The 121,401-nt window shown below is 58.3% G+C and overlaps 5 protein-coding genes and 4 long non-coding RNA genes across 9 annotated transcripts; 5 read left to right on the top strand and 4 right to left on the bottom strand.

Moving 5' to 3' along the window:
- The first annotated feature begins 15,217 nt into the window (after positions 1-15,217).
- LOC128138612 (olfactory receptor 14C36-like) lies at positions 15,218-17,895 on the top strand. Its single transcript, XM_052779809.1, has 2 exons — positions 15,218-15,263; positions 16,946-17,895. Exons 1-2 carry the CDS (start codon positions 15,218-15,220, stop codon positions 17,893-17,895), a joined length of 996 nt encoding a protein of 331 aa, XP_052635769.1.
- A 12,815-nt stretch (positions 17,896-30,710) lies between these two features.
- On the top strand, positions 30,711-46,524 carry LOC128138605 (myosin-6-like). Its single transcript, XM_052779805.1, has 38 exons — positions 30,711-30,911; positions 32,393-32,536; positions 33,633-33,789; positions 33,958-33,985; positions 34,090-34,198; positions 34,306-34,398; positions 34,511-34,574; positions 34,688-34,786; positions 34,933-35,036; positions 35,861-35,999; positions 36,101-36,369; positions 36,795-36,965; positions 37,111-37,420; positions 37,527-37,600; positions 37,738-37,825; positions 37,909-38,026; positions 38,113-38,236; positions 38,377-38,513; positions 38,596-38,722; positions 38,819-38,947; positions 39,036-39,278; positions 39,514-39,690; positions 39,792-39,937; positions 40,019-40,109; positions 40,870-41,259; positions 41,349-41,475; positions 41,559-41,677; positions 42,114-42,310; positions 42,609-42,792; positions 42,868-43,033; positions 43,120-43,244; positions 43,327-43,635; positions 43,761-43,964; positions 44,179-44,304; positions 44,407-44,682; positions 45,057-45,152; positions 46,197-46,331; positions 46,417-46,524. Exons 1-38 carry the CDS (start codon positions 30,711-30,713, stop codon positions 46,435-46,437), a joined length of 5,817 nt encoding a protein of 1,938 aa, XP_052635765.1. The 3' UTR covers positions 46,438-46,524.
- Positions 44,347-46,331, bottom strand: LOC128138606 (uncharacterized). The gene is made up of 3 exons (XR_008234082.1): positions 46,218-46,331; positions 45,050-45,127; positions 44,347-44,457 (listed from the first exon to the last, which is right to left on the bottom strand). It is a non-coding gene; the product is annotated as an uncharacterized LOC128138606 (long non-coding RNA).
- A 4,643-nt stretch (positions 46,525-51,167) lies between the features above and the next one.
- Positions 51,168-67,629, top strand: LOC128138602 (myosin-6-like). The gene is made up of 37 exons (XM_052779801.1): positions 51,168-51,396; positions 52,878-53,021; positions 54,078-54,234; positions 54,403-54,430; positions 54,535-54,643; positions 54,751-54,843; positions 54,953-55,016; positions 55,126-55,224; positions 55,371-55,474; positions 56,789-56,927; positions 57,029-57,297; positions 57,881-58,051; positions 58,197-58,506; positions 58,613-58,686; positions 58,824-58,911; positions 58,995-59,112; positions 59,199-59,322; positions 59,465-59,601; positions 59,684-59,810; positions 59,908-60,036; positions 60,124-60,366; positions 60,602-60,778; positions 60,880-61,025; positions 61,107-61,197; positions 61,958-62,347; positions 62,437-62,563; positions 62,648-62,766; positions 63,202-63,398; positions 63,697-63,880; positions 63,956-64,121; positions 64,208-64,332; positions 64,415-64,723; positions 64,850-65,053; positions 65,269-65,394; positions 65,497-65,772; positions 66,147-66,242; positions 67,303-67,629. The coding sequence occupies exons 1-37, from the start codon at positions 51,196-51,198 to the stop codon at positions 67,627-67,629; spliced, it is 5,988 nt and encodes a 1,995-aa protein (XP_052635761.1). The 5' UTR covers positions 51,168-51,195.
- Positions 67,630-72,279: 4,650 nt separating this feature from the next.
- Positions 72,280-87,940, top strand: LOC128138607 (myosin-6-like). The gene is made up of 38 exons (XM_052779806.1): positions 72,280-72,480; positions 73,752-73,895; positions 74,890-75,046; positions 75,215-75,242; positions 75,344-75,452; positions 75,560-75,652; positions 75,748-75,811; positions 75,925-76,023; positions 76,170-76,273; positions 77,094-77,232; positions 77,334-77,602; positions 78,237-78,407; positions 78,553-78,862; positions 78,969-79,042; positions 79,180-79,267; positions 79,351-79,468; positions 79,555-79,678; positions 79,819-79,955; positions 80,038-80,164; positions 80,262-80,390; positions 80,479-80,721; positions 80,957-81,133; positions 81,235-81,380; positions 81,462-81,552; positions 82,313-82,702; positions 82,792-82,918; positions 83,002-83,120; positions 83,557-83,753; positions 84,052-84,235; positions 84,311-84,476; positions 84,563-84,687; positions 84,770-85,078; positions 85,205-85,408; positions 85,623-85,748; positions 85,851-86,126; positions 86,501-86,596; positions 87,613-87,747; positions 87,833-87,940. The coding sequence occupies exons 1-38, from the start codon at positions 72,280-72,282 to the stop codon at positions 87,851-87,853; spliced, it is 5,817 nt and encodes a 1,938-aa protein (XP_052635766.1). The 3' UTR covers positions 87,854-87,940.
- Positions 85,791-87,747, bottom strand: LOC128138609 (uncharacterized). Its single transcript, XR_008234083.1, has 3 exons — positions 87,634-87,747; positions 86,494-86,571; positions 85,791-85,901 (listed from the first exon to the last, which is right to left on the bottom strand). It is a non-coding gene; the product is annotated as an uncharacterized LOC128138609 (long non-coding RNA).
- A 4,589-nt stretch (positions 87,941-92,529) lies between the features above and the next one.
- LOC128138608 (myosin-6-like) lies at positions 92,530-108,332 on the top strand. The gene is made up of 38 exons (XM_052779807.1): positions 92,530-92,730; positions 94,209-94,352; positions 94,996-95,152; positions 95,321-95,348; positions 95,453-95,561; positions 95,669-95,761; positions 95,874-95,937; positions 96,051-96,149; positions 96,296-96,399; positions 97,714-97,852; positions 97,954-98,222; positions 98,648-98,818; positions 98,964-99,273; positions 99,380-99,453; positions 99,591-99,678; positions 99,762-99,879; positions 99,966-100,089; positions 100,230-100,366; positions 100,449-100,575; positions 100,672-100,800; positions 100,889-101,131; positions 101,367-101,543; positions 101,645-101,790; positions 101,872-101,962; positions 102,723-103,112; positions 103,202-103,328; positions 103,412-103,530; positions 103,967-104,163; positions 104,462-104,645; positions 104,721-104,886; positions 104,973-105,097; positions 105,180-105,488; positions 105,614-105,817; positions 106,032-106,157; positions 106,260-106,535; positions 106,910-107,005; positions 108,023-108,157; positions 108,243-108,332. The coding sequence occupies exons 1-38, from the start codon at positions 92,530-92,532 to the stop codon at positions 108,261-108,263; spliced, it is 5,817 nt and encodes a 1,938-aa protein (XP_052635767.1). The 3' UTR covers positions 108,264-108,332.
- Positions 106,200-108,157, bottom strand: LOC128138610 (uncharacterized). Its single transcript, XR_008234084.1, has 3 exons — positions 108,044-108,157; positions 106,903-106,980; positions 106,200-106,310 (listed from the first exon to the last, which is right to left on the bottom strand). It is a non-coding gene; the product is annotated as an uncharacterized LOC128138610 (long non-coding RNA).
- Positions 108,333-111,278: 2,946 nt separating the features above from the next.
- Positions 111,279-114,552, bottom strand: LOC128138615 (uncharacterized). The gene is made up of 3 exons (XR_008234087.1): positions 114,210-114,552; positions 113,372-113,449; positions 111,279-112,535 (listed from the first exon to the last, which is right to left on the bottom strand). It is a non-coding gene; the product is annotated as an uncharacterized LOC128138615 (long non-coding RNA).
- Positions 114,553-121,401: the final 6,849 nt, after the last annotated feature.

Genomic DNA, 121,401 nt, shown 5'->3' with positions numbered 1-121,401 from the left:
TACACCCCCTTACCTTCAACCCCTTTCCTAACCTCAGCTGAAGCTTTTTGTCCCCTTGGGGCAGGAAGGGGATTGTGAATTCCAAGAGCAGTCGCGTGGCATTGGAGGAGGAACGAGAGGTTCCATGCACCTGATCAGCTCCCAGGCCCCAAGGAGGAGAGGGCTGGGAATGCTGTGGTGAGGTCAGTTGTGCCTCAGGCTCTCATGGGCCAGCAGGAGGCACGTGTCTGGGAAGGTGGCCGTGAAGTCACTTCTGTCTCTGGAGGTGATAGGCCAGCAGCAGAAACATGGCTAGGAAAGGGACTGGGAGGTCACCTCTTTCTGAATGGAGCTGATAGGTCAGCCATTGAGTCATGGTTGGGATATGTGCTTTTAGGCTCACACCTGCCGTTGTCTCGGACAGGCCAGCAGAGGACACGTGCTTGGCCAGTTGCTTGTGGGAACGCCTTTCCCTAAGTACCTGGTAGGCCCATCCTGGAAGAGGCCATGGACATGGTTGGCATGTCCTTTCTGCCTGAGCACCTGATGGGACAGCAGCACACACACGGTTTGGTTGTGTTTATTCAAGAAGCTGGAAGGCCAGCAGCAGGCATGTGGCCTGGAAGATCATGGTGAGGTTACTTGTGTGTGGTCAGCTGGTGCAGCAAGTCTTGCAGATCCCGTCTGTAGAAGGGTTATCCCATTTTGGTCCTGTGATCACTTTCAGTGTTTTCTTACAAGGAAAAAAATTCATGTGACCATTTCCACTGCCCCTAAAAGAGGCTGTTCACATCTGAATTTGTTGTGGCACTTTTAGATATAGGTAAGGACATGCAGACGGCCTAATCACCGGTACCAGGTGGGAGCTTGCTCATGACAATCAGATTTATTCTGCAACCTAGGGATATGCTCAGCGCAACACAGCCTGAAGGCCAAGCTGTACGTGGAGCACAGCCCAGGCCTGGATCTGCTCAGGTTTACTGTTACATGGATCACTAAGTCCTCCAGGTACCATTGTCTTCTGGTCAGGACCCCTGAACTGCCTGAAGAAGGTTGGGAAGAGGATGAGGTCTCCCTCAGATGGCTGGAGGAAGGGACACAATTTTAGGCCCTCCTAGTCACTGGGGACTTGGAAGACCATGGACCTCTGCTAGAAGGCCTCAGTTTGAAGGTGTTCCATGCCCCAACATGATGAGGTACACTCCTGGACTTGTTTTTCACAGGAAAAGAAGGCAGGGCTGGTGGAGGGGTTGGAGGGCAGCTTTGGCTGCACTGTGAGTGAGGTTAAAGGGTAGAAAACCCTGAGGCAAGTGAGCAAGACAAATTGTAGCGGTGCAGAGCAGAGAGGAAGGATGACCCCATCCAACCTGCTGGCAGTGCTCTTCCTAATGCAGCCCAGGATGCCGTTGGACTTGCTTGCAGCAAAGGTGCAAAGCAAAGAGAAGAGAAGGCTTTGGGGAGACCTAGTAAGAGCCTTCCCATACCTTCTTGGATGTCATCATGAAAATGCATCTGGGCTCTTCACTGTTGTGCATGATGGGAGGATGAAGGCCAATGGGCATCAGCTGAAACAGATGAGGAAACACTTTAAGAAAAACTCTGAAGACACTCAAGCACTGGAGCAGATTTCCCAGAGAGCTTCTGTCATCTCCATCCTTGGAGGTTTTCAAGTCTAGAATGCGTGAAGCCTTGAGCACCCTGCTCTGACCCCAGAGCTGACCCTGCTGCGAGTTGGAGGTTGGCCTAAAAACCTCCTGAGGTCCCTTCCAACATGAATGATTCTGCATTTCCATCCTCAGCTGATCTTCCCTTCATCATGGGAGGTAAAGCACTCGAGTTCCCGGTGACCACTGAAGTCAGTCGGAAAGAAGTTTGGTCAGATGATCTGTGACTTTCCTCTCCCACTCCAGGCACGGTTGCCCAGTTGCAGGGCTGCTTGGCAGGTACTCCCAAAACAGCCACGATCATTTCATTTGCTTGACCTTTTCTTTTCTTTTTCCCTCTTTTCCCACTCTCAACTTCTTCCCCTTGACCATCCTGGTACCCCTCCAAGTAAACAGCCCATCCCTCTTTACCCTTTTCTCCCTGGCCCTCGTTTTGTATCCTTTTATCCTCATTTGGTGTTTCTGAGCTTGTCCCCATGGAAATTCCTCTCCTGGTCAGCAATTCCATTGGAAAGGTACCTCCCTTTATTGTCTGTGATGTCCTGCAATTCCTCAAGCTGTTACCTTGTCAGAGGCACCCCAAGTCAGGGTGAGGCACCCCAAGTCAGGGTGAGCCACCTGCACGCACACATTAACAATTGCCCAATGGAGCTTCACTCCTGGGGGACCCTGCAAACCTCTGGGATTTGGTCAGTAGAAACCTCATGAAGCTTTACAAGGCTACGTGGCCAGTCCAGCACTTGGGGACAGAATAACCCCATATATTAGGGCACGCTGTTATCCGAATAGCTCAGGGGTGACCCTGAGGAGATGGGCCTGGCTGTTATGAGGGATGCCATATGAGCCAGAGGTGCATGCTCACCTTGAATGAGGCCAGCTGCATACAGGGCTGCATTAAGGGGGGGGGAGCATGGCCACCCAGACAAGGGAGTTCTCATCCCCTTTGACTCAGCACTGGTGTGGCAACCTCCAGGCTAGTGTGTGTGCGTGTGGGGCTCCCTGTTCTGGAAGAACTGGAGAGGGTCAGAGGAGATGTGCCAGCCTGGGGTCTGGGGCCTCTGTGGAGAGGCTGAGGGACCAGGGCTTCTTTAGCCTGGTGAAGTGGAGGCTCAGGGCACTATAGTAGTAGCCTGCAACTGCTTGAAGGGTGGTTTCAGAGGTGATGGAGCTTTTCTTGGTAGTGGGAAGAGACAGAAACCTCCACAAAGTGCAGCTTGGAAAGTTCTGCCTGGAGGTGAGGAAAAAGAAGTCCCACTCAAAGGGTAGCCTTGTGGTGTAAGAGGTCACCCAGAGGGAGTCTGGATCAGCCCATGGCTTTGTCTAGGAAGGAACAGCTAACGATGGGTGGAGAGGCACGTGTGAAGGTAGAGAAATGCCAGGGTGAGAGCTAGGTGGGAAAGCAAGATGGGTATCAACAGCCAAAGGGAAAGAGGTTCAGGCATGGGACAGCACAGGACAGCCTGCAGTAGAGATGGCAAAGGGCTCTGGCAAGGCCAAAAGGCTCAACAGGACCGAGGGCTTTGTCCCCTTGGCTATGGCAGTTGCCTCTACCACCGAGGCCTACCAGAAGAAATTTTCTTCTGAGTCTCTGGATTTGTTTTGTTCTCGCCCCTTTTTTGGGAGGCCCGGAGGTGTCATAGAATTTTCCTGCACTCGGCATTGCTCACCCTCACATCCCACTGCCCCCAGGAAGAGCCCTGAGCCATGTGTGAGGGACAGGATCTGTGGTCTCAGGGCCTGGGGGTGAGGGCTTGGCTTTCTGCTTCATCAAACAAAGCCAGGGTTTTCTCAGCATCAGAGCCACCTGCACAGTGCCTTGGCCTACCTGGAATCACAGCCTCCAGTTATCTGCTCTAACAAGTCTATGGGGAGCCTTTGGCAGTCATGGCCCTCAGTGGGGCCCATTAATGCTGCAAGGTACTTTGAGTTTTGCTTCTGACTTCTTGAGCAGTTTCTTCAATCTCCTCTCAGTACCTGAGGTTCTTCAATGAGTCCCAAATGCACTGTGAGGCTCATTAAAATACAGAATGCCCTAAGGAGCCATGTCTCTTCCTGTAATGTTCTTCAAGTCTTCAAGATTTGTACAGCTAGAGATGTTTCCTAGTGTAGTTAAGGAGGAAGGTTTCAAAGTGCATCTAATAAAAATCATTTTTTATTGTAAAGGGTATTTTTCATTGCTTTTCATTTTAAAGAAGAGATGATAGAAGCATTCTCTGTTTGATATTGATGCAGACTGTCTCCTCAGGATGAGTGGACAGGTACAAAAAGCAGTCCCTTGAGGTCTGACACTGTATAGACAACCTTGCTCCTCACCTCTCCAACCTCACCATTTCTGCCTTTGGCCACCTGGGACTTAGATCACTTACTTTGCCTTACATCAGACTTCTCCACCCAAGTCTGAAGCTGCATGTTACAGCTCCCTTGCATCAGCTCCCACCTGCTCTCCTTAGAGAACTGGCTGCACATGGGCACAGCAGGACTCTTCCTCTTTGCAGGCAAAGAAAAGTAAAACATGCTGAAATTTCATTAACAATAAAAGACACTCCACAACCATATGCTAAGTACAAGCTGTGTCTAATGAGGTTGCCTCTCTACAAGGGATAATCTTATGAGAAATATTTTAGGTAGGGAGATGAAAAAGGTAGATATAAACATAATTAAAGAGTTGGCTAAGGAGACAATTAGACTCCTGAAAGACAGGCAAGCTTTTAACTCCCTGAAGCTCAAGCAGCAACCAGATAAGTGAGAGGTATCTGAACGAAAAAAGAGTAGGAGAAAAAGAAAGTTGGTCAATAATGAAAATGGCCTTTGTCTAGACAGCCTGTATCTGAAAAGGTGACTTTTGAAATGGTCATTGTATCGGGACAGGTGAAAGTATAAGAAAGATTGGAGGAATACAATACAGCGCGTAACAGGCAGAATAGTGGTACTGAAGTTACAGGGGAAGATGGCTATTTCTTTGGAATATCCCTTTGGAAAGGTTCTGGGATTGGTAGAGGTCTCTCGTGAGTGAGGACAAGCAATTTTCAGGCCAAGCGCATGCTCATGACTTGCGTCAGAGCTTGTGAGGTCACTGGTGCCTTCATATCTCATAGGCGAGGAGGTAGCAAGTGGAGTGATATGTGGTGGTCAGGTCACTGGTGGCTGAGTAGCTGACAGGCAAGAGGGAGACATACAGATTGGGTATGTACCTGTGATGTCACTCTTGTGACGTGCGGAAGCAGACTCCACATTCAGTGAGATTGTAAAGTAGGTATGTTCATTCAGCGCTGGGCAGCACGGGGGGTAGTCCCACTAAAGTCGTGCGAGCCCGACTCGGCAGTTTGTCTCAAGTTTATACAGTCATGTGTTACATATTCACAATATGCCTATACATATGCATGACCTATCCCCGCTCCATATTAAAATTAGCTCTGAGAGGTCATTTCCATAGTCTCCTCTCAACTGCGCTTGCGCAGTGCCTCTTTATGGTGGTCGTCTGGCGGTCGCAGAGATGAAGATAGATGACTCCGTCACCGCTAGTAACCTTTTTTCTTGCGCACGCTCAGTGATTTCTTGGTATTCACCCAAGCCACAAGACCAGTCTTAGCTGGCTCTTGGGGCCTGCTCCTGCTTCTTATCAGGAGCTGTCTCTACCTCATTGGCTGGTCTTTGGGACCAGCTCTTCTTATCAAAGACTGTCTCTGCCTCAGCTAATATTAACAATGTAAGCGTTAAACATCATCTCTAATCCCCCTTTATTATGTCTATTGAGATTCTTTTGACTCCCCTTGTCTCAGTCCCCCCTTTTCTAGAAAAGAGTAAATTCTTTTACTATATGTAATCCTAGTACTTCTAATACATTGTTTCCCTATCTAGCATCCTCTCAAAGTATTTGTTGGTCTCAAGTTTTCGTCGTAACTGATTCTTTTTCCATTCACTGTAAGAGTCTCCTGTACTCTTACAGCACAAAAAGCCGCATCGAACCACTATGCAAAGGACCATAGACAAGAGAATGATGATTATTATAGTGACAAACAATTGCTTCAACCATGCCAAATTTGGCAACCAGGAGGTTAATTTTTCTAATATGCCTGACAAGCCCCAAGAAGTGTCATCTTGGGAAGCTTCATGTAGTATTTTAGTCTTTTCCCATATCTCTTCAAGATCTGTTTCAATTCGTTGGTTTTGGTTGATATAGGTACAGCAAGTTTGGTTTATAACTACACATAAGCCCCCTTCTTTTGCTAAAAGCATGTCCAATCCCATTCTATTTTGGAGTACTACTTTACTTAGGGATTGTATTTCCAGTTGCAGCCCTCGAATTGCATCAATTGTAGCATTTTCTATAACCTCTAATGTAGCAGATACATTCACGATAGCTTTCTCCAACTCACCCCTAAAGAGGGGATTAACCATCGTACAAAACTATGGTACCTAGTACCTCGAATAATTAGTGGGTTTTCAGTCCGTTTTCCACGGAGCCAAGGTGTTCTCAGAAACCCTTGGGGAGGCGAAGCTCCCTCGAATATACTGATCTGAGGTGCAAGGTACCCCCGAACACAGTGTCCCTTCCAGTTCTGGGGTAAACTCTTTCTGGCCCTGCCATCCCCACAGAGCCACCAGTATCCAGGCCCTGTGTTGCATCTTGGACCGAGATGTGTCTCCCTTCTGTCTTGTTCTCGCCCCTTCTTTTCTGGCCCCCTCTTTGGTTTCTGGATATAATAGAAACTGATAGTTAAGTTCAGTCCAAGACGTTCTCATTTTCCTTTATCAAAAGTTCCCAGATTTTCTGCAAGGCTACAATTATCCATGTCTCCCCAAATATTATCAGTAATATTTAAGCAACGGCCAGTAATTAAGACCTCTTTAGGGTCAGGTACCTCCAGATCAAAGCTGGGTCCCCTCTGGGTATTTCCCTTTCCATAAAGGCATAATCCATTCCTGTCTGGCCTGTCTTTAATAAGAGGTGTCCAATTTGTGGTTGGGACTCCTAAAAAGGGGAGTTCCATGTTCCCCTGAGGAAGGGGATTACATACCCAACAATCTGATAAATTTAGTACTTTCGAGATACTCTCTGTCATATTTAAATAAGTATTTCAATCCCAAGCCTGCCCCTTAGGCAAGGTCCAACTCAGGAGCATGACAATCAATGTCTTGCAAATTTGAGCCTCAAAGGTCCCTTTTCTTGTGAAGTCCATTGTCCTTTGGGTGCCTTCTTCACCCTAGTGTGATGGATCCAGGCGCTCTGTTCCTTGATCCTAATCGTGGTGAAGGAGGTAAGTAATAATTGAAATGGTCCTTCCCACTGCGGCTCCAGAGTTTTTTCTGTAAGAGACTTTATATACACATAATCTCCTGGTTGTATATTATGTACAGGCCCATCCAAACCTCTCCCTCAAGTCCCTACCACATGCTTCCTGATTTTATTAAGTTGTTTACCTAATGCTACCATGTAAGAAGTCATAAATTCATCCCCTGCTTGTACAGACACCCCTCTCTGCATCCCACAGGGTTGTCCATACAGAATTTCAAAGGGGCTCAGTCCTTCTTTCGCCCTTGGTCTTGTTTGTATACGCAGAAGGGCTAAAGGGAGGGACTGAGGCCATGTCAAATTTGCTTGTTGTCCTAATTTCACAATTTGCTGTTTGATTAAGTGGTTCATTTTTTCCACTTGACCACTCGACTGGGGGTGATATGGAGTATGAAGCTGCCAATCTATACCCAAATGGCGGCTAATTTGTTGCACTATTTTTGAAACAAAATGTGGTCCTCTGTCAGAGGATATGGTTGCTGGGACCCCAAAACGCGGTATTATCTCTTGTACCAATATTTTGGTTACCTCCCGAGCCTTAGCCGTTCTCGTTGGGAATGCTTCTGGCCAACCTGAAAAAGTATCAGTTAATACCAATAAATATCAATACCCCCCTTTTCTTGGAAGTTCTGTAAAATCAATTTGCCATTGTTGTCCAGGCCCATTGCCTTTTCCAATCTGGCCCATTTCCGGCTTGGGGGTATTCTTAGGATTAGTCTGGAGGCAAAGATCACACTGTTGAGTCACCTGTCTCACCGTGGTGTATAAATTTCTAGCCACAATTTCTCTTATCAAATGATTATACAGAGCCTCTGTTCCCCAATGTCTTTTCCTATGTTCCTCCCGTATCAAATGCCATAATAAGCAAGAGGGAACGATTAGCTTTCCTTGTGGGGTATGAGCGCACCCCTCTTCATTATATGACCCTTTTAAATCTGTAATGAGCTTCTGATCTTCCTTGGTGTATTCTGGCTTACCTTCTAGGGAAATCTGCCTATCAGGAATTAAGGCCCCTTCTGTTTTTACCTTTGTTTTGGCCACTTGTTTTGCCTCTCTGTCCGCCAGCTCATTCCCTCTTTCCAAATCTGAGCTCACTTTCTGGTGTGCCTTAATATGCATAATTGCTACTTTCTTAGGGAGCTGGACAGCTTCCAGTAACTTCAGAATTTCTTCTGCGTGTTTGATATTTTTCCCTTGAGAACTCAATAGTCCTCTCTCCTTCCAAATTGCTCCATGTGCGTGTACAACTCCAAAGGCATATTTTGAGTCTGTATAAATGTTCACAACTTTGCCCTGGGCCAATTCCAGGGCGCGGGTTAGAGCAATTATTTCTGCCTTCTGTGCAGAGGTGTTCATGGGCAAAGCCCCTGATTCTATTACCTCTTGGCTGGTGGCGACGGCATATCCCACGTGTCGATTACCATTTAGGACATAACTGCTTCCGTCTGTGAACCAAGTTTCCCCGTTTTCCATGGGGCTGTCTTTCAGGTCGGGGCGACTGGCGTATGTTGCTTCGATGGTTTCCAAACAGTCATGATGTACCGGTTCTCCTGTGCTCCCGCTGAGAAAAGAAGCTGGGTTGACAATGTTAGTGACTACAATCTCCACATCATCCTGCTCTACCAATATAGCTTGATATCTCAGGAATCTTTGCGGAGAGAGCCAATGTCCACCTTTCACTTCCAGTACTGCTGATACTGTGTGAGACACCAAAACAGTCATTTTCTGGCCCAGAGTAAACTTTCGGGCTTCCTGTATATTCAATATCACAGCCGCAACCACCCGCAGGCATCCAGGCCAACCTTTTGCAGTCGTGTCTAACTGCTTAGAAAGGTAGGCAACTGCCCATCGATACGGACCCAGGTTTTGTGCTAATATTCCCAGGGCAATGCCCTGCTTCTCGTGGGAGTAAAGAAGAAACGGCTTACTCACATCTGGGAGTCCTAAGGCCGGGGCCGACATCAAAGCCTTTTCCAGTAGCTCAAAGGCTCGTTCTGTCTCCTTGTTCCACTCAAGGTGTTTCTGCTCAGTGGCATCCATGTCATACAATCTTTCTCTGTTTTGGTGGCGATCAGGATATCATCCACATACTGCAACAGCTTCCCTTCCTCAGACGGGGCTTCCCAGGATTCTAAGTCTTTCAAAAGCTGATTGCCAAAAATGGTAGGACTATTCTTAAATCCTTGCGGCAACACTGTCCAAGTGAGCTGGGTCTTTCAACCACTCTTGGGGTTTTCCCATTCAAATGCAAATAAGTTTTGGCTGGCTTCATGGAGAGGGAGGCAAAAGAAAGCATCCTTCAAATCTAAAACAGTAAACCAAGTCAATTCAGGTGTTAATACGGTCAACAGGGTATATGGGTTCGCCACTACCGGGTAAAGATCTTCAGTTATCTTATTCACCGCCCATAAGTCTTGGACCACCCGATATGACCCATCGGGCTTCCGAACAGGTAACACAGGGGTATTGAATTCAGACTCACACTCTTTTAATAATCCCAACTGCAAAAATTTTTCTATCGCCGGCCGGATTCCTTCTCTGTCTTCCTTCTTTAGGGGATATTGTTTAATTCTTACCGGCTTTCGGCCTTCCTTGATCCTAACTTCAACAGGTGGAGCACTTTTCGCTCTTCCAGGTGCATCGGTAGCCCATACCCCCAGGTACACTTGGTTTAAGATGTCCTCATTAATGCTTCCTTCTAGGGGAAGACTGGTTAAGGTTAGGCTCAATATTTGAATATATTGCTGATCTTTTACCTCCAGAGTAATTTCTCCCTTTTTGAATACAATTTTTGCTCCCAATTGTTCCAACAAGTCCCTTCCCAAAAGTGCCTTTGGGGAGTTGGGCATATATAAAAATTTATGAATGCCCCACTGTTTTCCTAATTTATATTCTAAAGGTTTACAAAAATATGCCTTTTCACTTTGGCCAGTCGCTCCTTTCACCATGACATAATCATCTCCCAGGGGATCAAAGCTTGATTCAGAACCGAGTATGTTGCTCCTGTATCTACCAAAAATTCTACCTCTTGTTGTGTTTTCCCTAGCTTAATTATAACCAGTGGATCCGCTAGGGTAGATTCCCCAGGTTCCCGTCAATCTCCCTTCACATGGGCTACTGTTCCTCGTGTTTGAGCCCTCTGATCCTCCTTGTTCCTTGGGCATTCCTTTTTCCAATGACCGAATTTCTTACACAAAGCGCATTGATCCTTGCCCAGTCGGGGCAAGTCTTGTCTAGGCCCTCTTCCTCTTTCTTCCTGGATAACAGCCATTAATTTCCTTTGCCCTTGCCTATATCCTTCCTCTCTGTTAATAAATACTCTCCATGCTTCATCCAACAATATTTCTAAATTCCTACTCTCTGTAGGCCGTAATTTCTGAAGTTTGCGCCTTATATCCCTTGTAGATTGACCCCAAAACAGGGAGACTGTTGTATTCCTACCTCTGACCCAGGATCCAGCGGTGTGCTGCGGCGCATTACATCCCCCAATCGATCCAGGAATTCGGATGGAGACTCGGAAGGACTCTGTTTAACTGCATATAAAGCTGACCAATTTATAGTTTTGGGGATTGCTCTCTCCATTCCTTTTGTAATCCACTCCTGATACCTCTGCAATCTTTCCATATGTGCAGATCTATTAACATCCCACTTTGGGTCTTGGAGAGGGAAATATTCCTTAATGTCCCCTCCTGTAATCTTATAATGATCTTCAGCAAGGTTCCCTGCTGTTTTTAAAATCAGCTGTTTCTCCATCTCAGTCATACATTCCAATAATAGCTGTATATCCTTCCAATCAGGGTTATGCTGTTTTACAATAAATTGGAAATGCTTAGTTACACCTATCAGATCTCTCCTATAATCTTTTGCAACCTTTTTGCATTCCCCTAGGTCAGCAGTAGAAAAGGGTACTTTGATTAACATCGACCCACCATCCGGCCCCACCGCCTCTCAGAGAGGTGCTTGTAAAGCTGTTGAGGTAGTTTTCTTCCTAGTACGGGAAGATACAGGGCTGTCCGGGGGGGTCGGAGTTCTATCCGAGTCTGCATCCTGTTCCTGTGGTCGAGGGGGAGGCTTAAACAAATCAGTTAGATCTTGTTCTGGTGCCTGATGGATTTTATTTGTCTTTGTACATCTTTGTCCAATACTACATGCCGAACAACACCGCCTCAGTTTACCTCTAAGCTCCTTGTTGTTCTCTCCCTCAAGTGCAAGCACCATGGGGTCCTGTGGGGGTACCATTCCATAGTCCCTTTGCCACTCCGGATGGTTTTGAAGGGTGAAAAACATGTCTGCATATGAAACCTCATCCCATTTTCCTTCTCTCCTTAAAAACAGCATTAGTTGTAATAAAGTATTATAATCTATTGACCCATTAAGTGGCCACCTAGCATCACCTTCTAACTTATACAACGGCCACCACTGATTGCAATATTTAATAAGGTTCTTTTTACTTTCCGTACCTCTGGTCCCAACAATACCTTTCCAGTGGGCAGTTACACAACCCAGAGGACTCTTCCTCAATAGTCCTCCTTGATTGTTTCCCATTTTAATACTCTTCCTAATGATTCTTAAGTTTGATTTTGGCTTCTCCTTTTAATAAGCTTCCATGCAAATCGTTCCTTACACTTCTTTATAGTCTTCCCCCAGTTTTCCTCCCACACGTCCCAAATTTCTGGAATTAAATTTTCCCTTACACACCAATCTCACTATTTCGGATTCTTGGTGAGCTCTTTCCCAGTCTTAAAAGTGTGGAATTTGGGGAAAACACTCAAGGCAGTCTGGTTTCCGTCTGCTAGATGTACAGTACCACCTTCTCCCACAAGATTTACACTTCAACATAACGCAAGCTGGATGCCAATTATTATATAGTCCAGTTGCAAGCCCACATACAAAGCAGGGAATCACCCCTATTAATATGTAAAGACATTCACACATTAACAAACATACATACACCTATAAATTTCAACATATCATTTCCACACACCCACACAAAATCTTTAACATAAATTTCCAAACATTCACATCATACACTCATCACTCCGGTTGACAGCCTTTCAGCAGCTGAAAAATAAACCAAGCACAATTGCGAGGGGGTCCTCTTACCCCATAAACCAAGCGCAATTGCGAGGGGGTGCACCTACCCTTCTCCTGCCTCTTATATACCAGTCATCGACAGGTCTGTCCTGGCTCCCGATACTGGGATGCAGCGGTCACCCCGGATTTGCTCGATCTACCCCCAAGATCGCTAGCGGCCGCTCTATCGGTCAGCAAATACCCCCTTACCATACAGGGTACCCTCCTCCCATATGGGGACTACGCTGCATGCCAGACATCTCTGCGCGATTTACCAGCTGCCCTGGCCTGTACTTTTACAGGCTCCCTTTGTAAACATACCGTTTAGTCCGCGGCTTCGGGAGGTTGTTGTCTGCTCCCGCGGTGAGCAGCTGGCAGCGGAGGCTCCTCCGAGGAAAGTGCTCGGGGCGCGCCGAGGGGCGTCCGCTCTGCAGTCGGTCCCGCAGCCGAGCAGAGAGTCTCCTGGCTGGCTCGCCAAACTGACGTGTGGAAACAGACTCCACAATCAGTGAGATTGTAAAGTAGGTATGTTCATTCAGCGCTGGGCAGCACGGGGGGTAGTCCCACCAAAGTCGTGCGAGCCCGACTTGGCAGTTTGTCTCAAGTTTATACAGTCAAGTGTTACATATTCACAATATGCCTACACATATGCATGACCTATCCCTGCTCCATATTAAAATTAGCTCCGAGAGGTCATTTCCATAGTCTCCTCTCAACTGCGCTTGCACAGTGCCTCTTTATGGTGGTCGTCTGGTGGTCGCAGAGATGAAGATAGATGACTCCTCTTCATCACTGCTAGTAACCTTTTTTCTTGCGCAGGCTCAGTGATTTCTTGGTATTCACCCAAGCCGCAAGACCAGTCTTAGCTGGCTCTTGGGGCCTGCTCCTGCTTCTTATCAGGAGCTGTCTTTACCTCATTGGCTGGTCCTTGGGACCAGCTCTTCTTATCAAAGACTGTCTTTGCCTCAGCTAATTTCAACAATGTAAGCGCTAAACATCATCTCTAATCCCCCTTTATTATGTCTACTGAGATTCTTTTGATTCCCCTTGTAGCAGCTGTGCTTGGAGGATGCTGTCTTTGAAGGCAAGATGTACCCAGGAACTCTGTTGAAATGCTTGGGCTGTTCCTTGGTTGGATCATCAAGGGAGTGAGAAAGTACCCAGGTGTGACATGCTTTGTGATCAGGCAAAGCCTGCAGCTAATGGGTAGAAGAAGGGACGGAATTTGCATCTCTGATGGCATCTGAGGACTGGTGCCTCTGCCTGATGGCAACCGTCAATGGCACAAAGGCACCAAATCATACCATTCGAGATGCCATCTTGGTTATCTGTCTGTCGTGGTTTAACCCCAGCCAGCAACTAAACACCACGCAGCCGCTCACTCACTCCCCCCCACCCAGTGGGATGGGGGAGAAAATCGGGAGAAGAAGCAAAACCCGTGGGTTGAGATAAGAACGGTTTAATAGAACAGAAAAGAAGAAACTAATAATGATAATGATAACACTAATAAAATGACAACAGCAATAATGAAAGGATTGGAATGTACAAATGATACGCAGTGCAATTGCTCACCACCCGCCGACCGACACCCAGCCAGTCCCCCGAGCGGCGAATCCCTGCCCCCCACTTCCCCGTTTCTGTACTGGATGGGACGTCACATGGTATGGAATACACCATTGGCCAGTTTGGGTCAGGTGCCCTGGCTGTGTCCTGTGCCAACTTCTTGTGCCCCTCCAGCTTTCTCACTGGCTGGGCATGAGAAGCTGAAAAATCCTTGACATTAGTCTAAACACTACTGAGCAACAACTGAAAACATCAGTGTTATCAACATTCTTCGCTCTGAACTCAAAACATAGCACTGTACCAGCTACTAGGAAGACAGTTAACTCTATCCCAGCTGAAACCAGGACACTGTCGCACACCCTCCCTGAAGGACAATTGCTTTTGGTGTGGGACCTGTGATTTCTGTGCCAGTCCTGGCATCTCCTGTAGCTCTGTGGGCCTGGATCTGAACCGTGAATTGACAAGCTGCTCTGAATTCTGTAACCCAAGGTGGGGCTGAGCATGAGACAACTGCCAATATTATCAGCCAAGACCTAGTAAATACAAAACGATGCAGAAGATCTCTCCCTATGGCACATGACTCCATTCCATCGGAAGGTTAGCTCTATAGTCCACCCTGAACATCATGAGAAGGGACAGGTTCCATGGCCCTTAATTTGGGCATCAGCTGTCATTTCAGTTGGCCAAAGGCAATTCCCAGGAGCTGCCAAGAAGAGGCGCTCAGATGTTGTCCTGTCTCTATATCAGCCTGCACATATCTTGGATCTGTCTCTATTACCTGCACATCTCTTTGACCACCTCTGGTACCTCCAATGTCACCAGACATTTGCATCTGAACACCTCACTCCTGGCCTCCATCACCTTTCATTAGCATGGGAGCTGAGACAAGGAGCTGACATGCAGGTGCCTGTTTAATGCAGACCTGCACTGAGGCAAGAGGAATCCCACCTCCTGTGGGTTTGTGGTGGGCATGGGAGGGAGCTGAGTCCCCTTCCAGCCCCAGGACTACAATCCCAGCATGAGATGCCTCCATGGACTCAGCTGGCTCCCTTCCCTCAGCAGGGCTGAAGGAGATCCCTGCCTGTCACTGTCTGCGTGTCCTGCCCAATGATGGCACAAGAGAGTGGCTGCCCAGGGAAGTGCTTGAGTCACCCTCCTTGGAGGTATTTAAAAGACACAGTGTTAAGGGACATGGTTTACTGCTGGACTTGCTAGTGTTAGGTTCACGGTTGGACTTGATGATCTTAAGGGTCTTTTCCAACATCAATAATTCTATGATTCTCAGAAAAGTTGATTCTTGGGCCTGTCTGTCTCTCAGCAGAGCAATGACCCTGCTGGAAAGCAGTGTCTCTCCCCAGGTGAGGGAGGGAACATCAGTGATTGCTTCAGCCTGTTTCCCAGCAGGTTCCCCTGGAGCCCCAGGGACACCTGGAGGGAGCCCAGAGGGGGCAGAGAAAGTGCTGCCTTGGGCTGGTCCTCTGCTGCTGAGCTGGGCTGGGCTCCTGGGACAGAGGGAGCTCCTGGCAAGCGGGCAGCGCTGCAGAGAGACAGCTCTGCCCAGGAGCAGGGCTGGGGGCACTGCCTGCAGGCATCGAGAGGAGACCTGCAAGGCAGAGAGAGCTTAAAGGCAGTGTGGAGTGGGAGGATGCTGAGAGCTCACTGGGGGAGAAATCTTCACAGCCCTCTGCATGGTAAGTCTGTGGGTGCAGGGCAATAGAGCTTCAGTTCCTGCAGGGATCTCCGAACACTGGCACAGCTGACAGTGTATGGGATCTGGCAGGAGGATTCTTTGTTTCTCTGGTGTAGAGGAGAAGGATGTGCTCCAGAGCAGGGCTTCCCTGCTGCACTGTCAGAGGGACAGGGCATGAGGACTGCCTTCTCCTGGCACCATCTGCAGGGCTGTGAAGCCAGGTGTGCATCCAGGGGTGCCCAGGGCTGTCCTTCAGAGCAGGGTCCTGGTGTTTCAGGGGCTGAGTGGTGGAGCAGGGACTTTGCTGCCTGCCAGGGTCAGCACTTCAGCCTGCGCAGGGAACTGCCCATGACAGTGTGGGGAGAAGGTGTGGGTGAAAGAAATGACCCCTGGAAGGGCAGAGCAGGGTGCTTCTGCTGTCGAGAGGGTGCTGCGTGGGTCAGGTTTGCTCACAGCTCAAGCTTAGGCATAGATTTTCAAGAGGAATATCAAGGCAGCATTTACCTTTAAGGGAACGAGTCTTTGCTTTGAATATTTATTATCCTTGTGGATGGGTGGGCAGTGAGACATTAAAATTTATTTCTCCCCTCTGGAGAAGGCACCGAGATTCCAGTTGTCCTTAGGATTTGTCTGAGTTGCTCCTTAGCCCCTGCACACACAGAGATGTCCCTGGGCAGTGCTTGGCTGCCGGGGGGGGTCTGCATGTCAGAGCTGAGCACACAGCGGGTGGGATGGGGTCTGTGAGCAGAGACAGGGAGGAGACAAGGGGATGGAGAAGCAGCTGCCAACAGGGACGGCTCCAGGCAGCAGAGACAGGGGCAGGGAGTGAGAGGGAGCTGCTCCCAGCAATGCCATGGGAGGGGGGATTCAGGCACCTCCCTGCCATCAGTGGGGAAAACCCATGGTCTTTGCTCCCACCCAGCAGATCCTCTGCCCTTACGGCCATGGGGACTCAGTCACCTTCTCAGTGGCTTAGCCCTGAACAGAAGAAATTATCAAATGCCCTACCATCTGTCCCTCTCCTGCCTCCAGCAGCAGCAGAACTGTAGCATTTGTGCATTTTCTTCTTCCTGCCGCTGCTCCTCTTTTTATTGTCACTGGACTGGGGTGGGGGCGTGGGATTCAGGTGCACTTTACAGAGCAAGCCTGTTGTCTTGCCATGCAGATTTGTCCATGGGAGTTAAGTGTCCCAATCCCCTCCTAATTCCCAGGCTCCCAGTGATAGAAATGACAAAACTCTTCTTTCAGGACACCCCATCTTTAGGACATGTGCTTCTTTCCCTGCCAAAAGCACTCCTTAAGTGAGGGTGGGAAACTAGAACAAAATATACAAAACAAAATACACAAAACAAAATACCCTCAGCTCTTCTCTGCTGTTGCCTGAATTGGGAGTGAAAATGTTGAAAAGCTCTTTGACGTTACAAGTGGATTTTATGTGTATATCAGCCAATGTCCCCATTTACCTCCTGCTCTAGGGCAGGACTGACTCCTCAGGAGCTCAGAGCAGAGCCTGCTGCTCCCAGTGGCGCCCTCAGTCAGCACCAGCAACAACCCATGAAATGGACTGCCAAAGGTCTTCCGGAAATACAAGAGGCAGCTTCAGTGGGGTTTCTTTGTGAAATGAATCAGCTTTTGCTCAGAGAAGTCTCTTCTAACTCGTCACTGTCTTTCCCTCTCGAACAGTGCCCCATGCCCGGAAGAAGCTGATGTCCAACAGCAGCTCCATCACTGAGTTCCTCCTCCTGGCATTTGCAGACACACGGCAGCTGCAGCTCTTGCACTTCTGGCTCTTCCTGGGCATCTACCTGGCTGCCCTCCTGGGCAACGGCCTCATCATCACCACTGTAGCCTGCGACCACCGCCTCCACACCCCCATGTACTTCTTCCTCCTCAACCTCTCCCTTCTTGACCTGGGCTCCATCTCCACCACCGTCCCCAAATCCATGGCCAATTCCCTGTGGGACAGCAGGGTCATGTCCTACTGGGGATGTGCTGCACAGGTCTTTTTCTTTGTCTTCTTCATCGCAGCAGAGTATTGTGTCCTCACCATCATGGCCTACGACCGCTACGTTGCCATCTGCAAACCCCTGCACTATGGGACCCTCCTGGGCGGCAGAGCTTGTGTCCGCATGGCAGCAGCTGCCTGGGCCAGTGGGATTCTCTATACTCTGCTGCACACGGCCAATACATTTTTGCTACCAGTCTGCCAAGGCAATGTTGTGGGCCAGTTCTTCTGTGAAATCCCCCAGATCCTCAAGCTCTCCTGCTCATGGTCCTACCTCAGGGAAGTTGGCCTTCTTGTGCTTAGTGCCTGTTTAGCATTTGGTTGTTTTGTTTTCATTGTTTTCTCCTACGTGCAGATCTTCCTGGCCGTGCTGAGGATCCCCTCTGAGCAGGGACGCCACAAAGCCTTTTCCACGTGCCTCCCTCACCTGGCTGTGGTCTCCCTGTTTGTCAGCACTGCAGTGTTTGCCTACTTGAAGCCCAGCTCCACGTACTCCCCATCCCTCGATCTGGTGGTTGCAGTTCTGTACACGGTGGTGCCTCCAGCAGTGAACCCCCTCCTCTACAGCATGAGGAAACAGGAGCTCAAGGATGCCCTGTGGAAAATAATGAACGGGTGCTTCTCATAAGCAATTAACTTCCTGTTTTCTTCTGCAGAGCATTAATAATATAACTCCTTACAGGCTGTCATGGTTTAACCCCAGCCAGCAACTAAGCACCATGCAGCCACTCATGCACTCCCTGCCCCCCCCCCCCCCAACTGGGATGGAGGAGAAAATCGGGAAAAGAAGTAAAACTCGTGGATTGAGATAAGAACTGTTTAATAAGCCAGAAAAGAAGAAACTAATAATGATAATGATAACACTTATAGAATGACAACAGTAATAATAAAAGGATTGGAATATACAAATGATGCGCAGTGCAATTGCTCACTATCCAATCGACGCCCAGTTAGTCCCTGAGCGGTGATCTCCCACCCCCACTCCCCCCAGTTTATATACTAGATGTGATGTCACATGGTATGGAATACCCCATTGGCCACTTTGGGTCAGCTGCCCTGGCTGTGTCCTGTGCCAACTTCTTGTGCCCCTCCAGCTTTCTCACTGACTGGGCATGAGAAGCTGAAAAATCCTTGACATTAGTCTAAACACTACTGAGCAACAACTGAAAACATCAGTGTAACCGACATTCTTCTTATAACTAACTCAAAAACATAGCACTGTACCAGCTACTAGGAAGACAATTAACTCTATCCCAGCTGAAACCAGGACACTATCCACCCCTTATCCTATATCATTGACGTTGTGCTCAGTTCCCATACCTTCAGTTACATCCTGGTCAATAATCATCACCTTTTCCGTCCTTTTGAGATATATAGACAATTATATATGTATATATATATGTATACACACAGAGAGATATCATTCCTTTCGTTTATGGGTCATGTTCATAAAATGTTTGTTGAGTTATTTTAGTTCCCGACTCTGAGCTCCATCTGTCATACCAGTCTTTCTGGGCAGGAAGGATGGTGCAAAGTCCTCTCAGTCAGCAGAGCAGGATTACACTTCGGTGCAGTGTGGCAAGCGAGTGACATTGGACGCAGCAGGACGATGGTGTGCACTGTTGGATTGTTGCATGCTGGAGTCAGTTCTGGTTCCATCACTACTGCACTTCACTCAGTGTTATCACAGTTCATTCTTGCTTGAGCTAAGTGATTCTTACTGTAGTACTACGGATATAGCAGATAACAATTACAGTAATGATAACAGACAGTAGCAGGGTTCTATAGCAACTAATATCATACAGTTTAATTCTGGCTATTCTCACCTAAAATCAAATCCCCTTGAGGCACACATCGGACTTCCCCATCTTTTCGCATCACCCACCAAGTGCACCCGGGTCCTTGAGCAAAAGCAATCCCACCAATGGGTTTACCTTTGCCGGAGGCAGGAGTAACCCAGACTGTCTTCCCTAACATATGTTTTATGTGCACTACAGGGACTTTATCCCCTTCTACAGTACGTAAAAGTTCTGACTGGGCAGGGCCACCATGACTGGCAGATCCTCTGGGGTTGACTAACCAGGTGGCTTTTGCTAAATGAGTATCCCAATGTTTGAAGGTTCCACCCCCCATTGCTCTCAATGTAGTCTTTAACAGTCCATTGTATCGTTCCATTTTCCCAGAGGCTGGTGCATGATAGGGGATGTGATACACCCACTCAATGCCATGCTCTTTGGCCCAAGTGTCCATGAGGTTGTGTCGTGGTTTAACCCCAGACAGCAACTAAACACCACGCAGCCACTCACTCGCTCCCCCCCACCCAGTGGGATGGGGGAGAAAATCAGGAAAAGAAGCAAAACCCGTGGGTTGAGATAAGAATAGTTTAATAGAACAGAAAAAGAGGAACCAATAATGATAATGATAACACTAATAAAATGACAACAGCAATAATGAAAGGATTGGAATGTACACATGATGTGCAGTGCAATTGCTCACCACCCGCCGACCAACACCCCGCCAGTCCCCAAGCGGTGAATCCCTGCCCCCCCACTTCCCCGTTCCTATACTGGATGGGACGTCACATGGTATGGAATACCCCGTTGGCCAGTTTGGGTCAGCTGCCCTGGCTGTGTCCTGTGCCAACTTCTTGTGCCCCTCCAGCTTTCTCGCTGGCTGGGCATGAGAAGCTGAAAAATCCTTGACATTAGTCTAAACACTACTGAGCAACAACTGAAAACATCAGTGTTATCAACATTCTTCGCTCTGAACTCAAAACATAGCACTGTACCAGCTACTAGCAAGACAGTTAACTCTATCCCAGCTGATCCCAGCCAGATCCCATACACTGTCAGCTGTGCCAGTGTTCGGAGATCCCTGCAGGAACTGAAGCTCTATTGCCCTGCACCCACAGACTTACCATGCAGAGGGCTGTGAAGATTTCTCCCCCAGTGAGCTCTCAGCATCCTCCCACTCCACACTGCCTTTAAGCTCTCTCTGCCTTGCAGGTCTCCTCTCGATGCCTGCAGGCAGTGCCCCCAGCCCTGCTCCTGGGCAGAGCTGTCTCTCTGCAGCGCTGCCCGCTTGCCAGGAGCTCCCTCTGTCCCAGGAGCCCAGCCCAGCTCAGCAGCAGAGGACCAGCCCAAGGCAGCACTTTCTCTGCCCCCTCTGGGCTCCCTCCAGGTGTCCCTGGGGCTCCAGGGGAACCTGCTGGGAAACAGGCTGAAGCAATCACTGATGTTCCCTCCCTCACCTGGGGAGAGACACTGCTTTCCAGCAGGGTCATTGCTCTGCTGAGAGACAGACTTAGGTCCAAGAGTCAACTTTTCTGAGAATCATAGAATCATTTAGGTTAGAAAAGACCCTTAAGATCATCATGTCCAACCGTGAACCTAACACTAGCAAGTCCACCAGTAAACCGTGTCCCTAAACACAGTGTCTTTTAAATACCTCCAAGGAGGGTGACTCAGCCACTTCCCTGGGCAGCCTCTTTCTTGTGCCATCATTGGGCAGGACACGCAGACAGTGACAGGCAGGGATCTCCTTTAGCCCTGCTGAGGGAAGGGAGTCAGCTGAGTCCATGGAGGCATCTCATGCTGGGATTGTAGTCCTGGGGCTGGAAGGGAACTCAGCTCCCTCCCATGCCCACCACAAACCCACAGGAGGTGGGATTCCTCTTGCCTCAGTGCAGGTCTGCATTAAATAGGCACCTGCATGTCAGCTCCTTGTCTCAGCTCCCATGCTAATGAATGGTGATGGAGGCCAGGAGTGAGGTGTTCAGATGCAAATGTCTGGTGACATTGGAGGTGCCAGAGGTGGTGTCCTGGGTTCAGCTGGAATAGAGTTAATTTTTACAGGAACCTGGGAGGTGGGGGGGCATAGCCGGGGCAGCCGACCTGAACTAGCCAAGGAGCTATTCCACACCATGTGACATCATGCTCAGTATATAAATGGGGAGCGGGCCGGGGGGAGGTCTCTCGACTTTCGGTGGCGGAGCGTCGCGTTCCGTGTGGTGAGCAGTTGCACTGTGCATCACTCTTTTTGTATATTCTTTCATTAGTACCGTTGTTGTTGTTGTAACCTTTTTTTTGTGTGTTGTCCCAGTAAACTGCCCTTATCTCAACTCTCGAGGTTCCAGGTTTTTTTTTCTTTTCTCTCCTCTGTCTCCTCCCTATCCCACCGGAGGGGGGCAGGAGGAGTGAGCGAGCGGCTGCGTGGTCCTTTGTTACTGGCTGGGCTGAAACCATGACAGTCCTTTTTGGCTCCCAACGTGGGGCACGAAGGGTTGAGATAACGACAGGTCTGGCCAGAGCGTGTTGAAACAAATTTGTCATACACATTTCTTATATTAGATAAATAGATGTTAGTCACAATGTTGATTCATTTGTTTACATGGTGGCGTTTTGTAAGTTCTTATATGCTCTATGTATTGCCTGTAGTTACGTTTCTCACCTCTGGGAGAGTGATTGGGATTATCATTTTGCTGTACTGGGCAATGTCGACTTGTGAAATGATTACATCACTGGTTATGAGGTTAAACTGGTATCTGTATGAGGCAGTGATATCATTTCCATACTTCAGGCACCTTCTATCGGATTTTATTGGTAATTACACCCAATCCATGGGGAAGTCGGGGGGGATACTTCCCCCCGTCTGTTCGCCTCCCTTCTCTCCTTCCGACTAATTACAACAGCTTTTGAGAATTTTGAATATCCTTGGGATGCACAAGCCAGTGTGCTGTTAGTGCTATGCCTCCTGAATATGTTTCAGGTCTTGTTTAGGGCTACAAAAAGGCTCTTTAAGAGTACCACCCAGAGATCTGCCCCAAAGCTGGATATTCATGGGTGGCACGGCATGTGGGAGGATATGGGCAGGTATATCTAGAGAACTTCTCACCTCCAGTGGCTTGGAAGTTCACTCCCGAACAACTACAGAACCCTCATGAAGTGGTAGAATATTTGAAAGAAAAATGCTGTGGCTATTCCAAAGACGTACAAGTCACTGCACTGTGCTGGGCCCTGGCCAGTATCTACCAAACACTGCTTGATATTAGGCAGCACCCTCAGGGGGAAAAGGGGGAAAAGATGGAAAACAGGACAACAGGCACCGTGGCTACCCCTACCCCGGCAACAGGCAGTGTGGCTACCCCAACCCCGGCGAGAGATACTGCAGCTAAACCAGAGAACCAACCCGTGCCAGTATCAGTCACCCCTGTACAGAAAAAGAAACACACAAAGAAATCAGTTCGCTTAGTGAGAGATGAAGATGAACCAGGGTCATCGCGAGAACAGGAGGAAGAGGCAGAACCTGAAATAATTACCCGATCTCTATCCCTGAGTGAGTTGCGTGACATGCGAAAAGATTTTAGCCGCCACCCAGGTGAGCACATTGTTACCTGGCTGCTCCGATGCTGGGATAATGGGGCTAGTAGTGTGGAAGTAGAGGGTAAGGAAGCCAAGCAGTTGGGATCTCTGTCTAGGGAAGGGGGCATCGACAAGGCGATTGGGAGAAAAACACAAGTCCTCAGCCTCTGGAGGCGACTTCTGTTAGGTGTAAAGGAAAGATACCCCTTCAAGGATGAAGTTACATGTCACCAAGGCAAGTGGACCACCATGGAGAAAGGTATCCAGTACCTGAGGGAATTAGCCGTGCTGGAGGTGATTTATAATGACCCAGAAAATGCGCAGTCACCCACAGATCCAGATGAAGTCCAATGCACACAACCGATGTGGCGGAAGTTTCTACGAAGTGCACCACCAACCTATGCCAATTCATTGGCAGTAATGTCCTGGAAAGAAGGCTATGGACAAACGGTGTGTCCTGGTTTCAGCTGGGATAGAGTTAACTGTCTTCCTAGTAGCTGGTACAGTGCTATGTTTTGAGTTCAGAGCGAAGAATGTTGATAACACTGATGTTTTCAGTTGTTGCTCAGTAGTGTTTAGACTAATGTCAAGGATTTTTCAGCTTCTCATGCCCAGCCAGTGAGAAAGCTGGAGGGGCACAAGAAGTTGGCACAGGACACAGCCAGGGCACCTGACCCAAACTGGCCAACGGTGTATTCCATACCATGTGACGTCCCATCCAGTACAGAAACGGGGAAGTGGGGGGCAGGGATTCGCCGCTCGGGGGACTGGCTGGGTGTCGGTCGGCGGGTGGTGAGCAATTGCACTGCGTATCATTTGTACATTCCAATCCTTTCATTATTGCTGTTGTCATTTTATTAGTGTTATCATTATCATTATTAGTTTCTTCTTTTCTGTTCTATTAAACCGTTCTTATCTCAACCCACGGGTTTTGCTTCTTCTCCCGATTTTCTCCCCCATCCCACTGGGTGGGGGGGAGTGAGTGAGCGGCTGCGTGGTGTTTAGTTGCTGGCTGGGGTTAAACCACGACACGGTGGATGAATTGGCTGTCCAACTCCGGCAATAGGAAGGAATTCTCTCTTCCTCCCTACGGGCCTGTGTCTCGGCTGTAGAGGAATTGTCCCGAGAGTTCCAGCAATTCAAAGTGGATATTTCCTCCTCCCCACCTGTACAGGCCCGCATCGCAGCTATTAGGAGTAAGCACTCCTCTGCCCGAGAGAGGAGAGAGAAAGTACACACGACGGGCTAACCTGTGGTTTTACCTGTGTGACCATGGAGAGGACATGAGGAAGTGGGATGGAAAACCTACCTCAGTCCTGGATGCACGGGTACAGGAGTTGCGAGAAAAAGCAACCAGAAAAGAGGATTCTTCTTGGAAAGCTGCTGCTCCAGTTTCCCGTGAGCAGTCCCCCAGACGCAGTAGATGGGCTGATCCCATTTCTGATCCTCTTGAAGGGACGTCTGATTCACGTGTGCGAAAAGTGAGTAACGGATATTCTAACCAGGATTAGAGGGGCCCTGCCTCCAGCCAGGTGGAGGAGAGGGACAACCGAGTCTACTGGACAGTGTGGATTCGATGGCCTGGCACGTCAGACCCACAGGAATATAAGGCTCTAGTAGACACTGGTGCACAATTCACCCTAATGCCATCAAGTTATAAAGGGGCAGAACCCATCTGTATCTCTGGTGTGACAGGGGGATCCCAAGAGCTAGCCGTATTGGAAGCTGAAATGAGTCTAACCGGGAATGAGTGGCATAAACACCCCACTGCAACTGGCCCAGAGGCCCCGTGCATCCTTGGTATAGATTATCTCAGGAGGGGGTATTTCAAGGACCCAAAAGGGTACCGGTGGGCCTTTGGTATAGCTGCATTGGAGACGGAGGAGATTGAACAGCTGTCTGCCCTGCCTGGTCTCTCTCAAGACCCTTCGGTTGTGGGGTTGCTGAAGGTTGAAGAACAACAGGTGCCAATTGCTACCACGACGGTGCACCGGCGGCAATATCGCACCAACCGAGACTCCCTGATCCCCATCCATAAGCTGATTTGCCAATTGGAGAGCCAAGGAGTGATCAGCAAGACTCACTCACCCTTTAATAGTCCCATATGGCCCGTGCGGAAATCTAATGGGGAATGGAGACTAACAGTAGATTATCGTGGGCTGAATGAAGTCACGCCACCGCTGAGCGCTGCTGTGCCAGATATGTTAGAGCTTCAATATGAACTGGAATCAAAGGCAGCTAAGTGGTAGGCCACAATTGACATTGCTAATGCATTTTTCTCCATTCCTTTGGCAGCGGAGTGCAGGCCACAGTTTGCTTTCACTTGGAGGGGCGTCCAGTACACCTGGAATCGACTGCCCCAGGGGTGGAAACACAGCCCCACTATTTGCCATGGACTGATCCAGGCTGCACTGGAAAAAGGTGAAGCTCCAGAACACCTGCAATACATTGATGAAATCATTGTATGGGGCAACACGGCAGAAGAAGTCTTTGAGAAAGGGAAGAAAATAATCCAAATCCTTTTGAAGGCTGGTTTTGCCATAAAAGAAAGTAAGGTCAAGGGACCTGCACAGGAGATCCAGTTCTTAGGAGTAAAATGGCAAGACGGGCGCCGTCACATCCCTATGGATGTGATCAACAAAATAGCAGCTATGTCCCCACTGACTAATAAAAAGGAAACACAGGCTTTCTTAGGTGTTGTGGGCTTTTGGAGAATGCATATTCCAAATTACAGTCAAATTGTAAGTCCTCTCTACTAAGTGACCCGGAAGAAGAATGATTTTAAATGGGGGCCTGAGCAACGACAAGCCTTTGAACAAATTAAGCGGGAGATTGTTCATGCAGTAGCTCTTGGGCCAGTCCGGGCAGGACAAGATGTTAAAAATGTGCTCTATACTGCAGCTGGGGAGAATGGCCCTACCTGGAGCCTCTGGCAGAAAGCACCTGGGGAGACCCGAGGCCGACCCCTGGGGTTTTGGAGTCGAGGATATCGGGGATCCGAAGCTCGCTATACTCCAACTGAAAAAGAGATATTGGCAGCATATGAAGGAGTTCGAGCCGCCTCAGAAGTGGTTGGTACTGAAACACAGCTCCTCTTAGCACCCCGACGGCCAGTGCTGGGCTGGATGTTCAAAGGGAGGGTCTCCTCTACACATCACGCGACTGATGCCATGTGGAGTCAGTGGATTGCACTGATCACACAACGGGCTCGCATAGGAAACCCCAGTCGCCCAGGAATTTTGGAAGTGATCACGGACTGGCCAGAAGGCAAAGATTTTGGAATGTCGCCAGAGGAGGAGGTGACACGTGCTGAAGAGGCCCCGCTGTATAATAAACTGCCAGAAAATGAGAGGCAATATGCCCTGTTCACTGACGGATCCTGTCGCATCATGGGAAAGCGTCGGAGGTGGAAGGCTGCCGTATGGAGTCCTACACGACAAGTTGCAGAAACTGCTGAAGGAGAAGGTGAATTGAGTCAGTTTGCAGAAGTGAAAGCCATCCAGCTAGCGTTAGACATTGCTGAAAGAGAGAAGTGGCCAGTGCTCCATCTCTATACTGACTCATGGATGGTGGCAAATGCCCTATGGGGGTGGCTACAGCAATGGAAGCAGAGCAACTGGCAGCGCTGAGGTAAACCCATCTGGGCGGCCGCACTGTGGCAAGATATTGCTGTTCGGATAGAGAAGCTAGTGGTAAAAGTACGTCACGTAGATGCTCATGTACCCAAGAGTCGGGCCACTGAAGAACATCAAAACAACCAGCAGGCAGATCAGGCCACCAAGATTGAAGTGTCTCAGGTGGACCTGGACTGGCAACATAGGGGTGAGCTATTTATGGCTCAGTGGGCCCATGATACCTCGGGACATCAGGGAAGAGATGCAACATATAGATGGGCTCGTGATCGAGGGGTGGACTTGACCATGGACACTATCGCGCAGGTTATCCATGAATGTGAAACACGTGCTGCAATTAAGCAAGCCAAGCGGTTAAAACCCCTGTCGTGTGGAGGGCGATGGCTGAAATATAAACAGTGGGAGGCCTGGCAGATTGACTATATCACACTCCCACGAACCCGCCAAGGCAAGTGCCATGTGCTTACAATGGTGGAAGCAACCACCGGATGGCTGGAAACATATTCTGTGTCCCACGCCACTGCCCAGAACACTATCCTGGGCCTTGAAGAGAAAGTTTTATGGCAACACGGCACCCCAGAAAGAATCGAGTCGGACAACGGGACTCACTTCCGAAACAACCTCATAGACGCCTGGGCCAAAGAACATGGCATTGAGTGGGTATATCACATCCCTTATCACGCACCAGCCTCCGGAAAAATCGAACGATACAATGGACTGCTGAAAACTACATTGAGAGCAATGGGGGGTGGAACTTTCAAACATTGGGATACACATTTAACAAAAGCCACCTGGTTAGTTAATACTAGAGGATCTGCCAATCGGGCTGGCCCTGCCCAACCAAGACTTCCACATACTGTAGAAGGGGATAAAGTCCCTGTAGTGCGCATGAGAAGTATGTTAGGAAAGGCAGTCTGGGTTAGTCCCCCCTCAAGCAGAGACAAACCCATCCAAGGGGTTGTTTTTGCTCAGGGACCTGGGTACACCTGGTGGGTGATGCAGAAGGATGGGGAAGTTCGATGTGTACCTCAGGGAGCTTTGATTTTGGGAGAGAATAGCCAGTGAATTAGGCTGTATGATATTTAACTGCTAAATAACCTGCCAATGTATGTCATTGTATCTATAGTGTCTATATGCCATGTCAAGGGTATTACTGTAAGAATTACCCAAATGACTGAAGGATGGACTTTGAAACTGAGCCAAGTACAACAGTGATAGAACTTGAACTGGTGCCCAGCAATTTCCTCAAGATCAGCCTCTTCGACCTGCAGGCCAAGGGTGTGGGTTGCACCAAATGTACCGGCCACAAGTTCCAGAGGCAGCATACAACAACCTAACACCTCACACCATCTCTCTTATCCTGAAGAACTGTTACAACAGATGGAGCCCCAAAGTCATGGACTAAATAAAACTGATGGACACATTGGAGGGATAGCCCATCGACTAAGGGAATACTATTTGTGTGCGTGTGGGTGTGTGGGGGGGTGTCCATATATATATATATATATATAAGACAAGGAAAGTGGTAGTAGTTGATTGGAAAATGTAATATCTGGGCATGATGTAGATGGTATAGAATAAGGGGTGGATAATGTCCTGGGTTCAGCTGGGACAGAGTTAATTTTTACAGGAACCTGGAGGTGGGGGGGCATAGCCGGGGCAGCCAACCTGAACTAGCCAAGGAGCTATTCCATACCATGTGACATCATGCTCAGTATATAAATGGGGAGCGGGCCAGGGGGAGGGCTCTCGATTTTCGGTGGCGGAGCGTCGCGTTCTGGGTGGTGAGCAGTTGCACTGTGCATCACTCTTTTTGTATATTCTTTCATTAGTACCATTGTTGTAACCTTTTTTTGTGTTGTCCCAGTAAACTGCCCTTATCTCAACCCTCAAGGTTCCAGGTTTTTTTTTCTTTTCTCTCCTCCGTCTCCTCCCAATCCCACCAGAGGGGGGGCAGGAGGAGTGAGCGAGCGGCTGCGTGGTCCTTTGTTACCGGCTGGGCTGAAACCACAACACCGGAGAAGGGCAACAAAGCTGGTGAAGGGTCTGGAGAACAAGGAGAAGGGTCTAGAGAACTTCCGAGGAGCGGCTGAGGGAACCGGGGTGGTTTAGTCTGGAGAAGAGGAGGCTGAGGGGAGACCTCATCGCTCTCTACAATGACCTGAAAGGAGGGTGTAGCGAGGTGGGTGCTGGTCTCTACTCTCAAGTAACTAGGGACAGGAGGAGAGGAAACGGCCTCAAGTTGCGGCAGGGAGATTTGGGTGAGATATTAGGAAAAAATTCTGTCCCGAGAGGGTCGTCAGACGTTGGACCAGGCTGCCCAGGGAAGTGGTGGAGTCACCGTCCCTGGAGGTGGTCAAACCCCGAGTGGACGGGGTACTCCACCCCACGGGGGAGTGGGCGTGGGCGATGGTCAGACTCGAGGATCTTGAAGGTCTTTTCCAACCGAAACGATTCGACGATTCTCCGGCCCCCCATCTCCCCACGGCCCCCCCCACCCCGTCCCCCCCCCGTGTCCGTCCCCCTCCCCGTCCATCTGTCACCCCGCCCCTCCCCCGCTCTCGCTGCCCCATGACCGACCCCGGGGGACGCAGGCGTCCGGGCGGCTCCCCTCCCCCGCAGGACCGCGGCCGTGGGGGGAGGGGCTCGACAGGGTCCCCATGGGGTCCCATAGGTCTCGGTGGGGCCCTATAGGGACTCTATGGGGCTTTATACGGTCTCTATGGACTGTATAGGTCATCTATGGGGCTCTCTAGGACATCTATGGGGCGGGGGGGGTTCTATGGGGCACAATGGGGGGGAGGACCGGCTCGGCCTCCCCCCCCGCGGGAATGTGTCACCTCGCCGGGGACACTTGTCACCTCCCCGATGACAAAGTGGACGCCGTGTTCGGGGCCGGCTGCCAGCCCCCCCCCTCCTCCTCCTCCTCCCATCCCAGCCCCACGGCCGGCCCCACGGCGCCTCGTTAGGGAGGGGAACGAGATAACAAAATCCCCCCACCATGTCCCGATATAGACCTGGCAGCGACGAGGTGTCACCACCCCGCGGGTGGCGGGACATTGGCCAGGGACACTGGCATCCCAGCCCCATAGACACCCCACACATAGAGGAATGAGGCATCCCAGCCCCATAGACACCCCACACATAGAGAACCCAGGTGTCCCTGCCCCATAGACACCCCACATATAGGTCATCCAGGAATCCCAGCCCCATAGACACCCCACATATAGGGGAACAAGGCATCCCTGCCCCATAGACACCCCACATATAGGGCATCCAGGAATCCTAGCCACACAGACACCCCACACATAGGGCACACCAGCACCCCAGACCCATAGACACCCCACACATAGGGGTCCCAGACATCCCTGCCCCACAGACACCCCACACATCCCACCCCTCGCTCTGCCCTATAGCTCTGCCCCATAGATCACGCTGCAGGGTGGATACGTGGGGCCCAGATGCCTGGAGCCCCAGCTGGATGCCGTGGGGCTGGGGAAGGGGGGGCTGCCCCCCTCCTCCTTCTCCTCCCCCTCCCTTATCAGCCCCCCCCAGGAATGCTCCTCCCCCCACCCCTGCCCCACGGCACCCTATAAAGGCGGTGGGGCTGAGGGGCCCCGGTAGGTGCCGGCGTGGGGCAGAGAGAGAGAGAGAGGGTGGGGGGGATGTGGGGTGCGGATCTGGGGGGCAGAGGGGGGATATGGGGGGGTTATGGGGTGTACAGGGGGGCTATGGGGCACGGGGGGATATGGGGTGCATGGGGGGGGCTATGGGACACAGGGATCTATGGGGCACCCAGGGGGGCTATGGGTCACATGGGGGGGGCTATGGGGCACAAAGGAGGTCTATGGGGCACGCAGGGGGCGGCTATAGGGCACAAAGAGGGTCTCTAAGGCATAAGGATCTATGGGGCACAGGGGGGATATGGGGTGCAAGGGGGGGCTATGCAGTGCACAGGAGGGCTATGGGGCACAGGGATCTATGGGGCACAGGGATCTATGGGGCGCAGCCCCTCACCCTCCCCACGCCCCCCCCCAGCTCCCTCCAGCTTACTTGCCAGACCCACAGGTTGCAGGTGAGGACGGCGCCGTGGGGCAGCCGTGGGGCTGGGCGCTTCGGGGTGGGGGGGTCTGGGATACGGGTGCATGTATCGCTATGGGCTCGGCGCATCGCTATGGGGTGGGGGGGTCTGCGTGTGGGGCTGGGGGTGGCTATAGGGGTCTGGGCATGGGGCCAGATGTCGCTATGGGGGTCCAGACATCGCTATAAGGGTCAGGGCATCGCTATAGGGGTCTCGGCATGGTGCCAGACATCGCTCTGGGGGTCTGGGCACGGCTATGGGGGGGTCTCCGCCCGGCGAGGGGAGTCGGGGCAGGGGGGGCTGGGCGCGGGGGCCGTCCCGCGGCTCTAGGGGCCCCCCCCCGTGACGCGGGGCCTCGCCGTGGGTCAGGATGGAGGAGGCGGCGACGGCGGCGCTGGGGGCGGCAGCCCCGTACCTGCGTCAGGGGGAGCGGGAGCGGCTGGCGGCGCAGACGCGGCCCTTCGACCCCCGCAGCGAGTGCTTCGTCCCCCACCCCCGGCAGGAGTTCGTCCGGGGACGGGTGGTGGGGCGGCAGGGGGGGGACGTCACCGTCCAGACCGAGCTGGGAGAGGTGGGAAGAGGAGGCGGGGCACAAGGGGTTAATGGGGAGGGGCGGGGCGGGGGTAGAGGGGAGTTGGGGGGCAAAGGGTTAATGGGGGGGGGAGGGTTTGGGGGGGGCGAGGGGGTGGACGGGGCAGCCAGGCCCATAGGGGACAACCTGGGGGGGGGAAGAACCCATGGGGGGGACCTCCCAACCCATAGGGGGCGCCCTCCAACCCATGGGAGACGTCCATGATCCCCCCAAGACATGACGACACCTCCTAACCCATGGAAGACCCCCTCAACCCATTGAGAACCCCCAAACTCATGAAAGATCCCCCAAACCATCAGGACACTCCCCAACCCATGGGAGAACCCCCCCAACCCATGAAGACAACACCCATCCCATGGAGAACCCCCCAACCCATGGGAGACCCCCCAACTCATCAGGACACCCGCCACCCCATGGAAAACACCCCAACCCAATGAGAACCCCCAAACCCTTGCAAGACACCCCCAACCCATGAGGACAACCCCCATCCCATGGAGAACCCCCCATTCCATTGAGAACCCCTAAACTCATGGAAGATCCCCCAACCCATCAGGATACCCCACAACCCATGAGGACACCCCCCCCACCCCATGGAAGACACCCCAACCCATCAGGACACCTCCCAACCCATGAAGAACCCCACAACCCATGGAGAACCCCACAACCCATTGAGAGCCCCCAAACTCATGAAAGACCCCCCAACCCATGAGGACAACCCCGCACCCACTGGACACCCCCCAACCCATGGAAGACCCCCCCCAACCCATGAAGACAACCCCCATTCCATGGACAACCTCCAAACTCATGGGAGACCCCCCAAGACATGAGGACACCCCCCCAACCCATGAGGACAACACCCAGCCCATGGAGACCCCCAAACCCATTGAGAGCCCCCAAACTCATGAAAGACCCCCCAACCCATGAGGACAACCCCGCACCCACTGGAAACCCCCCAACCCATGGAAGACCCCCCCCAACCCATCAGGACACCCCACAACCCATCAAAACCCCCCAACCCATGGAAGACCCCCCCCAACCCATGAAGACAACCCCCATTCCATGGAGAACCTCCAAACTCATGGGAGACCCCCCAAGGCATGAGGACACCCCCCAACCCATGAGGACAACACCCAGCCCATGGAGACCCCCAAACCCATTGAGAACCCCCAAACTCATGAAAGACCCCCCTACCCATGAGGACACCCCCCAACCCATGGAGAACCCCCCAAACCATGGAAGACCCCCCCAACCCCTGAGGACAACCCCCATCCCATGGAGAACCCCCAAACTCATGGAAGACCCCCCAAGCCATGGGACACCCCCGACCCATGAGGACAACCCCGCACCCACTGGACACCCCCCAACCCATGGGACACCACCCCCAGAGCGTCCCCCAACCTATGGGGCGCCCCCCAACCCCCCCGCTGTGGGGGTGTGTCCGTGTGTGTCCCCCCCCGCAGACCGTGACGGTGAAGGAGGCCGACGTCCACCAGCAGAACCCCCCCAAGTTCGACAAGATCGAGGACATGGCCATGCTGACCTTCCTCCACGAGCCCGCCGTCCTCTACAACCTCAAGGAGCGCTACGCCGCCTGGATGATCTACGTGAGCCTTCCCACAAGCCCCTGGGGCACCTGGGAACGGGGCGGGGCTTTCTCCAGAGCCTATGGCCTGGATGGAACCTGGTGACCCCTCCCTAAAGCTCTTGGGGGACCTAGAACTGGATGGTCCTTCCGGAGACTCGATGGGTCACCTAGAACCTGGTGTGGCTGCCCCGTGGACTTTGGGCCACCTAGAACCTGGTGGCCCTTCTCCAGATGCCCGTGGGCCACCCAGAGCCAAGATGTCCCAACCCTGGACCCAAGGTGTCCCAACCCAAGACCCCAGGGGCCACCCAGACAACAGGTGTCCCAACCCCAGACCCCTCAAGCCACCCAGACACAAGATGTCCCATCCCTGGACCCAAGATGTCACAACCCAATACTCCAATGGCCACCTAGAGCCACGATGTCCCATCCTTGGACCCCGTGGGCCACCCAGACACAAGATGTCCCAACCCTGGACCCAAGATGTCCCATCCTTGGACCCCGTGGGCCACCCAGACACAAGATGTCCCAACCCTGGACCCAAGATGTCCAATCCCAAGACCCCATGGGCCACTCAGAGCCAAGATGTCCCATCCCTGGACCCCTCAAGCCACCCAGACCCACGATGTCCCAACCCAAGACCCCAAGGGCCACCCAAAGCCAACATGTCCCATCCCTGGACCCAAGATGACCCAACCCAAGACACCTTGGGCCACCCAAAACCAACATGTCCCATCTCTGGACCCAAGATGTCCCATCCCAAGACCCCAGGGGCCACCCAAAACCAACATGTCCCATCTCTGGACCCAAGATGTCCCAACCCAAGACCCCATGGGCCACCCAAACCCAACATGTCCCATCTCTGCACCCAAGATGTTCCATCCTAAGACCCCCAAGGGCCACCCAGACCCAGGATGTCCCAACCCAAGACCCCATGGGCCACCCAAAACCAAGATGTCCCATCCCTGCACCCAAGATGTCCCAACCCCAGACCCCTCGGGCCACCCAGACCCAGGGTGTCCCATCACCACCCCCCCTCGCGCCACCCAGACCCGGGGCGTCCCCTCCTGGTGGGGTGGCACCCGGTGGCCCTGACCCACCCGCCCCTTCTCCAGACCTACTCGGGGCTCTTCTGCGTGACGGTCAACCCCTACAAGTGGTTGCCCGTCTACAACGCCGAGGTGGTGGCCGCCTACCGGGGCAAGAAACGGAGTGAAGCTCCGCCCCACATCTTCTCCATCTCCGACAACGCCTACCAGAACATGCTGACGGGTAGGGACCTCCCGCCGGGACCCCAAACTAGAAGACCCCACCCCAAAAAAGGGGTCCCGACCTAGACCTGCTCCTCCCCCGAGAGGCTGCAGAACCTCCGCCCCAAGGCCCCACACATCTCCCCCGACTTCGTCCCACCTCACTCCTCCTCCTCCTTTCTCCCGGCAGACCGAGAGAACCAGTCCATCCTCATCACGTAAGGCCCCGCCCCCCCCACCCAAGGCCCCGCCCCATAGCGGTGGGGTGGGACGGAGAAGCCACCGCGATGTTCTCCAACATCTCCCCGTCGCCCCCCCCCAGCGGAGAATCCGGGGCGGGGAAGACGGTCAACACCAAGAGGGTCATCCAATACTTCGCCAGCATCGCCGCCATCGGCGACCGCAAGAAGGGGGCGGCCAATAGCAGCAAGGTGGGTCCTCGGGCCACGCCCCCAACCCCCGGCGGGGAGCTTCCCCCAACGGTGTCCACGCCCGGCCCCACCCCCATTGTCCGTGTGTCCCGCCCCCCTGTCACCAGGGCACCCTGGAGGACCAGATCATCCAGGCCAACCCCGCCCTGGAGGCCTTCGGCAACGCCAAGACCGTCCGCAACGACAACTCGTCCCGATTCGTGAGTGGGGCGGGGTCCACGGGGCGGGGTCTATGACAGGGCGGGGTCTACGATGGGGCGGGACTCGCTGGCGGAAGGTGGCCGCCTCCATCTCGCGCCGCTGCTCTCCCAGGGCAAGTTCATCCGGATCCATTTCGGGGCCACCGGGAAGTTGGCGTCGGCCGACATCGAGACCTGTGAGTGGGTCGAGGAGGACGTCCGGTTGGCCGTGGTCCATCCGGTTGGCTGTCGTCCGTCCATCCGTCTCCTCCTCCCAGCCCCGCCCACCTCCTCTCCATCCCCGCCCCAGACCTCCTGGAGAAGTCCCGCGTCATCTTCCAGCTGAAGGCTGAGAGGAACTACCACATCTTCTACCAGATCCTCTCCAACAAGAAGCCGGAGCTGCTGGGTGAGTCGGGCGGAGGGTCGGCGCCGCGCTCGGCGTCGGGTCTTCTCCTTCCTCCTCTCCTCCGCTCGTCCGCTCGTCCTCGGGGCGACCGAGGACAATTTGGAAACGCTCGTTTTTGGTCTCCGTCCTCGGCCACCGCGGAGCAGAGATGCTTCTCATCACCAACAACCCCTACGACTACAGCTACGTCTCCCAAGGAGAGGTGACCGTGGCCTCCATCGACGACTCGGAAGAGCTGTTGGCAACCGACGTAAGCGGTGGGGCGGGCAGGTGGACATCCCGCGGCCGAGGAGAAGGCGAAGGGCCGGGTGGAGAGTTGAGGCGGCGGAAGGCGGGTGGGTGGAGGAGAGGAGGAAGGGAGGGGTGGGAAGGGGGGAAGGGAGGGCAGGAGGTGGGTGCGGGACAGAAGGTAGGACGGGGGGGGGGGTGGGGGGTGGAGGTGGATGGGCGAGTCCTTGGGTGGATGGAGGAGCCCATGGGTAGATGAGTCCATGGATGGATGGATGGAGAGGTCCTAAGATGGATGGATGGGTGAGTCTGTGGATAGATGGATGGAGGAGTCTGTGGATGGATGGAGGAGTCCTTAGAAGGATGCATAGATGGATGGGTGTGTCCATGGATGGACAGAAGTATCCATGGATGGATAGAGGAGTTCGTGGATGGATGGATAGAGGAGTCCTAAGATGGATGGATGGAGAAGTCCTTTGATGCATGGAGTCGTCCTCAGAAGGATGGATGGATGGATGGATGGATGGATGGAGGAGTCCGTGGATGGATGGATGGATGGAGAAGTCCTTTGATGCATGGAGGAGTCCTCAGAAGGATGGATGGATGGATGGAGGAGTCCATGGATGGACAGATGTATCCACGGGTGGAGGGAGGAGTCCGTGGGTAGGTGAGTCCATGGATGGATGGATGTGTCCACGGATGAGTCCTTCAAGTGGACGGCTGGACCGGCCGATGAGCAGGAAGACGGGAAGGACGCACAGACAGCGGCCAGCGGACGGACGTCCCCTGGGCTCGGCGGTGGGGGCGGCCGGGCCCTCCTCCGACCCCCCTCCACCCGCCCCGCAGAGCGCTTTCGACGTCCTGGGCTTCAGCGCCGAGGAGAAGGCCGGCGTCTACAAGCTGACGGGCGCCATCATGCACTTCGGCAACATGAAGTTCAAGCAGAAGCAACGGGAGGAGCAGGCGGAGCCGGACGGCACCGAAGGTGGGGCGGGGAGGACGCGCGGGTTTCGGGGTCCCCGGGCTTCCTCCCAGCCGGGGGCGAGGTGGGACCTGACCACGCCTCGTCTTCTCCGTGCTCTGCAGACGCCGACAAGTCGGCCTACCTGATGGGGCTGAACTCGGCCGACCTCCTCAAGGGGTTGTGCCACCCTCGGGTGAAGGTGGGCAACGAGTACGTCACCAAGGGGCAGAACGTCCAGCAGGTGTACTACTCCATCGGGGCGTTGGCCAAGGCCGTCTACGAGAAGATGTTCAACTGGATGGTGACCAGGATCAACAACTCGCTGGAGACCAAGCAGCCGCGTCAGTACTTCATCGGCGTGCTGGACATCGCCGGCTTTGAGATCTTTGACGTGAGGCTTGAGGGGGCCGCGGGGGGGTTGGGTCGCTCTTCTTGGGGGTCGGCTTTTTCCGCTTGGGTGTTGAGGCGATCTCCTTAAGCTTCCTGTTGACCTCTGGTGGAAATTTGGCCTCTTGGGGCTTTGCGTTCACCCCGTTGGGGTTGATCCCATTGACCTCACTGGGAGTTCGGTTGACCCCATTGGGTGTTCAGTTGACCCCATTGGGTGTTGAGGTGACTCCATTGATCCCATTGGGCGTTCGGTTGACCCTGTTGGGTGTTGAGGTGACCCCATTGATCCCATTGGGCGTTCGGTTGACCACGTTGGGTGTTGTGTTGACCCCGTTGGGTGTTGAGTTGATCCCGTTGACCGCATTGGGCGCTCAGTTCACCCCATTGGGCGTTGCGTTGACCCCGTTGGGCGTCCCCTCCCTCCAGTTCAACAGCTTCGAGCAGCTCTGCATCAACTTCACCAACGAGAAGCTGCAGCAGTTCTTCAACCACCACATGTTCGTGCTGGAGCAGGAGGAGTACAAGAAGGAGGGGATCGAGTGGGAGTTCATCGACTTCGGCATGGACCTCCAGGCCTGCATCGACCTCATCGAGAAGGTACCGCCTCCCCCCGGGCCTCCTGGGGGCGGAGGGGGCTCCCGGAGAAGGATCCTTCCCGTCGGAGCTCGCCGGGGACCCCGACGGCGGCCGGCTGGGTGGCGCTCGGCGTCCTCCGTGGCCCACGAGGTCGTCTCCTCCCCAGCCCATGGGGATCATGTCCATCCTGGAGGAGGAGTGCATGTTCCCCAAGGCCTCGGACATGACCTTCAAGGCCAAGCTCTACGACAACCACCTGGGCAAGTCGGCCAACTTTGGGAAGCCGCGCAACGTCAAGGGGAAGCCGGAGGCCCACTTCTCGCTCGTCCACTACGCCGGCACGGTGGACTACAACATCCTGGGGTGGCTGGAGAAGAACAAGGACCCCCTCAACGAGACGGTGGTGGGGCTCTACCAGAAGTCGGCCCTCAAGCTCTTGGCCAACCTCTTCTCCAACTACGCCGGGGCGGACGCCGGTGGGTGGACGGGCGGTGGGGCGACGGAGAGACGGCTGGCTGCAGAAGACAGTCGCCCACGAGAGTCGCCTCCTGTCCTGCCTCACCCCACCCCTCTTTTCCCCAGGCGGTGACGGAGGGAAGGGGAAAGGAGCCAAGAAGAAAGGTTCCTCCTTCCAGACCGTCTCCGCCCTGCACCGGGTGAGGGCCCTACGTGGTGGACCGGCCGTGGGGCGGAGGGAGGACCACCCTCCCGCGGGGAGGACGGTCCCACCGCCCCCCCGGCTCCTCCCCTGCTGGCCCAGCAGTCAGCCTCTTCTCTCCTCCCTCCTCGCCAGGAGAACCTCAACAAGCTGATGGCCAACCTCAAGACCACCCACCCCCACTTCGTCCGCTGCATCATCCCTAATGAGCGGAAGGCGCCGGGTGAGAGAAAAGAAGGGCGGGGACGGGGACGGGGGTGCTGGGTGCGGCTCCTGGCTGACCCCGCCCGCCTACCCCCCCACCAGGCGTGATGGACAACCCCCTGGTGATGCACCAGCTCCGCTGCAACGGGGTGCTGGAGGGCATCCGCATCTGCCGCAAGGGCTTCCCCAACCGCATCCTCTACGGGGACTTCCGCCAGCGGTAGGCGTGCAGGAGGACATGCGGGGAGGGGGCGGACAACCCCGCCGGGGCTGATTCGGGGGCGTCCCGCCCTCTCCCGCCCCCAGGTACCGCATCCTGAACCCCGCGGCCATCCCCGAGGGGCAGTTCATCGACAGCCGCAAGGGTGCCGAGAAGCTCCTGGGCTCCATCGACATCGACCACAACCAGTACAAGTTCGGGCACACCAAGGTGGGGTCGCGCGGTCTCCCCGAGGGCTCGGGGACCTCGCGGTCCCACCGTCCCCGTGTCCACCCGGGCTCCCTCCATCCACTCCACCACCCACCCCACCCCCCCCGACCCGCAGCACTGACCTTCATCTCTCCTTGAAGGTCTTCTTCAAGGCCGGGCTGCTGGGGCTGCTGGAGGAGATGCGGGACGAGCGCCTCTCTCGCATCATCACCCGCATCCAGGCTCAGGCCCGGGGTCAGCTCATGCGCATCGAGTTCAAGAAGATCCTGGAGCGTCGGTGAGGGGGGGGCGGGGCTTTCTGCTCGGGGAGGGGCCTCCGGCGGGTCACCAGGTCCATGGCGTCTGTGTCCCCACCGTAGGGACGCGCTGCTGGTGATCCAGTGGAACGTCAGGGCCTTCATGGGGGTGAAGAACTGGCCATGGATGAAGCTCTACTTCAAGATCAAGCCCTTGCTGAAGAGCGCCGAGACGGAGAAGGAGATGCAGGTGGGAGGGGGTCCCGGGCCGGGCGGGTGGGGACAACCCACGGCCCGCGTTGGAGGGGATGGGACGTCGCTATTGGTCTCCTGGGCTCGGGCGCAGACCATGAAGGAGGAGTTTGGGCGGCTGAAGGAGGCCCTGGAGAAGTCGGAGGCCCGGCGGAAGGAGCTGGAGGAGAAGATGGTCTCGCTGCTGCAGGAGAAGAACGACCTTCAGCTCCAAGTGCAGGCCGTGAGTGAGGTCGCCCCCAAAACCACGTCGAGGGGGGCGACCGCCGCCCCGCCGGGGCCGCCGCGCCTCACCCGCCGCCCCAACGCAGGAGCAGGACAACCTCAACGACGCCGAGGAGCGCTGCGACCAGCTGATCAAGAACAAGATCCAGCTGGAGGCCAAGGCGAAGGAGCTGACGGAGCGGCTGGAGGACGAGGAGGAGATGAACGCCGAGCTGACGGCCAAGAAGAGGAAGCTGGAGGACGAGTGCTCGGAGCTGAAGAAGGACATCGATGACCTGGAGCTGACTTTGGCCAAGGTGGAGAAGGAGAAACACGCCACCGAGAACAAGGTGAGGGCGGGGAGAGGCCTCGACCCCGACCTGAGGGGACTCGACTCAGCTCAGCCTGGTTGGTTGGGTTGGGAAGACCCAGAGCTGGTTGGGTTGGGCTACATCAACAAGACCCAAGGCTGGTTGGCTGCTCCTGCACTGAAGTGGCCTCATTGGCCAAGGCCAACAGCAACCTCCCCCAGGTCTACCCTACCTCTGGCACCAAGCTGGAGGCCCAATGTTGCTCCTCCTGCAGGTCAAGAACCTCACCGAGGAGATGGCCGGGCTGGACGAGACCATCGCCAAGCTGACGAAGGAGAAGAAGGCCCTGCAGGAAGCTCACCAGCAAACGCTGGATGACCTGCAGGTGGAGGAAGACAAGGTCAACACCTTGACGAAGGCCAAAGTCAAGCTGGAGCAGCAGGCGGACGATGTGAGTGTGGGCCGGTCCCACCACGGGCACTGCTGAGGAGCTTCCCGAGGCAGAGGTGAAGAAAACCGGAGCTTTCTCCCCATGTCTGTGTTTCCGCGCAGCTCGAAGGCTCCCTGGAGCAGGAGAAGAAGATCCGGATGGACCTGGAACGGGCCAAGAGGAAGCTGGAAGGCGACTTGAAGCTGACCCAGGAGAACATCATGGATCTGGAGAACGACAAGCAGCAGCTGGAGGAGAAGCTCAAGAAGTGAGGCTGGACCTCCCGCCCCAGTCCGAGCCCGTCGGGGGTGCAGGCGGGGCCCTCAGCGCTCTCCGCCTCCCTCTGCAGGAAAGAGTTTGAGATCCACCAGCAGAACAGCAAGATGGAGGACGAGCAGGCGCTGGTCCTGCAGCTCCAGAAGAAGCTGAAAGAGTTGCAGGTGAGAGATGTAGTCTCCGCCCAGTTGGGTTGGGCTGAAGACCCTGCAGCTGCTTGGGCTGGGTTGAAGAGTCTCCAAGCTGTTGGGTTGACCTGAGTTGCGTTGAAGAGTCTCCAGCTGGTTGGGCTGGGTTGAAGAGTCTCCCACTTGTTGGGTTGACTTGATTTGGGTTGAAGAGTCTCCAGCTGTTGGGTTGAGCTGCATTGACTTGAAGAGGATCCAGCTGGTTGGGCTGACTTGAGAGGAAGAGTCTCCAGTTGGTTGGGTTGAAGAGTCTCCAGCCTGTTGGGTTGACTTGAGTTGGGATGCAGTCTCCAGCTGGTTGGGTTGAAGAGACTCCAGCTGCTTGGGCTGGGTTGAAGAGTCTCCAACTTGTTGGGTTGACTTGATTTGGGTTGAAGAGTCTCCAGCCGGTTGGGTTGAAGAGTCTCCAGTTGGTTGGGTTGGGTTGGGTTGAAGAGTCTCCAACATGTTGGGTTGACTTGAGTTGGGTTGAAGAGTATCCAGCTGTTGGGTTGATCTGCATTGACTTGAAGAGGATCAAGCTGGTTGGGTTGAAGAGTCTCCAGCTGGTTGGGTTGACGTGGGTTGAGTTGAAGAGTCTCCAGCTGGTTGGGTTGAGTTGAAGAGGGTCCAGCTGTTTGGGTTGAAGAGTCTCCAGCCGGTTGGGTTGAAGAGTCTCCAGCCGGCTGGGTTGAGGCGAGCGGATGAGTTGGGCGGAGTCGAGCCTGACGATGGTGTCCCTGTCCCCGGAGCACAGGCGCGGATCGAGGAGCTGGAGGAGGAGCTGGAGGCGGAGCGGACGGGCAGGGCCAAGGTGGAGAAGCTGCGCTCGGACCTGTCGCGGGAGCTGGAGGAGATCAGCGAGCGGCTGGAGGAGGCGGGCGGCGCCACCTCGGTGCAGATCGAGCTCAACAAGAAGCGGGAGGCGGAGTTCCAGAAGATGCGGCGGGACCTGGAGGAGGCCACGCTGCAGCACGAGGCCACGGCCGCCGCGCTGCGCAAGAAGCACGCCGACAGCGTGGCCGAGCTCAGCGAGCAGATCGACAACCTGCAGCGCGTCAAGCAGAAGCTGGAGAAGGAGAAGAGCGAGCTCAAGCTGGAGCTGGACGACCTCGGCTCCAACATGGAGCAGCTGATCAAGGCCAAGGTAGGAGGCGGCCGAGGCGGACGTCTCATCTCCACCGTGGCCCTCAGCTTCCTGCTTCATCCCCCCGCTCCGTCCTTTGCTCCTCCAAGGTGGGCATGGAGAAGGTCTCCCGCACCATGGAGGACCAGGCGGCCGAGCACCGGGCCAAGCTGGAGGAGACCCAGCGAGCCCTCAACGACACCAGCACCCAACGGGCCAAGCTCCAGACCGAGAATGGTGGGAGCCCTGACCCACGGCACCCCCCGCCCCACATCTTCAGCCCCCCGCCCTGCCCCTAAAGACCTCCCGTACCTCGGCAGGAGAGCTGTCCCGCCAGCTGGAGGAGAAGGAGGCCCTCATCTCGCAGCTCACCAGGGGCAAGCAGTCCTACACCCAGCAGATGGAGGACCTGAAGAGGCAGCTGGAGGAGGAGATGAAGGTGAGGTTCGGGGGGGGCCGAGAGCAGGGGGTCTCCAGGAGGGCCCCGGGACGAGGTCTCCTTCTCCTTCCCAGCGGTAGCACCCAAAAGGAGTCACGTTCAGGCGTGGGTGGTTCCATCCCAGGGCGGTTGAGTTGGGTGGCGTTGGTCTAACGGCGGACGGGTCAAGCCGAGCGGGTCGGCTGGGAGGCGGTTGGGTTGGTCTGCAGGCAGTCGGGTGGCATCGGAGAGGGTGAAGTCAAACCGGGCTGGCCTAAAGACGGTTGGGCGGGTCTAGAGAGGCTGAGGTTGGGTTGGATTGGTCCCGAGGAGATTGGGTTAGGGTCAACGGAAGGCTGGGGAGATGAAGATCAGCTCTTAGTGGCCTGGAGAACCCCAAGAGGGCTCCAGTTGACGTGGACCCAGGGGTCCCACCTTCTCCTTGTGCCCCGCCCAGGCCAAGAACGCGCTGGCCCACGCCCTCCAGTCGGCCCGGCACGACTGCGACCTGCTGCGGGAGCAGTACGAGGAGGAGACGGAGGCCAAGGCCGAGCTCCAGCGCTCGCTCTCCAAGGCCAACTCCGAGGTGGCGCAGTGGCGGACCAAGTACGAGACGGACGCCATCCAGCGCACCGAGGAGCTGGAGGAGGCCAAGTGAGTCATCTCCCCACGGGTGCTGAGGCTCTCCCGTGGGCGGCGGGACCCGCTTGGTCTTGCCGGCCGTCGCCGCCCCTCTTCCCTCAAGCGGCCACCACCCGGGACGTTGGGCTGCTTCACGCTTGGTACATCTAGAGCCCGATCTGGGGCCTCCAAACCCGTTTCGAGTCACCTAGACCGTCCGTGAGCCTCGCGAGTCCTACCGCCGCCTTCCTCTCAAACGTCTTCGCTTTGCGGGCGACCGACCGGCCGGGCCGGCGGGGTCACGCGTGGGTTTCTCGCCTGCGCCCGGTAGGAAGAAGCTGGCCCAGCGGCTGCAGGAGGCCGAGGAGGCGGTGGAGGCGGTCAACGCCAAGTGCTCCTCCCTGGAGAAGACCAAGCACCGGCTGCAGAACGAGATCGAAGACCTCGTGGCGGACCTGGAGCGGTCGACGGCGGCGGCCGCCGCCCTGGACAAGAAGCAGAGGAACTTCGACAAGGTTGGGGGCGCGCGGCGGTGGGACGGCAGGAGATGGGGCCGCGTGGACGCAGGGTGACCGCTGCCTGGGCCCCAGGTCTTGTCCGAGTGGAAGCAGAAGTTGGAGGAGTCGCAGACGGAGCTGGAGGCGTCGCAGAAGGAGGCCAGGTCCCTCAGCACCGAGCTCTTCAGGCTGAAGAACGCCTACGAGGAGTCGCTGGAGCAGCTGGAGACCTTCAAGAGGGAGAACAAGAACCTCCAAGGTGAGACCGCGGGGCGTCCGTCCCCCCGCCCGCCCCGCTCTTCCCCGCCGCCTTCCCCGTGACCCGGCGGGCTCTCCCCCGCGCAGAGGAGATCTCGGACCTGACGGAGCAGCTGGGCGCCAGCCACAAGACCGTCCACGAGCTGGAGAAGGTGCGGAAGCAGCTGGACGCCGAGAAGCTGGAGCTTCAAGCCGCGCTGGAGGAGGCCGAGGTGAGCCGAGGCGCGTCCCCACGCCTCCCCGTCTTCTCCCGGTCTCCTCCGGGGTCCTCGACGTCCTCTCCGTGCCCCCCAGGCCTCTCTGGAGCACGAGGAGGGCAAGATCTTGAGGGCCCAGCTGGAGTTCAACCAGGCGAAGGCGGACTACGAGCGCAAGCTGGCCGAGAAGGACGAGGAGACGGAGCAGGCCAAGCGCAACCACCTGCGGGCGGTGGACTCGCTGCAGACCTCGCTGGACGCCGAGACCCGGAGCCGCAACGAGGCCCTGAGGCTGAAGAAGAAGATGGAGGGCGACCTCAACGAGATGGAGCTCCAGCTCGGCCACGCCAACCGCCTGGCCGCCGAGGCCCAGAAGCAAGTCAAGACCTTGCAGGGCTACCTCAAGGTACCCGTCGGACGGCCGTCCCTCGAGGAGGCGAGGCGTCGCCGTTCCCACCGCCCCGCGGCGGCGGCCCCCCCCTTCCCCACCCTCCCCGCTCACTGCCTTCCCCTCCCCGCGCCGCCCGGCAGGACACGCAGCTGCAGTTGGACGAGGCGGCGCGGGTCACCGAGGACCTGAAGGAGAACGTCGCCATCGTGGAGCGGAGGAACAACCTCCTGCAGTCGGAGCTGGAGGAGCTGCGGGCGGCGGTGGAGCAGAGCGAGAGGGCCCGCAAGTTGGCCGAGCAGGAGCTGATCGAGGCCGGCGAGAGGGTCCAGCTCCTCCACTCGCAGGTGAGACCTCCCGCAGCTCCGAGGAGACAGGTCGCCTCCGTCCGGGGACGCTCCCACCCTGGAGAAACCGGGGGCGCGGGCGGCTTCTGGGTCGGGGCGCCGAGAGCTCCGGGCGAAGCCTGCGGAGACGGGGGGCTCGAAGGCCCGCGGGGCCGAAGCGGGACGGGGCGGCAGCCCCACGGCCGCCTCCCGAGAGCCGCTCCGCCGTCTCCAGAACACCAGCCTCATCAACCAGAAGAAGAAGATGGAGGGCGACGTCTCCCAGCTGCAGGCGGAGGTGGAAGAGGCCGTCCAGGAGTGCCGGAACGCCGAGGAGAAGGCCAAGAAGGCCATCACCGACGTGAGTGCCGCGGGGGGACCCGCGCCTCGGACGCCTTCCGGCCCGGGGGGACGGAGAAGGCGCCCGGGGCCTCCTTCTGCCACGGCTTCTCTCCTCGGGCAGGCGGCCATGATGGCCGAGGAGCTGAAGAAGGAGCAGGACACCAGCGCCCACCTGGAGCGCATGAAGAAGAACACGGAGCAGACCATCAAGGACCTGCAGCTGCGGTTGGACGAGGCCGAGCAGTTGGCCCTCAAGGGGGGCAAGAAGCAGCTGCAGAAGCTGGAGGCCCGCGTCAGGGAGCTGGAGAACGAGCTGGAGGCCGAGCAGAAGCGCAACGCCGAGAGCGTCAAGGGCCTCCGCAAGTCCGAGCGGCGCGTCAAGGAGCTCAGCTACCAGGTGGGGCGCCTGGGGTGGCCCGGAAGGTCGCCCGCTGGCTCCGGCGACCTACGGCCGACACCGTAGCGTGACCTAGAACGCGGTTGACCCGGTGGCCATGAGCCCCCCAGGCCACCTCCCGCCCTCCCAGCATCCCCAGGGTCTTTGCGTGGCCCAGAACCTCACGTGGGACCTCGGCAGGGCCAAGAAGCCACCTTCACCCTGGGGGTCAACCCCACCTTCTGCCCCATAGCTGAGGCGACCCACAGATCTCGAGGGGTTCCGCTCCACCCCCCCCAGAACATCGTTAATCGTCTCCTGACCCTAATTGCTCTCGTGGTGCCCCAGAGCACGGATGGGTCCGGGTCCTGACCCACACGTGTCTCACCTGGCAGACGGAGGAGGACCGCAAGAACCTGGTCCGGCTGCAGGACCTGGTGGACAAGCTCCAGCTGAAGGTCAAGGCCTACAAGCGGCAGGCGGAGGAGGCGGTGAGCGCTGGGGGGCAGCCGTGGGGCCACGCCCTAGGATGGAATGGGGTGGGGCTGGGGCACAGGAGAGGGTGTGGGGAGTTCCAAGGGACCTGGACATGGCGTGGTCAAGGGGTGGGGAGGGTGGGTCAAGGGAGAGATGGCGGGTGGGACGGAGGGCTGATGGTGGGATGGGTGAAGGTTGGAGGGATGGATGGAAGGTGGGACAGATGGTTGGTTGGATGGGTGGAAGGTTGGTTGGATGGATGGTTGAGTGGACGGTTGAATGACGGGATGGAAGGATCCAACCCGGGTTGCTTGGGTGGACGGAAGGCGGGATGGCTGGCCGGTTGAGTGGCTGGAACGTGGGACAAGTGGCTAGAAGGTTGAGTACCTGGCTGGTTGGATGGTTGATTGGATGAGGAGATGGTTGGCTGGATGGTTGGGTGGATGGATGGATGGTGGGATGATTGGTTGGAAGAGGAGATGGTTGGGTGGATGGATGTATGGTTGGATGGATGGATGGAAGGTTGATTAGATGGATGGTTGGATGGTTGAGTGGCTGGAAGGTGGGACAACTGGCTAGAAGGTTGGATGGATGGATGGATGGGTGGAAGGTTGAGTAGATGGCTGGTTGGATGGTTGATTGGATGAGGAGATGGTTGGTTGGGTGGATGGGTGGATGGTTCGCTGGATGGCTGGTTGGATGGATGACTGGATGGAAGGTGGAAAACCTGGCTAGAAGGTTAGATGGATGGTTGGGTGGATGGATGGATGGGTGGAAGTTTGAGTAGCTGGCTGGTTGGGTGGTTGATTGGATGAGGAGATGGTTGGTTGGATGGTTGGATGAGGAGCTGGTTGGGTGGTTCCAGGTGGGTTGGATGGCTGGAAGGCGGGATGCTTGGCTGGATGGTGGGACAGAGGGAACACTAAGCAGCGCAGACAGATGGACAGCTGGACGGCCGGTAGGACAGCTGGACGGGTGGCAGGTGGGACAGACGGAGGGATGGATGGGGGGCAGCCCCACTGACGCCCCCCCCACCCTCTCCGCCCCCCCGCCCCCAGGAGGAACAGGCCAACACCAACCTGGCCAAGTTCCGCAAGGCGCAGCACGAGCTGGACGAGGCGGAGGAGCGCGCCGACATCGCCGAGTCCCAGGTCAACAAGCTGCGGGCCAAGAGCCGCGACATCGGCGCCAAGGTGGGACCTTCCCCCCGCCCCACGGCTGCCCCACGGCCACCCCCTTGCCCCACGCTCACGGTCCTTTCTTCTCTTTCTACACCAGAAGGGCCTCAACGAGGAGTGAAGCTCTGGCCCTCCAACCGGCCCCCCGGACCCCTAACAGCCCCACACCCCCCCTCCCGGCCCCCCAACCTCAGTGTGCCAATAAAAAGCATCAAGCAGCAGCGGTTTGTGTGGGGCTGCGTTTGGGGGGGGGGGCAAGGGTTGCCCTACGGCGTGACGCCAACGGTCCCACGGTGCGGCATCCACAAGGTGGATGGAGCTGACACAAGATGGCTGATCGCCGTGCAACACAGCATGCCCCATGGTGCAACATGACGTGACCCACAGCCTCGACCTGCCCCATGGCGCATCTCAACCTCAACCTGCCCCATGGCGCAACACAACCATGACCTGCCCCACGGCGCATCTCAACCACCACCTGCCCACCCCGATCCCACGGGGGGGCAGCAGTTGTGACCCACACGTGTGGGGCAGAGTTTGGGCATCCCCCTCTGGGACCTACTGCCTCCCAAGGATGCGGCTTCTCCCGCTGCAGGTGCCCATGTCTGCCCCACGCCGTCCTGTCCTCCACGTCCCACCATCTCCTGAAGGTCCCACCATCTCCCCATGTCCTACCATCCCTCCATGTCCCACCATCTCCCCACATCCCACCGTCTCCTGAACGTCCCACCATCCCTCCAAAGGGGTCCAGGAGGGATGGACGTTCATTAAAAATGAAATCTTAGTGGCTCAGGACCAGGCTATTCCCACGTGCCGCAAGTCGAACCGCCGAGGAAAACGACCGGCCTGGCTGAACGGGGAGCTTTCGCTAGGAGTCAAGAAAAAAAGGAGAGTTTATCATCTCTGGAGGAAAGGGCGGGCAACTCGGGAGGAGTACGGGGATCTCGTTAGGTCATGCAGAGAGGAAATTAGAAAGGCAAAAGCTCAGCTAGAACTCAATCTGGCCACTGTCGTAAGGGACAACAAAAAATGTTTTTACAAATATGTTCACAGTAAAAAGAATCCCAAGGAGAATATTTGTCCTTTAATGGATACAGAAGGGAACGTAGCCACCAGAGATGAGGAAGAGGCCGAGGTGCTTAATGCCGCCTTTGCCTCAGTCTTTAATAGTGAGTCCAGTCATCCTCAGGGTACTCCACCCCCTGAGCTGGAAGGTGAGGATGAAGAGCAGAACATACCCCCCTTAATCCAGAAGGAATTCGTTAGGGACCTGCTACGCCGTCTGGACACTCACAAATCTATGGGACCCGATGGGATCCATCCGAGAGTACTGGGGGAACTGGCAGAGGTCCTTGCCAAGCCGCTCTCCGTCATCTATCGGCGATCCTGGTCACCAGGGGAGGTCCCAGAGGACTGGAGGTTTGCCGATGTGACGCCCATTTACAAGAAGGGTCGGAGGGAGGATCCGGGGAACTACGGGCCTGTCAGCCTGACCTCGGTACTGGGGAAGATTATGGAACGGTTTGTCTTGAGAGCGCTCACATGGCAAGTCCAGGACTATCAGGGGATCAGGCCCAGTCAGCATGGCTTTACAAAAGGCAGGTCCTGCTTGACCAACCCGATCTCCTTCTATGACCAGGTGACCCGCCTAGTGGATGAGGGAAAGGCTGTGGATGTTGTCTACCTGGACTTCCGCAAGGCCTTGGACACTGTCTCTCATGGCATACTCCTTGAGAAACCGGCGTCTCGTGGCTTGGACAAGTGTCCTCTTCGCTGGGTGAAAAACGGGCTGGATGGCCGAGCCCAGAGGGTCGTGGTGAAGAGAGTTAAATCTGGTTGGCGAACGGTCACAAGCGGCGTTCCCCAGGGCTCAGGATTGGGACTGGTTCCAATAGCTTTATCGATAATTTGGATGAGGGGATTGAGTGCTCCCTCAGCAAGTTTGGCGACGACACCAAGTTGGGAGGGAAGGTCGATCTGCTGGAGGGTGGGAAGGCTCTACAGAGGGATCTGGACAGGCTGGATCCATGGACCGAGGTCATTTGTATGAGGTTCAACAAGGCCAAGTGCTGGGTCCTGCCCTTGGGTCACAACAACCCCACGCAGCGCTACAGGCTTGGGGAAGAGGGGCTGGAAAGCTGCCCGGCAGAAGAAGACCTGGGGGTGCTGGTCAACAACCACCTGAATATGAGCCAGCAGTGTGCCCAGGTGGCCACGAAGGCCAACGGCATCCTGGCCGGCATCAGAAATAGTGTGGCCAGCAGGAGCGGGGAGGTGGTTGTCCCCTGTACTGGGCACTGGTGAGGTGACACCTCGAGTCCTGGCTTCAGTTTTGGGCCCCTCGCTACGGGAAAGACGTTGAGGTGCTGGAGCGTGTCCGGAGAAGGGCAACCGAGGTGGTGAGGGGTCTGGAGAACAAGGAGAAGGGTCTCGAGAACTTCCGAGGAGCGGCTGAGGGAACCGGGGTGGTTTAGTCTGGAGAAGAGGAGGCTGAGGGGAGACCTCATCGCTCTCTACAACTCCCTAAAGGAGGGTGTAGCGAGGTGGGTGCTGGTCTCTACTCTCAAGTAACTAGGGACAGGAGGAGAGGAAACGGCCTCAAGTTGCGGCAGGGAGATTTGGGTGAGATATTCGGAAAAAATTCTGTCCCGAGAGGGTCGTCAGACGTTGGACCAGGCTGCCCAGGGAAGTGGTGGAGTCACCGTCCCTGGAGGTGGTCAAACCCCGAGTGGACGGGGTACTCCACCCCACGGGGGAGTGGGCGTGGGCGATGGTCAGACTCGAGGATCTTGAAGGTCTTTTCCAACCGAAACGATTCGACGATTCTCCGGCCCCCCATCTCCCCACGGCCCCCCCCACCCTGTCCCCCCCCCGTGTCCGTCCCCCTCCCCGTCCATCTGTCACCCCGCCCCTCCCCCGCTCTCGCTGCCCCATGACCGACCCCGGGGGACGCAGGCGTCCGGGCGGCTCCCCTCCCCCGCAGGACCGCGGCCGTGGGGGGAGGGGCTCGACAGGGTCCCCATGGGGTCCCATAGGTCTCGGTGGGGCCCTATAGGGACTCTATGGGGCTTTATACGGTCTCTATGGACTGTATAGGTCATCTATGGGGCTCTCTAGGACATCTATGGGGCGGGGGGGGTTCTATGGGGCACAATGGGGGGGAGGACCGGCTCGGCCTCCCCCCCCGCGGGAATGTGTCACCTCGCCGGGGACACTTGTCACCTCCCCGATGACAAAGTGGACGCCGTGTTCGGGGCCGGCTGCCAGCCCCCCCCCTCCTCCTCCTCCTCCCATCCCAGCCCCACGGCCGGCCCCACGGCGCCTCGTTAGGGAGGGGAACGAGATAACAAAATCCCCCCACCATGTCCCGATATAGACCTGGCAGCGACGAGGTGTCACCACCCCGCGGGTGGCGGGACATTGGCCAGGGACACTGGCATCCCAGCCCCATAGACACCCCACACATAGAGGAATGAGGCATCCCTGCCCCATAGACACCCCGCACATAGGGGTCCCAGGCATCCCAGCCCCATAGACACACCACACATAGAGAACCCAGGTGTCCCTGCCCCATAGACACCCCACATATAGGTCATCCAGGAATCCCAGCCCCATAGACACCCCACATATAGGGGAACAAGGCATCCCTGCCCCATAGACACCCCACATATAGGGCATCCAGGAATCCTAGCCACACAGACACCCCACACATAGGGCACACCAGCACCCCAGACCCATAGACACCCCACACATAGGGGTCCCAGACATCCCTGCCCCACAGACACCCCACACATCCCACCCCTCGCTCTGCCCTATAGCTCTGCCCCATAGATCACGCTGCAGGGTGGATACGTGGGGCCCAGATGCCTGGAGCCCCAGCTGGATGCCGTGGGGCTGGGGAAGGGGGGGCTGCCCCCCTCCTCCTTCTCCTCCCCCTCCCTTATCAGCCCCCCCCAGGAATGCTCCTCCCCCCACCCCTGCCCCACGGCACCCTATAAAGGCGGTGGGGCTGAGGGGCCCCGGTAGGTGCCGGCGTGGGGCAGAGAGAGAGAGAGAGGGTGGGGGGGATGTGGGGTGCGGATCTGGGGGGCAGAGGGGGGATATGGGGGGGTTATGGGGTGTACAGGGGGGCTATGGGGCACGGGGGGATATGGGGTGCATGGGGGGGGCTATGGGACACAGGGATCTATGGGGCACCCAGGGGGGCTATGGGTCACATGGGGCGGGCTATGGGGCACAAAGGAGGTCTATGGGGCACGCAGGGGGCGGCTATAGGGCACAAAGAGGGTCTCTAAGGCATAAGGATCTATGGGGCACAGGGGGGATATGGGGTGCAAGGGGGGGCTATGCAGTGCACAGGAGGGCTATGGGGCACAGGGATCTATGGGGCACAGGGATCTATGGGGCGCAGCCCCTCACCCTCCCCACGCCCCCCCCCAGCTCCCTCCAGCTTACTTGCCAGACCCACAGGTTGCAGGTGAGGACGGCGCCGTGGGGCAGCCGTGGGGCTGGGCGCTTCGGGGTGGGGGGGTCTGGGATAGGGGTGCATGCGTCGCTATGGGCTCGGCACATCACTATGGGGTGGGGGGGTCTGTGTGTGGGGCTGGGGGTGGCTATAGGGGTCCGGGCATCGCTATGGGGCGGGGGGGGTCTGTGTGTGGGGCTGGGGGTGGCTATAGGGGTCTGAGCATGGCTATGGGGGTCCGGGCATGGGGCCAGACGTCGCTATGGGGCCAGACGTCGCTCTGGGGGTCCGGGCACGGCTATGGGGGGGTCTCCGCCCGGCGAGGGGAGTCGGGGCAGGGGGGGCTGGGCGCGGGGGCCGTCCCGCGGCTCTAGGGGCCCCCCCCCGTGACGCGGGGCCTCGCCGTGGGTCAGGATGGAGGAGGCGGCGACGGCGGCGCTGGGGGCGGCAGCCCCGTACCTGCGTCAGGGGGAGCGGGAGCGGCTGGCGGCGCAGACGCGGCCCTTCGACCCCCGCAGCGAGTGCTTCGTCCCCCACCCCCGGCAGGAGTTCGTCCGGGGACGGGTGGTGGGGCGGCAGGGGGGGGACGTCACCGTCCAGACCGAGCTGGGAGAGGTGGGAAGAGGAGGCGGGGCACAAGGGGTTAATGGGGAGGGGCGGGGTTGACGGGGAGTTGGGGGGCAAAGGGTTAATGGGGGGGGAGGGTTTGGGGGGGCGAGGGGGTGGACGGGGCAGCCAGGCCCATAGGGGACAACCTGGGGGGGGGAAGAACCCATGGGGGGGACCTCCCAACCCATAGGGGGTGCCCTCCAACCCATGGGAGACGTCCATGATCCCCCCAAGACATGACGACACCTCCTAACCCATGGAAGACCCCCTCAACCCATTGAGAACCCCCAAACTCATGAAAGATCCCCCAAACCATCAGGACACTCCCCAACCCATGGGAGAACCCCCCCAACCCATGAAGACAACACCCATCCCATGGAGAACCCCCCAACCCATGGGAGACCCCCCAACTCATCAGGACACCCGCCACCCCATGGAAAACACCCCAACCCAATGAGAACCCCCAAACCCTTGCAAGACACCCCCAACCCATGAGGACAACCCCCATCCCATGGAGAACCCCCCATTCCATTGAGAACCCCTAAACTCATGGAAGATCCCCCAACCCATCAGGATACCCCACAACCCATGAGGACACCCCCCCCCACCCCATGGAAGACACCCCAACCCATCAGGACACCTCCCAACCCATGAAGAACCCCGCAACCCATGGAGAACCCCACAACCCATTGAGAGCCCCCAAACTCATGAAAGACCCCCCAACCCATGAGGACAACCCCGCACCCACTGGACACCCCCCAACCCATGGAAGACCCCCCCCAACCCATGAAGACAACCCCCATTCCATGGACAACCTCCAAACTCATGGGAGACCCCCCAAGACATGAGGACACCCCCCAACCCATGAGGACAACACCCAGCCCATGGAGACCCCCAAACCCATTGAGAGCCCCCAAACTCATGAAAGACCCCCCAACCCATGAGGACAACCCCGCACCCACTGGACACCCCCCAACCCATGGAAGACCCCCCCCAACCCATCAGGACACCCCACAACCCATCAAAACCCCCCAACCCATGGAAGACCCCCCCCAACCCATGAAGACAACCCCCATTCCATGGAGAACCTCCAAACTCATGGGAGACCCCACAAGGCATGAGGACACCCCCCAACCCATGAGGACAACACCCAGCCCATGGAGACCCCCAAACCCATTGAGAACCCCCAAACTCATGAAAGACCCCCCTACCCATGAGGACACCCCCCAACCCATGGAGAACCCCCCAAACCATGGAAGACCCCCCCAACCCCTGAGGACAACCCCCATCCCATGGAGAACCCCCAAACTCATGGAAGACCCCCCAAGCCATGGGACACCCCCAACCCATGAGGACAACCCCGCACCCACTGGACACCCTCCAACCCATGGGACACCACCCCCACCCCCAGAGCGTCCCCCAACCTATGGGGCGCCCCCCAACCCCCCCCGCTGTGGGGGTGTGTCCGTGTGTGTCCCCCCCCGCAGACCGTGACGGTGAAGGAGGCCGACGTCCACCAGCAGAACCCCCCCAAGTTCGACAAGATCGAGGACATGGCCATGCTGACCTTCCTCCACGAGCCCGCCGTCCTCTACAACCTCAAGGAGCGCTACGCCGCCTGGATGATCTACGTGAGCCTTCCCACAAGCCCCTGGGGCACCTGGGAACGGGGCGGGGCTTTCTCCAGAGCCTATGGGCTGGATGGAACCTGGTGACCCCTCCCTAAAGCTCTTGGGGGACCTAGAACTGGATGGTCCTTCCGGAGAGTCGATGGGTCACCTAGAACCTGGTGTGGCTGCCCCGTGGACTTTGGGCCACCTAGAACCTGGTGGCCCTTCTCCAGATGCCCGTGGGCCACCCAGAGCCAAGATGTCCCAACCCTGGACCCAAGGTGTCCCAACCCAAGACCCAACATGTCCCAACCCAAGACCCCAGGGGCCACCCAGACAACAGGTGTCCCAACCCCAGACCCCTCAAGCCACCCAGACACAAGATGTCCCATCCCTGGACCCAAGATGTCACAACCCAATACTCCAATGGCCACCTAGAGCCACGATGTCCCATCCTTGGACCCCGTGGGCCACCCAGACACAAGATGTCCCAACCCTGGACCCAAGATGTCCAATCCCAAGACCCCATGGGCCACTCAGAGCCAAGATGTCCCATCCCTGGACCCCTCAAGCCACCCAGACCCACGATGTCCCAACCCAAGACCCCAAGGGCCACCCAAAGCCAACATGTCCCATCCCTGGACCCAAGATGACCCAACCCAAGACACCTTGGGCCACCCAAAACCAACATGTCCCATCTCTGGACCCAAGATGTCCCATCCCAAGACCCCAGGGGCCACCCAAAACCAACATGTCCCATCTCTGGACCCAAGATGTCCCAACCCAAGACCCCATGGGCCACCCAAACCCAACATGTCCCATCTCTGCACCCAAGATGTTCCATCCTAAGACCCCCAAGGGCCACCCAGACCCAGGATGTCCCAACCCAAGACCCCATGGGCCACCCAAAACCAAGATGTCCCATCCCTGCACCCAAGATGTCCCAACCCCAGACCCCTCGGGCCACCCAGACCCAGGGTGTCCCATCACCACCCCCCCTCGCGCCACCCAGACCCGGGGCGTCCCCTCCTGGTGGGGTGGCACCCGGTGGCCCTGACCCACCCGCCCCTTCTCCAGACCTACTCGGGGCTCTTCTGCGTGACGGTCAACCCCTACAAGTGGTTGCCCGTCTACAACGCCGAGGTGGTGGCCGCCTACCGGGGCAAGAAACGGAGTGAAGCTCCGCCCCACATCTTCTCCATCTCCGACAACGCCTACCAGAACATGCTGACGGGTAGGGACCTCCCGCCGGGACCCCAAACTAGAAGACCCCACCCCAAAAAAGGGGTCCCGACCTAGACCTGCTCCTCCCCCGAGAGGCTGCAGAACCTCCGCCCCAAGGCCCCACACATCTCCCCCGACTTCGTCCCACCTCACTCCTCCTCCTCCTTTCTCCCGGCAGACCGAGAGAACCAGTCCATCCTCATCACGTAAGGCCCCGCCCCCCCCACCCAAGGCCCCGCCCCATAGCGGTGGGGTGGGACGGAGAAGCCACCGCGATGTTCTCCAACATCTCCCCGTCGCCCCCCCCCAGCGGAGAATCCGGGGCGGGGAAGACGGTCAACACCAAGAGGGTCATCCAATACTTCGCCAGCATCGCCGCCATCGGCGACCGCAAGAAGGGGGCGGCCAATAGCAGCAAGGTGGGTCCTCGGGCCACGCCCCCAACCCCCGGCGGGGAGCTTCCCCCAACGGTGTCCACGCCCGGCCCCACCCCCATTGTCCGTGTGTCCCGCCCCCCCGTCACCAGGGCACCCTGGAGGACCAGATCATCCAGGCCAACCCCGCCCTGGAGGCCTTCGGCAACGCCAAGACCGTCCGCAACGACAACTCGTCCCGATTCGTGAGTGGGGCGGGGTCCACGGGGTGGGGTCTACGACGGGGTGGGGTCGACGGGGTGGGACTCGCTGGCGGAAGGTGGCCGCCTCCATCTCGCGCCGCTGCTCTCCCAGGGCAAGTTCATCCGGATCCATTTCGGGGCCACTGGGAAGTTGGCGTCGGCCGACATCGAGACCTGTGAGTGGGTCGAGGAGGACGTCCGGTTGGCCGTCATCCGTCCGGTTGGCCGTCGTCCGTCCGTCTCCTCCTCCCAGCCCCGCCCACCTCCTCTCCATCCCCGCCCCAGACCTCCTGGAGAAGTCCCGCGTCATCTTCCAGCTGAAGGCTGAGAGGAACTACCACATCTTCTACCAGATCCTCTCCAACAAAAAGCCGGAGCTGCTGGGTGAGTCGGGCGGAGGGTCGGCGCCGCGCTCGGCGTCGGGTCTTCTCCTTCCTCCTCTCCTCCGCTCGTCCGCTCGTCCTCGGGGCGACCGAGGACAATTTGGAAACGCTCGTTTTTGGTCTCCGTCCTCGGCCACCGCGGAGCAGAGATGCTTCTCATCACCAACAACCCCTACGACTACAGCTACGTCTCCCAAGGAGAGGTGACCGTGGCCTCCATCGACGACTCGGAAGAGCTGCTGGCAACCGACGTAAGCGGTGGGGCGGGCAGGTGGACATCCCGCGGCCGAGGAGAAGGCGAAGGGCCGGGTGGAGAGTTGAGGCGGCGGAAGGCGGGTGGGTGGAGGAGAGGAGGAAGGGAGGGGTGGGAAGGGGGGAAGGGAGGGGAGGAGGTGGGTGAGGGACAGAAGGTAGGACGTGGGGGGGGTGGGGGGGTGGAGGTGGAGGTGGATGGGCGAGTCCTTGGGTGGGCGAGTCCTCGGGTGGATGGAGGAGCCCATGGGTAGATGAGTCCATGGCTGGATGGATGGAGAAGTCCTAAGATGGATGAAGAAGTCCTAAGATGGATGGATGGGTGAGTCTGTGGATAGATGGATGGAGGAGTCCTCAGAAGGATGGATGAAGGAGTCTATGGATGGACGGATGGAGGAGTCCGTAGAAGGATGCATAGATGGATGGATGAGTCCATGGATGGACAGAAGTATCGATGGATAGAGGAGTTCATGGATGGATGGATGGAGGAGTCCTAAGATGGATGGATGGATGGAGGAGTCTGTGGATGGATGGATGGAGAAGTCCTTTGATGCATGGAGGAGTCCTCAGAAGGATGGATGAAGGAGTCCATGGATGGACAGATGGAGGAGTCCGTGGATGGATGGAGGAGTCCTTAGAAGGATGCATAGATGGATGGGTGAGTCCATGGATGGACAGATGTATCCATGGATGGATGGAGGAGTTCGTGGATGGATGGGTGGATGGAGAAGTCCTCTGATGCATGGAGGAGTCCTCAGAAGGATGGATGGAGGAGTGCATGGATGGACAGATGTATCCACGGGTGGAGGGAGGAGTCCGTGGATAGATGAGTCCATGGATGGATGGATGGAGAAGTCCTAAGATGGATGGATGGGTGAGTCTGTGGATAGATGGATGGAGGAGTCCATGGATGGATGGATGGAGGAGTCCGTGGATGGATGGATGGATGGATGGATGGATGGATGGAGAAGTCCTTTGATGCATGGAGTTGTCCTCAGAATGATAGATGGATGGATGGATGGAGGAGTCCGTGGATGGATGGATGGAGGAGTCCTCGGAAGGATGGATGGATGGATGGAGGAGTCCATGGATGGACAGATGTATCCACGGGTGGAGGGAGGAGTCCGTGGGTAGGTGAGTCCATGGATGGATGGATGTGCCCACGGATGAGTCCTTCAAGTGGACGGCTGGACCGGCCGATGAGCAGGAAGACGGGAAGGACGCACAGACAGCGGCCAGCGGACGGACGTCCCCTGGGCTCGGCGGTGGGGGCGGCCGGGCCCTCCTCCGACCCCCCTCCACCCGCCCCGCAGAGCGCTTTCGACGTCCTGGGCTTCAGCGCCGAGGAGAAGGCCGGCGTCTACAAGCTGACGGGCGCCATCATGCACTTCGGCAACATGAAGTTCAAGCAGAAGCAACGGGAGGAGCAGGCGGAGCCGGACGGCACCGAAGGTGGGGCGGGGAGGACGCGCGGGTTTCGGGGTCCCCGGGCTTCCTCCCAGCCGGGGGCGAGGTGGGACCTGACCGCGCCTCGTCTTCTCCGTGCTCTGCAGACGCCGACAAGTCGGCCTACCTGATGGGGCTGAACTCGGCCGACCTCCTCAAGGGGTTGTGCCACCCTCGGGTGAAGGTGGGCAACGAGTACGTCACCAAGGGGCAGAACGTCCAGCAGGTGTACTACTCCATCGGGGCGTTGGCCAAGGCCGTCTACGAGAAGATGTTCAACTGGATGGTGACCAGGATCAACAACTCGCTGGAGACCAAGCAGCCGCGTCAGTACTTCATCGGCGTGCTGGACATCGCCGGCTTTGAGATCTTTGACGTGAGGCTTGAGGGGGCCGCGGGGGGGTTGGGTCGCTCTTCTTGGGGGTCGGCTTTTTCCGCTTGGGTGTTGAGGCGATCTCCTTAAGCTTCCTGTTGACCTCTGGCGGAAATTTGGCCTCTTGGGGCGTTGCGTTCACCCCGTTGGGTGTTGATTTGATCCTGTTGACCCCGTTGGGCGTTCGGTTGACCCCGTTGGGTGTTTAGTTGAACCGTTGGGTGTTGCAGTGGCCCCATATATCCCGCTGGGTGTTGTCTTGATCCCATTGGGTGTTGGAGTGACCCCGTTGATCCCATTGGGCGTTCGGTTGACCCCATTGGGTGTTGGAGTGACCTCATTGATCCCATTGGGTGTTCAGTTGACCCCATTGGGTGTTGAGGTGACTCCATTGATCCCATTGGGCGTTCGGTTGACCCTGTTGGGTGTTGAGGTGACCCCATTGATCCCATTGGGCGTTCAGTTGACTACGTTGGGTGTTATGTTGACCCCGTTGGGTGTTGAGTTGATCCCGTTGACCCCGTTGGGCATTCGGTTGACCCCATTGCGTGTTGCGTTGACCCCGTTGGGCGTCCCCTCCCTCCAGTTCAACAGCTTCGAGCAGCTCTGCATCAACTTCACCAACGAGAAGCTGCAGCAGTTCTTCAACCACCACATGTTCGTGCTGGAGCAGGAGGAGTACAAGAAGGAGGGGATCGAGTGGGAGTTCATCGACTTCGGCATGGACCTCCAGGCCTGCATCGACCTCATCGAGAAGGTACCGCCTCCCCCCGGGCCTCCTGGGGGCGGAGGGGGCTCCCGGAGAAGGATCCTTCCCGTCGGAGCTCGCCGGGGACCCCGACGGCGGCCGGCTGGGTGGCGCTCGGCGTCCTCCGTGGCCCACGAGGTCGTCTCCTCCCCAGCCCATGGGGATCATGTCCATCCTGGAGGAGGAGTGCATGTTCCCCAAGGCCTCGGACATGACCTTCAAGGCCAAGCTCTACGACAACCACCTGGGCAAGTCGGCCAACTTTGGGAAGCCGCGCAACGTCAAGGGGAAGCCGGAGGCCCACTTCTCGCTCGTCCACTACGCCGGCACGGTGGACTACAACATCCTGGGGTGGCTGGAGAAGAACAAGGACCCCCTCAACGAGACGGTGGTGGGGCTCTACCAGAAGTCGGCCCTCAAGCTCTTGGCCAACCTCTTCTCCAACTACGCCGGGGCGGACGCCGGTGGGTGGACGGGCGGTGGGGCGACGGAGAGACGGCTGGCTGCAGAAGACAGTCGCCCACGAGAGTCGCCTCCTGTCCTGCCTCACCCCACCCCTCTTTTCCCCAGGCGGTGACGGAGGGAAGGGGAAAGGAGCCAAGAAGAAAGGTTCCTCCTTCCAGACCGTCTCCGCCCTGCACCGGGTGAGGGCCCTACGTGGTGGACCGGCCGTGGGGCGGAGGGAGGACCACCCTCCCGCGGGGAGGACGGTCCCACCGCCCCCCCGGCTCCTCCCCTGCTGGCCCAGCAGTCAGCCTCTTCTCTCCTCCCTCCTCGCCAGGAGAACCTCAACAAGCTGATGGCCAACCTCAAGACCACCCACCCCCACTTCGTCCGCTGCATCATCCCTAATGAGCGGAAGGCGCCGGGTGAGAGAAAAGAAGGGCGGGGACGGGGACGGGGGTGCTGGGTGCGGCTCCTGGCTGACCCCGCCCGCCTACCCCCCCACCAGGCGTGATGGACAACCCCCTGGTGATGCACCAGCTCCGCTGCAACGGGGTGCTGGAGGGCATCCGCATCTGCCGCAAGGGCTTCCCCAACCGCATCCTCTACGGGGACTTCCGCCAGCGGTAGGCGTGCAGGAGGACATGCGGGGAGGGGGCGGACAACCCCGCCGGGGCTGATTCGGGGGCGTCCCGCCCTCTCCCGCCCCCAGGTACCGCATCCTGAACCCCGCGGCCATCCCCGAGGGGCAGTTCATCGACAGCCGCAAGGGCGCCGAGAAGCTCCTGGGCTCCATCGACATCGACCACAACCAGTACAAGTTCGGGCACACCAAGGTGGGGTCGCGCGGTCTCCCCGAGGGCTCGGGGACCTCGCGGTCCCACCGTCCCCGTGTCCACCCGGGCTCCCTCCATCCACCCCACCCCCCACCCCACCCCCCCCCCGACCCGTAGCACTGACCTTCATCTCTCCTTGAAGGTCTTCTTCAAGGCCGGGCTGCTGGGGCTGCTGGAGGAGATGCGGGACGAGCGCCTCTCTCGCATCATCACCCGCATCCAGGCTCAGGCCCGGGGTCAGCTCATGCGCATCGAGTTCAAGAAGATCCTGGAGCGTCGGTGAGGGGGGGGCGGGGCTTTCTGCTCGGGGAGGGGCCTCCGGCGGGTCACCAGGTCCATGGCGTCTGTGTCCCCACCGTAGGGACGCGCTGCTGGTGATCCAGTGGAACGTCAGGGCCTTCATGGGGGTGAAGAACTGGCCGTGGATGAAGCTCTACTTCAAGATCAAGCCCTTGCTGAAGAGCGCCGAGACGGAGAAGGAGATGCAGGTGGGAGGGGGGTCCCGGGCCGGGCGGGTGGGGACAACCCACGGCCCGCGTTGGAGGGGATGGGACGTCGCTATTGGTCTCCTGGGCTCGGGCGCAGACCATGAAGGAGGAGTTTGGGCGGCTGAAGGAGGCCCTGGAGAAGTCGGAGGCCCGGCGGAAGGAGCTGGAGGAGAAGATGGTCTCGCTGCTGCAGGAGAAGAACGACCTTCAGCTCCAAGTGCAGGCCGTGAGTGAGGTCGCCCCCAAAACCACGTCGAGGGGGCGACCGCCGCCCCGCCGGGGCCGCCGCGCCTCACCCGCCGCCCCAACGCAGGAGCAGGACAACCTCAACGACGCCGAGGAGCGCTGCGACCAGCTGATCAAGAGCAAGATCCAGCTGGAGGCCAAGGCGAAGGAGCTGACGGAGCGGCTGGAGGACGAGGAGGAGATGAACGCCGAGCTGACGGCCAAGAAGAGGAAGCTGGAGGACGAGTGCTCGGAGCTGAAGAAGGACATCGATGACCTGGAGCTGACTTTGGCCAAGGTGGAGAAGGAGAAACACGCCACCGAGAACAAGGTGAGGGCGGGGAGAGGCCTCGACCCCGACCTGAGGGGACTCGACTCAGCTCAGCCTGGTTGGTTGGGTTGGGAAGACCCAGAGCTGGTTGGGTTGGGCTACATCAACAAGACCCAAGGCTGGTTGGCTGCTCCTGCACTGAAGTGGCCTCATTGGCCAAGGCCAACAGCAACCTCCCCCAGGTCTACCCTACCTCTGGCACCAAGCTGGAGGCCCAATGTTGCTCCTCCTGCAGGTCAAGAACCTCACCGAGGAGATGGCCGGGCTGGACGAGACCATCGCCAAGCTGACGAAGGAGAAGAAGGCCCTGCAGGAAGCTCACCAGCAAACGCTGGATGACCTGCAGGTGGAGGAAGACAAGGTCAACACCTTGACGAAGGCCAAAGTCAAGCTGGAGCAGCAGGCGGACGACGTGAGTGTGGGCCGGTCCCACCACGGGCACTGCTGAGGAGCTTCCCGAGGCAGAGGTGAAGAAAACCGGAGCTTTCTCCCCATGTCTGTGTTTCCGCGCAGCTCGAAGGCTCCCTGGAGCAGGAGAAGAAGATCCGGATGGACCTGGAACGGGCCAAGAGGAAGCTGGAAGGCGACTTGAAGCTGACCCAGGAGAACATCATGGATCTGGAGAACGACAAGCAGCAGCTGGAGGAGAAGCTCAAGAAGTGAGGCTGGACCTCCCGCCCCAGTCCGAGCCCGTCGGGGGTGCAGGCGGGGCCCTCAGCGCTCTCCGCCTCCCTCTGCAGGAAAGAGTTTGAGATCCACCAGCAGAACAGCAAGATGGAGGACGAGCAGGCGCTGGTCCTGCAGCTCCAGAAGAAGCTGAAAGAGTTGCAGGTGAGAGATGTAGTCTCCGCCCAGTTGGGTTGGGCTGAAGACCCTGCAGCTGCTTGGGCTGGGTTGAAGAGTCTCCAAGCTGTTGGGTTGACCTGAGTTGCGTTGAAGAGTCTCCAGCTGGTTGGGCTGGGTTGAAGAGTCTCCCACTTGTTGGGTTGACTTGATTTGGGTTGAAGAGTCTCCAGCTGTTGGGTTGAGCTGCATTGACTTGAAGAGGATCCAGCTGGTTGGGCTGACTTGAGAGGAAGAGTCTCCAGTTGGTTGGGTTGAAGAGTCTCCAGCCTGTTGGGTTGACTTGAGTTGGGATGCAGTCTCCAGCTGGTTGGGTTGAAGAGACTCCAGCTGCTTGGGCTGGGTTGAAGAGTCTCCAACTTGTTGGGTTGACTTGATTTGGGTTGAAGAGTCTCCAGCCGGTTGGGTTGAAGAGTCTCCAGTTGGTTGGGTTGGGTTGGGTTGAAGAGTCTCCAACATGTTGGGTTGACTTGAGTTGGGTTGAAGAGTATCCAGCTGTTGGGTTGATCTGCATTGACTTGAAGAGGATCAAGCTGGTTGGGTTGAAGAGTCTCCAGCTGGTTGGGTTGACGTGGGTTGAGTTGAAGAGTCTCCAGCTGGTTGGGTTGAGTTGAAGAGGGTCCAGCTGTTTGGGTTGAAGAGTCTCCAGCCGGTTGGGTTGAAGAGTCTCCAGCCGGCTGGGTTGAGGCGAGCGGATGAGTTGGGCGGAGTCGAGCCTGACGATGGTGTCCCTGTCCCCGGAGCACAGGCGCGGATCGAGGAGCTGGAGGAGGAGCTGGAGGCGGAGCGGACGGGCAGGGCCAAGGTGGAGAAGCTGCGCTCGGACCTGTCGCGGGAGCTGGAGGAGATCAGCGAGCGGCTGGAGGAGGCGGGCGGCGCCACCTCGGTGCAGATCGAGCTCAACAAGAAGCGGGAGGCGGAGTTCCAGAAGATGCGGCGGGACCTGGAGGAGGCCACGCTGCAGCACGAGGCCACGGCCGCCGCGCTGCGCAAGAAGCACGCCGACAGCGTGGCCGAGCTCAGCGAGCAGATCGACAACCTGCAGCGCGTCAAGCAGAAGCTGGAGAAGGAGAAGAGCGAGCTCAAGCTGGAGCTGGACGACCTCGGCTCCAACATGGAGCAGCTGATCAAGGCCAAGGTAGGAGGCGGCCGAGGCGGACGTCTCATCTCCACCGTGGCCCTCAGCTTCCTGCTTCATCCCCCCGCTCCGTCCTTTGCTCCTCCAAGGTGGGCATGGAGAAGGTCTCCCGCACCATGGAGGACCAGGCGGCCGAGCACCGGGCCAAGCTGGAGGAGACCCAGCGAGCCCTCAACGACACCAGCACCCAACGGGCCAAGCTCCAGACCGAGAATGGTGGGAGCCCTGACCCACGGCACCCCCCCGCCCCACATCTTCAGCCCCCCGCCCTGCCCCTAAAGACCTCCCGTACCTCGGCAGGAGAGCTGTCCCGCCAGCTGGAGGAGAAGGAGGCCCTCATCTCGCAGCTCACCAGGGGCAAGCAGTCCTACACCCAGCAGATGGAGGACCTGAAGAGGCAGCTGGAGGAGGAGATGAAGGTGAGGTTCGGGGGGGCCGAGAGCAGGGGGTCTCCAGGAGGGCCCCAGGACGAGGTCTCCTTCTCCTTCCCAGCGGTAGCACCCAAAAGGAGTCACGTTCAGGCGTGGGTGGTTCCATCCCAGGGCGGTTGAGTTGGGTGGCGTTGGTCTAACGGCGGACGGGTCAAGCCGAGCGGGTCAGCTGGGAGGCGGTTGGGTTGGTCTGCAGGCAGTCGGGTGGCATCGGAGAGGGTGAAGTCAAACCGGGCTGGCCTAAAGACGGTTGGGCGGGTCTAGAGAGGCTGAGGTTGGGTTGGATTGGTCCCGAGGAGATTGGGTTAGGGTCAACGGAAGGCTGGGGAGATGAAGATCAGCTCTTAGTGGCCTGGAGAACCCCAAGAGGGCTCCAGTTGACGTGGACCCAGGGGTCCCACCTTCTCCTCGCGCCCCGCCCAGGCCAAGAACGCGCTGGCCCACGCCCTCCAGTCGGCCCGGCACGACTGCGACCTGCTGCGGGAGCAGTACGAGGAGGAGACGGAGGCCAAGGCCGAGCTCCAGCGCTCGCTCTCCAAGGCCAACTCCGAGGTGGCGCAGTGGCGGACCAAGTACGAGACGGACGCCATCCAGCGCACCGAGGAGCTGGAGGAGGCCAAGTGAGTCATCTCCCCACGGGTGCTGAGGCTCTCCCGTGGGCGGCGGGACCCGCTTGGTCTTGCCGGCCGTCGCCGCCCCTCTTCCCTCAAGCGGCCACCACCCGGGACGTTGGGCTGCTTCACGCTTGGTACATCTAGAGCCCGATCTGGGGCCTCCAAACCCGTTTCGAGTCACCTAGACCGTCCGCGAGCCTCACGAGTCCTACCGCCGCCTTCCTCTCAAACGTCTTCGCTTTGCGGGCGACCGACCGGCCGGGCCGGCGGGGTCACGCGTGGGTTTCTCGCCTGCGCCCGGTAGGAAGAAGCTGGCCCAGCGGCTGCAGGAGGCCGAGGAGGCGGTGGAGGCGGTCAACGCCAAGTGCTCCTCCCTGGAGAAGACCAAGCACCGGCTGCAGAACGAGATCGAAGACCTCGTGGCGGACCTGGAGCGGTCGACGGCGGCGGCCGCCGCCCTGGACAAGAAGCAGAGGAACTTCGACAAGGTTGGGGGCGCGCGGCGGTGGGACGGCAGGAGATGGGGCCGCGTGGACGCAGGGTGACCGCTGCCTGGGCCCCAGGTCTTGTCCGAGTGGAAGCAGAAGTTGGAGGAGTCGCAGACGGAGCTGGAGGCGTCGCAGAAGGAGGCCAGGTCCCTCAGCACCGAGCTCTTCAGGCTGAAGAACGCCTACGAGGAGTCGCTGGAGCAGCTGGAGACCTTCAAGAGGGAGAACAAGAACCTCCAAGGTGAGACCGTGGGGCGTCCGTCCCCCCGCCCGCCCCGCTCTTCCCCGCCGCCTTCCCCGTGACCCGGCGGGCTCTCCCCCGCGCAGAGGAGATCTCGGACCTGACGGAGCAGCTGGGCGCCAGCCACAAGACCGTCCACGAGCTGGAGAAGGTGCGGAAGCAGCTGGACGCCGAGAAGCTGGAGCTTCAAGCCGCGCTGGAGGAGGCCGAGGTGAGCCGAGGCGCGTCCCCACGCCTCCCCGTCTTCTCCCGGTCTCCTCCGGGGTCCTCGACGTCCTCTCCGTGCCCCCCAGGCCTCTCTGGAGCACGAGGAGGGCAAGATCTTGAGGGCCCAGCTGGAGTTCAACCAGGCGAAGGCGGACTACGAGCGCAAGCTGGCCGAGAAGGACGAGGAGACGGAGCAGGCCAAGCGCAACCACCTGCGGGCGGTGGACTCGCTGCAGACCTCGCTGGACGCCGAGACCCGGAGCCGCAACGAGGCCCTGAGGCTGAAGAAGAAGATGGAGGGCGACCTCAACGAGATGGAGCTCCAGCTCGGCCACGCCAACCGCCTGGCCGCCGAGGCCCAGAAGCAAGTCAAGACCTTGCAGGGCTACCTCAAGGTACCCGTCGGACGGCCGTCCCTCGAGGAGGCGAGGCGTCGCCGTTCCCACCGCCCCGCGGCGGCGGCCCCCCCCCTTCCCCACCCTCCCCGCTCACCGCCTTCCCCTCCCCGCGCCGCCCGGCAGGACACGCAGCTGCAGTTGGACGAGGCGGCGCGGGTCACCGAGGACCTGAAGGAGAACGTCGCCATCGTGGAGCGGAGGAACAACCTCCTGCAGTCGGAGCTGGAGGAGCTGCGGGCGGCGGTGGAGCAGAGCGAGAGGGCCCGCAAGTTGGCCGAGCAGGAGCTGATCGAGGCCGGCGAGAGGGTCCAGCTCCTCCACTCGCAGGTGAGACCTCCCGCAGCTCCGAGGAGACAGGTCGCCTCCGTCCGGGGACGCTCCCACCCTGGAGAAACCGGGGGGCGCGGGCGGCTTCTGGGTCGGGGCGCCGAGAGCTCCGGGCGAAGCCTGCGGAGACGGGGGGCTCGAAGGCCCGCGGGGCCGAAGCGGGACGGGGCGGCAGCCCCACGGCCGCCTCCCGAGAGCCGCTCCGCCGTCTCCAGAACACCAGCCTCATCAACCAGAAGAAGAAGATGGAGGGCGACGTCTCCCAGCTGCAGGCGGAGGTGGAAGAGGCCGTCCAGGAGTGCCGGAACGCCGAGGAGAAGGCCAAGAAGGCCATCACCGACGTGAGTGCCGCGGGGGGACCCGCGCCTCGGACGCCTTCCGGCCCGGGGGGACGGAGAAGGCGCCCGGGGCCTCCTTCTGCCACGGCTTCTCTCCTCGGGCAGGCGGCCATGATGGCCGAGGAGCTGAAGAAGGAGCAGGACACCAGCGCCCACCTGGAGCGCATGAAGAAGAACACGGAGCAGACCATCAAGGACCTGCAGCTGCGGTTGGACGAGGCCGAGCAGTTGGCCCTCAAGGGGGGCAAGAAGCAGCTGCAGAAGCTGGAGGCCCGCGTCAGGGAGCTGGAGAACGAGCTGGAGGCCGAGCAGAAGCGCAACGCCGAGAGCGTCAAGGGCCTCCGCAAGTCCGAGCGGCGCGTCAAGGAGCTCAGCTACCAGGTGGGGCGCCTGGGGTGGCCCGGAAGGTCGCCCGCTGGCTCCGGCGACCTACGGCCGACACCGTAGCGTGACCTAGAACGCGGTTGACCCGGTGGCCATGAGCCCCCCAGGTCACCTCCCGCCCTCCCAGCATCCCCAGGGTCTTTGCGTGGCCCAGAACCTCACGTGGGACCTCGGCAGGGCCAAGAAGCCACCTTCACCCTGGGGGTCAACCCCACCTTCTGCCCCATAGCTGAGGCGACCCACAGATCTCGAGGGGTTCCGCTCCACCCCCCCCAGAACATCGTTAATCGTCTCCTGACCCTAATTGCTCTCGTGGTGCCCCAGAGCACGGATGGGTCCGGGTCCTGACCCACACGTGTCTCACCTGGCAGACGGAGGAGGACCGCAAGAACCTGGTCCGGCTGCAGGACCTGGTGGACAAGCTCCAGCTGAAGGTCAAGGCCTACAAGCGGCAGGCGGAGGAGGCGGTGAGCGCTGGGGGGCAGCCGTGGGGCCACGCCCTAGGATGGAATGGGGTGGGGCTGGGGCACAGGAGAGGGTGTGGGGAGTTCCAGGGGACCTGGACATGGCGTGGTCAAGGGGTGGGGAGGGTGGGTCAAGGGAGAGATGGCGGGTGGGACGGAGGGCTGATGGTGGGATGGGTGAAGGTTGGAGGGATGGATGGAAGGTGGGACAGATGGTTGGTTGGATGGGTGGAAGGTTGGTTGGATGGATGGTTGAGTGGACGGTTGAATGACGGGATGGAAGGATCCAACCCGGGTTGCTTGGGTGGACGGAAGGCGGGATGGCTGGCCGGTTGAGTGGCTGGAACGTGGGACAAGTGGCTAGAAGGTTGAGTACCTGGCTGGTTGGATGGTTGATTGGATGAGGAGATGGTTGGCTGGATGGTTGGGTGGATGGATGGATGGTGGGATGATTGGTTGGAAGAGGAGATGGTTGGGTGGATGGATGTATGGTTGGATGGATGGATGGAAGGTTGATTAGATGGATGGTTGGATGGTTGAGTGGCTGGAAGGTGGGACAACTGGCTAGAAGGTTGGATGGATGGATGGATGGATGGGTGGAAGGTTGAGTAGATGGCTGGTTGGATGGTTGATTGGATGAGGAGATGGTTGGTTGGATGGTTGGTTGGGTGGATGGATGGATGGTTCGGTGGATGGCTGGTTGGATGGTTGACTGGATGGAAGGTGGAAAACCTGGCTAGAAGGTTAGATGGATGGTTGGGTGGATGGATGGATGGGTGGAAGTTTGAGTAGCTGGCTGGTTGGGTGGTTGATTGGATGAGGAGATGGTTGGTTGGATGGTTGGATGAGGAGCTGGTTGGGCGGATGCAGGTGGGTTGGATGGCTGGAAGGCGGGATGCTTGGCTGGATGGTGGGACAGAGGGAACACTAATCAGCACGGACAGATGGACAGCTGGACGGCCGGTAGGACAGCTGGACGGGTGGCAGGTGGGACAGACGGAGGGATGGATGGGGGGCAGCCCCACTGACGCCCCCCCCACCCTCTCCGCCCCCCCGCCCCCAGGAGGAACAGGCCAACACCAACCTGGCCAAGTTCCGCAAGGCGCAGCACGAGCTGGACGAGGCGGAGGAGCGCGCCGACATCGCCGAGTCCCAGGTCAACAAGCTGCGGGCCAAGAGCCGCGACATCGGTGCCAAGGTGGGACCTTCCCCCTGCCCCACGGCTGCCCCACGGCCACCCCCTTGCCCCACGCTCACGGTCCTTTCTTCTCTTTCTCCACCAGAAGGGCCTCAACGAGGAGTGAAGCTCTGGCCCTCCAACCGGCCCCCCGGACCCCTAACAGCCCCACACCCCCCCCTCCCGGCCCCCCAACCTCAGTGTGCCAATTAAAAGCATCAAGCAGCAGCGGTTTGTGTGGGGCTGCGTTTGGGGGGGGGGGGCAAGGGTTGCCCTACGGCGTGACGCCAACGGTCCCACGGTGCGGCATCCACAAGGTGGATGGAGCTGACACAAGATGGCTGATCGCCGTGCAACACAGCATGCCCCATGGTGCAACATGACGTGACCCACAGCCTCGACCTGCCCCATGGCGCATCTCAACCTCAACCTGCCCCATGGCGCAACACAACCATGACCTGCCCCACGGCGCATCTCAACCACCACCTGCCCACCCCGATCCCACGGGGGGGCAGCAGTTGTGACCCACACGTGTGGGGCAGAGTTTGGGGATCCCCCTCTGGGACCTACTGGCTCCCAAGGATGCGGCTTCTCCCGCTGCAGGTGCCCATGTCTGCCCCACGCCGTCCTGTCCTCCACATCCCACCATCTCCTGAAGGTCCCACCATCTCCCCGTGTCCTACCATCCCTCCATGTCCCACCATCTCCCCACATCCCACCGTCTCCTGAACGTCCCACCATCCCTCCAAAGGGGTCCAGGAGGGATGGACATTCTTTAAAAAGGAAATCTTAGTGGCTCAGGACCAGGCTATTCCCATGTGCCGCAAGTCGAACCGCCGAGGAAAACGACCGGCCTGGCTGAACGGGGAGCTTTTGCTAGGACTCAAGAAAAAAAGGAGAGTTTATCATCTCCGGAGGAAAGGGCGGGCAACTCGGGAGGAGTACGGGGATCTTGTTAGGTCATGCAGAGAGGAAATTAGAAAGGCAAAAGCTCAGCTAGAACTCAATCTGGCCACTATTGTAAGGGACAACAAAAAATGTTTTTACAAATATGCTAACAGTAAAAAGAATCCCAAGGAGAATATTTATCCTTTAATGGATACAGAAGGGAACGTAGCCACCAGAGATGAGGAAGAGGCCGAGGTGCTTAATGCCTTCTTTGCCTCAGTCTTTAATAGGGAGTCCAGTCATCCTCAGGGTACTCCACCCCCTGAGCTGGAAGGTAAGGATGAAGAGCAGAACATCCCACCCCTTAATCCAGGAGGAATTCGTTAGGGACCTGCTACGCCATCTGGACACTCACAAATCTATGGGACCTGATGGGATCCATCTGAGAGTACTGGGGGAACTGGCAGAGGTCCTTGCCAAGCCGCTCTCCGTCATCTATCGGTGATCCTGGTCACCAGGGGAGGTCCCAGAGGACTGGAGGTTTGCCGATGTGACACCCATTTACAAGAAGGGTCAGAGGGAGGATCCGGGGAACTACGGGCCTGTCAGCCTGACCTCGGTACTGGGGAAGATTATGGAACGGTTTGTCTTGAGAGTGCTCACATGGCAAGCCCGGGATAAGAGGGGGATCAGGCCCAGCCAGCGTGGGTTTACAAAAGGCAGGTCCTGCTTGACCAACCCAATCTCCTTCCATGACCAGGTGACCCGCCTAGTGGATGAGGGAAAGGCTGTGGATGTTGTCTACCTGGACTTCCGCAAGGCCTTGGACACTGTCTCTCATGGCATACTCCCTGAGAAACCGGCGTCTCGTGGCTTGGACAAGTGTCCTCTTCGCTGGGTGAAAAAACGGGCTGGATGGCCGAGCCCAGAGGGTCGTGGTGAAGAGAGTTAAATCTGGTTGGCGAACGGTCACAAGCGGCGTTCCCCAGGGCTCAGGATTGGGACTGGTTCCAATAGCTTTATCGATAATTTGGATGAGGGGATTGAGTGCTCCCTCAGCAAGTTTGGCGACGACACCAAGTTGGGAGGGAAGGTCGATCTGCTGGAGGGTGGGAAGGCTCTACAGAGGGATCTGGACAGGCTGGATCCATGGACCGAGGTCATTTGTATGAGGTTCAACAAGGCCAAGTGCTGGGTCCTGCCCTTGGGTCACAACAACACCACGCAGCGCTACAGGCTTGGGGAAGAGGGGCTGGAAAGCTGCCCGGCAGAAGAAGACCTGGGGGTGCTGGTCAACAACCACCTGAATATGAGCCAGCAGTGTGCCCAGGTGGCCACGAAGGCCAACGGCATCCTGGCCGGCATCAGAAATAGTGTGGCCAGCAGGAGCAGGGAGGTGGTTGTCCCCTGTACTGGGCACTGGTGAGGTGACACCTCGAGTCCTGGCTTCAGTTTTGGGCCCCTCGCTACGGGGAAAGACGTTGAGGTGCTGGAGCGTGTCCGGAGAAGGGCAACCGAGGTGGTGAGGGGTCTGGAGAACAAGGAGAAGGGTCTCGAGAACTTCCGAGGAGCGGCTGAGGGAACCGGGGTGGTTTAGTCTGGAGAAGAGGAGGCTGAGGGGAGACCTCATCGCTCTCTACAACTCCCTAAAGGAGGGTGTAGCGAGGTGGGTGCTGGTCTCTACTCTCAAGTAACTAGGGACAGGAGGAGAGGAAACGGCCTCAAGTTGCGGCAGGGAGATTTGGGTGAGATATTAGGAAAAAATTCTGTCCCGAGAGGGTCGTCAGACGTTGGACCAGGCTGCCCAGGGAAGTGGTGGAGTCACCGTCCCTGGAGGTGGTCAAACCCCGAGTGGACGGGGTACTCCACCCCACGGGGGAGTGGGCGTGGGCGATGGTCAGACTCGAGGATCTTGAAGGTCTTTTCCAACCGAAACGATTCGACGATTCTCCGGCCCCCCATCTCCCCACGGCCCCCCCCACCCTGTCCCCCCCCCGTGTCCGTCCCCCTCCCCGTCCATCTGTCACCCCGCCCCTCCCCCGCTCTCGCTGCCCCATGACCGACCCCGGGGGACGCAGGCGTCCGGGCGGCTCCCCTCCCCCGCAGGACCGCGGCCGTGGGGGGGAGGGGCTCGACAGGGTCCCCATGGGGTCCCATAGGTCTCGGTGGGGCCCTATAGGGACTCTATGGGGCTTTATACGGTCTCTATGGACTGTATAGGTCATCTATGGGGCTCTCTAGGACATCTATGGGGCGGGGGGGGTTCTATGGGGCACAATGGGGGGGAGGACCGGCTCGGCCTCCCCCCCCGCGGGAATGTGTCACCTCGCCGGGGACACTTGTCACCTCCCCGATGACAAAGTGGACGCCGTGTTCGGGGCCGGCTGCCAGCCCCCCCCCCCTCCTCCTCCTCCTCCCATCCCAGCCCCACGGCCGGCCCCACGGCGCCTCGTTAGGGAGGGGGAACGAGATAACAAAATCCCCCCCACCATGTCCCGATATAGACCTGGCAGCGACGAGGTGTCACCACCCCGCGGGTGGCGGGACATTGGCCAGGGACACTGCAGCCCCATAGACACCCCACACATAGAGGAATGAGGCATCCCTGCCCCATAGACACCCCGCACATAGGGGTCCCAGGCATCCCAGCCCCATAGACACCCCACATATAGGGGAACAAGGCATCCCTGCCCCATAGACACCCCACATATAGGTCATCCAGGAATCCCAGCCCCATAGACACCCCACATATAGGGGAACAAGGCATCCCTGCCCCATAGACACCCCACATATAGGGCATCCAGGAATCCTAGCCACACAGACACCCCACACATAGGGCACACCAGCACCCCAGACCCATAGACACCCCACACATAGGGGTCCCAGACATCCCTGCCCCACAGACACCCCACACATCCCACCCCTCGCTCTGCCCTATAGCTCTGCCCCATAGATCACGCTGCAGGGTGGATACGTGGGGCCCAGATGCCTGGAGCCCCAGCTGGATGCCGTGGGGCTGGGGAAGGGGGGGCTGCCCCCCTCCTCCTTCTCCTCCCCCTCCCTTATCAGCCCCCCCCAGGAATGCTCCTCCCCCCACCCCTGCCCCACGGCACCCTATAAAGGCGGTGGGGCTGAGGGGCCCCGGTAGGTGCCGGCGTGGGGCAGAGAGAGAGAGAGAGGGTGGGGGGGATGTGGGGTGCGGATCTGGGGGGCAGAGGGGGGATATGGGGGGGTTATGGGGTGTACAGGGGGGCTATGGGGCACGGGGGGATATGGGGTGCATGGGGGGGGCTATGGGACACAGGGATCTATGGGGCACCCAGGGGGGCTATGGGTCACATGGGGCGGGCTATGGGGCACAAAGGAGGTCTATGGGGCACGCAGGGGGCGGCTATAGGGCACAAAGAGGGTCTCTAAGGCATAAGGATCTATGGGGCACAGGGGGGATATGGGGTGCAAGGGGGGGCTATGCAGTGCACAGGAGGGCTATGGGGCACAGGGATCTATGGGGCACAGGGATCTATGGGGCGCAGCCCCTCACCCTCCCCACGCCCCCCCCCAGCTCCCTCCAGCTTACTTGCCAGACCCACAGGTTGCAGGTGAGGACGGCGCCGTGGGGCAGCCGTGGGGCTGGGCGCTTCGGGGTGGGGGGGTCTGGGATACGGGTGCATGTATCGCTATGGGCTCGGCGCATCGCTATGGGGTGGGGGGGTCTGCGTGTGGGGCTGGGGGTGGCTATAGGGGTCTGGGCATGGGGCCAGATGTCGCTATGGGGGTCCAGACATCGCTATAAGGGTCAGGGCATCGCTATAGGGGTCTCGGCATGGTGCCAGACATCGCTCTGGGGGTCTGGGCACGGCTATGGGGGGGTCTCCGCCCGGCGAGGGGAGTCGGGGCAGGGGGGGCTGGGCGCGGGGGCCGTCCCGCGGCTCTAGGGGCCCCCCCCCGTGACGCGGGGCCTCGCCGTGGGTCAGGATGGAGGAGGCGGCGACGGCGGCGCTGGGGGCGGCAGCCCCGTACCTGCGTCAGGGGGAGCGGGAGCGGCTGGCGGCGCAGACGCGGCCCTTCGACCCCCGCAGCGAGTGCTTCGTCCCCCACCCCCGGCAGGAGTTCGTCCGGGGACGGGTGGTGGGGCGGCAGGGGGGGGACGTCACCGTCCAGACCGAGCTGGGAGAGGTGGGAAGAGGAGGCGGGGCACAAGGGGTTAATGGGGAGGGGAGGGGCGGGGGTAGAGGGGAGTTGGGGGGCAAAGGGTTAATGGGGGGGGAGGGTTTGGGGGGGCGAGGGGGTGGACGGGGCAGCCAGGCCCATAGGGGACAACCTGGGGGGGGGGAAGAACCCATGGGGGGGACCTCCCAACCCATAGGGGGCGCCCTCCAACCCATGGGAGACGTCCATGATCCCCCCAAGACATGACGACACCTCCTAACCCATGGAAGACCCCCTCAACCCATTGAGAACCCCCAAACTCATGAAAGATCCCCCAAACCATCAGGACACTCCCCAACCCATGGGAGAACCCCCCCAACCCATGAAGACAACACCCATCCCATGGAGAACCCCCCAACCCATGGGAGACCCCCCAACTCATCAGGACACCCGCCACCCCATGGAAAACACCCCAACCCAATGAGAACCCCCAAACCCTTGCAAGACACCCCCAACCCATGAGGACAACCCCCATCCCATGGAGAACCCCCCATTCCATTGAGAACCCCTAAACTCATGGAAGATCCCCCAACCCATCAGGATACCCCACAACCCATGAGGACACCCCCCCCACCCCATGGAAGACACCCCAACCCATCAGGACACCTCCCAACCCATGAAGAACCCCGCAACCCATGGAGAACCCCACAACCCATTGAGAGCCCCCAAACTCATGAAAGACCCCCCAACCCATGAGGACAACCCCGCACCCACTGGACACCCCCCAACCCATGGAAGACCCCCCCCAACCCATCAGGACACCCCACAACCCATCAAAACCCCCCAACCCATGGAAGACCCCCCCCAACCCATGAAGACAACCCCCATTCCATGGAGAACCTCCAAACTCATGGGAGACCCCCCAAGGCATGAGGACACCCCCCAACCCATGAGGACAACACCCAGCCCATGGAGACCCCCAAACCCATTGAGAACCCCCAAACTCATGAAAGACCCCCCTACCCATGAGGACACCCCCCAACCCATGGAGAACCCCCCAAACCATGGAAGACCCCCCCAACCCCTGAGGACAACCCCCATCCCATGGAGAACCCCCAAACTCATGGAAGACCCCCCAAGCCATGGGACACCCCCAACCCATGAGGACAACCCCGCACCCACTGGACACCCTCCAACCCATGGGACACCACCCCCACCCCCAGAGCGTCCCCCAACCTATGGGGCGCCCCCCAACCCCCCCGCTGTGGGGGTGTGTCCGTGTGTGTCCCCCCCCGCAGACCGTGACGGTGAAGGAGGCCGACGTCCACCAGCAGAACCCCCCCAAGTTCGACAAGATCGAGGACATGGCCATGCTGACCTTCCTCCACGAGCCCGCCGTCCTCTACAACCTCAAGGAGCGCTACGCCGCCTGGATGATCTACGTGAGCCTTCCCACAAGCCCCTGGGGCACCTGGGAACGGGGCGGGGCTTTCTCCAGAGCCTATGGGCTGGATGGAACCTGGTGACCCCTCCCTAAAGCTCTTGGGGGACCTAGAACTGGATGGTCCTTCCGGAGAGTCGATGGGTCACCTAGAACCTGGTGTGGCTGCCCCGTGGACTTTGGGCCACCTAGAACCTGGTGGCCCTTCTCCAGATGCCCGTGGGCCACCCAGAGCCAAGATGTCCCAACCCTGGACCCAAGGTGTCCCAACCCAAGACCCAACATGTCCCAACCCAAGACCCCAGGGGCCACCCAGACAACAGGTGTCCCAACCCCAGACCCCTCAAGCCACCCAGACACAAGATGTCCCATCCCTGGACCCAAGATGTCACAACCCAATACTCCAATGGCCACCTAGAGCCACGATGTCCCATCCTTGGACCCCGTGGGCCACCCAGACACAAGATGTCCCAACCCTGGACCCAAGATGTCCAATCCCAAGACCCCATGGGCCACTCAGAGCCAAGATGTCCCATCCCTGGACCCCTCAAGCCACCCAGACCCACGATGTCCCAACCCAAGACCCCAAGGGCCACCCAAAGCCAACATGTCCCATCCCTGGACCCAAGATGACCCAACCCAAGACACCTTGGGCCACCCAAAACCAACATGTCCCATCTCTGGACCCAAGATGTCCCATCCCAAGACCCCAGGGGCCACCCAAACCCAACATGTCCCATCTCTGCACCCAAGATGTTCCATCCTAAGACCCCCAAGGGCCACCCAGACCCAGGATGTCCCAACCCAAGACCCCATGGGCCACCCAAAACCAAGATGTCCCATCCCTGCACCCAAGATGTCCCAACCCCAGACCCCTCGGGCCACCCAGACCCAGGGTGTCCCATCACCACCCCCCCTCGCGCCACCCAGACCCGGGGCGTCCCCTCCTGGTGGGGTGGCACCCGGTGGCCCTGACCCACCCGCCCCTTCTCCAGACCTACTCGGGGCTCTTCTGCGTGACGGTCAACCCCTACAAGTGGTTGCCCGTCTACAACGCCGAGGTGGTGGCCGCCTACCGGGGCAAGAAACGGAGTGAAGCTCCGCCCCACATCTTCTCCATCTCCGACAACGCCTACCAGAACATGCTGACGGGTAGGGACCTCCCGCCGGGACCCCAAACTAGAAGACCCCACCCCAAAAAAGGGGTCCCGACCTAGACCTGCTCCTCCCCCGAGAGGCTGCAGAACCTCCGCCCCAAGGCCCCACACATCTCCCCCGACTTCGTCCCACCTCACTCCTCCTCCTCCTTTCTCCCGGCAGACCGAGAGAACCAGTCCATCCTCATCACGTAAGGCCCCGCCCCCCCCCAAGGCCCCGCCCCATAGCGGTGGGGTGGGACGGAGAAGCCACCGCGATGTTCTCCAACATCTCCCCGTCGCCCCCCCCCAGCGGAGAATCCGGGGCGGGGAAGACGGTCAACACCAAGAGGGTCATCCAATACTTCGCCAGCATCGCCGCCATCGGCGACCGCAAGAAGGGGGCGGCCAATAGCAGCAAGGTGGGTCCTCGGGCCACGCCCCCAACCCCCGGCGGGGAGCTTCCCCCAACGGTGTCCACGCCCGGCCCCACCCCCATTGTCCGTGTGTCCCGCCCCCCCGTCACCAGGGCACCCTGGAGGACCAGATCATCCAGGCCAACCCCGCCCTGGAGGCCTTCGGCAACGCCAAGACCGTCCGCAACGACAACTCGTCCCGATTCGTGAGTGGGGCGGGGTCCACGGGGCGGGGTCTACGACAGGGCGGGACTCGCTGGCGGAAGGTGGCCGCCTCCATCTCGCGCCGCTGCTCTCCCAGGGCAAGTTCATCCGGATCCATTTCGGGGCCACCGGGAAGTTGGCGTCGGCCGACATCGAGACCTGTGAGTGGGTCGAGGAGGACGTCCGGTTGGCCGTCGTCCGTCCGGTTGGCCGTCGTCCGTCCATCCGTCTCCTCCTCCCAGCCCCGCCCACCTCCTCTCCATCCCCGCCCCAGACCTCCTGGAGAAGTCCCGCGTCATCTTCCAGCTGAAGGCTGAGAGGAACTACCACATCTTCTACCAGATCCTCTCCAACAAGAAGCCGGAGCTGCTGGGTGAGTCGGGCGGAGGGTCGGCGCCGCGCTCGGCGTCGGGTCTTCTCCTTCCTCCTCTCCTCCGCTCGTCCGCTCGTCCTCGGGGCGACCGAGGACAATTTGGAAACGCTCGTTTTTGGTCTCCGTCCTCGGCCACCGCGGAGCAGAGATGCTTCTCATCACCAACAACCCCTACGACTACAGCTACGTCTCCCAAGGAGAGGTGACCGTGGCCTCCATCGACGACTCGGAAGAGCTGTTGGCAACCGACGTAAGCGGTGGGGCGGGCAGGTGGACATCCCGCGGCCGAGGAGAAGGCGAAGGGCCGGGTGGAGAGTTGAGGCGGCGGAAGGCGGGTGGGTGGAGGAGAGGAGGAAGGGAGGGGTGGGAAGGGGGGAAGGGAGGGCAGGAGGTGGGTGCGGGACAGAAGGTAGGACGGGGGGGGGGGTGGGGGGTGGAGGTGGATGGGCGAGTCCTTGGGTGGATGGAGGAGCCCATGGGTAGATGAGTCCATGGATGGATGGATGGAGAGGTCCTAAGATGGATGGATGGGTGAGTCTGTGGATAGATGGATGGAGGAGTCTGTGGATGGATGGAGGAGTCCTTAGAAGGATGCATAGATGGATGGGTGTGTCCATGGATGGACAGAAGTATCCATGGATGGATAGAGGAGTTCGTGGATGGATGGATAGAGGAGTCCTAAGATGGATGGATGGAGAAGTCCTTTGATGCATGGAGTCGTCCTCAGAAGGATGGATGGATGGATGGATGGATGGAGGAGTCCGTGGATGGATGGATGGATGGAGAAGTCCTTTGATGCATGGAGGAGTCCTCAGAAGGATGGATGGATGGATGGAGGAGTCCATGGATGGACAGATGTATCCACGGGTGGAGGGAGGAGTCCGTGGGTAGGTGAGTCCATGGATGGATGGATGTGTCCACGGATGAGTCCTTCAAGTGGACGGCTGGACCGGCCGATGAGCAGGAAGACGGGAAGGACGCACAGACAGCGGCCAGCGGACGGACGTCCCCTGGGCTCGGCGGTGGGGGCGGCCGGGCCCTCCTCCGACCCCCCTCCACCCGCCCCGCAGAGCGCTTTCGACGTCCTGGGCTTCAGCGCCGAGGAGAAGGCCGGCGTCTACAAGCTGACGGGCGCCATCATGCACTTCGGCAACATGAAGTTCAAGCAGAAGCAACGGGAGGAGCAGGCGGAGCCGGACGGCACCGAAGGTGGGGCGGGGAGGACGCGCGGGTTTCGGGGTCCCCGGGCTTCCTCCCAGCCGGGGGCGAGGTGGGACCTGACCGCGCCTCGTCTTCTCCGTGCTCTGCAGACGCCGACAAGTCGGCCTACCTGATGGGGCTGAACTCGGCCGACCTCCTCAAGGGGTTGTGCCACCCTCGGGTGAAGGTGGGCAACGAGTACGTCACCAAGGGGCAGAACGTCCAGCAGGTGTACTACTCCATCGGGGCGTTGGCCAAGGCCGTCTACGAGAAGATGTTCAACTGGATGGTGACCAGGATCAACAACTCGCTGGAGACCAAGCAGCCGCGTCAGTACTTCATCGGCGTGCTGGACATCGCCGGCTTTGAGATCTTTGACGTGAGGCTTGAGGGGGCCGCGGGGGGGTTGGGTCGCTCTTCTTGGGGGTCGGCTTTTTCCGCTTGGGTGTTGAGGCGATCTCCTTAAGCTTCCTGTTGACCTCTGGCGGAAATTTGGCCTCTTGGGGCGTTGCGTTCACCCCGTTGGGTGTTGATTTGATCCTGTTGACCCCGTTGGGCGTTCGGTTGACCCCGTTGGGTGTTTAGTTGAACCGTTGGGTGTTGCAGTGGCCCCATATATCCCGCTGGGTGTTGTCTTGATCCCATTGGGTGTTGGAGTGACCCCGTTGATCCCATTGGGCGTTCAGTTGACCCCATTGGGTGTTGGAGTGACCTCATTGATCCCATTGGGTGTTCAGTTGACCCCATTGGGTGTTGAGGTGACTCCATTGATCCCATTGGGCGTTCGGTTGACCCTGTTGGGTGTTGAGGTGACCCCATTGATCCTATTGGGTGTTCGGTTGACCCCGTTGGGTGTTGAGGTGACCCCATTGATCCCATTGGGCGTTCAGTTGACTACGTTGGGTGTTGTGTTCACCCCGTTGGGTGTTGAGTTGATCCCGTTGACCCCGTTGGGCATTCGGTTGACCCCATTGCGTGTTGCGTTGACCCCGTTGGGCGTCCCCTCCCTCCAGTTCAACAGCTTCGAGCAGCTCTGCATCAACTTCACCAACGAGAAGCTGCAGCAGTTCTTCAACCACCACATGTTCGTGCTGGAGCAGGAGGAGTACAAGAAGGAGGGGATCGAGTGGGAGTTCATCGACTTCGGCATGGACCTCCAGGCCTGCATCGACCTCATTGAGAAGGTACCGCCTCCCCCCGGGCCTCCTGGGGGCGGAGGGGGCTCCCGGAGAAGGATCCTTCCCGTCGGAGCTCGCCGGGGACCCCGACGGCGGCCGGCTGGGTGGCGCTCGGCGTCCTCCGTGGCCCACGAGGTCGTCTCCTCCCCAGCCCATGGGGATCATGTCCATCCTGGAGGAGGAGTGCATGTTCCCCAAGGCCTCGGACATGACCTTCAAGGCCAAGCTCTACGACAACCACCTGGGCAAGTCGGCCAACTTTGGGAAGCCGCGCAACGTCAAGGGGAAGCCGGAGGCCCACTTCTCGCTCGTCCACTACGCCGGCACGGTGGACTACAACATCCTGGGGTGGCTGGAGAAGAACAAGGACCCCCTCAACGAGACGGTGGTGGGGCTCTACCAGAAGTCGGCCCTCAAGCTCTTGGCCAACCTCTTCTCCAACTACGCCGGGGCGGACGCCGGTGGGTGGACGGGCGGTGGGGCGACGGAGAGACGGCTGGCTGCAGAAGACAGTCGCCCACGAGAGTCGCCTCCTGTCCTGCCTCACCCCACCCCTCTTTTCCCCAGGCGGTGACGGAGGGAAGGGGAAAGGAGCCAAGAAGAAAGGTTCCTCCTTCCAGACCGTCTCCGCCCTGCACCGGGTGAGGGCCCTACGTGGTGGACCGGCCGTGGGGCGGAGGGAGGACCACCCTCCCGCGGGGAGGACGGTCCCACCGCCCCCCCGGCTCCTCCCCTGCTGGCCCAGCAGTCAGCCTCTTCTCTCCTCCCTCCTCGCCAGGAGAACCTCAACAAGCTGATGGCCAACCTCAAGACCACCCACCCCCACTTCGTCCGCTGCATCATCCCTAATGAGCGGAAGGCGCCGGGTGAGAGAAAAGAAGGGCGGGGACGGGGACGGGGGTGCTGGGTGCGGCTCCTGGCTGACCCCGCCCGCCTACCCCCCCACCAGGCGTGATGGACAACCCCCTGGTGATGCACCAGCTCCGCTGCAACGGGGTGCTGGAGGGCATCCGCATCTGCCGCAAGGGCTTCCCCAACCGCATCCTCTACGGGGACTTCCGCCAGCGGTAGGCGTGCAGGAGGACATGCGGGGAGGGGGCGGACAACCCCGCCGGGGCTGATTCGGGGGCGTCCCGCCCTCTCCCGCCCCCAGGTACCGCATCCTGAACCCCGCGGCCATCCCCGAGGGGCAGTTCATCGACAGCCGCAAGGGCGCCGAGAAGCTCCTGGGCTCCATCGACATCGACCACAACCAGTACAAGTTCGGGCACACCAAGGTGGGGTCGCGCGGTCTCCCCGAGGGCTCGGGGACCTCGCGGTCCCACCGTCCCCGTGTCCACCCGGGCTCCCTCCATCCACTCCACCACCCACCCCACCCCCCCCGACCCGCAGCACTGACCTTCATCTCTCCTTGAAGGTCTTCTTCAAGGCCGGGCTGCTGGGGCTGCTGGAGGAGATGCGGGACGAGCGCCTCTCTCGCATCATCACCCGCATCCAGGCTCAGGCCCGGGGTCAGCTCATGCGCATCGAGTTCAAGAAGATCCTGGAGCGTCGGTGAGGGGGGGGCGGGGCTTTCTGCTCGGGGAGGGGCCTCCGGCGGGTCACCAGGTCCATGGCGTCTGTGTCCCCACCGTAGGGACGCGCTGCTGGTGATCCAGTGGAACGTCAGGGCCTTCATGGGGGTGAAGAACTGGCCGTGGATGAAGCTCTACTTCAAGATCAAGCCCTTGCTGAAGAGCGCCGAGACGGAGAAGGAGATGCAGGTGGGAGGGGGGTCCCGGGCCGGGCGGGTGGGGACAACCCACGGCCCGCGTTGGAGGGGATGGGACGTCGCTATTGGTCTCCTGGGCTCGGGCGCAGACCATGAAGGAGGAGTTTGGGCGGCTGAAGGAGGCCCTGGAGAAGTCGGAGGCCCGGCGGAAGGAGCTGGAGGAGAAGATGGTCTCGCTGCTGCAGGAGAAGAACGACCTTCAGCTCCAAGTGCAGGCCGTGAGTGAGGTCACCCCCCAAAACCACGTCGAGGGGGCGACCGCCGCCCCGCCGGGGCCGCCGCGCCTCACCCGCCGCCCCAACGCAGGAGCAGGACAACCTCAACGACGCCGAGGAGCGCTGCGACCAGCTGATCAAGAACAAGATCCAGCTGGAGGCCAAGGCGAAGGAGCTGACGGAGCGGCTGGAGGACGAGGAGGAGATGAACGCCGAGCTGACGGCCAAGAAGAGGAAGCTGGAGGACGAGTGCTCGGAGCTGAAGAAGGACATCGATGACCTGGAGCTGACTTTGGCCAAGGTGGAGAAGGAGAAACACGCCACCGAGAACAAGGTGAGGGCGGGGAGAGGCCTCGACCCCGACCTGAGGGGACTCGACTCAGCTCAGCCTGGTTGGTTGGGTTGGGAAGACCCAGAGCTGGTTGGGTTGGGCTACATCAACAAGACCCAAGGCTGGTTGGCTGCTCCTGCACTGAAGTGGCCTCATTGGCCAAGGCCAACAGCAACCTCCCCCAGGTCTACCCTACCTCTGGCACCAAGCTGGAGGCCCAATGTTGCTCCTCCTGCAGGTCAAGAACCTCACCGAGGAGATGGCCGGGCTGGACGAGACCATCGCCAAGCTGACGAAGGAGAAGAAGGCCCTGCAGGAAGCTCACCAGCAAACGCTGGATGACCTGCAGGTGGAGGAAGACAAGGTCAACACCTTGACGAAGGCCAAAGTCAAGCTGGAGCAGCAGGCGGACGACGTGAGTGTGGGCCGGTCCCACCACGGGCACTGCTGAGGAGCTTCCCGAGGCAGAGGTGAAGAAAACCGGAGCTTTCTCCCCATGTCTGTGTTTCCGCGCAGCTCGAAGGCTCCCTGGAGCAGGAGAAGAAGATCCGGATGGACCTGGAACGGGCCAAGAGGAAGCTGGAAGGCGACTTGAAGCTGACCCAGGAGAACATCATGGATCTGGAGAACGACAAGCAGCAGCTGGAGGAGAAGCTCAAGAAGTGAGGCTGGACCTCCCGCCCCAGTCCGAGCCCGTCGGGGGTGCAGGCGGGGCCCTCAGCGCTCTCCGCCTCCCTCTGCAGGAAAGAGTTTGAGATCCACCAGCAGAACAGCAAGATGGAGGACGAGCAGGCGCTGGTCCTGCAGCTCCAGAAGAAGCTGAAAGAGTTGCAGGTGAGAGATGTAGTCTCCGCCCAGTTGGGTTGGGCTGAAGACCCTGCAGCTGCTTGGGCTGGGTTGAAGAGTCTCCAAGCTGTTGGGTTGACCTGAGTTGCGTTGAAGAGTCTCCAGCTGGTTGGGCTGGGTTGAAGAGTCTCCCACTTGTTGGGTTGACTTGATTTGGGTTGAAGAGTCTCCAGCTGTTGGGTTGAGCTGCATTGACTTGAAGAGGATCCAGCTGGTTGGGCTGACTTGAGAGGAAGAGTCTCCAGTTGGTTGGGTTGAAGAGTCTCCAGCCTGTTGGGTTGACTTGAGTTGGGATGCAGTCTCCAGCTGGTTGGGTTGAAGAGACTCCAGCTGCTTGGGCTGGGTTGAAGAGTCTCCAACTTGTTGGGTTGACTTGATTTGGGTTGAAGAGTCTCCAGCCGGTTGGGTTGAAGAGTCTCCAGTTGGTTGGGTTGGGTTGGGTTGAAGAGTCTCCAACATGTTGGGTTGACTTGAGTTGGGTTGAAGAGTATCCAGCTGTTGGGTTGATCTGCATTGACTTGAAGAGGATCAAGCTGGTTGGGTTGAAGAGTCTCCAGCTGGTTGGGTTGACGTGGGTTGAGTTGAAGAGTCTCCAGCTGGTTGGGTTGAGTTGAAGAGGGTCCAGCTGTTTGGGTTGAAGAGTCTCCAGCCGGTTGGGTTGAAGAGTCTCCAGCCGGCTGGGTTGAGGCGAGCGGATGAGTTGGGCGGAGTCGAGCCTGACGATGGTGTCCCTGTCCCCGGAGCACAGGCGCGGATCGAGGAGCTGGAGGAGGAGCTGGAGGCGGAGCGGACGGGCAGGGCCAAGGTGGAGAAGCTGCGCTCGGACCTGTCGCGGGAGCTGGAGGAGATCAGCGAGCGGCTGGAGGAGGCGGGCGGCGCCACCTCGGTGCAGATCGAGCTCAACAAGAAGCGGGAGGCGGAGTTCCAGAAGATGCGGCGGGACCTGGAGGAGGCCACGCTGCAGCACGAGGCCACGGCCGCCGCGCTGCGCAAGAAGCACGCCGACAGCGTGGCCGAGCTCAGCGAGCAGATCGACAACCTGCAGCGCGTCAAGCAGAAGCTGGAGAAGGAGAAGAGCGAGCTCAAGCTGGAGCTGGACGACCTCGGCTCCAACATGGAGCAGCTGATCAAGGCCAAGGTAGGAGGCGGCCGAGGCGGACGTCTCATCTCCACCGTGGCCCTCAGCTTCCTGCTTCATCCCCCCGCTCCGTCCTTTGCTCCTCCAAGGTGGGCATGGAGAAGGTCTCCCGCACCATGGAGGACCAGGCGGCCGAGCACCGGGCCAAGCTGGAGGAGACCCAGCGAGCCCTCAACGACACCAGCACCCAACGGGCCAAGCTCCAGACCGAGAACGGTGGGAGCCCTGACCCACGGCACCCCCCGCCCCACATCTTCAGCCCCCCGCCCTGCCCCTAAAGACCTCCCGTACCTCGGCAGGAGAGCTGTCCCGCCAGCTGGAGGAGAAGGAGGCCCTCATCTCGCAGCTCACCAGGGGCAAGCAGTCCTACACCCAGCAGATGGAGGACCTGAAGAGGCAGCTGGAGGAGGAGATGAAGGTGAGGTTCGGGGGGGGCCGAGAGCAGGGGGTCTCCAGGAGGGCCCCGGGACGAGGTCTCCTTCTCCTTCCCAGCGGTAGCACCCAAAAGGAGTCACGTTCAGGCGTGGGTGGTTCCATCCCAGGGCGGTTGAGTTGGGTGGCGTTGGTCTAACGGCGGACGGGTCAAGCCGAGCGGGTCGGCTGGGAGGCGGTTGGGTTGGTCTGCAGGCAGTCGGGTGGCATCGGAGAGGGTGAAGTCAAACCGGGCTGGCCTAAAGACGGTTGGGCGGGTCTAGAGAGGCTGAGGTTGGGTTGGATTGGTCCCGAGGAGATTGGGTTAGGGTCAACGGAAGGCTGGGGAGATGAAGATCAGCTCTTAGTGGCCTGGAGAACCCCAAGAGGGCTCCAGTTGACGTGGACCCAGGGGTCCCACCTTCTCCTCGTGCCCCGCCCAGGCCAAGAACGCGCTGGCCCACGCCCTCCAGTCGGCCCGGCACGACTGCGACCTGCTGCGGGAGCAGTACGAGGAGGAGACGGAGGCCAAGGCCGAGCTCCAGCGCTCGCTCTCCAAGGCCAACTCCGAGGTGGCGCAGTGGCGGACCAAGTACGAGACGGACGCCATCCAGCGCACCGAGGAGCTGGAGGAGGCCAAGTGAGTCATCTCCCCACGGGTGCTGAGGCTCTCCCGTGGGCGGCGGGACCCGCTTGGTCTTGCCGGCCGTCGCCGCCCCTCTTCCCTCAAGTGGCCACCACCCGGGACGTTGGGCTGCTTCACGCTTGGTACATCTAGAGCCCGATCTGGGGCCTCCAAACCCGTTTCGAGTCACCTAGACCGTCCGCGAGCCTCACGAGTCCTACCGCCGCCTTCCTCTCAAACGTCTTCGCTTTGCGGGCGACCGACCGGCCGGGCCGGCGGGGTCACGCGTGGGTTTCTCGCCTGCGCCCGGTAGGAAGAAGCTGGCCCAGCGGCTGCAGGAGGCCGAGGAGGCGGTGGAGGCGGTCAACGCCAAGTGCTCCTCCCTGGAGAAGACCAAGCACCGGCTGCAGAACGAGATCGAAGACCTCGTGGCGGACCTGGAGCGGTCGACGGCGGCGGCCGCCGCCCTGGACAAGAAGCAGAGGAACTTCGACAAGGTTGGGGGCGCGCGGCGGTGGGACGGCAGGAGATGGGGCCGCGTGGACGCAGGGTGACCGCTGCCTGGGCCCCAGGTCTTGTCCGAGTGGAAGCAGAAGTTGGAGGAGTCGCAGACGGAGCTGGAGGCGTCGCAGAAGGAGGCCAGGTCCCTCAGCACCGAGCTCTTCAGGCTGAAGAACGCCTACGAGGAGTCGCTGGAGCAGCTGGAGACCTTCAAGAGGGAGAACAAGAACCTCCAAGGTGAGACCGCGGGGCGTCCGTCCCCCCGCCCGCCCCGCTCTTCCCCGCCGCCTTCCCCGTGACCCGGCGGGCTCTCCCCCGCGCAGAGGAGATCTCGGACCTGACGGAGCAGCTGGGCGCCAGCCACAAGACCGTCCACGAGCTGGAGAAGGTGCGGAAGCAGCTGGACGCCGAGAAGCTGGAGCTTCAAGCCGCGCTGGAGGAGGCCGAGGTGAGCCGAGGCGCGTCCCCACGCCTCCCCGTCTTCTCCCGGTCTCCTCCGGGGTCCTCGACGTCCTCTCCGTGCCCCCCAGGCCTCTCTGGAGCACGAGGAGGGCAAGATCTTGAGGGCCCAGCTGGAGTTCAACCAGGCGAAGGCGGACTACGAGCGCAAGCTGGCCGAGAAGGACGAGGAGACGGAGCAGGCCAAGCGCAACCACCTGCGGGCGGTGGACTCGCTGCAGACCTCGCTGGACGCCGAGACCCGGAGCCGCAACGAGGCCCTGAGGCTGAAGAAGAAGATGGAGGGCGACCTCAACGAGATGGAGCTCCAGCTCGGCCACGCCAACCGCCTGGCCGCCGAGGCCCAGAAGCAAGTCAAGACCTTGCAGGGCTACCTCAAGGTACCCGTCGGACGGCCGTCCCTCGAGGAGGCGAGGCGTCGCCGTTCCCACCGCCCCGCGGCGGCGGCCCCCCCCCTTCCCCACCCTCCCCGCTCACCGCCTTCCCCTCCCCGCGCCGCCCGGCAGGACACGCAGCTGCAGTTGGACGAGGCGGCGCGGGTCACCGAGGACCTGAAGGAGAACGTCGCCATCGTGGAGCGGAGGAACAACCTCCTGCAGTCGGAGCTGGAGGAGCTGCGGGCGGCGGTGGAGCAGAGCGAGAGGGCCCGCAAGTTGGCCGAGCAGGAGCTGATCGAGGCCGGCGAGAGGGTCCAGCTCCTCCACTCGCAGGTGAGACCTCCCGCAGCTCCGAGGAGACAGGTCGCCTCCGTCCGGGGACGCTCCCACCCTGGAGAAACCGGGGGCGCGGGCGGCTTCTGGGTCGGGGCGCCGAGAGCTCCGGGCGAAGCCTGCGGAGACGGGGGGCTCGAAGGCCCGCGGGGCCGAAGCGGGACGGGGCGGCAGCCCCACGGCCGCCTCCCGAGAGCCGCTCCGCCGTCTCCAGAACACCAGCCTCATCAACCAGAAGAAGAAGATGGAGGGCGACGTCTCCCAGCTGCAGGCGGAGGTGGAAGAGGCCGTCCAGGAGTGCCGGAACGCCGAGGAGAAGGCCAAGAAGGCCATCACCGACGTGAGTGCCGCGGGGGGACCCGCGCCTCGGACGCCTTCCGGCCCGGGGGGACGGAGAAGGCGCCCGGGGCCTCCTTCTGCCACGGCTTCTCTCCTCGGGCAGGCGGCCATGATGGCCGAGGAGCTGAAGAAGGAGCAGGACACCAGCGCCCACCTGGAGCGCATGAAGAAGAACACGGAGCAGACCATCAAGGACCTGCAGCTGCGGTTGGACGAGGCCGAGCAGTTGGCCCTCAAGGGGGGCAAGAAGCAGCTGCAGAAGCTGGAGGCCCGCGTCAGGGAGCTGGAGAACGAGCTGGAGGCCGAGCAGAAGCGCAACGCCGAGAGCGTCAAGGGCCTCCGCAAGTCCGAGCGGCGCGTCAAGGAGCTCAGCTACCAGGTGGGGCGCCTGGGGTGGCCCGGAAGGTCGCCCGCTGGCTCCGGCGACCTACGGCCGACACCGTAGCGTGACCTAGAACGCGGTTGACCCGGTGGCCATGAGCCCCCCAGGCCACCTCCCGCCCTCCCAGCATCCCCAGGGTCTTTGCGTGGCCCAGAACCTCACGTGGGACCTCGGCAGGGCCAAGAAGCCACCTTCACCCTGGGGGTCAACCCCACCTTCTGCCCCATAGCTGAGGCGACCCACAGATCTCGAGGGGTTCCGCTCCACCCCCCCCAGAACATCGTTAATCGTCTCCTGACCCTAATTGCTCTCGTGGTGCCCCAGAGCACGGATGGGTCCGGGTCCTGACCCACACGTGTCTCACCTGGCAGACGGAGGAGGACCGCAAGAACCTGGTCCGGCTGCAGGACCTGGTGGACAAGCTCCAGCTGAAGGTCAAGGCCTACAAGCGGCAGGCGGAGGAGGCGGTGAGCGCTGGGGGGCAGCCGTGGGGCCACGCCCTAGGATGGAATGGGGTGGGGCTGGGGCACAGGAGAGGGTGTGGGGAGTTCCAAGGGACCTGGACATGGCGTGGTCAAGGGGTGGGGAGGGTGGGTCAAGGGAGAGATGGCGGGTGGGACGGAGGGCTGATGGTGGGATGGGTGAAGGTTGGAGGGATGGATGGAAGGTGGGACAGATGGTTGGTTGGATGGGTGGAAGGTTGGTTGGATGGATGGTTGAGTGGACGGTTGAATGACGGGATGGAAGGATCCAACCCGGGTTGCTTGGGTGGACGGAAGGCGGGATGGCTGGCCGGTTGAGTGGCTGGAACGTGGGACAAGTGGCTAGAAGGTTGAGTACCTGGCTGGTTGGATGGTTGATTGGATGAGGAGATGGTTGGCTGGATGGTTGGGTGGATGGATGGATGGTGGGATGATTGGTTGGAAGAGGAGATGGTTGGGTGGATGGATGTATGGTTGGATGGATGGATGGAAGGTTGATTAGATGGATGGTTGGATGGTTGAGTGGCTGGAAGGTGGGACAACTGGCTAGAAGGTTGGATGGATGGATGGATGGGTGGAAGGTTGAGTAGATGGCTGGTTGGATGGTTGATTGGATGAGGAGATGGTTGGTTGGGTGGATGGGTGGATGGTTCGCTGGATGGCTGGTTGGATGGATGACTGGATGGAAGGTGGAAAACCTGGCTAGAAGGTTAGATGGATGGTTGGGTGGATGGATGGATGGGTGGAAGTTTGAGTAGCTGGCTGGTTGGGTGGTTGATTGGATGAGGAGATGGTTGGGTGGATGCAGGTGGGTTGGATGGCTGGAAGGTGGGATGCTTGGCTGGATGGTGGGACAGAGGGAACACTAAGCAGCGCAGACAGATGGACAGCTGGACAGCCGGTAGGACAGCTGGACGGGTGGCAGGTGGGACAGACGGAGGGATGGATGGGGGGCAGCCCCACTGACGCCCCCCCCACCCTCTCCGCCCCCCCGCCCCCAGGAGGAACAGGCCAACACCAACCTGGCCAAGTTCCGCAAGGCGCAGCACGAGCTGGACGAGGCGGAGGAGCGCGCCGACATCGCCGAGTCCCAGGTCAACAAGCTGCGGGCCAAGAGCCGCGACATCGGCGCCAAGGTGGGACCTTCCCCCCGCCCCACGGCTGCCCCACGGCCACCCCCTTGCCCCACGCTCACGGTCCTTTCTTCTCTTTCTCCACCAGAAGGGCCTCAACGAGGAGTGAAGCTCTGGCCCTCCAACCGGCCCCCCGGACCCCTAACAGCCCCACACCCCCCCTCCCGGCCCCCCAACCTCAGTGTGCCAATAAAAAGCATCAAGCAGCAGCGGTTTGTGTGGGGCTGCGTTTGGGGGGGGGGGCAAGGGTTGCCCTACGGCGTGACGCCAACGGTCCCACGGTGCGGCATCCACAAGGTGGATGGAGCTGACACAAGATGGCTGATCGCCGTGCAACACAGCATGCCCCATGGTGCAACATGACGTGACCCACAGCCTCGACCTGCCCCATGGCGCATCTCAACCTCAACCTGCCCCATGGCGCAACACAACCATGACCTGCCCCACGGCGCATCTCAACCACCACCTGCCCACCCCGATCCCACGGGGGGGCAGCAGTTGTGACCCACACGTGTGGGGCAGAGTTTGGGCATCCCCCTCTGGGACCTACTGCCTCCCAAGGATGCGGCTTCTCCTGCTGCAGGTGCCCATGTCTGCCCCACGCCGTCCTGTCCTCCACGTCCCACCATCTCCTGAAGGTCCCACCATCTCCCCATGTCCTACCATCCCTCCATGTCCCACCATCTCCCCACATCCCACCGTCTCCTGAACGTCCCACCATCCCTCCAAAGGGGTCCAGGAGGGATGGACGTTCATTAAAAATGAAATCTTAGTGGCTCAGGACCAGGCTATTCCCACGTGCCGCAAGTCGAACCGCCGAGGAAAACGACCGGCCTGGCTGAACGGGGAGCTTTCGCTAGGAGTCAAGAAAAAAAGGAGAGTTTATCATCTCTGGAGGAAAGGGCGGGCAACTCGGGAGGAGTACGGGGATCTCGTTAGGTCATGCAGAGAGGAAATTAGAAAGGCAAAAGCTCAGCTAGAACTCAATCTGGCCACTGTCGTAAGGGACAACAAAAAATGTTTTTACAAATATGTTCACAGTAAAAAGAATCCCAAGGAGAATATTTGTCCTTTAATGGATACAGAAGGGAACGTAGCCACCAGAGATGAGGAAGAGGCCGAGGTGCTTAATGCCGCCTTTGCCTCAGTCTTTAATAGTGAGTCCAGTCATCCTCAGGGTACTCCACCCCCTGAGCTGGAAGGTGAGGATGAAGAGCAGAACATACCCCCCTTAATCCAGAAGGAATTCGTTAGGGACCTGCTACGCCGTCTGGACACTCACAAATCTATGGGACCCGATGGGATCCATCCGAGAGTACTGGGGGAACTGGCAGAGGTCCTTGCCAAGCCGCTCTCCGTCATCTATCGGCGATCCTGGTCACCAGGGGAGGTCCCAGAGGACTGGAGGTTTGCCGATGTGACGCCCATTTACAAGAAGGGTCGGAGGGAGGATCCGGGGAACTACGGGCCTGTCAGCCTGACCTCGGTACTGGGGAAGATTATGGAACGGTTTGTCTTGAGAGCGCTCACATGGCAAGTCCAGGACTATCAGGGGATCAGGCCCAGTCAGCATGGCTTTACAAAAGGCAGGTCCTGCTTGACCAACCCGATCTCCTTCTATGACCAGGTGACCCGCCTAGTGGATGAGGGAAAGGCTGTGGATGTTGTCTACCTGGACTTCCGCAAGGCCTTGGACACTGTCTCTCATGGCATACTCCTTGAGAAACCGGCGTCTCGTGGCTTGGACAAGTGTCCTCTTCGCTGGGTGAAAAACGGGCTGGATGGCCGAGCCCAGAGGGTCGTGGTGAAGAGAGTTAAATCTGGTTGGCGAACGGTCACAAGCGGCGTTCCCCAGGGCTCAGGATTGGGACTGGTTCCAATAGCTTTATCGATAATTTGGATGAGGGGATTGAGTGCTCCCTCAGCAAGTTTGGCGACGACACCAAGTTGGGAGGGAAGGTCGATCTGCTGGAGGGTAGGAAGGCTCTACAGAGGGATCTGGACAGGCTGGATCCATGGACCGAGGTCATTTGTATGAGGTTCAACAAGGCCAAGTGCTGGGTCCTGCCCTTGGGTCACAACAACCCCACGCAGCGCTACAGGCTTGGGGAAGAGGGGCTGGAAAGCTGCCCGGCAGAAGAAGACCTGGGGGTGCTGGTCAACAACCACCTGAATATGAGCCAGCAGTGTGCCCAGGTGGCCACGAAGGCCAACGGCATCCTGGCCGGCATCAGAAATAGTGTGGCCAGCAGGAGCGGGGAGGTGGTTGTCCCCTGTACTGGGCACTGGTGAGGTGACACCTCGAGTCCTGGCTTCAGTTTTGGGCCCCTCGCTACGGGAAAGACGTTGAGGTGCTGGAGCGTGTCCGGAGAAGGGCAACCGAGGTGGTGAGGGGTCTGGAGAACAAGGAGAAGGGTCTAGAGAACTTCCGAGGAGCGGCTGAGGGAACCGGGGTGGTTTAGTCTGGAGAAGAGGAGGCTGAGGGGAGACCTCATCGCTCTCTACAACTCCCTAAAGGAGGGTGTAGCGAGGTGGGTGCTGGTCTCTACTCTCAAGTAACTAGGGACAGGAGGAGAGGAAACGGCCTCAAGTTGCGGCAGGGAGATTTGGGTGAGATATTAGGAAAAAATTCTGTCCCGAGAGGGTCGTCAGACGTTGGACCAGGCTGCCCAGGGAAGTGGTGGAGTCACCGTCCCTGGAGGTGGTCAAACCCCGAGTGGACGGGGTACTCCACCCCACGGGGGAGTGGGCGTGGGCGATGGTCAGACTCGAGGATCTTGAAGGTCTTTTCCAACCGAAACGATTCGACGATTCTCCGGCCCCCCATCTCCCCACGGCCCCCCCCCACCCTGTCCCCCCCCCGTGTCCGTCCCCCTCCCCGTCCATCTGTCACCCCGCCCCTCCCCCGCTCTCGCTGCCCCATGACCGACCCCGGGGGACGCAGGCGTCCGGGCGGCTCCCCTCCCCCGCAGGACCGCGGCCGTGGGGGGAGGGGCTCGACAGGGTCCCCATGGGGTCCCATAGGTCTCGGTGGGGCCCTATAGGGACTCTATGGGGCTTTATACGGTCTCTATGGACTGTATAGGTCATCTATGGGGCTCTCTAGGACATCTATGGGGCGGGGGGGGTTCTATGGGGCACAATGGGGGGGAGGACCGGCTCGGCCTCCCCCCCCGCGGGAATGTGTCACCTCGCCGGGGACACTTGTCACCTCCCCGATGACAAAGTGGACGCCGTGTTCGGGGCCGGCTGCCAGCCCCCCCCCTCCTCCTCCTCCTCCCATCCCAGCCCCACGGCCGGCCCCACGGCGCCTCGTTAGGGAGGGGAACGAGATAACAAAATCCCCCCACCATGTCCCGATATAGACCTGGCAGCGACGAGGTGTCACCACCCCGCGGGTGGCGGGACATTGGCCAGGGACACTGGCATCCCAGCCCCATAGACACCCCACACATAGAGAACCCAGGTGTCCCTGCCCCATAGACACCCCACATATAGGTCATCCAGGAATCCCAGCCCCATAGACACACCACACATAGAGAACCCAGGTGTCCCTGCCCCATAGACACCCCACATATAGGTCATCCAGGAATTCCAGCCCCATAGACACCCCACATATAGGGGAACAAGGCATCCCTGCCCCATAGACACCCCACATATAGGGCAGCCAGGAATCCTAGCCACACAGACACCCCACACATAGGGCACACCAGCACCCCAGACCCATAGACACCCCACACATAGGGGTCCCAGACATCCCTGCGCCACAGACACCCCACACATCCCACCCCTCGCTCTGCCCTATAGCTCTGCCCCATAGATCACGCTGCAGGGTGGATACGTGGGGCCCAGATGCCTGGAGCCCCAGCTGGATGCCGTGGGGCTGGGGAAGGGGGGGCTGCCCCCCTCCTCCTTCTCCTCCCCCTCCCTTATCAGCCCCCCCCAGGAATGCTCCTCCCCCCACCCCTGCCCCACGGCACCCTATAAAGGCGGTGGGGCTGAGGGGCCCCGGTAGGTGCCGGCGTGGGGCAGAGAGAGAGAGAGAGGGTGGGGGGGATGTGGGGTGCGGATCTGGGGGGCAGAGGGGGGATATGGGGGGGTTATGGGGTGTACAGGGGGGCTATGGGGCACGGGGGGATATGGGGTGCATGGGGGGGGCTATGGGACACAGGGATCTATGGGGCACCCAGGGGGGCTATGGGGCACACGGGGGGGGCTATGGGGCACAAAGGAGGTCTATGGGGCATGCAGGGGGCGGCTATGGGGCACAAAGGGGGTCTCTAAGGCATAAGGAACTATGGGGCACAGGGGGGATATGGGGCACAGGGATCTATGGGGCGCAGCCCCTCACCCTCCCCACGCCCCCCCCCAGCTCCCTCCAGCTTACTTGCCAGACCCACAGGTTGCAGGTGAGGACGGCGCCGTGGGGCAGCCGTGGTGCTGGGCGCTTCGGGGTGGGGGGGTCTGGGATAGGGGTGCATGCGTCGCTATGGGCTCGGCACATCGCTATGGGGTGGGGGGGTCTGTGTGTGGGGCTGGGGGTGGCTATAGGGGTCTGGGCATGGGGCCAGATGTCGCTATGGGGGTCAAGACATCGCTATAGGGGTCAGGGCATCGCTATAGGGGTCTCGGCATGGTGCCAGACATCGCTCTGGGGGTCTGGGCACGGCTATGGGGGGGTCTCCGCCCGGCGAGGGGAGTCGGGGCAGGGGGGGCTGGGCGCGGGGGCCGTCCCGCGGCTCTAGGGCCCCCCCCCCGTGACGCGGGGCCTCGCCGTGGGTCAGGATGGAGGAGGCGGCGACGGCGGCGCTGGGGGCGGCAGCCCCGTACCTGCGTCAGGGGGAGCGGGAGCGGCTGGCGGCGCAGACGCGGCCCTTCGACCCCCGCAGCGAGTGCTTCGTCCCCCACCCCCGGCAGGAGTTCGTCCGGGGACGGGTGGTGGGGCGGCAGGGGGGGGACGTCACCGTCCAGACCGAGCTGGGAGAGGTGGGAAGAGGAGGCGGGGCACAAGGGGTTAATGGGGAGGGGCGGGGTTGACGGGGAGTTGGGGGGCAAAGGGTTAATGGGGGGGGAGGGTTTGGGGGGGCGAGGGGGTGGACGGGGCAGCCAGGCCCATAGGGGACAACCTGGGGGGGGGGAAGAACCCATGGGGGGGACCTCCCAACCCACAGGGGGCGCCCTCCAACCCATGGGAGACGTCCATGATCCCCCCAAGACATGACGACACCTCCTAACCCATGGAAGACCCCCTCAACCCATTGAGAACCCCCAAACTCATGAAAGATCCCCCAAACCATCAGGACACTCCCCAACCCATGGGAGAACCCCCCCAACCCATGAAGACAACACCCATCCCATGGAGAACCCTCCAACCCATGGGAGACCCCCCAACTCATCAGGACACCCGCCACCCCATGGAAAACACCCCAACCCAATGAGAACCCCCAAACCCATGCAAGACACCCCCGACCCATGAGGACAACCCCCATCCCATGGAGAACCCCCCATTCCATTGAGAACCCCTAAACTCATGGAAGACCCCCCAACCCATCAGGATACCCCACAACCCATGAGGACACCCCCCCCACCCCATGGAAGACACCCCAACCCATCAGGACACCTCCCAACCTATGGAGAACCCCACAACCCATGGAGAACCCCACAACCCATTGAGAGCCCCCAAACTCATGAAAGACCCCCCAACCCATGAGGACAACCCCGCACCCACTGGACACCCCCCAACCCATGGAAGACCCCCCCCAACCCATGAAGACAACCCCCATTCCATGGACAACCTCCAAACTCATGGGAGACCCCCCAAGACATGAGGACACCCCCCAACCCATGAGGACAACACCCAGCCCATGGAGACCCCCAAACCCATTGAGAGCCCCCAAACTCATGAAAGACCCCCCAACCCATGAGGACAACCCCGCACCCACTGGAAACCCCCCAACCCATGGAAGACCTCCCCCAACCCATCAGGACACCCCACAACCCATCAAAACCCCCCAACCCATGGAAGACCCCCCCCAACCCATGAAGACAACCCCCATTCCATGGAGAACCTCCAAACTCATGGGAGACCCCACAAGGCATGAGGACACCCCCCAACCCATGAGGACAACACCCAGCCCATGGAGACCCCCAAACCCATTGAGAACCCCCAAACTCATGAAAGACCCCCCTACCCATGAGGACACCCCCCAACCCATGGAGAACCCCCCAAACCATGGAAGACCCCCCCAACCCCTGAGGACAACCCCCATCCCATGGAGAACCCCCAAACTCATGGAAGACCCCCCAAGCCATGGGACACCCCCAACCCATGAGGACAACCCCGCACCCACTGGACACCCTCCAACCCATGGGACACCACCCCCACCCCCAGAGCGTCCCCCAACCTATGGGGCGCCCCCCAACCCCCCCGCTGTGGGGGTGTGTCCGTGTGTGTCCCCCCGCAGACCGTGACGGTGAAGGAGGCCGACGTCCACCAGCAGAACCCCCCCAAGTTCGACAAGATCGAGGACATGGCCATGCTGACCTTCCTCCACGAGCCCGCCGTCCTCTACAACCTCAAGGAGCGCTACGCCGCCTGGATGATCTACGTGAGCCTTCCCACAAGCCCCTGGGGCACCTGGGAACGGGGCGGGGCTTTCTCCAGAGCCTATGGCCTGGATGGAACCTGGTGACCCCTCCCTAAAGCTCTTGGGGGACCTAGAACTGGATGGTCCTTCCGGAGAGTCGATGGGTCACCTAGAACCTGGTGTGGCTGCCCCGTGGACTTTGGGCCACCTAGAACCTGGTGGCCCTTCTCCAGATGCCCGTGGGCCACCCAGAGCCAAGATGTCCCAACCCTGGACCCAAGGTGTCCAATCCCAAGACCCCATGGGCCACTCAGAGCCAAGATGTCCCATCCCTGGACCCCTCAAGCCACCCAGACCCACGATGTCCCAACCCAAGACCCCAAGGGCCACCCAAAGCCAACATGTCCCATCCCTGGACCCAAGATGACCCAACCCAAGACACCTTGGGCCACCCAGAGCCAACATGTCCCAACCCAAGACCCCAAGGGCCACCCAAAACCAAGATGTCCCATCCCTGCACCCAAGATGTCCCAACCCCAGACCCCTCGGGCCACCCAGACCCAGGGTGTCCCATCACCACCCCCCCTCGCGCCACCCAGACCCGGGGCGTCCCCTCCTGGTGGGGTGGCACCCGGTGGCCCTGACCCACCCGCCCCTTCTCCAGACCTACTCGGGGCTCTTCTGCGTGACGGTCAACCCCTACAAGTGGTTGCCCGTCTACAACGCCGAGGTGGTGGCCGCCTACCGGGGCAAGAAACGGAGTGAAGCTCCGCCCCACATCTTCTCCATCTCCGACAACGCCTACCAGAACATGCTGACGGGTAGGGACCTCCCGCCGGGACCCCAAACTAGAAGACCCCACCCCAAAAAAGGGGTCCCGACCTAGACCTGCTCCTCCCCCGAGAGGCTGCAGAACCTCCGCCCCAAGGCCCCACACATCTCCCCCGACTTCGTCCCACCTCACTCCTCCTCCTCCTTTCTCCCGGCAGACCGAGAGAACCAGTCCATCCTCATCACGTAAGGCCCCGCCCCCCCCACCCAAGGCCCCGCCCCATAGCGGTGGGGTGGGACGGAGAAGCCACCGCGATGTTCTCCAACATCTCCCCGTCGCCCCCCCCCAGCGGAGAATCCGGGGCGGGGAAGACGGTCAACACCAAGAGGGTCATCCAATACTTCGCCAGCATCGCCGCCATCGGCGACCGCAAGAAGGGGGCGGCCAATAGCAGCAAGGTGGGTCCTCGGGCCACGCCCCCAACCCCCGGCGGGGAGCTTCCCCCAACGGTGTCCACGCCCGGCCCCACCCCCATTGTCCGTGTGTCCCGCCCCCCCGTCACCAGGGCACCCTGGAGGACCAGATCATCCAGGCCAACCCCGCCCTGGAGGCCTTCGGCAACGCCAAGACCGTCCGCAACGACAACTCGTCCCGATTCGTGAGTGGGGCGGGGTCCACGGGGCGGGGTCTACGACAGGGCAGGGTCTATGATGGGGCGGGACTCGCTGGCGGAAGGTGGCCGCCTCCATCTCGCACCGCTGCTCTCCCAGGGCAAGTTCATCCGGATCCATTTCGGGGCCACCGGGAAGTTGGCGTCGGCCGACATCGAGACCTGTGAGTGGGTCGAGGAGGACGTCCGGTTGGCCGTCGTCCGTCCGGTTGGCCGTCGTCCGTCCATCCGTCTCCTCCTCCCAGCCCCGCCCACCTCCTCTCCATCCCCGCCCCAGACCTCCTGGAGAAGTCCCGCGTCATCTTCCAGCTGAAGGCTGAGAGGAACTACCACATCTTCTACCAGATCCTCTCCAACAAGAAGCCGGAGCTGCTGGGTGAGTCGGGCGGAGGGTCGGCGCCGCGCTCGGCGTCGGGTCTTCTCCTTCCTCCTCTCCTCCGCTCGTCCGCTCGTCCTCGGGGCGACCGAGGACAATTTGGAAACGCTCGTTTTTGGTCTCCGTCCTCGGCCACCGCGGAGCAGAGATGCTTCTCATCACCAACAACCCCTACGACTACAGCTACGTCTCCCAAGGAGAGGTGACCGTGGCCTCCATCGACGACTCGGAAGAGCTGTTGGCAACCGACGTAAGCGGTGGGGCGGGCAGGTGGACATCCCGCGGCCGAGGAGAAGGCGAAGGGCCGGGTGGAGAGTTGAGGCGGCGGAAGGCGGGTGGGTGGAGGAGAGGAGGAAGGGAGGGGTGGGAAGGGGGGAAGGGAGGGGAGGAGGTGGGTGAGGGACAGAAGGTAGGACGTGGGGGGGGTGGGGGGGTGGAGGTGGAGGTGGATGGGCGAGTCCTTGGGTGGGCGAGTCCTCGGGTGGATGGAGGAGCCCATGGGTAGATGAGTCCATGGCTGGATGGATGGAGAAGTCCTAAGATGGATGAAGAAGTCCTAAGATGGATGGATGGGTGAGTCTGTGGATAGATGGATGGAGGAGTCCTCAGAAGGATGGATGAAGGAGTCTATGGATGGACGGATGGAGGAGTCCGTAGAAGGATGCATAGATGGATGGATGAGTCCATGGATGGACAGAAGTATCGATGGATAGAGGAGTTCATGGATGGATGGATGGAGGAGTCCTAAGATGGATGGATGGATGGAGGAGTCTGTGGATGGATGGATGGAGAAGTCCTTTGATGCATGGAGGAGTCCTCAGAAGGATGGATGAAGGAGTCCATGGATGGACAGATGGAGGAGTTCGTGGATGGATGGAGGAGTCCTTAGAAGGATGCATAGATGGATGGGTGAGTCCATGGATGGACAGATGTATCCATGGATGGATGGAGGAGTTCGTGGATGGATGGGTGGATGGAGAAGTCCTCTGATGCATGGAGGAGTCCTCAGAAGGATGGATGGAGGAGTGCATGGATGGACAGATGTATCCACGGGTGGAGGGAGGAGTCCGTGGATAGATGAGTCCATGGATGGATGGATGGAGAAGTCCTAAGATGGATGGATGGGTGAGTCTGTGGATAGATGGATGGAGGAGTCCATGGATGGATGGATGGAGGAGTCCGTGGATGGATGGATGGATGGATGGATGGATGGATGGAGAAGTCCTTTGATGCATGGAGTTGTCCTCAGAATGATAGATGGATGGATGGATGGAGGAGTCCGTGGATGGATGGATGGAGGAGTCCTCGGAAGGATGGATGGATGGATGGAGGAGTCCATGGATGGACAGATGTATCCACGGGTGGAGGGAGGAGTCCGTGGGTAGGTGAGTCCATGGATGGATGGATGTGTCCACGGATGAGTCCTTCAAGTGGACGGCTGGACCGGCCGATGAGCAGGAAGACGGGAAGGACGCACAGACAGCGGCCAGCGGACGGACGTCCCCTGGGCTCGGCGGTGGGGGCGGCCGGGCCCTCCTCCGACCCCCCTCCACCCGCCCCGCAGAGCGCTTTCGACGTCCTGGGCTTCAGCGCCGAGGAGAAGGCCGGCGTCTACAAGCTGACGGGCGCCATCATGCACTTCGGCAACATGAAGTTCAAGCAGAAGCAACGGGAGGAGCAGGCGGAGCCGGACGGCACCGAAGGTGGGGCGGGGAGGACGCGCGGGTTTCGGGGTCCCCGGGCTTCCTCCCAGCCGGGGGCGAGGTGGGACCTGACCGCGCCTCGTCTTCTCCGTGCTCTGCAGACGCCGACAAGTCGGCCTACCTGATGGGGCTGAACTCGGCCGACCTCCTCAAGGGGTTGTGCCACCCTCGGGTGAAGGTGGGCAACGAGTACGTCACCAAGGGGCAGAACGTCCAGCAGGTGTACTACTCCATCGGGGCGTTGGCCAAGGCCGTCTACGAGAAGATGTTCAACTGGATGGTGACCAGGATCAACAACTCGCTGGAGACCAAGCAGCCGCGTCAGTACTTCATCGGCGTGCTGGACATCGCCGGCTTCGAGATCTTCGACGTGAGGCTTGAGGGGGCCGCGGGGGGGTTGGGTCGCTCTTCTTGGGGGTCGGCTTTTTCCGCTTGGGTGTTGAGGCGATCTCCTTAAGCTTCCTGTTGACCTCTGGTGGAAATTTGGCCTCTTGGGGCGTTGCGTTCACCCCGTTGGGGTTGATCCCATTGACCTCACTGGGAGTTCGGTTGACCCCATTGGGTGTTCAGTTGACCCTATTGGGTTTTGAGGTGACTCCATTGATCCCATTGGGCGTTCGGTTGACCCTGTTGGGTGTTGAGGTGACCCCATTGATCCCATTGGGCGTTCGGTTGACCACGTTGGGTGTTGTGTTGACCCCGTTGGGTGTTGAGTTGATCCCGTTGACCGCGTTGGGCGCTCAGTTCAGCCCATTGGGCGTTGCGTTGACCCCGTTGGGCGTCCCCTCCCTCCAGTTCAACAGCTTCGAGCAGCTCTGCATCAACTTCACCAACGAGAAGCTGCAGCAGTTCTTCAACCACCACATGTTCGTGCTGGAGCAGGAGGAGTACAAGAAGGAGGGGATCGAGTGGGAGTTCATCGACTTCGGCATGGACCTCCAGGCCTGCATCGACCTCATCGAGAAGGTACCGCCTCCCCCCGGGCCTCCTGGGGGCGGAGGGGGCTCCCGGAGAAGGATCCTTCCCGTCGGAGCTCGCCGGGGACCCCGACGGCGGCCGGCTGGGTGGCGCTCGGCGTCCTCCGTGGCCCACGAGGTCGTCTCCTCCCCAGCCCATGGGGATCATGTCCATCCTGGAGGAGGAGTGCATGTTCCCCAAGGCCTCGGACATGACCTTCAAGGCCAAGCTCTACGACAACCACCTGGGCAAGTCGGCCAACTTTGGGAAGCCGCGCAACGTCAAGGGGAAGCCGGAGGCCCACTTCTCGCTCGTCCACTACGCCGGCACGGTGGACTACAACATCCTGGGGTGGCTGGAGAAGAACAAGGACCCCCTCAACGAGACGGTGGTGGGGCTCTACCAGAAGTCGGCCCTCAAGCTCTTGGCCAACCTCTTCTCCAACTACGCCGGGGCGGACGCCGGTGGGTGGACGGGCGGTGGGGCGACGGAGAGACGGCTGGCTGCAGAAGACAGTCGCCCACGAGAGTCGCCTCCTGTCCTGCCTCACCCCACCCCTCTTTTCCCCAGGCGGTGACGGAGGGAAGGGGAAAGGAGCCAAGAAGAAAGGTTCCTCCTTCCAGACCGTCTCCGCCCTGCACCGGGTGAGGGCCCTACGTGGTGGACCGGCCGTGGGGCGGAGGGAGGACCACCCTCCCGCGGGGAGGACGGTCCCACCGCCCCCCCGGCTCCTCCCCTGCTGGCCCAGCAGTCAGCCTCTTCTCTCCTCCCTCCTCGCCAGGAGAACCTCAACAAGCTGATGGCCAACCTCAAGACCACCCACCCCCACTTCGTCCGCTGCATCATCCCTAATGAGCGGAAGGCGCCGGGTGAGAGAAAAGAAGGGCGGGGACGGGGACGGGGGTGCTGGGTGCGGCTCCTGGCTGACCCCGCCCGCCTACCCCCCCACCAGGCGTGATGGACAACCCCCTGGTGATGCACCAGCTCCGCTGCAACGGGGTGCTGGAGGGCATCCGCATCTGCCGCAAGGGCTTCCCCAACCGCATCCTCTACGGGGACTTCCGCCAGCGGTAGGCGTGCAGGAGGACATGCGGGGAGGGGGCGGACAACCCCGCCGGGGCTGATTCGGGGGCGTCCCGCCCTCTCCCGCCCCCAGGTACCGCATCCTGAACCCCGCGGCCATCCCCGAGGGGCAGTTCATCGACAGCCGCAAGGGTGCCGAGAAGCTCCTGGGCTCCATCGACATCGACCACAACCAGTACAAGTTCGGGCACACCAAGGTGGGGTCGCGCGGTCTCCCCGAGGGCTCGGGGACCTCGCGGTCCCACCGTCCCCGTGTCCACCCGGGCTCCCTCCATCCACTCCACCACCCACCCCACCCCCCCCGACCCGCAGCACTGACCTTCATCTCTCCTTGAAGGTCTTCTTCAAGGCCGGGCTGCTGGGGCTGCTGGAGGAGATGCGGGACGAGCGCCTCTCTCGCATCATCACCCGCATCCAGGCTCAGGCCCGGGGTCAGCTCATGCGCATCGAGTTCAAGAAGATCCTGGAGCGTCGGTGAGGGGGGGGCGGGGCTTTCTGCTCGGGGAGGGGCCTCCGGCGGGTCACCAGGTCCATGGCGTCTGTGTCCCCACCGTAGGGACGCGCTGCTGGTGATCCAGTGGAACGTCAGGGCCTTCATGGGGGTGAAGAACTGGCCATGGATGAAGCTCTACTTCAAGATCAAGCCCTTGCTGAAGAGCGCCGAGACGGAGAAGGAGATGCAGGTGGGAGGGGGTCCCGGGCCGGGCGGGTGGGGACAACCCACGGCCCGCGTTGGAGGGGATGGGACGTCGCTATTGGTCTCCTGGGCTCGGGCGCAGACCATGAAGGAGGAGTTTGGGCGGCTGAAGGAGGCCCTGGAGAAGTCGGAGGCCCGGCGGAAGGAGCTGGAGGAGAAGATGGTCTCGCTGCTGCAGGAGAAGAACGACCTTCAGCTCCAAGTGCAGGCCGTGAGTGAGGTCACCCCCCAAAACCACGTCGAGGGGGCGACCGCCGCCCCGCCGGGGCCGCCGCGCCTCACCCGCCGCCCCAACGCAGGAGCAGGACAACCTCAACGACGCCGAGGAGCGCTGCGACCAGCTGATCAAGAACAAGATCCAGCTGGAGGCCAAGGCGAAGGAGCTGACGGAGCGGCTGGAGGACGAGGAGGAGATGAACGCCGAGCTGACGGCCAAGAAGAGGAAGCTGGAGGACGAGTGCTCGGAGCTGAAGAAGGACATCGATGACCTGGAGCTGACTTTGGCCAAGGTGGAGAAGGAGAAACACGCCACCGAGAACAAGGTGAGGGCGGGGAGAGGCCTCGACCCCGACCTGAGGGGACTCGACTCAGCTCAGCCTGGTTGGTTGGGTTGGGAAGACCCAGAGCTGGTTGGGTTGGGCTACATCAACAAGACCCAAGGCTGGTTGGCTGCTCCTGCACTGAAGTGGCCTCATTGGCCAAGGCCAACAGCAACCTCCCCCAGGTCTACCCTACCTCTGGCACCAAGCTGGAGGCCCAATGTTGCTCCTCCTGCAGGTCAAGAACCTCACCGAGGAGATGGCCGGGCTGGACGAGACCATCGCCAAGCTGACGAAGGAGAAGAAGGCCCTGCAGGAAGCTCACCAGCAAACGCTGGATGACCTGCAGGTGGAGGAAGACAAGGTCAACACCTTGACGAAGGCCAAAGTCAAGCTGGAGCAGCAGGCGGACGACGTGAGTGTGGGCCGGTCCCACCACGGGCACTGCTGAGGAGCTTCCCGAGGCAGAGGTGAAGAAAACCGGAGCTTTCTCCCCATGTCTGTGTTTCCGCGCAGCTCGAAGGCTCCCTGGAGCAGGAGAAGAAGATCCGGATGGACCTGGAACGGGCCAAGAGGAAGCTGGAAGGCGACTTGAAGCTGACCCAGGAGAACATCATGGATCTGGAGAACGACAAGCAGCAGCTGGAGGAGAAGCTCAAGAAGTGAGGCTGGACCTCCCGCCCCAGTCCGAGCCCGTCGGGGGTGCAGGCGGGGCCCTCAGCGCTCTCCGCCTCCCTCTGCAGGAAAGAGTTTGAGATCCACCAGCAGAACAGCAAGATGGAGGACGAGCAGGCGCTGGTCCTGCAGCTCCAGAAGAAGCTGAAAGAGTTGCAGGTGAGAGATGTAGTCTCCGCCCAGTTGGGTTGGGCTGAAGACCCTGCAGCTGCTTGGGCTGGGTTGAAGAGTCTCCAAGCTGTTGGGTTGACCTGAGTTGCGTTGAAGAGTCTCCAGCTGGTTGGGCTGGGTTGAAGAGTCTCCCACTTGTTGGGTTGACTTGATTTGGGTTGAAGAGTCTCCAGCTGTTGGGTTGAGCTGCATTGACTTGAAGAGGATCCAGCTGGTTGGGCTGACTTGAGAGGAAGAGTCTCCAGTTGGTTGGGTTGAAGAGTCTCCAGCCTGTTGGGTTGACTTGAGTTGGGATGCAGTCTCCAGCTGGTTGGGTTGAAGAGACTCCAGCTGCTTGGGCTGGGTTGAAGAGTCTCCAACTTGTTGGGTTGACTTGATTTGGGTTGAAGAGTCTCCAGCCGGTTGGGTTGAAGAGTCTCCAGTTGGTTGGGTTGGGTTGGGTTGAAGAGTCTCCAACATGTTGGGTTGACTTGAGTTGGGTTGAAGAGTATCCAGCTGTTGGGTTGATCTGCATTGACTTGAAGAGGATCAAGCTGGTTGGGTTGAAGAGTCTCCAGCTGGTTGGGTTGACGTGGGTTGAGTTGAAGAGTCTCCAGCTGGTTGGGTTGAGTTGAAGAGGGTCCAGCTGTTTGGGTTGAAGAGTCTCCAGCCGGTTGGGTTGAAGAGTCTCCAGCCGGCTGGGTTGAGGCGAGCGGATGAGTTGGGCGGAGTCGAGCCTGACGATGGTGTCCCTGTCCCCGGAGCACAGGCGCGGATCGAGGAGCTGGAGGAGGAGCTGGAGGCGGAGCGGACGGGCAGGGCCAAGGTGGAGAAGCTGCGCTCGGACCTGTCGCGGGAGCTGGAGGAGATCAGCGAGCGGCTGGAGGAGGCGGGCGGCGCCACCTCGGTGCAGATCGAGCTCAACAAGAAGCGGGAGGCGGAGTTCCAGAAGATGCGGCGGGACCTGGAGGAGGCCACGCTGCAGCACGAGGCCACGGCCGCCGCGCTGCGCAAGAAGCACGCCGACAGCGTGGCCGAGCTCAGCGAGCAGATCGACAACCTGCAGCGCGTCAAGCAGAAGCTGGAGAAGGAGAAGAGCGAGCTCAAGCTGGAGCTGGACGACCTCGGCTCCAACATGGAGCAGCTGATCAAGGCCAAGGTAGGAGGCGGCCGAGGCGGACGTCTCATCTCCACCGTGGCCCTCAGCTTCCTGCTTCATCCCCCCGCTCCGTCCTTTGCTCCTCCAAGGTGGGCATGGAGAAGGTCTCCCGCACCATGGAGGACCAGGCGGCCGAGCACCGGGCCAAGCTGGAGGAGACCCAGCGAGCCCTCAACGACACCAGCACCCAACGGGCCAAGCTCCAGACCGAGAACGGTGGGAGCCCTGACCCACGGCACCCCCCGCCCCACATCTTCAGCCCCCCGCCCTGCCCCTAAAGACCTCCCGTACCTCGGCAGGAGAGCTGTCCCGCCAGCTGGAGGAGAAGGAGGCCCTCATCTCGCAGCTCACCAGGGGCAAGCAGTCCTACACCCAGCAGATGGAGGACCTGAAGAGGCAGCTGGAGGAGGAGATGAAGGTGAGGTTCGGGGGGGGCCGAGAGCAGGGGGTCTCCAGGAGGGCCCCAGGACGAGGTCTCCTTCTCCTTCCCAGCGGTAGCACCCAAAAGGAGTCACGTTCAGGCGTGGGTGGTTCCATCCCAGGGCGGTTGAGTTGGGTGGCGTTGGTCTAACGGCGGACGGGTCAAGCCGAGCGGGTCAGCTGGGAGGCGGTTGGGTTGGTCTGCAGGCAGTCGGGTGGCATCGGAGAGGGTGAAGTCAAACCGGGCTGGCCTAAAGACGGTTGGGCGGGTCTAGAGAGGCTGAGGTTGGGTTGGATTGGTCCCGAGGAGATTGGGTTAGGGTCAACAGAAGGCTGGGGAGATGAAGATCAGCTCTTAGTGGCCTGGAGAACCCCAAGAGGGCTGCAGTTGACGTGGACCCAGGGGTCCCACCTTCTCCTCGCGCCCCGCCCAGGCCAAGAACGCGCTGGCCCACGCCCTCCAGTCGGCCCGGCACGACTGCGACCTGCTGCGGGAGCAGTACGAGGAGGAGACGGAGGCCAAGGCCGAGCTCCAGCGCTCGCTCTCCAAGGCCAACTCCGAGGTGGCGCAGTGGCGGACCAAGTACGAGACGGACGCCATCCAGCGCACCGAGGAGCTGGAGGAGGCCAAGTGAGTCATCTCCCCACGGGTGCTGAGGCTCTCCCGTGGGCGGCGGGACCCGCTTGGTCTTGCCGGCCGTCACCGCCCCTCTTCCCTCAAGCGGCCACCACCCGGGACGTTGGGCTGCTTCACGCTTGGTACATCTAGAGCCCGATCTGGGGCCTCCAAACCCGTTTCGAGTCACCTAGACCGTCCGCGAGCCTCACGAGTCCTACCGCCGCCTTCCTCTCAAACGTCTTCGCTTTGCGGGCGACCGACCGGCCGGGCCGGCGGGGTCACGCGTGGGTTTCTCGCCTGCGCCCGGTAGGAAGAAGCTGGCCCAGCGGCTGCAGGAGGCCGAGGAGGCGGTGGAGGCGGTCAACGCCAAGTGCTCCTCCCTGGAGAAGACCAAGCACCGGCTGCAGAACGAGATCGAAGACCTCGTGGCGGACCTGGAGCGGTCGACGGCGGCGGCCGCCGCCCTGGACAAGAAGCAGAGGAACTTCGACAAGGTTGGGGGCGCGCGGCGGTGGGACGGCAGGAGATGGGGCCGCGTGGACGCAGGGTGACCGCTGCCTGGGCCCCAGGTCTTGTCCGAGTGGAAGCAGAAGTTGGAGGAGTCGCAGACGGAGCTGGAGGCGTCGCAGAAGGAGGCCAGGTCCCTCAGCACCGAGCTCTTCAGGCTGAAGAACGCCTACGAGGAGTCGCTGGAGCAGCTGGAGACATTCAAGAGGGAGAACAAGAACCTCCAAGGTGAGACCGCGGGGCGTCCGTCCCCCCGCCCGCCCTGCTCTTCCCCGCCGCCTTCCCCGTGACCCGGCGGGCTCTCCCCCGCGCAGAGGAGATCTCGGACCTGACGGAGCAGCTGGGCGCCAGCCACAAGACCGTCCACGAGCTGGAGAAGGTGCGGAAGCAGCTGGACGCCGAGAAGCTGGAGCTTCAAGCCGCGCTGGAGGAGGCCGAGGTGAGCCGAGGCGCGTCCCCACGCCTCCCTGTCTTCTCCCGGTCTCCTCCGGGGTCCTCGACGTCCTCTCCGTGCCCCCCAGGCCTCTCTGGAGCACGAGGAGGGCAAGATCTTGAGGGCCCAGCTGGAGTTCAACCAGGCGAAGGCGGACTACGAGCGCAAGCTGGCCGAGAAGGACGAGGAGACGGAGCAGGCCAAGCGCAACCACCTGCGGGCGGTGGACTCGCTGCAGACCTCGCTGGACGCCGAGACCCGGAGCCGCAACGAGGCCCTGAGGCTGAAGAAGAAGATGGAGGGCGACCTCAACGAGATGGAGCTCCAGCTCGGCCACGCCAACCGCCTGGCCGCCGAGGCCCAGAAGCAAGTCAAGACCTTGCAGGGCTACCTCAAGGTACCCGTCGGACGGCCGTCCCTCGAGGAGGCGAGGCGTCGCCGTTCCCACCGCCCCGCGGCGGCGGCCCCCCCCTTCCCCACCCTCCCCGCTCACCGCCTTCCCCTCCCCGCGCCGCCCGGCAGGACACGCAGCTGCAGTTGGACGAGGCGGCGCGGGTCACCGAGGACCTGAAGGAGAACGTCGCCATCGTGGAGCGGAGGAACAACCTCCTGCAGTCGGAGCTGGAGGAGCTGCGGGCGGCGGTGGAGCAGAGCGAGAGGGCCCGCAAGTTGGCCGAGCAGGAGCTGATCGAGGCCGGCGAGAGGGTCCAGCTCCTCCACTCGCAGGTGAGACCTCCCGCAGCTCCGAGGAGACAGGTCGCCTCCGTCCGGGGACGCTCCCACCCTGGAGAAACCGGGGGCGCGGGCGGCTTCTGGGTCGGGGCGCCGAGAGCTCCGGGCGAAGCCTGCGGAGACGGGGGGCTCGAAGGCCCGCGGGGCCGAAGCGGGACGGGGCGGCAGCCCCACGGCCGCCTCCCGAGAGCCGCTCCGCCGTCTCCAGAACACCAGCCTCATCAACCAGAAGAAGAAGATGGAGGGCGACGTCTCCCAGCTGCAGGCGGAGGTGGAAGAGGCCGTCCAGGAGTGCCGGAACGCCGAGGAGAAGGCCAAGAAGGCCATCACCGACGTGAGTGCCGCGGGGGGACCCGCGCCTCGGACGCCTTCCGGCCCGGGGGGACGGAGAAGGCGCCCGGGGCCTCCTTCTGCCACGGCTTCTCTCCTCGGGCAGGCGGCCATGATGGCCGAGGAGCTGAAGAAGGAGCAGGACACCAGCGCCCACCTGGAGCGCATGAAGAAGAACACGGAGCAGACCATCAAGGACCTGCAGCTGCGGTTGGACGAGGCCGAGCAGTTGGCCCTCAAGGGGGGCAAGAAGCAGCTGCAGAAGCTGGAGGCCCGCGTCAGGGAGCTGGAGAACGAGCTGGAGGCCGAGCAGAAGCGCAACGCCGAGAGCGTCAAGGGCCTCCGCAAGTCCGAGCGGCGCGTCAAGGAGCTCAGCTACCAGGTGGGGCGCCTGGGGTGGCCCGGAAGGTCGCCCGCTGGCTCCGGCGACCTACGGCCGACACCGTAGCGTGACCTAGAACGCGGTTGACCCGGTGGCCATGAGCCCCCCAGGCCACCTCCCGCCCTCCCAGCATCCCCAGGGTCTTTGCGTGGCCCAGAACCTCACGTGGGACCTCGGCAGGGCCAAGAAGCCACCTTCACCCTGGGGGTCAACCCCACCTTCTGCCCCATAGCTGAGGCGACCCACAGATCTCGAGGGGTTCCGCTCCACCCCCCCCAGAACATCGTTAATCGTCTCCTGACCCTAATTGCTCTCGTGGTGCCCCAGAGCACGGATGGGTCCGGGTCCTGACCCACACGTGTCTCACCTGGCAGACGGAGGAGGACCGCAAGAACCTGGTCCGGCTGCAGGACCTGGTGGACAAGCTCCAGCTGAAGGTCAAGGCCTACAAGCGGCAGGCGGAGGAGGCGGTGAGCGCTGGGGGGCAGCCGTGGGGCCACGCCCTAGGATGGAATGGGGTGGGGCTGGGGCACAGGAGAGGGTGTGGGGAGTTCCAAGGGACCTGGACATGGCGTGGTCAAGGGGTGGGGAGGGTGGGTCAAGGGAGAGATGGCGGGTGGGACGGAGGGATGATGGTGGGATGGGTGAAGGTTGGAGGGATGGATGGAAGGTGGGACAGATGGTTGGTTGGATGGGTGGAAGGTTGGTTGGATGGATGGTTGAGTGGACGGTTGAATGACGGGATGGAAGGATCCAACCCGGGTTGCTTGGGTGGACGGAAGGCGGGATGGCTGGCCGGTTGAGTGGCTGGAACGTGGGACAAGTGGCTAGAAGGTTGAGTACCTGGCTGGTTGGATGGTTGATTGGATGAGGAGATGGTTGGCTGGATGGTTGGGTGGATGGATGGATGGTGGGATGATTGGTTGGAAGAGGAGATGGTTGGGTGGATGGATGTATGGTTGGATGGATGGATGGAAGGTTGATTAGATGGATGGTTGGATGGTTGAGTGGCTGGAAGGTGGGACAACTGGCTAGAAGGTTGGATGGATGGATGGATGGGTGGAAGGTTGAGTAGATGGCTGGTTGGATGGTTGATTGGATGAGGAGATGGTTGGTTGGGTGGATGGGTGGATGGTTCGGTGGATGGCTGGTTGGATGGATGACTGGATGGAAGGTGGAAAACCTGGCTAGAAGGTTAGATGGATGGTTGGGTGGATGGATGGATGGGTGGAAGTTTGAGTAGCTGGCTGGTTGGGTGGTTGATTGGATGAGGAGATGGTTGGGTGGATGCAGGTGGGTTGGATGGCTGGAAGGTGGGATGCTTGGCTGGATGGTGGGACAGAGGGAACACTAAGCAGCGCAGACAGATGGACAGCTGGACAGCCGGTAGGACAGCTGGACGGGTGGCAGGTGGGACAGACGGACGGATGGATGGGGGGCAGCCCCACTGACGCCCCCCCCACCCTCTCCGCCCCCCCCGCCCCCAGGAGGAACAGGCCAACACCAACCTGGCCAAGTTCCGCAAGGCGCAGCACGAGCTGGACGAGGCGGAGGAGCGCGCCGACATCGCCGAGTCCCAGGTCAACAAGCTGCGGGCCAAGAGCCGCGACATCGGCGCCAAGGTGGGACCTTCCCCCCGCCCCACGGCTGCCCCACGGCCGCCCCCTTGCCCCATGCTCATGGTCCTTTCTTCTCTTTCTCCACCAGAAGGGCCTCAACGAGGAGTGAAGCTCTGGCCCTCCAACCGGCCCCCCGGGCCCCTAACTGCCCCACACCCCCCCCTCCCGGCCCCCCAACCTCAGTGTGCCAATAAAAAGCATCAAGCAGCAGCGGTTTGTGTGGGGCTGCGTTTGGGGGGGGGGGCAAGGGTTGCCCTACGGCGTGACGCCAACGGTCCCACGGTGCGGCATCCACAAGGTGGATGGAGCTGACACAAGATGGCTGATCGCCGTGCAACACAGCATGCCCCATGGTGCAACATGACGTGACCCACAGCCTCGACCTGCCCCATGGCGCATCTCAACCTCAACCTGCCCCATGGCGCAACACAACCATGACCTGCCCCACGGCGCATCTCAACCACCACCTGCCCACCCCGATCCCACGGGGGGGCAGCAGTTGTGACCCACACGTGTGGGGCAGAGTTTGGGCATCCCCCTCTGGGACCTACTGGCTCCCAAGGATGCGGCTTCTCCCGCTGCAGGTGCCCATGTCTGCCCCACGCCGTCCTGTCCTCCACGTCCCACCATCTCCTGAAGGTCCCACCATCTCCCCGTGTCCTACCATCCCTCCATGTCCCACCATCTCCCCACATCCCACCGTCTCCTGAACGTCCCACCATCCCTCCAAAGGGGTCCAGGAGGGATGGACATTCTTTAAAAAGGAAATCTTAGTGGCTCAGGACCAGGCTATTCCCATGTGCCGCAAGTCGAACCGCCGAGGAAAACGACCGGCCTGGCTGAACGGGGAGCTTTTGCTAGGACTCAAGAAAAAAAGGAGAGTTTATCATCTCCGGAGGAAAGGGCGGGCAACTCGGGAGGAGTACGGGGATCTTGTTAGGTCATGCAGAGAGGAAATTAGAAAGGCAAAAGCTCAGCTAGAACTCAATCTGGCCACTATTGTAAGGGACAACAAAAAATGTTTTTACAAATATGCTAACAGTAAAAAGAATCCCAAGGAGAATATTTATCCTTTAATGGATACAGAAGGGAACGTAGCCACCAGAGATGAGGAAGAGGCCGAGGTGCTTAATGCCTTCTTTGCCTCAGTCTTTAATAGGGAGTCCAGTCATCCTCAGGGTACTCCACCCCCTGAGCTGGAAGGTAAGGATGAAGAGCAGAACATCCCACCCCTTAATCCAGGAGGAATTCGTTAGGGACCTGCTACGCCGTCTGGACACTCACAAATCTATGGGACCTGATGGGATCCATCTGAGAGTACTGGGGGAACTGGCAGAGGTCCTTGCCAAGCCGCTCTCCGTCATCTATCGGTGATCCTGGTCACCAGGGGAGGTCCCAGAGGACTGGAGGTTTGCCGATGTGACACCCATTTACAAGAAGGGTCGGAGGGAGGATCCGGGGAACTACGGGCCTGTCAGCCTGACCTCGGTACTGGGGAAGATTATGGAGCGGTTTGTCTTGAGAGTGCTCACATGGCAAGACCGGGATAAAAGGGGGATCAGGCCCAGCCAGCGTGGGTTTACAAAAGGCAGGTCCTGCTTGACCAACCCGATCTCCTTCCATGACCAGGTGACCCGCCTAGTGGATGAGGGAAAGGCTGTGGATGTTGTCTACCTGGACTTCCGCAAGGCCTTGGACACTGTCTCTCATGGCATACTCCTTGAGAAACCGGCGTCTCGTGGCTTGGACAAGTGTCCTCTTCGCTGGGTGAAAAACGGGCTGGATGGCCGAGCCCAGAGGGTCGTGGTGAAGAGAGTTAAATCTGGTTGGCGAACGGTCACAAGCGGCGTTCCCCAGGGCTCGGTGTTGGGGCCGGTTCTGTTTAATATCTTTATTGATGATTTGGATGAGGGGATCGAGCGCTCCCTCAGCAAGTTTGGCGACGACACCAAGTTGGGAGGGAAGGTCGATCTGCTGGAGGGTGGGAAGGCTCTACAGAGGGATCTGGACAGGCTGGATCGATGGGCTGAGGCCAATTGTACGAGGTTCAACAAGGCCAAGTGCCGGGTCCTGCACTTCGGTCACAACAACCCAATGCAGAGCTACAGGCTTGGGGAAGAGTGGCTGGAAAGCTGCCCGGCAGAAGAAGACCTGGGGGTGCTGGTCAACAACCACCTGAATATGAGCCAGCAGTGTGCCCAGGTGGCCACGAAGGCCAACGGCATCCTGGCTAGCATCAGAAATAGTGTGGCCAGCAGGAGCGGGGAGGTGGTTGTCCCCTGTACTGGGCACTGGTGAGGTGACACCTCGAGTCCTGGGTTCAGTTTTGGGCCCCTCACTACGGGAAAGACGTTGAGGTGCTGGAGCGTGTCCGGAGAAGGGCAACCGAGGTGGTGAGGGGTCTGGAGAACAAGGAGAAGGGTCTAGAGAACTTCCGAGGAGCGGCTGAGGGAACCGGGGTGGTTTAGTCTGGAGAAGAGGAGGCTGAGGGGAGACCTCATCGCTCTCTACAACGACCTGAAAGGAGGGTGTAGCGAGGTGGGTGCTGGTCTCTGCTCTCAAGTAACTAGGGACAGGAGGAGAGGAAACGGCCTCAAGTTGCGGCAGGGAGATTTGGGTGAGATATTCGGAAAAAATTCTTTATTGAGAGGGTTGTCAGATGTTGGACCAGGCTGCCCAGGGAAGTGGTGGAGTCACCATCCCCGGAGGTGTTCAAAAAACCTGTAGACGTGGCACTTTGGGACATGATCTAGTGGGCATGGTGGTGTTGGGTTGATGGTTGGAGTTAATGATCTTAGAGGTCCTTTCTAAATGTAATGATTTGATTCGATGTGATTCGATTCTATTCTAGGGAGCAGAACAGACATGTAGCAAGAAAGGAAAAAAGGAAGGGAGGGAGAACAAAGGGAGAGAGAGACACAAGGACCGGAAGAAGGACAAAGGGATGGAAGAGACAAAAAGTAGTGATGGGCTGCAGGACAGAGATGGAGGAATTAAAAAAAAAAAAGACACAGGGAACATGACGGAATGAGAGCGAGAAAAAAAGGGACTGACCAGGACAGCACTGGAGGAAAAAACAGCTGTGATAGTGAAAGAGATATGGAGGAAGAGAGAAAGGAGAGAAGGGGCAGCTAGCTGGACAGGGGGATACAGTTAGAAAGGATGGAAGAGAGAATGGGACAGAGAGAGAAAGAAAAGATAGCAAGAGGAAGCAGGGCAGAGGGACAGCAATAGAAGAAAAAAGGGACAGGGATCTGGACAGATGGAGAAAAAAGCAGGAGGGACAGATACAACATGATACAATGGGACAGAAAGTAAGACAGAGTGACAGACGAGAATAATGACGAGAGAGAGAGAGACTGAGAAGCACAGGAGGTTGGAGAAAGAGTCGTATTAGGAACCCTGCAGGGAGACAGAAGACATGAATAAAAAGAGTAGGGAGCACCACAAAGGGTCAGAGAAAGAGAACAGCAGGAAGGAGAACTGGGACAGTGAGATACAGAATGAAAAAACCCCAGATGTTATACACATATTATCCAGTGACCAAGCCCATTTCAGAGTTACACAGCGCCTCAGCCCCTTTGAGAAAAGTTACACATTGACCGAGCCCATTTCGGCGATGCACAGAACCCGAGCAAATTTCGGCGACGCACAGAACCCGAGCAAATTTCAAAGCTACACAGTTACCGAGCCCGTTTCACAGTTACGCAGCTACAGAGCCAATTTCAAAGCCGTGCAATTACTAGAGCCAGTAATGCGCACCCTTTCTATTAACCCATCTGCAGCTACATTTACCTCTAGGTATCTACAACTCTCCCTCGGATGCCTAATTCTAACGGACGCTTTCACTTACTTATAACAGCTAAGTTTACCTACGGGCACTAAACGCGCACACTTCGCTCTGCAGTTGCCTTTGCGATCGCCATTAGTACTGTGATTCTCACGGGGAGACCTAATTACCTGTCTTTTTTTCATTTTATTTTTATTGTTTCATTTGGTCCATTACTGACTCCAAGCACGTTCAGCTACGTCAGTATTTACAGTCCAATTCTACAATGTACTTTTACTACGATGTATAGAAAATAGTTACGGCCTCATTGGTCAAATATTTGCCACTACTACATTTATTCCCCTTTTAATCATTATTTTTACAAATACATTTAAACTCCAAAAATTTAGCATTACCTTAAGAAGAAGCGCCACTATTTAGTGCCTGTGATTCTCTACAGAGTGGTCTTTTCCACATTCCTCGCTCCCATTACGTCTATCGCTTCACGTTCAGAAGTTCTCCTCCCCGAGGTGACATTACCTCCACGATCCCTGTTCCCAAGCAGAAAATGAGCGAGCTCCGCTCTTCTTGACAGACTGCCGACTTCCGCACCTAGGCACAAAAATAAAAATTGAAAAATATCATTACATCACAAACTACAAAGACCACCCAAAGATTTTACAAACCCACCACGGAAAAATACAGTTACACCCATGCACTCCACAACCCTGGCCTCCTCAATGCTGGCCATCTAGTCCAACTCCCCACACCCTTCGCCTGCAAAATCCTCAACTGTCTTCCAAAGATCATCCACTGAACAACATATTTCCCTGCGCTGACCAGCAATTGCCACTTTCCAGGGGAGCGCTCCACGGGAATGCTGTTCCCGGGAGCCTTGAAAAAAATCGCCCTGCCTGCGAAAATACCGGCCCGAGCCCAATCCCCGTCCGAACATTGGCGATGAACATCGCCTCACGGAGCAGCTGGGACCAGGGAAAAAAAAACCCGGTTGGGGGAAAAAAAAAAAACAAACCAAAAACCTACTCATCCACCCGCTAGGGTTTTTTTTATTCTAATTTTTTTTTTCTAATTCCCTGAAAAATATCTCAACTCTACATCCAACCTGAAAGGAAAAAACATAAAAAGGCTAAACCACATAACCCTACAAGGTTACGCAGATTCACAACACACCACTCAGATCACATGCACGCCAGCCCTCGCTCTCAACTCATCCATCCTACCACCCACGGGCCTCGAGGGGCCGTCACCCCGTGTCTGCGGGACCGGGGGCCTCAAAAATTGCCCCTCCTGTGAAAGCCCCAGCCCGAGCCCAACTTCTTTCCAAACTCCCCACAAACTACCCTTCCGTTACACCAATGTTTCAACACACACCATCATCTCCACCATCTGTGCATTTTCAACCCGCTACTTAGATTTCACGGTGCTACATGTCACGGTCCAACGCCCATAGCAGCCACGTCACCTAAACGCAAGGTTCCTTCAACCGCCTCGTGCCCCGTGATCACCTGCAAAAACAACACACAAAACTGTTGAATAGACACTTCATCCTTGACCAAAAAAATCCTCCAGCGCTCCCCTCGCCTGCTTCCCACCTCTTCCAAAAATAACACATCCTCACAGTCAGTATCCTCCATGGCACTTGAAAAACCAGATCGTCACAAACACAGAGCTGTCCCAAAGTTACCGATCGCTCCGAGGCCTGTCACGCTGCTAGTCAGACCGCAAGGCCTTGACCATTTCTAGAGGTTTGCCACAAATTGTCCGCATAAACAATACGAACACCATTGCCCGGGTACTGCCTTACCCTATGCTACTTCACGATCCAATTGCAATCCACTCAAATCCTCGCGTGAAAAGAACCCAAAGTCGTTTAGCCCTCTCTGCAATGCCATACAATACACACGCAAACATAGAGCCATGCAATTCACATGCAAATATAATGCCGTACAAGGCAGTACTCTTATCTCAGTCAAGGCAAAACAACTCGGAGCACTGCCGTACCAGACAAAACACAAGACAGGACCAATGCAGGAGACTCTCAGACTGCAGTCAATACAAGTACAGAGCGGTAGAACACAAACCAATATAGAGCAAACCAATGTGAGACAGCCTCACGTGACAGCCAATACAAGTACAGACCAAAACAACGCAGCACAAAACCAAATACAGACCAATAAAATGCAAAACAACGCAAAGCGCAGCAAAGCAAGGCAATCTCGTAGAGCCACCAGCCGCATCTTCCCTCCGACTCCCTCACAGACCCACCTTCTCGCAGCGCTCCGCTCCCCTCCTCCGTCGCTCTGTGGCATGCATCTTGTCCCTCCACGTCTCAAAAAAAACATATTGAACAAGTCACCTGGATACAGAGCAAGAGCTTAACAATTCCAGAAGTCTCGATTCCATCTAGGAATACCATCTGGAGTCCAACTACAGCCTGCCATAAAGGAAAAAAAAAAAATGGCCAAACCTTAAGCCCATCACATGCAAGCCTTAACACCTTAGAGATTCAAATCTGCTTCACTACCCCTCAACAGCCCCTGCCACACGGCTCCAATCGTCTCCACAAAACGCTATCGACGTGGCCGTCCACACAGCTGTAAAAGGAACTACGCCTTAAGCCTTATTGTTTCTAAGACTATTCGTACCAGACGTATAACTAATGATTAGAGATTGCTTTAGATGTGATTAATAGAATGCAGGTGCTTATAAAACAATATGCATAAGCTGCTTATTTGTCTCATGTGTCTCCCCCTCCATGGCTGGCTTGAAACCCAGTCAAGCTGAATCAACAGAAGAAGGATCATACATCTCAGACCTAAGACATGGGAGTAAGCGATTAACTTTAGAACAAGATAAATTAATAGAATAGCCTGAGTGATTTTCAGAAATTCAAAGGTGATCTTTGATGTGTAAGAAGATAAGTGATTGTGGTGACCCAAGACCTTCTGCCTACGACCACTAACTTCAGAAGAACCGGGACACGAGAACTGATAAGATGATGAATGATAACGACATGGGAACAGAGATCAACTGGAAAATTACAAAGACTTTGGACTGGGACAATGGGTGGTAAAAAGCTATATAAGATTGGGAAATTTTTGGAAGGTTGCCATTCACTGCGGTGGTGGCCCAACTCTGAGTTGCTAATAAAGCAAACCTAGAGAAACCCACGTTCGTAAATTCTTTAACAGAATTGGCGACCCAGATGGGACTCTAGGACACAAGAGAGAAAGAGAGCAACTGGATATTTCTCTGGGCAAACCCGTCACCAACGCTCAATTGCTGGCAGAAAATAATCAGGTGAGTTCACCTAAAAGACTTGGGCATGGGTAATTCCAGACAAAATTATCCTGGGAAACTCTTGTGTTTAAACTTGCAAAAAATATTAAGAAAGATGGGGTCAGCACCCAGCGTTGAAAGGGGGACACCCCTTGCTGGGGTTTTAGAAAATTGGAAAAAGATATCCTTGGCACAGACATTGCAAAAAAGGAAATTGATAGTATTGTGCCAAGAGGAATAGCCATTTCTGACAAGAAATGGAGGAGGGCCAATGGATGCGTTGCCTCCTAAGGGAACATTCAAACCCCATAAGCAGAAGTTTTTGAGAATGATTTTGGAAGACTCCGGAAGTCAAGATATTGATTATTAGCATATTTGGTATAATTGAGCACAACAAAGGAGGAAAACTCCCTTGTTGAAAATGAGGAAAAGTTTACTTCCCTCGGCTCCTAAGGCTGAGGAAACTGAGCTTTTCTCAAAAAGTGCTGGCATGTATCCAATGCGTTTGGATTACATCCCAAACCCGAGAGCAGGACCGGGTGCACCTGAAGTTCCTGCAGTAACTGCAATAATGAGGCACGAACCTTGGAAGCAAGGTGATTTAGTAGCCTGGCAGTTGAAAACGCCTCTGCTGCGTGATGATGCTGAAAAGTGTGCTCAATTGTTATCGGGAATTGTCACTGATTATACCCCCAATTGGAATGATATGAGGACTCTGATGCGAGAATTATTTCAGGCAGAGGAAAGAGAAAAGATTTTTCAAAAGGACAGAGAAATTGCTCAGAGGCCAGGGGTTAAATCCTTGGCCTGAACAAGATCCACAATGGAATCTTACAACCACAGAAGGAGCTAGGGCTCATCAAACTGCCATTCAACAATTAATAGAGGCAGTTCGCCAAGCTGGTGAGAGAGTAACTAATTGGACAAAGGTTTTAGAATTTAGTCAGAGACCTGATGAACATCCGAGTGATTACTGGGGACGATTGAAGGCAACTTTATTGAAATACGGGGGGCATGACCCGTGACAATTTCCAGGAGCCTTTAGCTATCCGTGTTTTTGTAGATCAATCTGCTCCAGACATAAGTAAATATTTTAAGAAACATATGCCAGGCTGGCAGGGTGAGACATTAGGTAAAATTCTAAGTACTGCTGCCTTTGTTTTTGATGGAAGAGCTGAAGAAAGACAAAAACAGGAAGAAGAGAACTTAAAAATCAAAAGAAAGCGAGAGCGGAAAGAGAAGGAGAGAGAAATTGGGCTGTTAGCTGCAGCAATTATTCAGAATTTTAACTCACGAATGAGAGGTTGGGGATTTTCTAAGGGGAGGTTTAGGGGAAGAGGGGGGCAAAATAGTTACCCCTATTTGCCAACATGCTAACTCTTTAGAGTGTTTTTATTGTGGAAATTTAGGACATACGCAAAGAGAGTGCCCACCGAGACCTGTTGCAACCCAAGGAGAACTTCCACCTGCCTGACCCCCACGACCTCATTCGCAGTAAAGAATGGTATTCCTCTTCTCTGGAAACTAAAAGAGCAATGGAACCTGTCGGAATCCAGGTAGATGAGCGCGGTCAGATTTCTGCAAAGGTAAACGGTATTCTTGTTACTTTCCCAGTAGATACAGGAGTGACATTGTCTTTGGTAAATTTTTAAGTCCCCCAGATGTCAAATGAAACTGTGATAAGATGGGGGGTGGTAAGGGAAGAGATAAAATATTTGTCTACTCCTCTGCCAGTAGTTTTGAATGGAAAATTAGTCTGGGGAAGATTTGTAATTTCTCCAGACTCTCCCATTTCCCTTCTGGGACGAGACCTTTTGCAGGAATTTGGCACGTTTCTCTCTTTGGCGCCTACAGGGATCCAATTAATCATAATGGCTTCTGAAGCAATCCAACTTAAAGAACAAAAACAGCGATTCAAAAACACCACCCCAATTAGTTGGAGTTCCCAGAGAACTTTGGAGTACATCAGGAGATGAAGTAGGATTATTGAAATCTGCTGAACCAGTTGTGATAAAAACAAAAGGAGGGACGACTCCTTCAATTCGGCAATATCCAGTTATAAATGAAGCCATTCCCAGCATTGAAAAACAAATTGTGCATTTCTTGGAAAAGGGGATTTTGAGAGAATGCTGTAGTCCCTATAATACCCCAATTTTGCCAGTGAGTAAACATAGGACAGATAAGGATGGAGATCCCGAATATAGATTTGCTCAAGATTTACGAGCAGTGAATGAGCATGTAATTGCTCCACACCCTGTGGTGCCGGATCCTAGTCTGATTTTAACCCACATTCCAGTCTGGGCGCAGTATTTCACAGTGCTTGACCTTACCAGAGCTTTCTTTAGTATTCCAATTGCTGAAGAAAGCCAACCAATTTTTGCCTCTACTTGGCAAGGGAAACAACTTACTTGGACCAGGCTACCACAAGGTTTTACCAGCTCACCAACGATTTTTTCTCAGATTCTGAAGAATGATTTACAAGATTTAGTTTTTCCAAGCAAATCTGTCCTGGTGCAACATGTTGATGATTTGTTATTGGCAAGTAAAACTGAGAATGATTGTATTCGAGATACTGAGTATCTGTGTATCCAACTTGTTAAAAAGGGACACCGTGCATCTCCATCTAAATTGCAGTTTTGCAAACAGCAAGTAAAATATTGGGGATTTATATTAAAGCCCGGAGTACGGGAAGTAGACCCTGAAAGAGTCCAAGCGATTCAAGAAATACCGAGACCAGTGACAAAAAAACAGTTGAGAGGATTTTTAGGACAGGTAGGATTTTGCTGTCCTTGGATCCCGGGATTCAGTGAAATAGATAAACTTCTGCATGAAGCAACTCGAAATGAGGAAATAGAACCGATCGCTTGGGGCACTGAGAGGGAGAAAGCCTTTCGTACTTTAAAGGCTGCACTCTTATCTGCCTCAGCATTAGGGCTTCCTAATTCTTCAAACCCTTTTAAATTATATTGTGATGAAGCAAAAGGGGTTGCAAAGGGAGTGTTAGTACAAACTTTGGGACCACATGAGAGACCTGCTGCTTATTTTTCTTCTACACTGGATCCAGTGACTAAAGGAACTCCTTTTTGTATCAGAGCAATAGCAGCTGCAGCTGAAATGCTTGAGAAAACCAGAACAATTGTTTTAGGTCATCCGCTAACTGTTTGTGTACCCCAGGAGGTAGAAATTTTGTTAAAGCAATATGCGGAGAAAGCTTTGTCTCTGCAACAGGCACATAGATATGAAATAATTCTTTTATTGGCTGATAATTTGCAACTGGAAAGGTGCAACACTTTAAACCCTGCAACCTTAATGCCTTTACCCTCTGATGGAGAAAGATAACCCCAATTGTGTTTATCTTGTAAGTGAAACCAGCAAGCTGCGAGATGACCTGAGAGATCAACCTTTAGATAACCCTGATTTGAACCTCTTCACGGACGGCTCATCTTACTACGAAGAAGGTCGAAGATGTACCTGTTTCGCAGTCACCACAGAAACACAGGTACTGCTGGCTGGACCTTTGCCTGCACTTTTAAGTGCTCAAGGAGCAGAAACAGTTGCTCTTACTGAAGCTGCTAAATATGCAATAGGAGTCAGAGTTAACATTTATACAGACTCTAAATATGCCTTTGGTGTATGCCATGCTACGGGGACTTTGTGGAAGGAAAGGGGTTTTCTGACTTCAGCGGGAAAAACTGTTGCCCACGGACAACAGATCAAAGACCTTTTAGAGGCGATCCAACTGCCCTCTGAAATATCTGTGATCTATATAAAGGCACACACTCAGAGACAAGACATGATCGCAAAGGGAAATTCTCTAGCTGACCAAGCTGCTAGAGCAGCAGCACGACAGATTGTGTCCGTTATGTCTCTGTTACAACATGAAATAACGTCCAATAACGTGAATAAGCTGTATGAAGACCTCCCTGAAGAAGAAAAACAACAATGGACTCGGTTGGGAGCCCAGCGGCGAGAAGGGCAGTGGATTCTGAATAACAAACCTCTCCTTCCAAAAAGGTATTTACTACCGATAACGCGGTGGCACCACGAGAGGACCCATGGGGGACCGGAGAGCCTCGCGCTCCGAATCCAGAGACTTTGGGCAGCCCCGGGAATTTATGCAGCAGCGAAAAGAATTTGTGAAGGATGTAAGCTTTGCAGACAATATGCCTCAGTGCGAATTAAACCTCCCAGTGGGAAAAGACCTCCAGCCACCTTTCCTTTTCAAAAACTCCAAATTGATTATGCAGATATGCCAAAACCAATGGGGTACTCTTACGTGTTAGTGATTGTTGATCAGTTATCAGGATGGGTGGAAGCTTTTCCGACTAGGAAAAATGATTCAAAGGCAGCGGTAAAAGCCTTATTGAAAGAAATCATTCCAAGGTATGGGGTGCCTGAAGCAATTGACTCAGATCGAGGGAGTCATTTCACAGCTGCTATCCTGATTCAGATTTATAATTCTTTGGAGATTTTTAATAAATTTCATACTCCACATCACCCCAAATCATCCAGTCAGGTAGAATGAATGAATAGGACATTAAAGGAGAAATTAGTAAAAGTTTGTAAACAGACTGGTTTGAAATGGCCTGAGGCCCTAAATTTAGTTTTGTGGGATATAAAGAATACTCCAAGGCAACCAATTGGAGTTTCTCCGGCTGAGATCCTTTTTGGGAGAATACTTGCTGTTCCAGGTATGTATGTGCCAGCAAAGACTAGCCTCTTGGATGGAGATGAACAGGTAACACAATACCTTTTGTGTCTGCAAAATTCTTTTTTCCAAATGCATAACCATGCCTATTGGTATCAGGAAATAAGCCCTGAAATCCAAGTTCACGACATACAGCCAGGGGACAAAGTTTATATAAAGAATTTCAAAAGGAAGAACAGATTTGAACCAAAATGGGAAGGACCTTATACTGTTTTACTAACTTCTTTTTATGCCATTAAGGTATCCGGGAAAGAAAATCGGATCCATCATTCACATGCCCACAAGGAATCTGAACCGTAATGGACAATTGTGAAGTATTACTTCTGTTTGTATTCGTTTGTATTTTACCCTGGAGTGACACATTGTGGACAAAATTCGCATTGCGACATCGAGATGCCTGTACCAACAGAACTGTTATTATATAAAGTGATCATTCTTTTCAACTTTTGGGCCAAATTACAGGCCTACAGGAAAAGCCTGGACAGGTCATTTTTTCGGCTAGTTATCTGAAGACCAGACAGAGAGACCCTATTTACCCACTTTTTAATTTTCTCAAATTCTGTGCTAATGTTAGAAGCATTGACGATTCGTGGGATACTTGGTCCGACGGTCATGGCTTTTCTAAATGGTGGTGGGGATATGGCATTCCAAGAAGTTATCCTGTATATCATATTCACCTTCAAGAACCAACATGGGGAATTGGGACATGGTGCTTTGACCATCAAATGTGGGGAATTTATGGTAACAGAGACTGGTGTTGTCATCGATTCTATCTATTGAGCGATCGTTTTACTTTCAAATTGAGGATTGTAATAATTAAATGGGGGCCTAATCTTGAGTGGAATTTTTGGCACCGTCACATGGATTATCCTCATTCATATCATAACATGCCACCTCTGAATGTGTTAAAACAATTGGTACGGAAACCTAGGGATGTTCACCAAGTAGAAAATGCCTGGACCAAGAATATGCATATATCATTGATGAAATTTTTTATTGATAATCTAAATCTAAGTGAACGTTGGATTTGTGTTGCTCTACCAGAGACAGTGAATCAAGAATTTCAATTAGTAGGAATACCGATTCCTAGAAGTGCAAATTGGAAAAAATACTGGTTTAATACTACTTTTTCCGAATCTTAGGAAGAACAAATTTGGGAAATTAAACTATCAAATTCAGGAGACTATTCACAAGTCCACTGTGTACAAAGATGTTATCCCCCAAGTGTTGATAATCAACATTTATGCAAAAATCATTCATTTGTAGGAAATTGGACTCAATGCCAAAACACGACTTCTATCAACTCAAGATGGCGTTTAAGTTGGCGAGCACCTGAGGACTTAGGTATTTTTTGGTTATAAAAGCTTATAAAGCTTTGCCTCCAGATTGGAGAGGTATTTGTACCCTAGGAGTAATGTCGACAGGTTTGGAAATTCACCCAAAAACTGTCTCAAGTGCAACGTGGCATAG

Source organism: Harpia harpyja, unplaced genomic scaffold (genome assembly GCF_026419915.1).
Source record: "Harpia harpyja isolate bHarHar1 unplaced genomic scaffold, bHarHar1 primary haplotype scaffold_65, whole genome shotgun sequence".
NCBI lineage: Eukaryota > Metazoa > Chordata > Aves > Accipitriformes > Accipitridae > Harpia > Harpia harpyja.
Note: the sequence above shows the minus strand (reverse complement) of the source record. Positions and strands in the feature narration are given on the sequence as shown.

Bases quoted from the DNA above. Each gene is read 5' to 3' on its own strand.
- LOC128138605 (XM_052779805.1), top strand. From the start codon at position 30,711: ATGGAGGAGGCGGCGACGGCGGCGCTGGGGGCGGCAGCCCCGTACCTG. The intron at 33,986-34,089 runs GTAAGGCCCCGC...GCCCCCCCCCAG, and splicing joins AACCAGTCCATCCTCATCAC to CGGAGAATCCGGGGCGGGGA. The intron at 43,965-44,178 runs GTGAGACCTCCC...CGCCGTCTCCAG, and splicing joins TCCAGCTCCTCCACTCGCAG to AACACCAGCCTCATCAACCA.
- LOC128138608 (XM_052779807.1), top strand. From the start codon at position 92,530: ATGGAGGAGGCGGCGACGGCGGCGCTGGGGGCGGCAGCCCCGTACCTG. The intron at 99,679-99,761 runs GTGAGAGAAAAG...CCCCCCCACCAG, and splicing joins TAATGAGCGGAAGGCGCCGG to GCGTGATGGACAACCCCCTG. The intron at 101,132-101,366 runs GTGAGGGCGGGG...CTCCTCCTGCAG, and splicing joins AACACGCCACCGAGAACAAG to GTCAAGAACCTCACCGAGGA.
- LOC128138612 (XM_052779809.1), top strand. From the start codon at position 15,218: ATGCTGAGAGCTCACTGGGGGAGAAATCTTCACAGCCCTCTGCATG. The intron at 15,264-16,945 runs GTAAGTCTGTGG...CCTCTCGAACAG, and splicing joins TCTTCACAGCCCTCTGCATG to TGCCCCATGCCCGGAAGAAG.
- LOC128138607 (XM_052779806.1), top strand. From the start codon at position 72,280: ATGGAGGAGGCGGCGACGGCGGCGCTGGGGGCGGCAGCCCCGTACCTG. The intron at 79,679-79,818 runs GTGGGGTCGCGC...CTCTCCTTGAAG, and splicing joins ACAAGTTCGGGCACACCAAG to GTCTTCTTCAAGGCCGGGCT. The intron at 84,477-84,562 runs GTGAGACCGCGG...TCCCCCGCGCAG, and splicing joins GGAGAACAAGAACCTCCAAG to AGGAGATCTCGGACCTGACG.
- LOC128138602 (XM_052779801.1), top strand. From the start codon at position 51,196: ATGGAGGAGGCGGCGACGGCGGCGCTGGGGGCGGCAGCCCCGTACCTG. The intron at 63,399-63,696 runs GTGAGTCATCTC...TGCGCCCGGTAG, and splicing joins GAGGAGCTGGAGGAGGCCAA to GAAGAAGCTGGCCCAGCGGC. The intron at 66,243-67,302 runs GTGAGCGCTGGG...CCCCGCCCCCAG, and splicing joins AGCGGCAGGCGGAGGAGGCG to GAGGAACAGGCCAACACCAA.